Source organism: Microtus oregoni, unplaced genomic scaffold, assembly GCF_018167655.1.
Source record: "Microtus oregoni isolate MIOR12 unplaced genomic scaffold, Mior012 000001F_ref0000356, whole genome shotgun sequence".
In the NCBI taxonomy this organism is placed as follows: domain Eukaryota; kingdom Metazoa; phylum Chordata; class Mammalia; order Rodentia; family Cricetidae; genus Microtus; species Microtus oregoni.
In genome coordinates this window covers 63,902,303-64,042,180 of record NW_024543060.1, presented here as the reverse complement: position 1 = coordinate 64,042,180, position 139,878 = coordinate 63,902,303, and the positions used below count along the sequence as shown (strand labels likewise).

The window sequence follows — 139,878 nt, the reverse complement described above, 5'->3', positions numbered from 1 at the left end:
CACGATGAAAGCAGTGCTAAGAGGAAAGTTCATAGCACTACGTGCCTACATAAAAAAATGTGGAGAAATCTCACACTAGTGACTTAACAGTACACTTGAAAGATCTAGAACAAAAAGAAGCAGACTCACCCAGGAGAAGTAGTCAACAGGAAATAATCAAATCAAAGCTAAAATCAATAAAATAGAAACAAAGAGAACAATACAAAAAGTCAACGAAACAAAAAGTTGGTTCGCCAAGAAATTCAACAAGACAGACAAACCCTTATCCAAAGTAGCCAAAAGTGCAGAGAGAGAATATCCAAATTAACAAAATCAGAAATGAAAAGAAAGATGTAACAACGGACATGAAGGAAACCCAGAGAATCACCAGGTCATACTTTGAAAACTTGTTCTCCACAAATTTGGAAAATGTAAAAGAAAAGAACAACTTTCTTCATAGGTACCACACACCAAAACTAAATCAAGACCAAGTGGACAACTTAAATAGACCTATAAACACTTAGGAAATAGAAACAGTCATCAAAAGTCTCCCAACCAAAAAGAAAAGCCCAGAGCCAGATGGTTTCAGTGCATAATTCAACCAGAATTTCAAAGAAGAGCTAATATCAATACTCCTCAAACTGTTCCACTCACTAGAAACAGAAGGAACATTGCCAAACTCTTTATACAAGGCTACAGTCACTCTGACACACCCATATCACACAAAGACACAACAAAAAAAGATTGCAAACCAATCTCCCTCATGAGTATTTTATTTTATTGAATATATTATTGAACAAAAATACTCAATAAAATACTGGCACACAAAATCGAAGAACAGAACACAACAACAAAATAAATCCCAGGCTGCATCCCAGAGATGTAGGGATGTTCAACATACAAAAATATCTCAATATAATCTACCATATAATTAACTAAAAGAAAAAAAAACATTATCATTTCATTAGATACTGAAAAAGCCTTTGGAAGAAATCCAGCACCTCTTCATGATAAAGGTCTTGGGGAGATCAGGGATACCTAAACAAGATAAATGTAATATACAGAAAGCCAACAGCCAACATAAATTAGAAAGAAACTCAAAGCAATCCCACTAAATTCAGCAAGAAGACAAGGTTGTCCACTCTCTCCATATCACCATATCAATATTGTATTCAAAGTTCTAGCTAGAGCAGTAAGTCAACAAAAGGAGATCAAGGGAAGAAAAATTAGAAGAAAAGAAGTTAAACTTTCACTATTTGCTCATGATATGATAGTTTACATAAGTGACCCCAAGAATTCTTCCTGGGAGCTCATACAGTTGATAACACCTTCAGTAATAGGGCAGGATAGAAGATTAACTCAAAAACAAACAAACAAATAAACACCAGTAGCACTGCTATATACAAATGATAAATAGGCTGAGAAAGATGTCCGAGAAACATCAACTTTTACAAAAGACACAAAAAGCATAAAATATCTTGGGGTAACTTTATTCAAACAAGTAGAAGACCTCCTGTATGACAAGAACTTTAAGTCTTGGAAGAAATTGAAGGAGAAATCGGAAGATGGAAAGATCTCCCATGCTCTTGGGTAGGTGGAGTCAACATAATAAAAATGACAATTTTACCAAAGCAATCTACAGACTCAATGAAATCTCACCAAAATTCCAAAACAATTCTGCACAGACCTTAAAAGAACAATATCCAGCTGCATATGGAAAAATTAAAAACCCAGGATAACCAAACAATCCTGTACAATAAAGGAGCTTCCAGAGGCATCACCATCCTTGACTTCAAGTTCTACTATAGAGCTACAGTAATAAAACAGCTAGGCACTGGCATAAAAACAGACACATGGATCAATGGAATTGAATGAAGATCCTGGTATTAATTCATACACCTATAAACACCTGGTTTTTTACAAAGAAGCCAAAATTGTACAATGGAAAAAAAAGCATCTTCAGCAAATGATGCTGGCATAACTGGATGTCGATATTTAGAAGAATAAAAATAGATCCATATCTACTCCCAATGCACAAAACTCAAGTCCAAATGTGTCAACGATCTCAACATAAATTCAGTTACATTGAACCTGGTAGAAGAGAAAGTGGGAAGTAGCCTTGAACACATGGGCACAGGAGACCACTTCCTAAATATAACCCCAGTAGCACAGACACTGATAGCAACAACAAATGGTACCTCCTGAAACCGAGAAGCTGATGTATGGCATATGACAAGGATATGGTCAATAAGACAAAAGGGCAGCCTACAGAAAGAAAAAAGAAATTCACATCTGACAGAGGGCTGATCTCCAAAATATATAAAGAACTCAGGAAACTAAGCACCTAAATACAAGACAACCCAATTAAAAAGTGGGGTACACTTGTTCTAAACAGAGATTTCTAAACAGAAGAAACTCAAATGTCTGAAAGACATTTAAGGAATTGGTCAACATCCTTAGCTATTGGGGAAATGTAAATCAAAACAACTCTGAGATACCTCTTACACCTATCAGAATAGCTAAGATCAAAAACTCTGATGACAGCTTATACTAGAGAGGACGTGGAGTAAGGGGAACACTCCTCCATTGCTGGTGGGAGTGAAAACTCGTACAGCCACTTTGGAAATCAGTATGGCAATTTCTCAGAAAATTTGGAATCAGTCTAGCTCAAGACTCAGCAAATCACTCTTGGGCACATACCCATGGATCCACAATCATACCACAAGGACATTTGTCAGTTAAGTTAATAGCAGCATTATTTATAGCAGTCAGAACCTGGAAACAACCTAGATGCCCCTCAAACAAAGAATGGAAAAAGAAAATGTGATACATTTACACAATAGGGTACTACTCAGTGCTAATGATATCTTAAAATATGCAGACAAATGGATGGAAATTTTAAAGCCATGTTGAGTGAGGTAACCCAGACCCAGAAAGACCAACACTACCGGTATGTACTCACTCATAAGTGGATATTAGACTTAAAGCAAAGGATAAGCAGCTACAATCCACAAGCCCAGAGAAGCTAGGTAAAAAAGAGGACCCCAAGAGTGACACACATGGAGGGACCCGAATGGGAGCTCTAAGTCTCTGGACTGACAGCTGGGGATCCTGTATGGAACCAAACTAGGCCCTATGAGTGTGGCTGACAGTTATGTGGCTTGATCTGTTGCCAGGGCCCTTGGCAGTGGGACCAGGTGCATCAACTGGCTTTTTGAACCCTATTCCCTATGGTGGGATACCTTGCTCAGCCTTGATAGAGGGGTGAGAGGCTTGGTCCTACCTCAAATTAGTATGCCAGACTTTCTTGACTCCCCAAGGAAGGCCTTATCCCTTCTGAGGAGTGGGTGGGTGGGATGAGAGAGGGGGAGGGGTGGGAGAAGAGGAGGGAGGGGAAACTAGGTTTGGTATGTAAAATAAGAGAATTTTTTAAATTATTTATTTATTATTTTTGTCTCTTCCCCGCCACCACCTCCCATATCCCTCCCCCTCCCCCAATCAACTCCCCCTCTCTCATCAGCCCAAAGAGCAGACCAGGTTCCCTGCCCTGTGGGGAGTCCAAGGACCTCCCACCTCCTTCCAGGTCTAGTAAGGTGAACATCCAAACAGCCTATGCTCCCATAAAGCCAGTACGTGCAGTAGGATCAAAACCCAGTGCCATTGTTCTTGAGTTCTCAGTAGTCCTCATTTTCTGCTATGTTCGGCGAGTCCGGTTTTATCCCAGGCTTTTTCAGACCCAGTCCAGATGGCCTTGGTGAGTTTCCGATAGAACATCCCCATTGTCTCAGTGTGTGGGTGCACCCCTCGCGGTCCTGAGTCCCTTGCTCGTGTTCTCTCTCCTTCTGCTCCTGATTTGGACCTTGGGGATTCAGTCTGGTGCTCCAATGTGGGTCTCTGTCTCTGTCTCCTTTCATCGCCTGATGAAGGTTAATATCCAGGAGGATGCCTATATGTTTTTCTTTGGGTTCACCTTCTTATTTAGCTTCTCTAGGATCACGAATTATAGGCTCAATGTCCTTTATTTATGGCTAGAAACCAAATATGAGTGAGTACATCCCATGTTCCTCTTTTTGGGTCTGGCTTACCTCACTCAGGATAGTGTGATAATTTTTTAAATTTAAAAAATGTGGAATTTTTTAAATTTAAAAAATGTGGAAAATTTTTTTAAATAAAAAAAAAAAAGATGCCCTTCTCCGAGTTGCATAGATTCAGTAAGACATGAGCTTAGCCATCTTGAGTTGTAACCTCCACAAGTGTCACTGACCGACCTGAGCCAAGACTTCGTGCTTAATTTCCCAGTAAGCCTTACTCAGAACCTCTAGAGTTTGTGTGGAGCTGTGCATCTGGTTCCTGGCTCTAGAGATGTGCCCAACTGACTCTGTGATGCCAGCTCAAACTAAACCAGGCACCTTCCACCAGAGATGAAGCCATGTTTCCCGTATCTGTTTCTTCCACCACTCTGGCCTGATCTGTAAGGACTCAAACTGGCCTTTTGCTCTCAAGGACCCGATTCCAGCTGCAAGTCCTCCAACATAATGTGGGCATGTCTGTGGGATTTTTTTTTCTTGACTTCTAATTGGTGGTCCAGTCCACTGTGGGAGTTGACACCATGGGCAGATGGTCCTGGATTGTAGAAGAGAGTCACATGACCAGCCATGGAGGGCAAGACAGGAAGCAGTGTTCCTCCATGGTCTCTGGTTCCATTTCCTCTAGGTTCCTGCTCTGGGTTCCACCCTGCCATGAAAGCCAGATAAGCCCTTCCTCCTTCTCAGGTGCTTAGCGTTTCATCACACACAGAAATGCAAACTAGGATCCGGCTTGGTACCAGAGGATGGGTGTTCCTCTGATGGTCCTGCATACGTGACTGTTGGTGTAATCGTGAAAGGATTTTGGGGATTTGAGCTGTAGAGGCTGTTGAAAACCGGGAGCTCCTCTGTGGGAGGCTGAAAAGAAGGATGAAGGGTGAAGTAGCTTCCTTTTTCCAAATTCTAGTTCTGGGTTCTTTATCAAAAACCAGGAGTCCATAAGTGTGTGAATTTAGGTCTGGGTCTTCGATTGATTCCGTTGATCACCCTATCTGTTTCTATGCCAGCACCATGCTGTTTCTATTACTATACTCTGTAGAAGTGCTTGAAATCAGGGGTGGTGAAACCTCCAGAAGTTCTTTTATTGTGCAAGATTATTTTAGTTATCCGGCGGGGGGGGGGGGGGGGGGAGTGGTGGTTGTTTTGTGTTTCCGGTTTTTGTTTTTGGGTTTTTTGTTTTCTTTTGTTTTGTTTTTTGCCTTTACATATGAAGTTGGGAATTGTTCTTTCCAGGTCTGGGAAGAATTGTGTTGGAATTTTGATGAGGACGGCATTGAATCTATAGATTGGTTTTGGCAAAATGGCCACTTTTACTATGTTAACCCCACCAATTCATGAGTATGGGAGCTCTTTCCATCTTCTGATATCCTCTTCAATTTCTTTCTTTAAAGACTTTGTATGTTGAAGTTATTGTCATACAGGTCTTTACTTTGCTTGGTTAGAGTTACCCCATGATATTATGTATTAACTATAACTATTGTGAAGGGTGATGCTTCCCTGATTTCTTTCTCAACTCATTCTTATCATTTGTAGATGGGAGGGCTTGTGCTGTTTTGTTGTTTGCGGTGGTTTTTTTTTGGGGGGGGGGTGAATTAATCTTGTATCAAACCACTTACTGAAGGTGTTTAAAGGTGTATGAGGTTCCTGGTGGAATTTTTGCAGTTGCTTATATATTCTATCATATAATCTGAGAAAAGCAATACTTTGACTTTTTCCTTTACAATAACTCAGAGACCTAGGACAGAACCAAAATGGACCTGGAAAACAAACAAGCAAGAACACGGTGAGTGAAATGATTTCTAGTGTTACTCTGCTATAATCAGAGACAGGCGCTCCTCCAAGGGTGCGGCTTGTGGATGTGGACTTCTTGATGAGTACTTCCTTCTATTTACTCGTTGCTCTGTCAAATCATGATGCCCTTCTTAAACCATAGATCTGTGCTTGGTGTTGTCAATTCCCCCAGTGCTTCCCAGTGTGGGGGGCAGCAACTTCTACCCTCATATATAGGTAAGGCTTGATGTTGAGACAAGCTCCCTAATAAACATGGTGGAAACATAATATTAATTATAAATACCTGGCCTACAGTTTAGGTTTGTTAGTAACTAGCTCTTACATATTAAATAAACACATATTTCTTATCGACTTTGGATCATGAGGTGCTACCTTTTTTGAAGATTTATTTATTTATTTATTATGAATACAACATTTTGCCTCCATTTATGCCCGCATGCCAAAGGAGGGCACCAGATCTCATTACAGATGGTTGTGAGTCACCATGTGGGTGCTGGGAATTGAACTCAGGATCTCTGGAAGAGCAGCCAGTGCTCTTAACTGCTGAGCCATCTCTCCAGCCCAGGTGCTACCTTTTTTCAGCACTGTGAGTTCATCTTGTTTCTCTCTGTGTCCTTGCAGCTCTGCCCTTCCTCATTCCTGAGCTCTCTTTTCTCTGTCCCCAGGTCCTGCATAACTTCTTCCTGCCTAGATATTGGCCATTAGCTCTTTATTAAACCAATGAGAGTAACACATCTTCACATAGTACAAAAAGACTATTCCAAAGCCCTCATATTTCTCTGATGCTCCAAAGAAAAGGTCTAAGATTGGTCCAGCCCTCATGATCAGCTTCCTCACAATCTATAGTCTTTAAAGTCAAGAAATACTATTGTAGTTTTCAAAAATGTGATTTGTGTGTGAAGGTGTTTGTGAGTGTGCACACACATATATATTCATACATATGTAGAAAGAGCTGTAAATCCAGGAGACCTCATATTCACACTTGCCTTCCACTCACAGAAATCCTCCTGGCTCAGCTTTGCAGAATGCTAACATTGCAGGAGTGACCCACTGTGCCCTGGTCTTGCTCTCCCTACAAGAAAACTTGGCCTGGTCTGAATGAACTACACAGGAGCATCGGGAGACTCTGAGCTCCTTCACATCCTGGTCATCCTGTCCCTTCCACTGCTCTGATGCTGGAACCAACACTCATTGTGAGTCTGATGAGGAATTGCTTGAAGTATTACATGCTAGACTATTATCATAAGTAATATTCCTGTTTGTATGTATCAATCAAACATAAAATAACAGCATGTCTAGGATGTGCCTTTATAATAACAGCACTGGAGACACCGGAGCAATACAAAGAGGAGGAAGCCCTAAGTGAGGGTGTGCTGTTGACCAGGGCATGAGAATACAAGGACCAAGTCTTCAGGCTCAAAGAAAATTGGTACAACCTTGCCATATGGCTCAGGTTCAGAATTGGCAAAGCCTTCTTCCTCTACGTCAAATTCGTGTGTTTATGGACGCCTGATCATTCTGGAGAAAACTGTGAGCATCCCGGATGTTCACAGACTGACACTGTTGCCTTCAGACCTCCTACAGAGAATAGTCAACACCTCCACTATTTTGTTTATAATAAACAAGCTGAGGCTGCAGCTTACAGTGGAGCAGCTGAGGCTCCATCAGAGCACACATGAGCCACTAATGCCAGCTTTTCTGTCCATGTGTCTGTGTGTCCTTTCTTCATTCCCTCGCTGCCCCTCAAAGGTCCTGTGGGTGTCAGACCTAAGAGATGTGCTAAAGCAAGGCTGGAGATTGAGAAGGTCATGATGTACCTGAGGGACATAGTGAGATCCTGTCTCAACTTACTGTTTAAAAATATAAATTAGGGGGCTGGAGAGATGGCTCAGCGGTTAAGAGCAATGCCTGCACTTCCAAAGGTCCTGAGTTCAGTTCCCAGCTACCACATGGTGACTCACAACCATCCGTAATGAGGTCTGGTGCCCTCTTCTGGCCTGCAGACATACACACAGACAGAATATTGTATACATAATAAATAAATAAATACTTAAAAAACATAAATTAAAAGTTTAGACAGAGGAACAGCAGGTAAAGAGCAGTTGCATCTATAATACAGGACCCCAATTTCATTCCCAGCTCCACATTTAGGTAGCTCACAACTGCTTGTAACTCCAGTTCCAGAGGACATAATGATCTGAGCTCTATGGGTACTTCTGCACACATGCATACAGATAAATGAAAAACAAATCATGATAATTAAAATAAATATAATGGATGACCCTGATACATGGAAGATCACTTTTTTATTTTTATCAAGATTGGAATCATTGTTTAAACATAGAAGCTTTTCCTGTGGCTCTATGTTCTCCATGGTCATACCAAAGGAAGACAAGTCAGACACCTGTGGATCTCCCTCCCAATGACGAGTTTGTCCCGAGCCCAGCATCTGCCTTCTCCTGAGGATCCTCTCCCTCACACTGCACTCTTAAACACCCAACTATGGAAACAGATGCAGGCTTCACAGAGCTTTGTCAGGCTTCAGGGAGGCCCGTAGAAGAAGGCATCCGAAAGACAGGTGGGCAGGTAGCTCACAGGGATGTAGAAGAGCTTGGCATCCCAACCAGCTGAATATCGGGTCCGGGGGTGACGGGAAGTCAGCGCATGCTCCATGCAGTCCGTCACCAAGGAGAGGTCCTTGTTGCACTTTCAGTTCAATGCACCCTGCATTGTGGACAGTGGGAATAGAGAGAGTAACAAGCACAGGTACAGTTATGGATGAAATGCACACTCCACAAGATAAGACAACTTAGACATGTGTTTACTGGAGACTAGGACACAGTGAAGAACAGCATGGTGTCATCAGGGCTGGGGAACCCATCCTGGAGGCTCTAGGCTCACAGCACAGACACCTTACTTCCTTTAACCCTTCATGGCCCAGCTTGCTGTCTTTGAAAAAACAAGAATCACTTCTCTAGTTTTAATAATGGATGTTGAAGACATGGTGTGCCTGGAAAACACGAAACTATGTTTGTGTTTTACATATTATTCCCATCCTTGAAGATATTTTTTTTTTCTTTCACTTGTGGTGGTTTAGACAGGAAGGTAACCCACAGGCTCATTAATTTGAAGTTTGTTCAGCACTACCTGAGAAGTATAAGGAGGTGTGGCCTTGTTGCAGTAGGTCTCACCTTGCTGGAGGAAGTATGTCACTGGGGTTGGGATAAGGGGTTTGAAAAGGCCAAGCCAGACCCAGGGTCTCAATCTTCCTGCTGCCCGGATGGATGCATGTAGAACTGATCTGGATGTAGAACCCTCAGCTCATTCTCCTGCACCATGCCTGCCTGTGTGACACCAGGCTTCCCAGCATTCTGATAATGAACTAAGCCTCTGAAACTGTGAGTCAGCCCCCATTAAATGTCTTCCTTTATAAGAATTTCAATGGTCATGGGCTCCCTACACAGATATAGAATACTAACTAAGACACTTTTTCCTTCAAATGGCAAATAGAAGCAGTAATGAGGAAGGATTGGGGAGAGAGGAATCGAGAAGAATTAAAGAAGAAAAGAAAGAAAGGACAAAGTTAATGTCTAGGTAAGATGTGGTTAAGAAACTGATGTGGGATTCTTCGCTGTATGCTGTGATTACCATTAATGAATAAAGAAGAAGATTTGGGCCTGTTGATAGAGCAAAACTTAGGTAGGCAGGGAAAACTAAACTGAATGCTGGGAGAAAGAAGGGTGGAATCAGAGAGAAGCCATGGAGACTCCGGAGATAGATGCTGGGAACTTTACCCAGTAAGCCACAGTCATGTGATGATATACAGATTAATAGAAATGGGGTAAATTAATGTAAGTGTTAGCCAATAAGAAGCTAGAGCTAATGGTGCAAGCACTGATTTAATTAATACAGTTTCTGTGTGATTATTTTGGGCTAAGCAGCTGGGAACCAACAGGAGATGAGCTATGTTTAGAAAGGGATTTTGGTCTTGTTTTCACAAGAGAAGAAAAATTATGGATACCATCAAAATTAATAAAAATTCATTTTTAAAAAGAGAAACCTATTGCTCATCCACAATGGTGACAACCTTACAGGTGTTAAGAAAACCATATTGGGTTGGGACAGGGTTCTGCTCTTATCTTTGAGGGAAAATACACATCATGGAAAATTCAAGAGAACATGGATGTTTGAATGCTGACATAAGGAAAAATAACTATCCACTAAGGATCATCTAGAAAGCAGAGTAAGGTTTATGAATCCAACTACTGGTTATACTTACACACACACACATACACATATCTATGTGTATATATTCAGCTGGTTTTGGAGTGGTACAATGGCTCTGTATTTCTATAAATCCAAGCGTGTTATTAAAGGAGCATTCAGAGTTTCTGTCTAATATCGGAGCCATCTAGTATGAGACAATAGGAAGACTTTAGGAAAAAATTTACTTTCTCCATGCCTATTTTGTCTATACCATATTCTTCGTTATATGTGTGTTTGTATGAATAATGTTTAAGTTTTCCACAATGAACAATAGATTTTCCTACAGATCCTTTTCCTGCAATAATCTTTGAAGTTTCCAGGAAGAAGATGGGGCCCCACAGCAACCACTCCACCTAGTTGAGATGACATCGTGATGTAGACAGCACTACTATAAGACCGTTTTGGGTACCAGCTGCTGAAATGATGAATTTTCTCATATTCTGGCCAGAACTCCAAATAAGAACTTTGAAAAAAAACCCTATTGACTGCTCAGAAATTGTTTGTGACTATACTAGACAGTAATTTTGGAAATTAATCACCACTTAATTTTTGCAGATCCCATTAAGAGAACATCGCCCCATGACAGCAGGAAGCAATTCTAGAAGACGAAGCCCCCATCCCAAAAACGTTCATCCATAGGGTTGGGAACACTGTTTAGGGGTTGTTGATTATTACTTGTATTAAATAGAGGGTTGGGGAGAAAACTATGCCTGTTCAAAAAAAAAGAAGGGTAGTAACAGTGGGTAATAGAATGAATACTTGTGAGCTATTATTTATAGATAATTTACATTGGTAGTTTTTGTATATTGGTACAAGTTCAAATTATATTTGTTACTTTTGTTTACATTATTTGTACACCTATACCAAGTTATTTTGTCAGATTGTGTATATGCATGTTTCTATCTTGGTTTAGGACATTTTGTATATTGATACAGCATTTAGGGTACATTTTCATGTTGTGTTATATATTACTCTTACCTCTGATCAAGATACTTATAAATTGTTTACATTTTGAGGTCATTGTCCTCACTTGTTACACATTTGTTTACAGATTATTTACTATTCTGACATGAAGTTTTAGTCTTTAAATTATACAAGCATTAATTATTATAAGTCAATAGTTGTTCATGTTTGATGTACATACAGTCAGATCAATTAGGTTCTTTAGATACATAGGGATTGTATTCTGTCTAGATAGGTAATCTTCAACCACTTTAAGGATCTGTGGAACATGGCATTTAAATAACTTAGAGTTCTTTTGACATGAGACATGATTGCTTCTGACAGCACCTATCTATTCCGGAAAGAAGGTTGAGCACCGAAGACACTCCACTTGGAGCTTGTTTTCTTCTTGGCAAAACTGGCCTTTGGGCTAGGAACTGACAATGCCTCCACCACTGACAAGTTACATAGTATTCAGAAATGGATAAGCAGGACTGTCAAATCTTGCCAAAAAATTTCCTGCCTCTGAAAAATGGTCTGTCAGTTACGCTAGGCTTCAGCCAAAGTTGATTGCTTCAACGTTGCAAAATGAGACTTTAGGTGATTGCTCAGGTAGCTAATTGTCTCTGTCATATACTGTCATATACTTGACTGTACTTCCTGCCTGATCAAGTAATATTATCTCCCTTCTCAGGCCTTCAATTGGGTTGAAGATTAGATAGTCATAGTTACAGTACTCTTATGATCTAGCCAACCCATTTCCTATACAAGACTTAAACTCCATAGGATAGAATGTTTATTAAAACATTTAGCATACACTCCTTGCTTAATATTGTTTATGCTGGTTGTAAGTCTAATTACACTTGATATCTGTTCCTAATGTATATAGTTTTGTATGGGGTTGGGACTCTCTTATTTAAACCAAAAGGGAAGGTGCTGTGGTTAATGAATAAAGAAAGTGTCTTGGCCTGTTGATAGGGCAGAACTTAGGCAGGCAGGGAAGACAGAACTGAATGCTGGGAAGAAGAAAGGCAGAGTAAAGGAGGAATGCCATGGAGCCACCAGAGACAGACATGCCGAATCTTTCCCAGTAAGCCACTGCTCTGTGGTGATATACAGATTAATAGAAATGGGTTAAATCAAGATGTGAGAATTAGCCAATAAGAGGCTAGAGCTAATGGGCCAAGCAGTGATTTCATTAATACAGTATCTGTGTGGTTATTTTGGGTGTAAGCTAGCCAGGAGGCCGAGACAAACAAGCAGGCCCTCTCCCTACAACAAGGGACCATGTTGTTTTATTCTAAAATATTTTCTTTTTATTTATTTTGACTTTCATTTTGGGTTTCCATTTTATTTTATTTTATTTTTGAGTAGGATGAAATGCTGAAAGAACATGAACTAGAGAGGGTAGGGATGTGGAGAGAATTCAGGGGCAGGTGGGAAAAAGAAACCTGATGAAGACATGCTGTACATAAAAAGTCTGGCCTGGTGTGCTGATACTTACCTTCAATCCCAGCACTCAGGAGACAGAGGCAGGGAGATCTGTGAGCTTGAGTTCAGTTGGGTCTACAGACTGAGTTCCAAGACGGTCAAGGCTACGCCAAGAAATCTTGTCAGGGAAACTTTATCTTTCAAAGAAATGTTGTTGATGTAAAAATTCCTCACCTTTTTGTAAGTGAGAAGAATGCATTTGTTTTAATGCACACAGGTTAAAACATTACCAGTTTTTATGCACTGGGGAGCTGAATTGTAGGTTAAATTTTGTTGTTTTACATGCTCTAATGTTTTGAAAGATCACCATTTCTTTCAAGTGAAGTTCCTCCTTGTTAAGATGACAAAGAAGTTAAGCAGGATGTAAACAAAACAAGAAAGAAAGGGATATGGTCTAGGAATGCCGAATGAAACTCTCAGAGCTACTGAAAGGGAAGAGGAAAATGGCTTGTATGGCTGCCCCAGCTGTATGGCTTTATCTTGACATGGCTGTAGCAATCTTGACTTGTAAGAACCATGATGGCTTCAGATTAACACGAGCCAGTTTTTCCTGCTTAGTTTTCCAGCAAAATGTAAGTTAACAAACTTCTCAAGTAGAGTTTTGCCGTTGGTTCCTGCACCAGGGATGTGCCTGACTCTGGTTCCAGTGTCAAGTCCCTCTCAGTGAGGAGGAAGGGACTTTTGTCCCTCTTTCTGACATACAGCTGCAGGGATCCAGCTGTAATTTGAGTGTACGGTCATCACAACAACAAAAGTATGAGGTGGCTGGCCATAGGATCTCTGCAGGAGGCAGAGAGCAATGGATGCTGACAATATGGCCATAGGATCTCTGCAGGAGGCGGAGAGGAATGAACAGTGATGATATATATGCTTGGCCTCTCATTGTTTATTCGGTTCAGCCCTACGGCATGGCACTGCCCACTCTCTAGAAATGTCCTCACAAACACACCCAGAAGTTGATCTCCCTGGTGCCTCGAAGCCCCGCACGCTAATGATCAAGTTTAACTGCTACATCTTCTCCCATAAATTTCACTCTGAATCTGAAGCAAAAGTCTAAGAAACTGAATTGGATATGTCTCTATCTGGCTCTCGTTTCAAGTGCTGGTTCCTCAGCTGTCGGTGCTAGTTACAGAAGTTGAGGGATCTTTAGGAGGTGAGAATGGTAGAAGAAAGATAGTCACTAGGTGTGGGCCTTTGTAGGTCTGTTCTGGTCCTCCTGGCATACCATAGTGTCATCACCAAGAACAGTTACACTGCCATGGCTCACCCACACTGATGGCCTAAAATCCTCTGAAACCGTGAACCAAGATAGCCTCCTTCCATGAGGCGCTTCTCCCAGGTATTCTGATCACATTATCACAGCAGAAGTCAATGCCCACTACTTTTAGGGTTCCTCTCTCCCTGTCTACCTTTGTTTCTTAGACTTCATAACACCCGAGGGCTGTTCCTCACACACTAAGACTTGGTTGTCCTACATCATCAGCCTTGGGCACCACCACTGTCCTCTTCCTTTCTGCTCTGGGGCCTTTCTTGCACACACACCTAGATTCCAGACTCGATAGACACTCTGAAAGCAGAAATGCCTCAGCTGAACAAGGACCACAGAGAGGACTAAATATTTTCTTCCTAAAATAAGAAACCAGAGTATCGACCTAGCCACACCTCCTACTGGTCCTCTCTGGCACTGCAGTCTTGACACAGGTGTTTGCTTGGACTCTGCCACCATGGACTCCAAGTCATGCCTGTGAAGGCCATTCTCTTCATCGTAAGGGCATATCTCCCCCACATCCAGGCATTCTTTGTATTTCAAAGCCAGTAACGGTCTGAGCTATGTGTGATTATTCAAATCAGTGTTTAGCCCTTAAGGCTACAACATCCTTCTATACTAGCGCAGGAACCCACATCTGAAATGATGCCCCCCCCCTTCGTGTCAAAGATTTAAGCTGGCTATGGTAGCACGGGTCTATAATTCCGGCACTTAGCAGGTAGAGACAGGAGGACTGCAAGTTCGAGACCAGCCTAAGCTACTTGGCAAGGCCTCATTTCAGTACAGCCAAGACAGCAAAGCAAGAAAGTGAACACTTTTTCTCATGGCACCCACATGCTCAGATCTCCTGGGCTAGTATGGGCCTCTTTCATAAGATGACTCCAGGAGAGGCCCATGTCTCTGGAACCCTGTAGTGAGCCGGACAGGATCGCCATTACAAGATGGCGCCGACATCCTGTCTTGTTGGAAATAAACAACTCCATATTTGGCTATGCCTTGAGAGCTGCTTGTTCCCCGCTTCCCGCATGCGCGGATGAGGATCCTTGAGCCTATCCTGATGCGGTCTGGTGTCAGCTGTTGGTGGCAGCCAATCACAGGGCGACCTGTGTGCCAATTCCCTATTTAAGCAGCTGCCTAAGTGCCCTTTGCCCCTTCGCTTCATGCTCTCCCTGCCCTTCCCTTACTGCCCCTTGTTCTCCTGCCCCCCTCGTTTCCTGCTTCCCATCAATCAAGGGTACTCCAGTAAAGCGTGATCTAAGTGGAATCCTGGTGTGGTGGTTGTTCTTTCTCGCCAGTCGAGAGGTCTGCCACAGAACCCCTTCCCTTGGAGCTACAAAATAGCTCAATAACCAATGTCTTTCTCAGAGAAAACTGGGAGCTATCTAGAGGTTCCATCTTAAGCCCAGCATGGCTTCATTTGACTGGAGGAGCAAGGATGGTGTTCAAAGTGTGGTACACACTAGAGCTCTGGGGGACTTAGAGACCCCCAGGACAAGATCTGACAACCATTTCTGTGTTTTAATCACCTGCCTACACTCAACATCCAGCAGAGATGAATAAATGCTGAGGCAAATTTCTTTCTTCATCCACCTATGCCCCATACCTTGTCTGACAACCCCCCAGCGTCTCCACTTCCTTCATCTTTAAAATGGATAAGAACCAAGATGACTTCAGCAAGTCCTCCCAGCTCTAACTTTTGAGGAGTCTAAGATTCTATGCTCTTTGCAAAACAGTGGAAACAGAAATTGAAGGCCATGGGAAGCACTGGAGAATTCAGAGAAAACTCTCTTGTGGGGGGCAGGACTGGAAAGCTCTGGAGTCAGCAAGGGAGTGTCCCCACATCGGCAGAACAGCTCAGGGAGGCTGAGGAAGCCTGGGGGAGGCATGGGAACGGAAGGAGGGCGCGAAGGCAGAGCATACTGGGAGATTTCTGGGTGTTATCATGGTTGCAGGCCTGGGCTGGTATCTGGTGCCCTGTGGGTCTGTTATCTGTCTAAGTTTCCTCTTCCTTTGCTGGAGTTGCACCTTCCCATTTCCTGTTCAGGAAGGCAGAGAGAGTAAGTAAACAGCTGTCCTTAACCTCGTGGAAGGGGGGCCATGGTGATTCCCCTTCTCAGGCCCCTTTCCAGACCACCTCAAACCCACAGGGGTCACCAGGAGACTTCAGGATTAGAAGAGGACGTCAGTATTGACCCAATGTAGAGAAAAACGGCTGATGAGTGACGAGACCAGAGAGGGTGGCTTCCAGGTTCACGCCACTTACATGGACTGCCTACCGCACTTCCGTGTGGGAAGTGTTGTTAATCTACAAATAGGAAAACGGGGATAAACGTCCAAGTAACTTTGCACAGCCACCCAGTAGAATAAGTGAAATCAGGTCTAAAGCCTCCATCAGTGTGGTTGCCACATTGTCTCCTGAGGAGTGAATGGGAGAACCGAGCCCACAGAGCCAGTGATGTGGGGTGGGTACCAGTCTTTGGAGAGCCCGAGGGCAAAGCAGCTCTTGAGGCCACACTGAGTGAGCTTCTAGAAGTCCATGCTGGGTAGTTGCCAAAGTCTTCAGCCCTGACCTTCCCATTACCCACCTGCCCCCGCCGCACAGGCCTGGTCAGTCAGGCAGGGTCCTGGAACAGCCTGTCTCAGCCCCTTTCTTCAGGGTCAAAACATAAGCCCTTCACCCAGGCCAACTCTGAGAAGCTGCCAGGGTTTATCTCTGCTTCTTGAGATCTTCTCCCTCCTTCCTTCCTCTGCAATGTTGATTATTATAATGTCTTGTCTACACTGGAGGAGGAAAAAAAAAAAGTATAGTTAGGCGGGGAAGGGGAAATTACATTTCCAGGGATTGTTTCAAGGTGACTGTTCTTGCTGCTTAAGACAAAACTGTATGCCTCAGGTTGGCAAGGAGCCTACACACACACACACACACATGCACACACGCACTCGCACACCAAAGAGAAGGAGCCTAAACATATGAACACACATTAATGCACTCATACGTTTGCACACACACACACACACACACAGAGAAGGGAAGAAGCCTACACACACACACACACACACACACACACACACATACATGCATTCATAGAAATGCACACACATGGAAAGGAAGGAGCTTACACAAACACACACAGACATATACACACAAAATGGAAGGCCCCTAGACGCGCGCACACACATATACACAGGAGGGAAACCACGATCTAACCTGAGAGCTTCAAAACTCACACTCACTCCTTCCTGAAGGAGCAGCTGTCCCTCTAGAATCTGTCCAAAGGTGCCACCAGGCCAGCACACGGAGAAGCTAAGCTGCTTAAGGGGGTGATGTCTCCCTCCACCTGTGAGGGCAGGCTCAGGGAGCCAGTAAAACACCAAGGCGTGGCCCTGATATTCCGAAAGGGCCTTCCTTGGAAGGAAGTGGTCCAGCAGAGGTGCCACCTGTGTGGCTTAAAGGGACAGAGGAGGGAGTGAAAATTCTCACAGAGTGGACACTTGGGGGTGGGGCGGAACCCTAATACAAGAAAAGCTGGAGTTGTGTATGTGTAAAGAAAGAGAACGCAGAACTGTTTCAAAATTTAAACCACACTTCACATCCTTCCAGCTCAAGACAGACTTCTTCATCTACAAATAGGAAGAAATAGGAAAAACAGCAAAATTAGGTCGGGGCGTGTGGTGCAGAGTTATAGTCCCAGCACTAGGGAAGCAGAGGTTAGAGAATCAAGAGTTCAAGGTCAACCTGTGCTATATATTGAATCCCAGACCAGCCTTCGCTACAAGGAGGCTCTGCCCAAAAATGAAAAAAATAAAATAAATTTTTAAAAATGAAGGAAAAAGATGGCTTGGAAGGGCAGGATGGCCTTGTGGGTAAAGAAGACTGGAGGAGAGCAGAGACAGGAGAATTTCAGCAGCTTGCTGATCAGCTTCCCAGAGGGGAGCTACGGATCCAGTGAGTGACACCAGGAAACTAATGCAGAGGTGGGGCTGGAGAGGCGTCTCGATGACAGAGCTCGCTGAGCTTCCAGAGTTGGCGTCCATGTGGAGTGGCTCCAGCCGGTCAACTCCGGCTCCAGGGGGTCCAGCACCCTCTTCTGGCCTTCAAGAACACTCACAAACTGGTTGCTCATGTACAGACACAAACATATAGAAAACAAATTATTTAAAATATGTAAATAAATGCCAGACAGTGGTGACTCGAGAGGCAAGACAGGTGGATCTCTTTGAGTTCAAGGCCAGCCTGGTCTACAGCGCTAGTTCCAGGACAGCCAGGGCTACACAGAGAAACTCTGTCTTTTAAAAAATTAATAATAATAATAATAAATATGTAAATAAAGTGGAGTGCAATAGAGAAAAACAGTTAACATTGGCCTCTGACTACCACAGGCACATACCTGCATGTATACACATACACACACAAATAGCAAAAACTTTCTGAAGATTTTAAAATGACCAAGAACCTCCGGGGCGGGGAGCGAGGGAGGAGGGAGAGTTGCGGGACTACGGTGAAGGCTCCCGTGGAGACGGGCACGACAACGGCGTGACAACACAACTGTACCCTTTGCAATGGTCTCGGTGACAAATGATATCTGGATTCACCGTGATGAAAGACCAGTTAGCAAATCTTAAAAGTTCCCTTCTTCGGGGGAATAAATGCAGTGTGGTGTGTACATGCAGTGGAACATTACACAGTCATGGAAGGAAACTAAGAGTCAACACATGTGAATGAGCCCTGGAAACATAAAGCCACACACAGGCAGAGAGCAGACTGGCAGTGGGTGGCTGCCTCCGTCCCAGTTCGGATCCCACAGCCTCCCACTGGCCTCTGTGAACAAAAGAAACCCGTCGCACGCGTAAAGGCAAGTGTCACGAGGACGGTGCAGATTACACAAGTAGCGTGACCTCATCAAGGACACTGGGAAAGGGAGCAAGGTTGAGAAGCAGAAGCTGCTCGTTGCTGCTAGGGTGCCCCACGACCACCACCACCACCCCAACAGTCCTGCACTGTAGCTCAGGGCTGGCCATGCTCTTGGTGAGTGGCAGTAGCTAGATTACATCTCCAGAAATGACAAATGCCACTGTGGACCCGCAATTCCCAGCCACAATGGTGAGAACGGTCAGTGACAAGCTGCCCTCAGGCTCAGTAAAGGTCATTTCCTCTGACCAAAAAAAAAAAAAAAATCAGTGGTGGGTGAGGAAGACTAAGGTCCTGAACTGAAAAACCCATCCTATAAACCAGCCACACTTACTATCACAGCAAAAAGGCAAAAAGGAATTGCTGGCCACAAGGGCAGCATGTGCCCATAAACCCTGTGGAGCATCACTTCCTGCGTGGCAATGATCACCAGAGAGTGAGCAAACCACCTACAGAGAGGCTCCTACTAGCCAAGGTCGGTCTCATCCTTGCCAACTGGATCTGGCATCGCCGCGGTACTGCGTCAACGCAGGTGAGCACAGAGCACAGAACTTCCACAGGGTTGGTCCTGCCACTCAACGGCAAACAACCGGTAACAAAAAGAGGCCAAGTGGAGAACGGGACTTAATGGGTGCAGGGGTTTCGGTGGAATAACGACTTAGGAAGAGGTGTGCTTGTGTTTACTCAGGCTTACTATGACTGTGATGAAACACCATGGCCAAAAGCAACTTGGGGAAGAAAGGGCTTATTTGGCTTCCACACTGTAGTCCATCACTGAAGGAAGTCAGGGCAGGAACTCAAGCAGGGCAGGAACCTGGAGGCTGGAGCTGATGCAGAGGCTATAGAGGGGTCTGCTTACTATCTTGTTCATATGGCTACTCAGTCTGCTTTCTTATAGAACCCAGGGCCTACCTCACTCAGGATAGTGTTTTCTATTTCCGTCCATTTGTATGCAAAATTCAAGAAGTCATTGTTTTCTACTGCTGAGTAGTACTCTAATATGTATATATTCCATACTTTTTTCATCCATTCTTCCATTGAAGGGCCTCAAAACACTATCCTGAGTGAGGTAAGCCAGACCCAAAAAGAGGAACATGGGATGTACTCACTCATATTTGGTTTCTAGCCATAAATAAAGGACATTGAGCCTATAATTCGTGATCCTAGAGAAGCTAAATAAGAAGGTGAACCCGAAGAAAAACATATAGGCATCCTCCTGAATATTAACCTTCATCAGGCGATGAAAGGAGACAGAGACAGAGACCCACATTGGAGCACCGGACTGAAATCTCAAGGTCCAAATCAGGAGCAGAAGGAGAGAGAGCACGAGCAAGGAACTCAGGACCGCGAGGGGTGCACCCACACACTGAGACAATGGGGATGTTCTATCGGAAACTCACCAAGGCCATCTGGACTGGGTCTGAAAAAGCCTGGGATAAAACCGGACTCGCTGAACATAGCAGACAATGAGGACTACTGAGAAGTCAAGAACAATGGCACTGGGGTTTGATGCTACTGCACGTACTGGCTTTATGGGAGCATAGGCTGTTTGGATGCTCACCTTACTAGACCTGGATGGAGGTGGGTGGTCCTTGGACTTCCCACAGGGCAGGGAACCCTGATTGCTCTTCGGGATGACAAGGGAGGGGGACTTGATCGGGGGAGGGGGAGGGAAATGGGAGGCGGTGGTGGGGAGGAGGCAGAAATTTTAAATAAATAAATAAATAAATAAACCCAGGGCCACCAGGCCAGGGACGGAACCTCCCACATTGGACTGGGTCCTCCCTCCCCCATCAGCCACTAATTAAGAAAATTCCCTGTCTTCTGGAAGCATTTTCTCAGTTGAGGTTCTCTCCTTTCAGATAACTCTAGCCTGCCTTATGCTCGCATAAAATTAGCCAGCATGAAATGTGCTTTGAATTATAGAGTTTAAACGGCTAATTTGGAGGCTAAAGAAACCGCTCAGCATCTAAGAGCACTTGTGGCTCTTTCAGAGGACCTGAGTTTGGTTCCCAATACCCACATGAAGTGCCTCTCAGCCTGTAACTCTGGCTCCAGAGATCCAACACTCTCTTCTGCTAGGCACCAGCACACACTTGGTATACACACACACACACACACACACAAATAAATAAAAACAAATCTTTAGCTGGGCCGTAGTGGTGCAATGCCTTTCGTCCCAGCAGAGGCAGAGGCAGGTGGATCTCTGTTCAAGGCCAGCCTGGTCTACGAGTCAAGTTCCAGGACAGCCAGGGCTACACAGAGAAACCCTGTCTTGAAAAACAAAACAAAAATCTTTAAAATAGCTAATCTTGTTATGAGAATTCCAGTTCCATGAACATTGAATCTAATCTTAATCTTTAATCCCTGGCAGCTGGCACACCCTTGGCCCTACATCCTGCAAAAGGCAGCCCCAGGTCTTGTCCCGTGCAGTATGACTGTCATGTGCATTATGACTGGCACAAGACAGGCAACCCTGGGCTCCGGAGAGGGTTGAGAAACTCACCCTGCCCACAGTGCAGACGTTCGCCTCTTGTTACAAAACAGCAGCCCTGGAGGGTGACCAGGGTGAGCGGAATCACTGCAGGTGTCACAGCGGAAGCCTGGTGATTTCCAGGGTGTACTCGTCCCTGTACCCCAGTTCTGCTTGAGAAAAACTCAAGACACACAGCGGGAGGGAGACTCTAAGCCACTGGGAGAGATGACTCGACAGTTAGGCGATGTGGGATTGTCCTGTACATGTGCAGGTTTTATTCACTAAGGAATAACGCTACTTTGGCCTATGACAGGACAGAATATAGCCAGGCTGGAAGACATATAGAGAGAGTAGGCGGTCGCAATGAGGCGCCATGAAGTCACCTAAGAAGCAAGAGGTAACAAACTATGAACCTCGTGGTAAAATACAAATTAGTAAAAATGGGTTAATTTAAGATATGAGTTAGGGGCTGGTGAGATGGCTCAAAGGTTAAGAGCACTGACTGCTCTTCCAGAGGTCCTGAGTTCAATTCCCAGTAATCACATGGTGGCTCACAACCATCTGTAATGAGATCTGGTGCCTTCTTCTAGCCAGCAAGCATACAGACAGACAGAACACTGTATATGTAATAAATAAATAAATCTTTAAAAAAAAAAAAGATATGAGTTAGCCAGAAATATGCTTGAGCCATTGGCCAGTGTTATAATTAATATAGTGATTATTATCATTCCTGTGTGATTATTCAGGTCTGGGCAGCTGGGAACAAAAGAGCAGTCTCCTTCTACACCTAAGAGCATTTGCTGCTCTGGCAGGGGCCCCGGGTTTGGCTCCCAGCACCCACATAGTGGCTCACAACCATCCAAAACTCTAGTTCCAAGCTCTTCGAACTTCCTCAGTCACCAGGCACACATGTACTTGTATGTTCATGTAGTCAAAATAAACTCTTACACATAAAATAAATGTTTTTAATTAAAGAAAAAATAATTAGAGAAAAAAGAAATTTATCACAAGGTCTGTTTTTAATTTTTTAATTAATTTTTTTCTTGAAATCTCACTTTTACTAGATACTGTAGTTGCCCCCAGTTTGCAGAGATGAGTAGAACTGAGGCTTAATTAAGGTCAAGCCATACAGCTAGCGAGTCTCGGTTTCAATGCTTGCAGTTTGACACCCCCACCCCCACCACACACACACACACACACACACATACACACACACACACACACCCTGTCAGTCTTTCTGGGACATCCTGTCCCCTTGGACTGGATTGGGAGAATACAGGAAAAAAACCCAGCCCTCTCCTGCAGAGCCTCAACCAGTGACAGCTACTACCAGCAGGAGAGCAGGGCTGCCTGAAGCCAGCGGCAGAGCCAGCTCCACATCTGTGGCCGGTGAAACCTCCGGGCAACTACCAGCCACTATCCACCAGGCTCTCCAGGATAGGTGCTCCGGGAGAAAGTCAGGTGAGCGCGTCTTCTCCCTGGGAAGACAGCAGGCAGAGACGGGAGACAAATGGCTCTCTCGGAGGTGTGAGGGGTGGGTGTCTATCTATTTGTCTGTGTGTCTGTGCTGGAGACCCCTGGGACTGGTGGTAAGCCGGCACTGCCAATGTTGGAAAGAAACCTTGTTGGGAACAAATAACATTGACGTTGCTACAAAATGTGTCTGCTCTTGGGTCAAACTTAAGCAGTCACAGTTTGAGTTCTAAACATACTTTCAGCCCCGGAGTGTTTTCCAAATTCCCCTAACTCCTGTGGCTTTTAGTTGGGGGGGCGGGGGGGGGGGGGGGCGTGTAGAGACTGCCGTTGGGGAAGCTCTCTCTTCTTTCTTTTACAACCCTCCCTTCTTTTCTAACAGGCCTCACCTGGTCCTCATGTCAGACATACCCAGCCCTGGGCCGGGCCCCACTTCGGCACCCGACAATGATTTTGGAGAGATCCATAACTGGACAGAACTGCTCCACCTTTTCAACCACACCTTTTCTGATTGCCACATGGAACTCAACGAGAATGCCAAGCATGTCGTCCTCTTCGTCCTCTACCTGGCCATCTTTGTGGTGGGGTTAGTGGAGAACATTCTGGTGATCTGCGTCAACTGGCGCCGCTCGGGCCGGGCGGGGCTGCTGAACTTGTACATCCTCAACATTGCCATCGCAGACCTCGGCATCGTCCTGTCTCTGCCCGTCTGGATGCTGGAGGTCATGCTGGACTACACCTGGCTCTGGGGTAGCTTCTCCTGCCGCTTCACCCATTACTTCTACCTTGCCAACATGTACAGCAGCATATTTTTCCTCACGTGCCTCAGCATTGACCGCTATGTCAGCCTCACCAGTGCCTCTGCCTCCTGGCAGCGCCGCCAGCACCGAATACGGAGGGCCGTGTGCGCAGGCGTCTGGGTCCTCTCGGCCATCATCCCACTGCCTGAGGTGGTGCATATTCAGCTGATGGATGGCCCTGAGCCCATGTGCCTCTTCCTAGCACCTTTCGAGACGTACAGCACATGGGCCCTGGCAGTGGCCTTGTCTGCTACCACCCTGGGCTTCCTACTGCCCTTCCCTCTCATCGCGGTTTTCAACATCCTAACAGCCTGCCGCCTTCGGAAGCAGGGGCGGCCGGAGAGCAGGCGCCAGTGCCTGCTGATGTGGGCTTACATAGCCGTCTTTGTCATCTGCTGGCTGCCCTACCATGTGTCCATGCTGCTGCTCACCCTGCATGCCACCCACATCTTCCTCCACTGCCACCTGGTTAACCTGCTCTACTTCTTCTACGAAATCATCGACTGCTTCTCCATGCTGCACTGTGTCCTCAACCCCATCCTGTACAACTTTCTCAGCCCGAGCTTCCGGGGCCGGCTGCTGAGCATTGTGGTCCGCTACCTTCCCAAGGAGCAGGCCAGGGCATCATCCTCCACCCAGCACTCCATCGTCATTACTAAGGAGGTGGACCTGCCTGGGGCAGATCTCCACCCCAACCCCGTCCGAAACTCTCAGGAGGCACCTCCTCCTCCTCTGAACACCGCGGCTACACTCAGCAACTCCATAGGCAGCTAAGGTGGATTCCAGACTCTTCCAGATCTGGGGGAGGGGACAGGGGAGGAACTGGCTTGTTCAGGGTCAGTTTTAAATATATCAAAACGTTGCCGTGGGGAGAGGGGGGAAAGGGTTGGGAAGGACAGGGTATGGGTCCTCCCTTGGTGGTAAACTATTTGTTTAGGTCTTCTTGGCAAAGGGAGCCACACAGGTGGGGGGAGGGGTGAAATAAATAAATTCGTAGCGACAGCTGTGCTGGGATCTGAGCGCTGCGCACGTTCAGCTGGGCTTCGGAAGGCAAGGAAGTGAAGGAATGTTCTGCCGAGGGAACTGGATGCCCCTGTTTCATAAATCACCCTGGCCGGAAAGAGTCCGCGCCGCAGGAACCTTGCAAAACTTTGCTTTTGTGTTTGTGTGCTTGTTGATCTTCCAGCTCACTAAGCAAGTTGTGGGGACAAGGGGCCAGAGGCCAAGGACCCAGGAGGCTTCTGCCGGGCCATTCCAGCAGTACACAGCGAGTGAGCTGAGGGGGTGGGGACTAGAGCCTGGCCAGTCGGGTCTTCAGCAGGCACCCCACCGCTGGCTCAGCAGGATGGTCCCTCCACCCAGCCATCCAGGAAGTGTGGCTCTGTTTCCCTGTGGTACCCTCCCTTCCCCCACCCATCCTGCTCCCCCCACCCCCACCCCAAAGCTGAGGCCTCCTCACGGTGACCTCCCGGTTTGAACCTAGGATACCCCATTTCCTAGGGAAGCACGGAGCCACCAATGATCCCACCCCACCCCATCTCCCAGATTACCACAAAGTATCTGGGGACATTCACTCTGGGCCTCTGCCTTTGTCCCCTGCAGGGAGAGGGAATGGAGACAAAGACTGACTTCCATTTCCAGAACTCTCCCTAGCCAAGTCCTTCCAAGGCCTCCCTGTACAGCACCTTGTCTAGGAACACTATAGATAAGATGTCCTCTTGCTGACAGGCGAGTCTGCAGCCAACGCTCGGGTGCCAGACTTGGTAAACAGGGCAGCGGACATGACTCTAGCTTCTGCCTTGTGGCCTTGGCCCCTGGGCAGCATCTGGAGGTCGATGGACTTGCAGTCTGCTCTGGTAATGGGTGCCCCCATAATTTCCTCTGATCTCTTCACTGTCTCTCTAGTTCTGCTCACTGGCAGTTCCTGGAATGGGTGTGTGTGTGTGTGTGTGTGTGTGTGTGTGTGTGCGCGCGCGCGCACAGACGTATGCTCAAGTGTGTGCCCGTGCATACGGAAGGTCAACATCAGATGTCTCCATCAACTGATCTCCAACTTCTTTTCTCTCACTGAACCTCCAGAGCTCCAGGGATCCGCCCGTCCATCACACCAGTTCAGCTTTCAGAAACCTCAACCCCTACTTACCAGACCAATCCTTTAGCCGCTCCTCTAGCGCAAGCACTGCCAATGTGCAGAGGGAACCAACACTGACTCTGTGCGCTGGCTCCAAAGCTGACAGACTCTTAAGTTAGAGACAGCTCCTCGGGGGCAGAGTTCAAGGCTAACCCGGAAGTCTTAGTTGCTGCTCAACTTACAGTAAAAATTTAACCAATGCAGAAATTGCATTAAAAACCCTTCTTCACTTGTCCCCATTTACGATGAAGGCCAAGTCCTGATGCCCACACCACTGTGACACTGTTACACATCTTCCACCCTGAGACCAGGTGTCACTGAGCGAATCTCCTGAGGGCTGTTCCACCCGGAAGGGATGAGCAGAAATAGATACACTGACTACCAGGCTGTTCTCCTTCCCCTCAGCAGACATTTACCAAGCAGATGACTGGCCAGGCCTCAGGCTTCAGGACCAAAGGGATCACAGGTCATGTTCTGAGGGAAAACACTAGGACCTAGCTTACAAAACGCCAACCTCTGCCTCCTGTTCGCTCTTCCTTTACCACCCCATTTGCCTCCCACACTACTTCACCATACAGTGGCAATAGCAAGAGCCCTTGCTTCTTGACTCTGGGCTGAGAGCTCTGCAGAGGCCCACTATACTCTCCAGGCTGCAAGACCACCTCAGGGATGCTTCCCTGAGACACTGAGTACTTGACTTCAATTCCCACTAAAAAAACAGCCAACACACCGGTCCTGGGGAATTCCAGCGTCAGGAAAACACAATGTGTTGTCTGAAAGAATCCTGGCATCTGCGGGGCTGGCGTGAGCTCTGGAGGCCAGCCAGAGTCAGATGCTGAACTCGGGGCCTGAGCAAACAGGCATGCGCACAGAAAAAGAACTCCCACTTCAAATTTCTTTTTTCTTTTTTATTCTAAATAAAAACCACACTTTGTGCTGAACAATGGAATATAAAAGAATCAGATGTAGGATTTTAGACGTCTACTATTTGGGGAAAAAGGTTTACAAAATATACAAAACTTTACAGCAGATAGTAAAAACTTAAATATTAGGAGGTCAGTACTTCTTAATTTAATGGAAGGGTTAGACATCAACAGCTTCTCTGCTTCACCAGACTTGAGCTACTCCAGGTGGGGGAAGGTGGGACTGACAAGAAAGGTGTCGAACATCATCCCGTGTCGTTTGTTCTGACACTGGCTGTGATGTGGAACCACGCTGAACGCATGTTGTCACCCACTTTCTGACTCACGTGGAGCAACACTTCGGGGAGAGGGAGAGGACATGTAGGTACTCCCAGACAGGCAAAGACTACTTCATAGGGCCCACTCCCTTGCCAACAAACTCAGTGTCCATCTAGAAAGGGATTTAAATTAATTTTCAAAGTTGAGTAGTATAGGGTCTAGTGGAAAGGGCACAGCAGGAGGCCAAAAGAGGAAGACAATCAGTAGCAAAATCCTGCCCGGAAAAAGCACTGAAGTTTACAGGTTCACCCTGTAGACAGGGGGCTGTGAATGTCACGATAAAGTAAAATATGATTCTTACCTATTTCCTGGTTCTTAGGGTTACCTGACCCCCACCAATACCACTTCTTTTCTTCCCAACTAACCATGAACTTCGGGGACTCCAAAGAATCTCAAAACTTAGAACCAAATAGTAGGGTTCATTCAGTAGAGCTTCCAGCCAGTATATGACATCACTGAGCCATCAGGGGTCACCCGCAGCATCCAAGGACACATCTTGTTCTCTGGCCACAGACAGTCCGTGCTGCTTATGCCAGCTTACGGCACCAACATTACAATTTCCCTTAGGAAACAAGCTAGGAATGTTCTCGTTTGACTTAACGCTCTCCAAACAGTCAGCCAGCAGCCCAGGTGACTGCTGGGCAGAGTTCTGAAAACTCTGCAGGTGGGTCCTGAGTACAGACCGAAGGGAGGGGGAAGCAAAGATGGAACATTCTAGGGTCAGAGAGAACTCTAACGCAATACAGCGGGGATAGTGCTAAACGGAAATTCACAAGGGAGGCAAATATGAAATCAAATGGGTATCAAAAACTAAAACTGCAGAACACCTTCCACCAGGTAGTCTGGGTACCCTTCACTACCATGTAACGTTTCAAGTAAATAAACTCAAGAGAAGAACGAACTAGATTCGGGGAAAGCAAACAACTTCACACAGAAGGGGAGACAGGAACGGATGTGGGGCTACCCACAGAGGTGTGGTTAGGACAAGCGAGCCTCATGAGACACTGCTTCCACCTGCTACATATCTGACTGGGAACAAGTGGATCTCCCTGATCAACTAACCTCGAGGGACCAGAGGGCACAGTTTGGTTTTAGTGTTTAAAGGGCAAAAGTTCAAAGATCTGCTTTTTGGTTTATGGCAAAAAGGGAAAACTTCACAGTTTCAGGTTAAGTAGACAGACCGACCACCCAGCATCCACGATGCCATAAGCTATGGAAAAGGGTTTCTCCACTCTCAGTGACCTGGCTGAGGCCCGGGAAGTCCCTGTCCCCCACCATCAGCGGGTCCATACTCCTCCTCACCAAAAGTCTCAGGAAGTTCAGCAGATTCACCGCTGCAGCTTGTTACCCATCCCCAAGGAAAGGAATCCCATGAGAAGGTGGCCTTTGACCAGCCACTGTCGGAGGCTCATCATGTGAGCCCCCGGACGCCCCGGGCATTTCTTTACTCAAGGCTTCCCCAGCCCAAGGACAAGGCTTTGCTTTGCCTGTGTCTTAAGATACATGGACAGGAGGCTGCCCACGCTGGGTGGATAAAAACTGTGCAAAAACCTGCATGTGACTTGATCTAGGTTTGTTCTGCTAGAGACTACCCCTGGAGAAGCAAAAATGTGCTCCTTAAAAGGCCTGGCACGTCTTTCCGTGCTTGCACGCCTGTCCTCCAAATCCACAGCCAGACCCGTCTGGTGGAATACGGTTCCTTGCTTGAGAGAAACTAATTTTCCAACAGTCACTTATCGAAAAGAGATGCTGGGTAATACGTATACAAAATAAAAATAAATAAATATTGATGTCTAAAAAGGCTTTGTGAGTTAATTAAAACCACTTGTTTATGGAATAGCCCAGGGTGCTGCTGAGTCCCACCAGGGGCAGTGGCAGTGGCTAGGCCCAAAACTAGGGACTCTCAGAGCTCACCTGAGCAGGGTGAGGTAGTATGAGCTACTGAGGTGCCATCTTATAAGTATGCAAGATCAAGGGTTCTCTCCTCCAGCCTTTTTTGGGCAAGGCCTTTTCAAAGACTAAGGAGCCAAACAGCCACATGGAAGGCCTAAGCCAGCTACCATCCAAGAGCGCCCCCTGGAGGCGATGCTCAGCATCAACGCCAAACTCCCATACTTTTACCACCAAGTAAACAAGGTACCCATGTGAGACCATCAGAGCGCACACCCTGCCATATACCACCAGTTAATCGGGTTCCTTAAATCCCGGAGGGCTCACAATCCACCGCCTCACAGGGTCTTCTCGTCTACGCTGTAGGCCAAACCATCCTGAGTGGGAGACTTGAGGTGAATTAAGGCAAGATTGCTGCTATCAGAAGTCTCCTCCGTGCCCAGGAGACGCATGATTAAAGAGATGGCCAGGTGACAGATGACTACATTGAGTGGCTCTCTGTCCTCTGACAGAAGGCTTGACATCCAGGGCTATACTCTAAAAAAATTATGTTTCTTTGGAAACGAGGAAAAAGAAGGGCATCTTCTTCCATCCATCCAGGCTTCCCATTGGGTGGCACTATGGGACACCCAAAGCTTGCCAACCTAAACAGAAAGCTTGGTCCTCAGTTTAGATCTAGCTGACAAGAGATTTTCAATCTAATCGGGAGATTTGAGAAGCGGAGCAAGTAGCGCCCTCAGCTCAAGACACCTTGTCCCTACTGAGGGGGTGGGACCCCGAGATGAACTGCCCTGCCCTGTTGCTCATCCTTCCAAATGACCACATTCCCAAACCTTCTCAGAGCTGCTGTCCTGCCAAAGGTTGGGCAGTCACCCCCACAGTGAAAACCTCTCTCCACCTCTTCTATCCAGTGAGGCTGCTGGTAGGTTCTTAGCAGCATAAAAATCTATCAGTAAACTAAAACAAGAGAAACTGGCAAAGGGGACCTAGTAGACAGGCCCGCTTGACTAGATCCTAAAAACCAGCCTCAAAATAACCAAGAATGCAGCCCTGTGTGGGCAAGAACAGGTATGGAGGTAAATGCACCGGGCTGCTGCCTCTCGCAAACAAACAGTACCAGCTTGTGTGCTTTCTTCTCTCAACGCAATACAGAGGAGAATTCCTAGCAAGGCAAACTGTAGCGTCAGCTGGGCAAGGACCCTCTAGAAAATCACTACCCGGCTGCCACCTGGGAGCCCCCTGGCTCTGCGGAGACCCCGTCAGCTGTCGGGGTTCTTCTCAGTCTCTTTGGAATGGATAATGTACATGAAGGTCTGCTCGATGGTGAAGTCAGGCGGAAGGCTGCCCTTGTGGACACCGACATGTTTGCTCATGAGGTTAAGGGTGGAACTGTAGTGGCCACAGACTGTACAGCGGTACATGAGCGCCCCCGAGTGCGTCTTGAGGTGGCACTTGATGGTCGAGCGACCTCGGAAGAACTTGTGACACACCTTGCACTGGTAAGGTTTCTCACCTGTGTGGATCCGCCGGTGGTAGTTGAACTCACTCGTGTGGGCAAACCTCTTACCACAGACCTTGCAGCTATACTTGCTGTTGGCAGGTTGGCCCTGCAAAGCCAGCTCCTCACTCAAAAACTCCTCCGCGGGCAGCTTTCGCTTCTGGAGGGCAAGGTGCTGTAGCCCCAGAGCAGGCCGCGTGTCAAAGCCACTGGTGCATTTGTGCTGGCTGACATGGTAGCGGTAGGCAGCCTCAGACCGGAAGCTCTGGCTGCATAAGTGACAGCGGAACAGGGTGTCCTCCAGGCTTTGGTGCACAGCCATGTGCTTCTCTAAGAGGTGCCAGTCCACAAAGCTACTGGCACAGACTGAACAGGAGAAGACTGAAATGCCCAGGTGAGAGAGAGTGTGCCACATGAGGCTGCACAGGTTGAGGTGGCGCTGGTCACAGACGCTGCAGGCCTGGCCCTTCAAGTTCAGATGGTCAAGGATGTGGCCTCGGACCACGTGGAAATCTTTGGCCAACGCTTTCCCACAAGCAGCACACTTCAACTCTGGGGAGGCCGCCCCTGGAAAGAGACCCAGTTTCCCAGAAAGGGGCTCCTTAGGGTGGACAATGATGTTGTTCTCAAATATGCCGTCCCGTCGATGCAGCGTCAGCTGCCACTGGGTAAAGAATTTCGTTTCACACATGTCACAGGAAAACAGGAAAATACCGATATGGGACAGGACATGGGTCACCCGGGAGTTCCGGTCCTGGAAGTGGGTCTCGCAGACCTTGCAGTTACCTGTGAGCAAGTCCACGTGGTCCCGAGCGTGCTGCCGGATCAGCTGAATGTTGGGCTCCAGAACTTTCTTGCATACCTGACAGGGCATGGCCTTATTCTCCCGGTTATCACTGTCACCAAAAGTCAGGTCATCCTCGCTGTCATCACTCAGCTCGATCACCTCCTCAGTTGTCCCAATCTCTTCAGCCGGGTCCTCAAACTGCAAATCCTCGTCCCCCAGGTCCTCCAGCTGGAGCTCGTCCACCTGCCCAAAGCCTGGATCTTTGGAGTGGTCGCTATTGCTCAAACAGGAGTTGGTCCCGGCTGTAACGTCTATGGCACTGTCGGAAATGAAGAAGCTGCTTTTACTGAAGTCTCCATTGCTCTGAACTTTGTATGGCTGGCAAGAACTCGCGCTGGTCTGGATGCCCGTGCTGACAGTGCCTAGGACTGGCTGGGTCACCACAGTAGGAACAGACGTGAACGAAACAGGGGCATCGTGGTCTTCCGTCTTTGGTGGCAAGGGCAGTTGTGGCAGGGGCAGGCTGTGATTAGCGTCACTGACAACACTTCTTTCTTCCTCTTTATAGCTCCCTCCAGCATCAGTAGGCAACGCATAGTTTCTCTCAGGACCAAAGTGTTCCCCACTTCCCCGGAGTTCCCCAAGAGGGTGGGTGGGATCTACTGAAGGGCACCTCAGAGTACCAGACTGGCTCTCACTAGTCAAGGACTTGGCTACTGCAGTGCTCTCCAGGTCGGGGAACGTGGAGTGGCAGGCCCGAAGCAGGTCCTCCATACCCAGACGCTCAGCGACCTCATAGATCACCCCAACGTTGATCAGGTCTGTGAAAAGCTCCGAGGTGTAGACAAAGCTCAGAATCTTCTCGAAGTTGGCAGGAGTGATGAAGTCCACCACATAGGTCCGGGCGGCATCGAGCCCAGTATTCAAGAAGAGGTTCTGGAAGTAGCCAGCTGCGCACGCCAGCACTGCCTTGTGGGCAGGAAAGGAGCGGCTGCCCACCACGATCGTGACATCGCACATGGTCTCTGACAGCCGGCACTTGTTGAGTTCCTTCAGCAGGTTGTTGGGGTGGTTGGTGCTTTGCAGTTTGATTCTCATGCCCATCTTAGCAGCTCCTAGGAAGTGGCCTCTATCAGCAAGGTCAATCTGTGGACAAGACAAAAAAAGATAGCCAGACATCCCTAGAAAGGAACTCTGTATAGGACACCACCGCTCTAAATGTGCCCTGGGTGAGCAAGGGTAAGCGGACAGGAGAACCCGGAGAACAAGGGAGGAGCGCGGTCTGTTCCCTGTATAAACCCAACTAGAGAACTGTCGTGATGAAACCACAAAGGGATGAGAAAAAAGTCTAAGAATCTGGGCTTGCAGACAGCTCATCATTAGAAGCATCCGCGGTTCATACAGAGGACCCAGGTTCCATGCCCAGCACCAACATGTCTGTAACTCTAGTTCCAGGGGATCTAACACCTTCTGCTGGCCTCTTCAGGCAACAGAACCACACAGTACACTTATGTACATGTAGGCGAACACTCATACACACAAAAGAAAACAAATCCTTTTTTTTTTTTTTTTTTGGATTTTCGAGACAGGGTTTCTCCGCAGCTTTTGGTTCCTGTCCTGGAACTAGCTCTTGTAGACCAGGCTGGCATCGAACTCACAGAGATCCGCCTGCCTCTGCCCCCCAAGTGCTGGGATTAAAGGCGTGCGCCACCACTGCCCGGCTAACAAATCCTTTTTAAAAACCTAAGAGACCAGGTTTATATACCAATAGCATATACCTATAATTCTAGCACTCGGATGGTTTGGGCCAGAATATCGGGAGTTCTAAGACAGTCTGAGCTATGAAGAGCGATGTGGCCGCAGGTGTCTGGCTACGAGTTTTCCACTGAACACAATCATCTGTACGGCCAAAACAACGGGCTCCATCTTTTTATTAACCTCCTAAGTTAAGTTTCCCTTGTCATTTAAAGTCTATCCTCTCCCTCCCAATGCCAAATGCCACAAATCAACTTGAACACCATTATCAGAACACCATTATCAAAGCACCACTGGCTACTGAGAACGAGGTAAGGTGTCTACTTTTTAGCTGTCTGTCACTGCTGTCCTTTCAGGCCTCCAAATAAAGCTCACACTCCTCTTTCTTTCTTTCTTTTTTACTTTTTTGAGACAGGGTCTTATGTAGCCCAGGCTGACTTTGAAACTGCTGTTACTAAGGATGGACTTGAACTCATCATGATCCTCCTGCCTCCACCTCCCAAACGCTAGATTACAAGTGTGAGCCACCAGACCCAGTTCAAAATCTCACCCTCTTGAATTCCCATCTTGCCCTTCCCAGGCTACGTGCCTACTCCCTGGCCCTCCCCAGAGCCATTCTGGACGCTGCTGGAACTACTATTGTCGATGACGCTAAACTAACAACCAAGGAAGAATGCAAAGCAAACACAACTGTGGTATTTTAACATTACTGAGGTATGCTGTATTTCTCCTTGCCTCTAACAATTGGTTGCCTTATGAAAGACATCGACTGCATAGGAAAGATTCCTTCAAGCCTTTTTAATACTTTTTCCCCTTTCGGCTCCCGCACACCTCGGAAGAACAGTCAGCTAGAGCTAGTCACATGTTTGTGCGGCTCACAACTCGCCCTGAGCAGCACAGCCCCTTTCACCATCGCACCAGGTCCTACCAACAATTCCCAACTTTCTCCGGGGCCCAGCACTCGTCTGAGTACTGCTGAGTACCAACCACGCATCTCCCGGGCCCTGGCGGTCACTCAACCACCGTGGGAGGGTCCGGGTACCCGGTAGATTTGGAACTTGCAAGAGTGTGCCCCGAGGGTCTGGCGGCGCCGCGGTCGCCCCTCCGTGCAATCCGCCGAAGGAGGGGCAGGACCGGGCTGGGGCGCACCACCGCGGGGAGGGGGCACCTCGGTCGCCCCAGGCAGCGCGAGCTGCCCCTGCAAGACACAGGCCGGGCGCCGCGGGAGCCGGCCGAGCCGAGGCCCGAGAGCCGCGGCCCGGTCGCCGGGAGGGAGATCGAGCCGGCTGGGGACACCGGCAGGGCGCGCCCAGCCAGGGCGACAGAAAGGCCGAGCGGGAGTCCGACTCGGCCAGGGGCAGCCCTCACCCGGCCGCGCTTACCCGGCTCCGCGGGGTCCGAGCACCATCGCCGCCGCCGCCTCACACAAAGGCCCCGGCCCGCCGTGCCCGGCCCGAAGAGGAGGCGGCGCCGCCGGCCGCGGCCAGACTCTCCATCCGCCGAGCCGCTCGCCGCGCCGGCCCGGGCCGCCCCCGCCGCCCGGCCCGCAGCGCCCCCCGCCGTCCCGGAGGAGGCAGCGCCCCCCGCCGCACGGCCCGCAGCGCCCCCCGCCGCACGGGAGGAGGCAGCGCCCCCCGACGGCCGGGCGGAGCCAGGAGCCCACACTTAGCCCCTGGGGAGTGAAAAGCCGGGTTCAAGCTTGTCTTCCAACAGCTTTACAAAGACTTACACGCTTATTTGGTTAATTTATGTCTCCTCCTGTGAGCTTTCTGAAGGCAGGAATCCTGGTTTTGCAAGAGCCCGTATTTCGCCTTTTGTTTGTCACTCTTCCTAGGTGCTTTCTGAATTTATGCGGGCGTAGGTGTGTGTGAGTGTGTGGCATGGGGGACAGGGGTGGGTGGATGAACGGAGTATTTCAGGTTAGGTCCCTGGGAAGCTCTTCTGATAGTCCAAAAAACTGACCCTCTCTCCTCCAGATTCCCTGCACCTTGACAGCCTCGGCCACTTCCTAAACTGGGTTCCCTGAGTAGACCGCCATTGCTCGCCTTCACCCTTCCGAGCCCTCTCTTCAAATGCTCCTGCTCCAGACTAGCCGTAAAACCAAAGCTGTCTCCCCTGCCTACAGTAGACATCCAGGCGCAACTCCAGAATAGGCATATGGCAGGATGTAGTAATTCTTGATGGGTAAATAGTAAGGAGAGGACGCAGCAGGTATTGTTAACTAATCTAAGCCAGTTTGGCCAGTCAGTATTTCTTTCATGGGTAAGTGGTGTGTTTTCATTCCCACCACCAAGTGGTAGATGACACTGAGAACAAGTGGCTTATCAAAGACTCCAGAGAGTCAAGATTTATTAGCCAGGTTCGTCCTCTGGCGATGACAAGGTTGCTGCCCTTTTGAACTGTGCAATTCCTGGCACAGATCAGATCATCACGTGACTAAGCCCCTTGACCTCTTTTTTTTGGGGGGGGGGGATATTTAAGAAGCCCTGCCCCGTCTCTGATTTATAGGAAAGGTCTACCTTCTCTCCTATAGTTACTTACAAAGTAATGAATTTCTTTGTGACATTTTCTTATCTATTTAGTTTTGTTTGGCCCTCCACCACCATCTCTTCTCTTCCTCCGTCTCCCTCGCAAGTTAATGGGAGACAGAAACAGGAAGACTATACCTGGCAGGTTGAACGTTCTGTTTGCCATTAGGACAGATAAAGAATTAAGTTCCTCTCTGTCCTGTGTTAAGTCCTTGCAAGTTAAGGTTTTCAATTGTAATTAAGAAGTTCCTGTTTGTCCACTGTTAAACCCTAGTTAAAGAATAGTTCATGTTTGTCCTGTGTTAAATCCTTGCAAAATAAAGTTTCTATTTCTAATTAAAAAGAAGTTCCTGTTTCTAAGGGCTGAAGTCAACTTCTTGCAACCCTGTTTCTCCCTTCTCTCTGTATCCCTCTGACAATGTGTAACTACCAACCCTCTTCAGGACGCCAGTGGGGGCTGCTCTCTCAAATCCTGACTTGAAAGGGAGGCAGCCAGCTGGCCAGTCCCGGGTGTACCCCAAAATACAATTTGCTTTAGTTGGACAGCTGTGGACTTGGTTTTTGTTTTTTCCTCCTCAAGAATCTCAGGTTTAACAGAAGGAGGGGCAGAAAAGAATACAAGGGTCAAGGGAAGGGGGATTGTGGTGGACCACCATCCTCAGTGGCTGCAACTGGTGGGAGACTCAAGGGGTTCCACTCCTTTCCGGGACATCTAGGCAGTGTCTTCCTTAGGGTGTGCATTGCTGTGATAAAAACACCATGACCAAAAGCAACTCATAGGGTGTTAGGAACCAGATTCTCTCCCCTGAGAACTCCCCACTCCCCACCACCCCCACATCCCAGCCCACCTTGAGCAACTCAGCACCAGCGACCAAAAGCAAAATGTCATCACCAGCCGCCAAATGTGAAATGCATGCCCTTTTAAAAAGTCCCCGCCATCACTGGCCCACTTTTCTCCTGCCTCCATTAGAGGTGGCCTTTCGCTCCCCGCCCCCCCAATAAATGGCTTGCATGATCTGTTGCATGGTGTGATTTCTGAAGCATCCCTCGGCCCCAATGGCCAAAGTACTCCTCGGCCACTAAACCCTGACGTAGAGGTTTTTCTATGGGCTGACAAATCATGAAGGGAAGCCATGGCAGGAACCCAGAGGCAGAAACTGAAGCGGAGGCCAGGGAGAAACACGGCTTACTTACTGGCTTGCTTCTCCTACCACGTGACCTGCCTAGGAGCCGCACCATCCAAGGTGGGCTAGGCCCTCCCATACAGATCTGCGACAAGACCATGCTCCTTCTCTCTCTCTCTCTCTCTCTCTCTCTCTCTCTCTCTCGACCCTAGCAGGTAGCAAACTGACCAGAAACTAGACACGGGCAGCTGATGGTCGCGGGCTTGGAGGACACCCACCTACCAGAGGGTGGATGAGTGGTTCACGATTGCTGAGACAGTTTTCTTCAGTAATTTACCCCTGTAAATTACCCATACGCCTATAAACTTATAAATAACCCCTCACTCAAGCTCCTAATTAAACGCATTGGTTTACCAAGCTAGGTTTCCAACCTGGGACAAAAGGATGAGATGCCTGTTTAACATATCAAAGCGGACACTGCCGGCCAGATTCTCCCCTCATTCCTCAAGCCCTACCTGCTACAGGGCCCTCCTGGCTGGCATATCCCACCCCCACCCTGAACTTTCCAGACCAGGGCCCTGGCTGCCCTTCCCTATATAATCCAGCTGTTTTGGTTACCCACTCTTTTTGTACCCCTGGGCTTTGTGGCTGCTGCACTGGGTTCACCTGCTTTCTTCTCTCTCTCTCTTCCTCCTCCTTCTCTCCCCATGGCCCAGATCAGGGTCATGTACACTTTGGACTCTCCCAGAGGTCCCTGCCTCTGGCTGTACTCTCTCATGTAGCTACAATAAACCTCCTCCACCTAGGAGCAGTCATCTTTCATTGCTTTCCTCCTCCTCCTCCTTCTCTTCCTCCTCCTCCTCCTTCTCTTCCTCCTCCTCCTCCTCCTCCTCCTCCTCCTCCTCCTTTTTCTTCTTCTTTTTTTTTTTCATTTACAAACCAACTTAGATTCAGGTGGAGTTATCTTTGGTCTGCCATTGGTGTCTTCTCTGGGGTGAATAGATATATGTCTCCCACAAAAGTTTGCACAACAGTCATGCAACCTGTTCTTCTAGTTTGAGGTGAGGGGGTTCACTGTGTTCTGCAATGGGAGAGTTACTCGAAAGTTGATGTTCTATTCCAATGACAGGTCCAGCTCCCCCAACTGGGCAAGGCAGAGCCCAGAGCTCAGGCATGACTCTAGAGCCAGGCACAGGTCTCACCAGATCTGCTCCACCTCTCTCACCAGCTGCCCTAGTCTTCTTTGGAGAGAGCTCAGTCAGCTTCACCAGCTAGCAAACCACCGGAAAGGTGCAGACCAAAGTGTGCTGTTTGTTCCCTAGCGCTGTGAGAAAACAGCCACCACACGGTCACAATGCCACTGCAGGAGCCAGCCATGGTCAGCAACATATGAACAGACCACCCAAAGGAAGTTCTTTACTTCCAGCCATTATCACCTGCCAGAGTAGGACTCTGCCATCAAGTTTAACGGAGGCCTGAGTCTCAGTAGTTTATCCTGAAGTAATACCTGGTTGCAGGAAGGACCATAAACTAAGATTACCTGAGTACCACCCAAGAACAGACCATTCAAAGGAAATGCCTAAAGTTCCAACTGCTGTAGATAGGACCACCTGCCAGTACACACTCATCAGGACACCCCTATACAAATGTCAGCCAATCAGGGGTCCTGAACCTTAGAAACCCCTCACCCCCACCTTTACTACTATAAAACCCAACTCTAACCAAACTTGGGGCTCTGCGTTTATTCCAATACGTTGGCCATGTGGAGAGACCAAGTTTTCAAACTTGCATAAAATAAAGGCTCTTTGCATACAGGACTCAGTCTCCTTGTTGGCTTTTGGGGGACTTCGTGGATTTGGGCATAAGAGCTACATGTGCACACAACTACAGGAGAAGGACTTTAGTAGGGGGATTAGGTCTCTGTAGACTTTGACCTCTTTAGAACAGGAAGAGGAGGGTCTCAATCCCACCTTGCTTCTTTAGTACAGTAAATAGGAATTTAAGATGAATGTGGTATCAAATGCCCAGCGTTTAGAAGGCGGGAGGATTTGGGGGATCTGAGGCCAGCCTGGGCTAAGTAGTGAGGAAAGAAAGAGGGAGAGAGATTTTTAGAGACTGATTTCCTGATATCCCTGACGCTGTAATATTCGCCTGCCCCACCAGAGAGCAACCTCTCTGCATCTATGTTCTACTTGGCAGACAATTGCCGCAGCTTAGCATACAATGCCAGACTCCAGGTCTGAGCAGAACCAACTCATGGGGCTTTCACAGCCCTAAGAAATTCTCCCACGCCTGCAAACGTGTATCAAATGCTCCACAGAAGGCTCACTTTGGAAGGTCAAATAGGTGTTTTTTAGGGAATGGCTCTATCTGGAGTACGGTGACTTTTTTTTTTTTTTGCAACATAATATTTTTATTTATTTATTTATTTATTTATTAGGTATACAGTATTCTTTCTGCGTGTATGCCTGCAGGCCAGAAGAGGGCACCAGATCTCATTACAGATGGTTGTGAGCCACCATGTGGTTGCTGGGAATTGAACTCAGGACCTTTGGAAGAGCAGGCAGTGCCCTTAACCTCTGAGCCATCTCTCAGCCCCACAACATAATATTTTTATTGATTATTTGGGAATTTCATACAATTCACCTCAATCACACTTGCTTCCCCTTCCTCCCAGGTCCATTCTCCCACCCTGGCTCTGCCCCCCCCCCCCCAAAAAAAGATGGACTAAGTGCAATCTGCACTGCTCATATGAGCATCAGGGCATGGGCAGCCCCTCAAAGATAACTGAGTCCTTCCTCTGGCCCCTCCCTGGTGTGGGAAGTCCTTCTGTATATCTGTTGTTTTTATTGGTTAATAAAGAAGCTGCTTTCAGCCAATGGCTTAACAGAATATAGCCAGGCGGAAAGAGATACATAGAGAGAGAGAGTAGGCAGAGTTAAAGGATGTCATGAGCCTCGGGTAAAATATAAAATAATGGAAATAGGTTGATTCTAGATGTAAGAGTTAGTTAGCAATATGATTAGGCTATTGGCCAAACAGTATTGCAAATCATATAGCTTCTGAGTGGTTATTTCAAGTCTGGGAACAAACAGGTGGCTTCCAACAACAGATTGGCACACCAACGTGGGTAACTACATTTACACAAAAACCTGAGAGAGCTTGAAATAGAATTCTAGATACAAAAAAAAACAAAAAAAAAACAAAAAAAAAAAACAGAGTTTAACTCAGCTTCTTGCTGTGTTTGCTAGAAGCAAGCAGAGGCATGATGGCATGATTCCTTTAAGAGAGGTCTTTCTTCTTGATTCAGTGGTAGTAGGAAAAAAAAGGGCAGTTTTTCCAAACAGCAGCTTCCTGGGCCATGCTGCCAGGATGAACTCTCTTTCAGGAGTTTGAGCATGTAAATGGGGTTTGTGAGCAGAGTGCTACAACTTGCTCAATGGCAACAAACATAGACCCACTGTGTACCTGAAAATGGGGTTGGGAGCATAGCTCACACTAAACAGACCTCTGCCATGTTGAGCTAGGCAGAGACAAAAGGCAAAGCAGCCTTAGTAATATGCTTAACACTTTAAGAAGTGCTTCTTATCAGAAAAGGATTTCATATACACACTAGGACAGATTCAGGCATAAAAGACCTCTAAATGAGATATAGTGTGTTTTAAAAAAAATGTATGTAGGCTTGGGAGAGAGGAAAAAAAGAATAAAGAGACAGTAAATGTAATATAGAATGTACAGACATTCATAGATTAAAGGAGTAAAGGTAATAAGATAAATAATAAACAGTAATAGAGTAAAAACAAATAAGCCACAAAAGACGGAAAATACACAGAGAGTCTGGATTATGTACACTATTGTGTTTTCTTTGAATTTTTTGACTGTGAAGGAGCTAAGTACAAAGAGATATTTCATCGTATGGGCTGCTAAACTAAACCATCCTATATATTTTAAAGGTATCTTGATTCCAAAATTTGGGTCTAGGGATTTGTTGCTTTGGAAAAGAGGTTCTGCTTTTGTTTCCACAGAAGATGAGAACCTATGGATTAATTCCAGACTAATGTGGTTTGATGGAGCAAGACCCTCCTGAAATGTCTCCATGAACACCCCCAAAAATCACTTCATCCAACAAAAAGCAGAAAGCAGTTTGGAGAGAACTAGGCCCAAATTCCCAAATATTGTTTATAAATGCTTGTTTATATTTAAAGAAGGATATGCTATACAGATTTGCATTGATATGGATCTTGCTTTATTGAATACAAATTTAAGGTGAATTTTGTTATATGTATATTTTTGCTCTTGATTAAGGTCTTGTGTTTGTGTACTCATTTTAAATGTAATGTATAATTAAGAAATATAGGTTAATAGATAATCATCTATAATAGTCAAGCTTGTAAGTTATGTTAGTTAGGTTTTTTTAAAAAAATAAGTATTTATTTATTATGTACAGTGTCCTGCCTGCAGGCATACCTACACCCCAGAAGAGGGCACCAGATGTCATTATAGATGGGTGTGAGCCACCATGTGGTTGCTGGGACTTGAACTCAGGACCTCTGGAAGAGCAGGCAGTGCTCTTAACTGCTGAGCCATCTCTCCAGCCCCTAGTTAGGGTTTTTAGATATATAGAGATATATTCCAATTAGATAGGGATTCTTCAAATCTTTCGAAGACCTTCAAAATATGACATTTAAAATGTTTTAAAAACTTAGGACTTTTCATGACAATGAGACATATCTGCTCCTGTGATAGGCATTGAAGAGGCTCCTCATAGATTTTGTTAGCCATTTGGGCAAGAAACTGCTCTTGCCTGGACTGTGAATGGACATGCAGGACCCACAGAAAAATGACTGTTGAACTTGCCTAAAGGTGAGACCATCCTTTGGGGTTCCTGCTTCATGAAAGAGTCTGCCAGACATTCTGCGGGACACAGAAGAAAGCAACTGATGAACTTTGTCAGTACAAGACAGAACAGATCTTCAAATTTCCTGCTTCACGGAAAAGTCTGCTGAATACTTATGGCCTGTAGGCTGAAGATGGGTGCCCCAATGTTACCAAACCAAAGAAGAACTTTGGGTGACTGTCCAAGCAGTGAGATGTCTCTGTCAATTCTAGAGTTTTGGAAGTTGCTTACAATGCACTTCCTGTTTACTTAGGTAATATATCCTTCTGAGGTCTTTGATGGAGTTGAAGAATAGATAGTTATAATTATAATTTTCATTAGTTATGATAAAAGATAAAGTAGATATAAATATTGTAACATTCTTGCTTGATACCTGTTTTGTTATATGTAATTTTGCTATGTTAAATTAAAACCTTCCTTTTTATTTAAATAGAAAAGGGGAAATGGTGTGGGAAGTCTTACTGTATATGTGTTGCTTTTATGGGTCAATGAATAAAGAAGCTGTTTTGGGCCTGTGATGGGCTATGCAGAGCTAGGCAGGGAAAACTAAACTGAATAGTGAGAAAAAGGAAGCGGAGTCAAGGAGAAGCCGTGTAGCCCTGCCAGAGACAGACCCCAAATGGAACTTTACCCAGTAAGCCACAGCCACGAGGTAGTACACAGACTAGTGGAGATGAGTTAGTTTAGGATATAAGAGTTAGCCAGAAATATGCTTAAGCTATTGGCCAAACAATATTGTTTCTGTGTGATTATTTTGGGTCTAAGCAGTTGGGAACGAATGAGCAGTTTCCTCTCAACACCTGTTCAAGCCAGTAGCCAATGACTGTGAAGAACTACGCTTCAGCATCTCCACCACATCCTTAAGGACCTGACCCTCCCCAATGGTCTCCCACCTAGACCCATTCCCCCCACTTTCCTTGGGTGAGGGAGAGGTTGTCTCAGAAATCCTCAGTGTCTCTCATTCTCAACGGTAGTCCTTGACATCACCAAGTGCGTCACTTCTTGACCCGGCTGTGAATGGGAGTTTTCTCTCCTTTTCCCACCTGGATTGTGTAGCTGTCGGTCAAAAGGAGACCCAGTTGGAAACTAGAACTTTCCCTGAGGTGTAAGAACTGCAGGCAGGGCATCTGGCTCCAAAGCCGGGTCCAGGGGGTGCTTGGGAAGGCTGAGAGCCATCTTTGCGTTTCTCCAGCTCAATTACACAACTACAGCACCTGGCTAAGACTGGGAGCACAGGGATTTCCCTGATTGGGATACAGAGCCACCCCTTGGGACTGTGATCATTAACATATCAGGTTGATAAAAGACCCCCACACCCATGACATGTAAGGCCACATTCTAGGGTCTACTATGCAATCTTGAAAGGGTTGGTAATGGATTCACTACGAAGAAGAGCCTAAGGTAATGATTGCCCTTTCTGTGACTGCAGCAGCCAGTTAATACTGACGACATCACCTCTCTTTGGGCCTCCCTGTCTAGCTTCCACCCCAACTAGATCAAGTTGTGTTTGCTTGTCCATAACCCTGCTATACTACAAAATCCATGAGTGTGTGTTTTAGGGATTTTTGAGTGTGGGCATTCTTATCGGTCCCAGATAGAGAGGGCGACAACAGACCAAAGAAATAATTGTGTCTAAAGGTCAGCTTGGTGAGCCTATGAGTTTGGAGTTCAGGTTACTTCGAGGAGCAGGTTACTTGTGGGAAAGCCCCTCACCCCAGCATGGGCAACAGTCAAGAAAGCTGTTTCCCAGCTGGAGTCCAGGCAGCTGACCTAGAAGAGCTACAGGAAGTTCCCTGCAGTGGCTGGGGAGGAGCAGGGATTCCTTAGCTTTCACCTCTAGCCTTCTACCTCCCCTCACATGGGAATGTTAATAAGCCAGCCTCAGGAGCGCTGCGAATGGAAGATCACAGCTGCTCTGACCAAAGACAGCAATAATCAGACATACCCCGGAGGGAACAGCCACCGAGAATGGTTACCATCTCCTCCCCTGGATCTGTTAGAACCCACGCTGGGGAGAGGGGAGAATCTTTACACAGCCCCCTAAGTATGTTTGCCAGAGCTGCTGGCTGAATTTTCCCAGGCCTCTCCTAGAAACACAGGCAACCCTTTCAGAATGTCTGTTTTCCCCTTTTCTAAAACTGATCTATGATAATTAGATTACTTCAAAGTATTCAAATGTGAAATTTGGGGGTTTTTCCCCCTTGAAACAGAGTCTCCTATGTGACCCAGACCGAGAGCTTGGGTGTTCCAGGCTTTTTCTTTGAGACCACCAACCAGCTCCCAAATCGTGACCCAGAGACTTGTTAGTTTTGAATTCTCGGCCTATCTTAGGCTTGTTTCTGGCTAGCTCTTTAACTTGACCTGTTTTTGTTCATCTACATTTTGCCTTGGGGTGTTCAACCTTCTTTCTGTATATCTTACTTTCACTGTTTCCCTATATCTGGCTGGCTGATGGCTGCCTGGCTTCTAACCCCTGGTGTATTCCCCTCTTTCTCGTCTCTTTTTTTTTTTTCTCAGTCTTCCTTCATCTTCTATTTATTCTCTCTGCCTGCCAACCCTGCCTATCCTTTCTCTTCCCAGCTATTGCCACTCAGCTCTTTATCAGACCAATCAGGTGCCTTGCGTGGGCAAGGTAAAACTGCCTTCCATAATTAAACAAACACAACAGAAACCAAAGTAACACACCTTGACACAGTTAAAGTAATATTCTGCAGGAGAAACAAACGTAACACATCTTTGCCTAGTTAAAATAATAGTCCACATCAGTGGGGTTACAGATGTGTGCCTATCTGGTGTAAACCTGTTCTTTTAATCACCAAGTCCAACGTTAATTGTATGAAGAATTGTTTAGGGTTCTATTAAAACAATTAGTGTGTCCAAAATGAAGATGTACTTATTTAACTATCATGTGTAGTGTTTTTGTTTAAATTTTAGTCTCTCTTTCCTTCCCTCCCTCTCCCCTCCCGTGTGTGTGTGTGTGTGTGTGTGTGTGTGTGTGTGTGTGTGTGTCTGTGTGTAAGAGAAGGGGCCGATGCCATGGCACAATGTGGATCAAATGACAATCTTTGAGATCCATTCTCTCCTTCTGCGGTGAATTCCAGGGATCAAACTCAGGTAATCAGGCCTGTGTGGCAACCCCTTTACCTGCTGAGCCACTTTGCAGGCCCTGTATCATCTTTTTGAATATATGTATTTCTGGAAAAACCCACTCACTCATCAACCAATCTCTCACATCACTCCTTGGTGAAACCCTTTATTGTTGAAGAGGAGACATTGTATTTTTAATGCAGGACACTACCGAGACCACAGTCGATACTTAGTGCCCAAGGGATTGAGGCTGTTCATATGCAGCTTCTGTGCCGAGCAGGAGAGAGCCAAGAGGAGATGGGAAAGCAAGGGAAACGGGAGAGCATGCGCTGGGATTCGTTGGGAGACTGTCTTCGTGAGGAAGTCGGGGTCCAGAGCAGAGTGCTAAAGACACAAATAAATAAAACTTTAAAATCCCACCTAAGTCCTACAAAGTGCCACTGTCCCACCCACCCACTGAGGGAACAAGACATGACCATCTCTACAGAAGGGAAAACCTTTGGGCTGGGGACTAACCGCTGGCAGCGGGTGCCTGCCCCTCCCACAGTGTACTAAACACTGTCCTGATGTCGTGATCTGTGCTGTGCGTGCAGGAAAGTGAGGAGCCCAGTTCCTGTCAGCCAGCTCTCCGCACAGTCACAGCCCATCCACAGGGACTGATCTGCCCCTCCCCACCCCTCCCCCGTTCACAGTCCTTCTTCCCAGACAGGCTCTTAATGACTTCGGTTTTCAGTAGCTTTACGTGAATGAAATAAGATGACGCAGTCATCCGTGTTGATCCACTTCCTCTAATCGTCTTTAAATGCTAGCCCCTGGGGACCGCATGTCCCATCTGTCTGGCACCTAACAGGTTTAGAATACCGTCAGTGGTTGAATTGGGAAAGCTGCAATTACTGGCTCAGTCCCTCTGAAAGAACTTGGATTCACCAGCAAATATTAAAAGGAGATTTCCACAATGCACTTGCATTTACCATTTGTATAAAATACTATGGCAAAATTGCACTGTAATTATCTTTATGGCCAGTGTATAACGTTGGAAGAGAGTATGTCACCCAGATATAGCTACCCGTATAATTATCTGGCCATCGGCGGGACTGAAATAACCATCTAATGAGAGCAAAATGATATGGTGAGCACCACGTAACCAGCGAGTTACAGTTATTACAGCCCTGTGTGCCCTCTCGCCCACAGTAAAAGGGGGACCGGACCCAGTCCCTGGGCTGAAGGAGTCATGAACAGGTGGTATCGAGGGTCAGCTTCGTGGGTCTCCGCCTTGCCACCCTGAGACCAGTGACTGAATTCCCAGAGCAAGCAGAGAGAGGAAGGAGGCTGTGCAGACTGCAGAGGCTTCCCAGCCCCCCCCCCCCCCACACACACACACCTCACTCCTTGTCTTCCTCTCTTTAGAAACCAGCAAAAAAAGAAGGCATCGATTGAGGGGCTTTGCCATGTGTGCGTGGATGGCATCGAGGCAGAAGTTTCTGTGTGTTGACTGGCTTTCCCTGAGGGACTCTCACACTAGTGGACAAGTGAGGAATCTCACAGCCCACTCAGGCCCGAGGTCTGGCCTAGAAGGTTTTCAGCAGTCAGACTAAAGTCAGCCACGGGGACACATGAGGACACTCTCAGCCCACCCTCCCCCACACTCGGCTTCCAGACCGGAAGAGCCATAATATAGATGACTCTCAGAGTGCCAGGAACCATTTTGAAGGCTTCGTCTGTAAAACTGAGGCATGGTGTTACATCAAGTGTTAGCCAGGGAGACACAGCTAAAGAGAGGCAGGTGAGGTCCATATTGAATTTAGAACACGCTTTCAAACACTCTGCTGCACTGAGTGGCTAGGATGTGGTTTCCAGCTATTTCCCGACGTTTAGCATGCCTGAATCTCTTCCTAAACCAGAATCGTGCTGACTACATTCCGAGGCTGTAGCTTGTCATAGTTCAGCCTCCTTGGAAGGCAAATGCCTCAGCTGTGAATCAGAGCCTGCAAGATGATCTCACCGTCTTCTGTACAGATGACAAGAAGACAGTGTCCAAAAGCACAGCTGACAACCCGGGGGATGCCTCTCCCTGCTTCCTATCACTGCTCCCTCTGTCTGCTCGATGACACGGGAGAAAGAGATGAAAGAGAGCGTGTGGATTAGTGCGTGCGCGTGTGCGTGTACCTCTGAGCGTCACTGCGTTTGGCTCACGGTGTGCTGGACACTGGCGATGAGTCTGTATTAGGGCAAAGGTGTGTGCTCTGTAACATCTATGAAAGCCACACTGACAGCTCCCACTCCCTCACCCCCTCACCCCTCCAGCCAACAGAGCTTACCTTCTTCTGCACCGGGTCTATTTGAGGGTGCCAAAGCTGGGGGTATTCTCTTCAGCCACATCAGTGTGAGTGTCTGGGGTGGAGCAAGCATCATAGTTAAAAAGAATTCTTCCAAATCAGTGAAGGACTGGCTGGCTATGAAAGGCAGCGCTGGAAGACAAAGCTGGGAGAACGGGTCCCTCTCTCGACCACGGCAGGGCTGTCCTACTGTGCTCAGGGACATGACTGAGCCTGACTATAGACCTGAGCTGACCAAGAAAGAAAGGGACCCGGACACTCACTACAGGTGGGAAAAGGCTCATCTTCCTCTCTGGTGACAAACTGAGAGGCACTTCTGATATATTCTTAGCAGTACCCAGACCCTCCTGCTGGGTGTACCCTACCTGGCTGGCTGTTCCTCTTGCCCATAAGTCCCACAAAGAAATCATGCATGTCACCTGAAAGAAAAGGCCAATGTTTGTCAACATACATGTCAAGACTTCTGAGACTAGAATATTCTCTCTCTCTCTCTCTCTCTCTCTCTCTCTCTCTCTCCCTCCCCAAGGTCTAAGCATGCTACCCTGTTGCTGTCCTAGAACTTGCTATGCACCAGGCTAGCCTTCTCTCTCCCTCCCTCCCTCCCTCCCTCCCTCTCTCCCTTCCTCCCTCTCCAAGGTCTACAGCTACCCTGTTGCTGTCCTAGAACTTGCTGTGCACCAGGCTAGCCTTCTCTCTCCCTCCCTCCCTCCCCAGGTCTAAGCATGCTACCCTGTTGCTGTCCTAGAACTTGCTGTGCACCAGGCTACCCTGTTGCTGTCCTAGAACTTGCTGTGTACCAGGCTAGCCTGTGCACCAGGCTACCCTGTTGCTGTGCTAGAACTTGCTGTGCACCAGGCTAGCCTTGCACTCTCCATCTCTCCTCTCTTACTCTCCAAGTTCTGGAATTACAGATGTGCGTCACCACATCTGGTTCCTCTTTCTCTCACTGTAGCCTGAACCCCACAGCTAGCAGGTGCATCATCTGCTTGTCTTCTCTTTCTGCCCCTCCCCCAACACTCACACACCCACACTACACGAGTTTTCTACCACAGCAGGTGCTTGGCTTAGAGTCTTCATTACCAACAGGGAGTCCCTACTTAGTTCCCAGTGACCAATGGGTGAGGGATGGGACCGTCTCCGTGCCCCGCACACCTGCTCTCTCCTTGTTTCTGGTGCCATCTCCCACTCAGAAAGGCTGGCTAAGCAATTACAGATGGCATATTGTCTGCACCATCTGAGTCAAGATCAGCCAAAAGGCGACTGGCTGCTTGCCCGTGGAACTCCAGGCCAATGGTCAGCACAGATAAGGAAGAAGCTACTCACGTTTCTGAGGAAGTGATGCCTCCTTAGGTCCTGGGAAGCCCAGCACAAGAGTGGGTGAAAGCAGCAATTAGAGAGGAATTCAAATCACAACCCTCACTAGGACATCCTCCCCCCTCCCCCCCCCCGTCTCCCTCCCCACTGAAAGGGTTTCCCAGCCCAAAACTCATCTTCAGAGCCCTGCCCTCTGACCCTTCCCTCTCCAGAGCCTCCTCCTACCCGCACTAGCCTTGCTCAGCGCTTTCAGCAATCCTTCCAGAGAGACGGAGCGGCTGTCGTAGAGTTTCCGCAGCAAAGACTGGGGCAGCTGATAGAGGCCAGAGTCCTTGCAGGAAAGAGGAGCGGAGAGTTGAGGGCCAAGGTCCACACCCATCCACCTGCTCTCTTCCTGCACCAAGCAGCCTTGCCCCAAACCCACCACAGCTGGATCCAACACCCTGTTTCCTTCAGGATTTCCTCTGGCTTACCCTGGGAGAGAAACGGGCAGCAGCATTGGGGGCTTGTCAGAAATGCAGACACAGCCTGAATCTGAGTGTGACCCCACGATGCTCATACACATGGCGAGGTTTGGGGTCGTGTGGAGATTTCCTGGACGGCAGGCCTGGTAACTGACTTCCTGGGATGTCCATCATGCTGTCTCCCAAAGCCAAGGGTGATTGTCTCCTGGAACCCCTGCCCAGCCCAGCTCCCGCCACCTCTCAGTGACAACGCCACAGGTTCAGGAACCCATTTGCTCAAGGATGCAGTCAGTCCCCTGAATGCGCCATGAATTTCCCACCTCCAAGAAAGGCCCTGCACACTTAGCAGGTGTCCTCTGGCCTGAATCTCAGTTGTGCCCCTCTCTAGAGCCTAGTATGCTTAGGCTACGAAGGACATCCAGGATACACCCCATATAAGCTACCCAGGTACCCCACACACGTATTGCACCCAGTATCTCTCCTCCTCACAGGCCTTGGGGAGAGGGATGGTCTCTTTAGTTGACCAAGAGAGGCAGAGGGGTTTCCTTGGGGCCCTAGGTGCTGTAACAGGCTTGTCTCTGAAGAACCTAGAGAGTCTTACCACCCTGACTTCACAGCCTGTTCTTGTCGCTTACCTAGCAGCAGGTTTTGTTTGGGTCTGGTGTAACCACTGCCACCTGCATAGCTCATAGCTGCCTGGGTGGACCACATGTGTGCATGTGAGTGTGTGTGTATGTGTGAGCACACACACACATGCTCGCTCTCTCCTTCTCTCTCTCCTCTCTTTCTCTCTCTCCTCTCTCTCTCCTTCTCTCTCTCTTTCTCTCTCTCTCTCCTTCTCTCTCTCTCCTCTCTCTCCTTCTCTCTCTTTTTCTCTCTCTCTCCCTCTCTCTGTCTCCTTCTCTCTCCTTCTCTCTCTCTTTCTCTCTCTCCCTCTCTCTATCCCTCTCTCTCTCTCTCTCTCTCTCTCTCTCTCTCTCTCTCTGCCCAGCACATCACTTCCCAGAAGCCACTTTTCCAAAATTGTTCAAATACTCAGCCCACCTCCTCTAATGAGATGCTAACCAGACTGGAGCTGGAGAGGCAGAAGGCTTCACACGCTGAATTTGTAATAAGTCCCACCTGTAATCATCTTAAAAGCATTTGTACCAATGTAACTGCTGTCAACCCAAACCCCTGAAAAGACTTCCTCCCTGCGCTCCCCCTGCACCGACCCTGACAAGTCCTATTCTTCTTCCTAAAGGACCTCTGGGAATGCAGGCTCACCCTGGCCTGCTTCTCAATTTCTCTTTTACTCCTCTGAGGACACAGAGACTGGAAGTAGGCAAGGGAGGGAGAGAAGGGGACTCACTGGGCCCTCAGACACACCTGGGACTGTGGGAGGAGGGTAAGGAGAGGGTGGGGGCGGGATCTGCATCGGGAAAATAAGAGAACACATGTAACTGATAGATGTAATAGCACGCAGAGGGCCACTCAGGGGAGAAATCCTGCCTGCGTCTGGCTCCATAGGAGGGGAGCTGTCCCTTGCCAAGAGACAGAACTGAGCCAGACTACAGAGAACTTGTGTAGCCAATTTACCCACAACACCACTCAATCACCATGTCACCAACAAACAACCGAACAACATATTTTCTAATTTAAAAAATTGTAATTAAAATGTAATTGCATTATTCCATTTCCAACCCCTCCCATGTACTCCCTCTCCTCTCTCTCAGATTCAAGCCTCTTCTGTAACTGTTAAAGAATATATATACTCCTAAATATACAAATGCAATCCGCTCCATCCGTATAATGCTGAGCAACGTTTTTTAAGGTACACTTTATCTACAAGATATCCAAGACAGACAGATACCCTGGAGACAACGGAAACAGGAGAGAAATCTAGAAACAAAATGCCACCAGCCCACCTTCCTCCCTCCAGCTATCCAGACGGACAGAATCCCAAGTCTCCCCGAGGTACTGGACCCTGTCAGGGGGCATCTTACCTCGCTGTGCCTCCCAGCAGGCGCCACCTGCCCCTGAGACTCCTCACAGACAGCCCCGAAGCTGCCAGCCAAGCAGAGAACCAGGATGGCCGCGAACAGCATGGTGCTCCTCATGGTGCCTAGAGGACAGAGGTGAAAGGAGGGAAGGCACAGCTTGGTGGGAAGCCCGCCGGCCTTCCTGACCTGCAGCTTGGCTCCACCACGCTTTTCCAGCTCTCCACCTCCCCTATCCGAGCCCTGATCTGAAGAAAGTGAAATGCATCTCTGAGAAGGGGTCCCACACTAAACATCTCCCCAGGATCTGCCCAACAATGAGCAATGATAGGGTATGGGGGTCTCTAGATCATAAGGATAATATATTCACAGGACGTGCACTGGTCTGTTTCTTCAGTTAGCATGAGAAGAGACCCTGGATACCGTCTTGTAGTACTAGATAACCCCGAGACTTAGAGAAAAACTTTCTAACCTGTAAGAATCAGTCTTGATTCTGGCCCCAGATGCCAAACATTAATAGCTCTCCATCCTCAGGCCCTTTCTGATGCCTTCCTGGTACCCTACTTGCCTATCAGAGGCTGCCCTCTCCCTTTTTCCCCTCTGGTTCTAAGCCCATCATCCTGGGGCCAGCTGCAGTCCACCGCACTACCCAAAACCTACCTGTGGAGCTGGCTGGATGGCAGGATCAGGGAGCCAGTTGGTGCTGCTGCAGAGAGAGACGCAAGAGCGCAAGAGCGCAGGGCTCTGGAAGGTGGCAGGGACCAGTCCCAGCTCCCTGATAAAGGTTCTGGGAGGGTTTGGGGGAGCCGAGGGGAGGGGCTGAGAGTCACCAATCCCAGGGTGGCTGGAGGGGAGGAGGAAAGCTGGTAGGGAGAGGATGCAAGCTGCTGTCACACACCCAGACACGCAAGCGCACACACACACACACACACACACACACACACACACACACACACACTTGTCCTGCAGCCCACTTTCCAAAGGCAACCAAGGCAGGCACTCAAAGGAATGTCGTTGTATGTGACCTCTCACAGGATTGCATGACAGGTCGAGCTCAGTAGGTGTGTCTCCTGGACCTTTTTTTCTCAGAACTCGCCAGCTCCTCTTCCTTTATCCTCCGAGCTGGACTACAGCCTGGAACAGCTCAGACAGGTGTCTTTCTGCCCCTGCCACCATCACGGCAGCTGGGGCTGAGGCCCCACTCCAAGACTGAGGGTGAATCTAGTTCCTTCTGCCCTCCTCCCAGTCCTTACCCCAAGGGAGAAGCAGGGCTGCTGGACTGAGGATGGAGACCCTCCTCTGCCCACCTTTGCCTCCCTGACTGCACCGGGGCCTCTGGCTTCCACCCTTCCTCCTGCAGCCCAGTTCACCAGGACTGCTCATCCCTCCTCACCTTGCTTGGCTTGCAACGCTGCTCACCTAACTGCCTCCCTTTTCCCTCAAAGTTCAGACATCTTCTCTGACCCTTCCAGCCCTTGTTGACATCCCACACAGATGAGGGGCTTTTCTGTGGTTTCTTAGCCCAGGACAGAGTCAGGGGAGGAGAGCAAGGATCGGAATTAGAACTCAGAGAGGACCAGCGAAAGTGGCAGCTGGGATCTGGCCTCAGGGTGTGGAGCTTAAATATGCCGTGGGATTTGAGTTTCCTTGCCTCCACAATAGAAACAAGAAATATTCCCATTTTTCTGATTAGGAAACTGAGTTCAGGGAGGTTTGGTGACTTGATCTAGCATATACAAAAATCTGGCTCTTCTTACTCCAAATCTCTCTGTTGTTTGTTTGGATACAGGGTTTCTCTGTGTAATCGCTCTGACTGTTCTGAAACTTGTTTTGTAGATCAGGCTGGCTTTGAACACACAGAGACCCGCCTGCCTTTTCCTCCCGAGTACTGAGATTACTCAGTACTAATTTAGCCACGACCAGGCTAAATCTCTCATTTTTTTTCCCCCTGTATTGGCATGTTGACCTTCGAGGGAAACCACTTGCTCTTCCAGAGGGCACAGAGGAACATCTTTCCGAGTCTCAGAGATTTGGAAACTTGAACCCTTTTATGTTCTGGGATGAGAAGAGAGTTAGTTGTGTGTGCCCCTCTTCCCCACAGACTCCTCCAGTCACCCTACTTAAGATTGCTCCCACTCTGTCCCCCCCACCCCCTTCCTCCAGCACTTAGACCCAACATGCTGAGAGTTTATTTCTCTGTCAAATACACCAGCCCTCCTAAGCATCTCAAGGACAAGAGTTTTGTCTGTTATTGTATTCCTCACCCTACAGTATTTGGCATATCACAGATGCTCAATAAAAATTTATGGAAAAGGAAGCCAGAGCCAAGGTTTTTTGTTTGGTTGGTTGTTTTGTTTTGTCTTTTGTAAATTTCTACCCCCAAATATGAACACTTCTAGCACTAACAGGGTCCTGAAGTCCTTTGTCCCCATTCCACATGCCCTGGGACTTGGGTCATATTGATAGAAGGCCACCCTGGCCCCGTGTTCACCCCAGAATGTGGGTAGCAGCTGGGCATCAAGGTCTCTTTACGATAGGAGAGGCTAACGGGGCCTCATTAAAAGTTTCTCATTACCTAGTTAATTGCAGTGCTGTGTATGCAAACAGCATGGGCCAGCACCCAGAGCTTCGACCATTTGGTGGGGTGAGGGACAGAAGTGGGAGGCATTTACATGCAAATGGCATAACACAATCATTCCTCCAAGAAGCCCAGTGGTTGCTTCCGACTGGACCTAACCTAGATGGCTCCTTCCTCCTCCTCTCCAATCTACAGCATCCTAGAGACAGAAGACCTAGCTGGGCAGACCAAGGGAGTTGGCTGTGCAGGAGCAGGTGAGTTCAAAAGCTGAGGACCAAATGCCTGGTGGCCCCGGTTCTGTCAGCCCCTCCCCCCAACACAGTCACCCCATCCCCAAGCCCTGACATCAGGGAAGCAGAGCTTCAGCAAAGGTCCCACCATGAATAATGTCCTTTGATGATGCTGTATCTCACAGAGGATGGCAGGAGTCGAGGCTGGGAGGGAGCTGATCACCCTTGATCTCTGAGATTAGCAAAGACTTGAAAGGGTGGATGCTGACCCGAGTTAGAGAGGTGATGTAGGAGGGAGGCATGAGGAGGTGGAACAGGCAGCTTCGTTTGCCCACAAATCGTACGTAAATGATACGTACAGTGTCTGTTTCTGCTATGGAGCTGCTATTAAGCTATAGTTTTCTGTTTGTTTTTTCTTTGTACATTTATTTGAGGCGCATCTCAGATGCTGTCTCCACAGAGAAGACAGTCATAAAGTCCGAGTCTGTAGCAGCAGGTACCCCATCCCTGACCCCACTAGACCCCCCTATATGCACGTGTGCGTGTATGCTCAGTTGTACGGAGGTGAGACAAGTTAGATGGCCGTTCTCCAGGCGCACATGCTTGTGTGCACAAGACAACGTGTACTTCGTATACTCAACTGTGGACTCCCTGGGTGAGGGGGAGCTGGGCCCTGTGTGACACCAGACAGAGGGCTGATAGTTCTCTGTCAGTCAGTACCTGCAGCCAGAACTAGGAAGAAGCCCTGAGGACTTGGAAGAGCCTGGGCTGAGTCAGAGCTGGATTAAGCCAGCCCTGAGGCCCTTGAATGGGTCCTCAGTGGGGGTCGTCAGGGTGATCCCCAATAGCCTGTGGCCCTCAGAGGTTGAAGCAGCCTACACTTTGAGAGTCACTGAATGTGCTGGGGCAGGACCGATGGCAGAACTGATTCCCACGGTGAAATAGTCACTTCCAGTCCTTTTCCATGTGTGGGAAATCCATGGGTAAGAAAATGGGGGCCTATAGACATCAGGACCCTGGGCTCCAGAAGAAAGGAAAGGCAAAGACAGCAGAGAGGAGGCAGGGGAAGATGGGAGGGGGGCGATGAGCCCCACCCATCCTTGAACTAGTATCCATCAACATCCCCGCCCCCACCCAGAGAGCTGGCAGCTCCCTCAGCCCTGGGAGAAGAAAAGCAGGATTGAGAGCAGCAGCTGCATTTTCTCCTGAAATTGCTTCTGAAAATGACCAGACACTTCACTGGGAAAGTGACGACAATTTGGGCCCTGGGAGCAGGAGATGAGGCGGAGAGCGGGGGCGATCAGGCTCAGGTCATCACCCACTCCCAGCCAGACAGGATCTTCTGATTCTGAGAAGTCAAGGTTGGAGCTGTCATCTGGGGAGTGGGAGGCTAGCGGGCTAGCCAGAGCCTGAGCTACCCGTCCTCCAGCCCTAGCTCCGACAGGACAGGCTCTAGCTCCAGTCTGGGGGGAGAGAAAGAGGGAGAGAGAAAGAGAGAGATAGAGAGAGAGAGAGAGAGAGAGAGAGAGATATTAATCTGCAGGCAGGAAGGATAGTTAATCAGGTCTCCCTGCCAGCATGATTACTTGGGCCCGTGAGCTGCCTACCAATGGAAGCTGTAAGGGACCCAGGCTCAGAGCTCGGTGGAGGAGGCAGGGAAGGAGGCAGGGAGGGTGGAGATGGTGAGAGGAGGAAGAGACAAGGGGAGACGGGAACAATGGCAGCCCTTCCTAATCTCTCCCTGGGTACAGATCCAAATTTCATAGCTATGTGCAGCATGTTCCCCAAAGATAGAACAGGGTGGAGAGACAAGACCGTCTCTGAGGAAAGAAGGATGAAGAACAGTGGGAAATTTCTAAAAGATATTACAGAGTAACACCGTCAAAGCCCACACAAACCGAGACAGCGAGATGGCATAACACAGTCCGAGCCTGGGAAAATGATCACGGTGAAGAAAAGAGGGAAAGGGTTAGTTCTAGAGATGAGCAGGTCTGATCAGTGAGTCTGCCCTGCTGAGGGCTGCCAGCTGTGGGAGAGTGCCTGGCAGCAGCTTGGCATCTCAGAGGCATGGAGAGGAAGAGGGCTCCAGGGAGGCAGGTGTGATACAGCCCGTCTCTGGGGTAGAGGGTGCCAGAGATCCTGGGAGCAAGGTCCCACCATACCCAGTTTGCCTCAGCTCGCACGAACCCGGCAGCCTTAGGCTGCTTTTCCCATCTGCAAGGAGCCTCATCTCCAAGGCAGGCGTCTTCATCTCCCCCAGGGACACACTTAATGAATCAGCGCATTGGCCACCTGCGACCTGAGCCCTACTGGGGACTCTTCCCCAGGCTCTCTAAACTCCGCTGGAGCTCAGCCGGTCAAGGAGGCTGGAGACAATTCCCCTTCTTTTCTTCATTGTCTGTACTATCTGGTTCCCATGAGCCTAAGGGACACATGGCATGGGGGAATGGAGGTGGAGGGTCCAAGTATGACTGGGTAAAAAAAATCAAAGAGTCAAGCAAATGATGCCAAGGAGGTGAGTAAACACGGACCCGCCAACACCGCCAAGACCTTTCTGAAGCGCGTGATTTATTAGTGGGTGTACGTCCGGACTGACGCTGGGAGGATGCTATGTTTGGGAAAGGATTCTGGAAAGGTCCAGGAACAGAAAGGCCGTTTTCAAGGGTTCTTCAACTCTAAGCCCCTTCTCACGATCAGAAGAGCTAGGCCAAAGTTTTGGTCCAGAGGGAGAAGCTGTGTCTCCAGGAGGCTCCAATGTAATCACCTCACAGTCACCTCCATGGCATGACTTCCTTTCTTCTTGAAAGTCAGCTTGCTGTTCCCAGCCCCCTCAGGACCCTGGATAACCTTGACAGCCACACTGCTGTCCTTGAACCTCACTGAGAACCTGGAGGGAGAAGAGACAGAGAAAATGAAGCTGGGGCCTCCGCCTCTCAGCTCGACTCTTCTAGATGGCCTCCTCTCCCTGGAGCAAACACACAGCTCATCCCCACCCACCCGATGACTAAAGACCTGAGAGAAACTTGGTGCAGAGAGTTCAGGGCTGAGGGGAGGGAGGTGTGGATAACACTAAGAAAAACCTCCGAGCCTTGCCCTGACACAGTCTGCTTTGGTTTCTGATTACACAAATTTCCCGGTCACAGTGACCAGTAGTCCAGTCATCTGTCCCAAGCCGTCCCTCATCCCCAGCTCATGGCCTTACTTCTCAGTCACGGTGACAGAGAGTTGCCTCTGCGTGGCATCCAGCACAGCTTGGTACATTTTTGCCAGCAGTTCAACCACATGGTCACTGACCAAGAGGATGTCCCCCTTGGAGTCTGCCGATGACATCTGAGCAAGAGAGAAAAAAGTAGTAGAGATTAATGTTTTTCCTTAGGAGCAGCCTGAGGGGCATCAAAGACCCATAGTGAGAGGTTCAGTTCTAGTATATCCAGTTCCCCTCGGCCCCGGGAGGCCCACTCTGGAGACACTGCCGACACAGCTTAGATACCTCACTCAGGTGCAAACTGAAGAGCCCATCCCGGAAGCTGGTGACTGACACCCCAGCCACATTCTCCAGCCCAACGACAATTTGGGCCTGGGACTTCTTGGCATCTGTGAGAATCACATGCCCCTTGGTGAGGAGGAGAATCCGGGCAGATGTCTAGAGAGGGTGTAGGAAATAGTGAGGACTGGCATTGCCACCCGCCCCACCCACTGGGCAAAGCATGCGCAGCCAGCCCCAGGCCATTTCCCACCGTGGGTGCAGTGGCCCTTTACCTTGCCATTGCCACGGTTGACCTTCTTCACAGTGTCCGCCATCAGAACAGGCCCTTCCTCCTTACCCTTCAGTTTCTGCAGCTTGGGGTTCCCCTGCAGCCCAACGTAATCACCACGGTATGGAATCGGGACACTGAGGACATAAGAGAGGCGTGCAGTGAGACCAAGTCCCAGGTCACCTCCCTGAGTGCCACGCCCCCTCTTCTACCAAATCTTGTTTCAGCGATCCATTGATAAGTCCGGGACCAACACCTGCTGGGTCAGAGCCTTTAAGGAGGGCCCAGCTAGGTGTCTCCAGTCCTCCCAGGCAACTCAAGCTTGAGAGGCCGCATCTCTCACCTCTGAGGGTAGGAAGCCTTCTTGCTCTTTAACAGTTCGCTGGCACAGAGCTTTTCCCTCAGCATCTGCACCTGCTTCGGTGACAGCTGATCTCGGAACTTCTTGCACTGTGAGGAGGAGAAAGCTCAGATTGTGGAAGTGGAAGGCGGGGTAAAGGAGGGAAGTGAGCAAAGGGGGCAAGAGAACCCACGGGGAGCAGAAGGCTAGAGGGGAGATGACAGAGACCACAGGGAGCAGAGGGTTGGAGGAGACATGACAGAGACCATGGGGAGCAGAGGGCTGGAGGGGAGATGACAGAGACCAGACACAGGAAAAGGACCTGGAGGACTAGTGAGGACGCAGGAAATTGAGGGGTGTTTATGAGAAAGTGGACACTAGCAAATGCAAGACCCATGAAAGCACAGCCAGCACTCAGGACCAGGCTGAGCCCACACAGGCGTCCTAAGGACCAGGCTGAGCCCACACAGGCGTCCTAAGGACCAGGCTGAGCCTCCACGGGCGTCCTAAGGACCAGGCTGAGCCCACGTGGGCGCCCTAAGGACCAGGCTGAGCCCACGCGGGCATCCTAAGGACCAGGCTGAGCCCACGTGGGCACCCTAAGGACCAGGCTGAGCCCGCAAAGGCACCCTAAGGACCGGGCTGAGCCCACATGAGCATCCTAAGGACCAGGCTGAGCCTACATGGGCGTCCTATGGTATGTTCTGGATAAAAGAACAGATCATACTATGATGTGAAGGAAGTGGGACACATAAAGGACAGATATTGTGTGGTTGCCACTTAGAGGAGTTTCCTCCAAAAGCAAAAGCCAGTGAAACAGAAAGTAAAGTATTGGTTACGGGGAAGGAGGTCAGGGCTAAAGGGCAAAGAACAAAAGTATAAAGATGGGTGGCAATGGCCCTGCAATAGCCTGAACATACTTGTTGCCGAAACTCTGACGCTTAGAAATGGGAACATAACAGACACAACTTTGCATATTTTACCACAGTGAGAGTAAAGGGGCGAGGAGGAAAATAAGGGGTGGGTCACAATAGAGAAGGGACGCCTGACCTCACCTTCCACTGGTGGAAGATGCGCTTCAGCTCCTGATTGGCCCTGTTGAAGTACCTATAAGGGGCAGGGGGCCATGTGTCATCCAAGACTTTGGTGGATGGCAAATTCTTCTTCAGAGTCAAGAGAAATTTCAGTGCCTGCGTTGAAAGCAGAGTCTTAGGAATGAAGTCAGGGGAAGAGCCACTTTCAGGCAGGTGGATTCACACCCAGGTCCTGCCACTCAAGAGGAAAGCCACACCCTTGTGAGGAGCAGGAGCAAAGCTGGGGAGGTAGACAGAATTGCCTCTCTGTCGGTGGGTGCGCACTGTGCTCTGGGGCTGGGGTTAAGAACAGAAATGGGAAGCAGCAGGACCTGACACCTGGGTCAGGGAGGTGGGGCGATCCAGCGTCAAAGCTGGTCTCTGTGTACTGTTCCCCGGCTTTTTCATCTCTCAGGTCACAATGACCTACAGCTGGGGCCATTGTCTGTGCTGGTTATTGGACAGATGCCAAATCTGCCCTCCTCTCTAATCAATGGTGCCTGACACCTCAGCCTGACGTTCACAGTCCTGTCACAGAACCCCTGGCCTCCCAGTATTCCAACCAGAAAGGCTCCTTGCCACAGCCCCTCCACCTTTGTGCTCTCGAGGCTGTTGGCACTCGGCCTACTTCTCGCTGATCTGACAGCTGGACTCTGCCCACCAGGATTCCGTGCAGTGTGTGAGCTGCAGCTTGAAGCCCTCCCAGATGCTCCAGGGTCTCCACACCACCCTCCTAGCCAGGGCAGAGGCGCCCAGTGCTTGCCTTTTTTAGATCTCCAGAGTCTAACCTGCCTAGAGCCATGGGCTGCCAAAACTTCCGTTAGGTGGACAATCTTAGGCAGTGGCTGGAAGCTCGGCAATCAAACGCTTCACAACCAACTCTACCACTTATCAGCTCCAGGGCCTGGGGCTGGGGGCAAATTATCAGTCTTCCTAAGCCATAGCTTGTTTTTGTTTTTTTGTTTTGTTGTTGTTTTTTTTTTTTTTTGAGATAGGATCTCACCGAGTCACTACGTAGCTCTGCCTGGCCTGGCACTTTGCTGTGTAGACCTAGCAGACCTCCAACTCACAGAGATTTGCCTGCTTCCACCTCCCAAGTGCTGGAATTAAAGGTGTATACCACCACATCTGGCCTGAGTTTTAGTTTTTTAACCTGTGAGGTTGGGGAAAGCAGAGGGTCTACATGACAGGGCTGTTAGAAGAATTGGAAAGAGTATACGTAGCATATTGTCAGGTAATGGCGCTAGATTAAAGACCACGGCAAAGTGCCAGGAGCTTTGGGAGAATCAGTGACCCAGGACTCTTGGGTGTGATTTATTGAACCACGCAGTCCTGGCTTGATGTTCAGCAGCTGCCTGACAAGGTACAGGTGAAAGGCTGAAAGAAGGGACTGTTGGGGGTAAGTGCAAAGTCAGGTCGCAGCCCTCAGGTGTCCAGCGAGACAGCACGTACTGTGGGAGGGACAGGACATGGCAGAGCCAGCCCAACAGGCCAGGCTAGCACGGGGCTGGGGGGGGGGGAGGGAAGAAAGCCAGAGGATGCCAGGACGCCTCAGCTCAGCACTCCCACCCCTCCCAGTCAAGCAGTCAAGCAGTCCAGGCTTTAGCACGACAGAGAGGAGTTCCAAATGAAGACCCTTCACGCTCAACCGAGCATACTTGGTGAGGGTCCTAAAAACTAGCAAACAGCAGTCACCTCGGGTCAGTCCCACCTTCCTGCAACCCTTAGGCTGAGGTCCCTAGGCTCCCATCTTGTCTGGCTTTTTCCCAAGGCTTCACTGGGGTACTGTTCTCTCTGTGGCTTTCCAGTATCCTCTGGGAAATGTCCCCACTACCTAACAGTCCTGTTGGAAGCCATCCCTAGCTGGAGGCCTCCTTCCGTCAGACCCAGAGATGGCCCTCCTCATTTGCCTGGGGGTTCAGAGGAGATGTGATTCCTTCTACCTCAAAATGGATCTTAGCAGTCAGGCTAGTTAATCCTGTGTCCTCATCATCCACTTCCATAAGAAAGCTACCACCCCCCATCTTCCCACCCCCCACCCCCAAGTCGGTCTCTCCCCAGGTCTATGTGTCCTCTGCTCAGATGAGAGTACCAGGACCCCACACTGGCACAGGATGCAAACAGCATCTACCTGAGCCAAGGGATGCCTGATGCGGCTCCGGTTAGGACACCCAGTCCCAGTGTGTGACTACTCTCTGTCTCATGGAGTGAAGATGCTCCTAGGGAAGGCTTGGAATCAAGCCCCTCCCCATCCTCTCCCAAGGCTGTCCCAACTCTTCCACTCCTCCCCATCCTCTCCCAAGGCTGTCCCAACTCTTCCACTCCTCCCCATCCTCTCCCAAGGCTGTCCCAACTCCTCTGCCCGCCTGGCACCTTCGCCCCAGCACTTACCATGCTCTTATAGATAAAGTTGGACAAGGTGCGGGCAGCGCCTGACCGGAAGTATTTTCGATAATTCTTGCGGGCCTAGAAGGGAAGTGCGAGGAAGATGTCAGCATGAGGCAGAGTCTAGGAGAGGTTCTGCTATTTGCTTTCAACCAAAGTGCAGTCAGAAATATCTAAATAAACAAACGCCGGGCTGAGACTGAAACAGGAAAAATGATTCGAAGGTGGAGACACACCCAGGCCAGTCTCCCGGACGAACACACACCCACAGCCAGCTGGGCCAGAGTAGGAGGGCGGTCTCAGTGTCACAGCCTGGTGCATAACCCAACAGGCCCCCTCTGCCCTTGGTTACCTTCCACCCTCTCACGAAAGCCTGGATCAACAGTGTTGAGGCCTTTATCTTCCCGTAATGCTTCCTTTGCTGTGGAAACATGAGCACTGTTAGAAGAGGCCACACCCTAAACCACAGGTCCCCGCGACACATGGGAAGGGACGTGGCACCTTGTTGCCCCGGAACCAAGCGGAGATGAGGATCTGACTTTTGCGCATCTGCTGGTAGTGCGTCCGGCAGCGCCAGCCCCGGTACACCTTCTGGATGAGCGTGGCCAGCTGCTGGATCTTCAGGCGCCTTTGTTCCTCCAAGTAGAAAAGCTGGGGTGGGGGCAAAGAAGGGTTTGCTCTCCCTTGCACGACAGGGAACTGAAGCTCCCCAGCCTGCCTCCTACAACCAGGCCAGGCCCCGGGATGAACTCCTAGCTCAGGGCAGGAGAGGTCAACCCTCAGTTCCCAGGGTGGCACCCTCCTCTGCACCATCTGGTCCTGCACTGGTCGCTGCCTTCCCTGCTAGCCTCTTTCTAGCTCCATTCTACCCCCACCAAGTGCAGCCCCCCAGCTTCCTGGCTCACAGTCTTGGGACTTCTGATAAAGATCTTTGTCTTCCCATAGGCCAGCTCCTCTGAGGACACAGCCACAGACTCCAGGACCTTCTCCACACCTTCCCTACAGGGGCAGATGGGGGAGAGCTGCAGGTGAGGTACGCCAGGCAGAATCCCCTTCCACATCTCCCCAGCCCTCTGAGGCCCAGCCCCTTTATCCCCACTGGGTCTTACCGGTCTCCCCCATTCCAGTGAGGCCAGGTGCTCCTGCTCAGCAGTCGGTACCTTTCAAAGAAAGGCCTGTAGAGTTGGCGGTGGGCATAGCCAGCCCTACGCACCCGAACATTCTCCAGCAGCCCCAGGTATCGAACCTGGACCACAACCAGCTCTGGGGAAAACCTGCCGTACTGTTGCAGGTCGTTGGGCTTTATGCACCTGGAAGGAAGTCGGGAAGAAGCAGGCTCAGGAGCAAACTCCACGCAGGTGGCACTGCCCTGGTGTTCCTGTGCCTACTCCCCAAACCCTGAGATGGGATTTTCAGTAGAAGTGTAAGGGAGACGCTCTTGGCCTCCCCAGTTTCACTCTCCCCTGATGCCACTCTGTCGGCCATAGAGTGCCCAGCTAGCTCCTCATCTGGTCCTGTGTTCCATGGAGAAAGAGCCTGTTCCAGAGACTGACTCCCCGATACAGGCATGTCCTACCAGGCACAGATCCCACACCACCTTGAGGATGCTCCCCTGTGCGCCCAGCTATTCACCTGATATAGTTGGGGTTCTTAGAGTACAGGTTCTTCATGAGTACGGCCACAGAATTCTTAAACTGTGACCCAGCAGTCGGGGGACGTTTGCGAGACGCTTCCTTGGGATTACCCTCTGGGAACAAGGACCGAAGGAGAGGATGCTGGGCCTTCCACATGGTCTGGGATAGGTCTCGGAAGAGCAGGTCGTTATTCTTGTCGATGAAGCCGTTCACGTTGTAAGTCACCTACAGAGGGGCAGATGTAGGTTCAGACCCCACGCCTCCTTCCAGCTCCTGGACCTCCCTGTCTCAGTTCCCACTTCCACACCCACTTCTGCCCTTGCCTCCCACGCAGCCTCACTGCAGTACCTTGCCCGCATAGTGGGAGATGCGGAAGCAGCTGAGCCCCATGGAATGGTCGTACTGGCGCTGGGCATTCTGAGTGACTTTGCTCTCATAGTGACTGTGCTTCGAGAAGAGCTGGTTCAGCTTTGCCAGGAAAGTGGAGTCGCTGACCACCCCAGGCCTCAGGCACTCCTCATCCAGCATGGCCAGGATGCCTCGCTGACTCTGGGTCATGGCAACAAGATCCAGGTGAGCTTGACCCGCTCCTCCCAACCCTCTCATCCTCGCCAGGCTCGGGGAAGGGAGGATGCTCAGGAAGTCTGGAAAGGGGGGTCCCAGAGCTGAGAGGACAGCTGCTCACATGCTCAATGAGGTTACAGATGATGCCATTGTCAAAGTAGTCCACCTTGGTCCACGGTATGCCCTGGCAAAGGGAGACATCAGTCACAGAAGCAAGTCCCAGAGAACCTCTAAAGTCCTCGCCAGACCCAGGCTCCCTCTAACCCACTGTAAAAAGGACTCCAGAAAGGCCTGTCACTCAGGGACAACCTCGGTTGGGTTCAGTTTATAACCCACCCCTCCCAGGTTGGTGGTGAATTCGTGTATGTGTCTCAGGGAGTGGGCAGACACACAGGAGAAACCAGAGCACCTGTAGGAGAAGGTGAGACAAAGACAAATACCCGGAGATGGTGCGGGCTGGGAGGGAGCATGACTGTCAGGTGTAGGGTGGGACAGAGCTCACCCAAGTGTGGGGTAGAGAAGGGGCCGTGCACATGAGGAAAAGAGGCTACCGCGCTCTGACATGATCAACGGGTCTCAACAGCGTGAACCAGGACTGTTACCCAGCAACAAAGCCAATCTGATGCATCTTCAAAGATCCACACCTGTGGTTTTAGTTCCACAGCGCCCACCACACACTTGCTAAAACACAGACTGCTCCTTCTGCTACACTGTTTCCAACTCGGAGTTGTTTGGGATGCGCCCAGGAACTGATATTTCCAACCTGTCCCCAGTGGTGGTTTGCTTCTGGCCCCGGACCACACTTCAGGGCTGAGATGTCTCAGCGGATAAGTGTGCCTGCTGCCAAGCCTGCCGACCTGAGTTCAATGCCCAGGTCCCACATGCTTGGTGGAGAGCATCAGCTTCTCCGGGCTGGCCTCTGACCTCCACTAGAAAGGGAGGATTGCTCTCTGCTTTGCGCTCTCAGCGAACATCAGGATTACAGGAGGTTATGTCATAATCCCTCCCAAGGACCAGACAACCCAAACGTAGGCTATGGCGCACAAGCCTTCCCCTCTTTTCTCTTAGAGAAAAGAGACTGAACCTAAGTGAAGTTGACTTCCTACTGCTTCCCAAAGTACCTTTCCCAATGGGCTAAATGCAATATGGCATCCTGCAATACCACACAGCCAAGCAAAGATGTACAGAACAGAGCATATTTGCTAGCTTTTGTGTATGTTTTATATATTTTTAAAAAGTCCATTTACATATTTGCATGTAAATAGGAAAAAGACCTTCTGGTCTTTGTGGGGAAGAAAATTGAGAGTTTAGGGGCAGAGGCGAAAGGAAATTTTTATTCATCTACCTTTTAAAGTTTTTGAATTTTGAAATATAGAAATGTATCATCTTTAAGCACTGAAGTTGTTAAAACAAAAAAAATTCGTGAAACAATACATTTTGTCACAATGTTGCCATCAGCCCTGTTGCAGAGACCAGCTCTCGATCGCGCTCGCAGGGAACATAGCAGGGAACGACTCTGGAAGGGTTTAATGAGCGAGACGCTGGGCTGCTCACCCTTGGAAGTGGATTGGCTTGCTCAGAGAGATTTTTTAACACCTAGTCATGGTTGCAGGGGTTATGCGAGTCAGAGGAGGGGTGTGGAAATCTGGCTCCGCAGGGCACTTCTGGTGAGTAAGTCCAGAATCATGCATCTCTAATAGCGGACAGCAACATCACCCAGCGCCCCAGGGAAGGCAAAGGTTCTGACATGTTTGAGAGGGAGCAGGAAGGTATATGAAGGGTGCCAGGCCCTCCGACCAGGACTCTCCACACAAACACCCTTTCTGAACTGGCCTGGAGCAGAAGGCTGGGGACAGGAAGAAGGGAAGTGGACTGTTGGGGCAAGTTAGAAACGCTGAACGCTCAGCTGTGAGAGGGAAACATTGTGTCCTTTGTGTTTCCATCTGGGGACAATTAGAAGGAAATTGTGACGAGAAGAAAGGCTCGCATCTGGAAGTCCCTCAGCAGAGCAAGCAGGAGGCTGGGCTCACCTCTCTCTTGTACTCCTCTTGTTCCTCCTTCAAGGTCAGCTCTATGAACACCTGCTGCAGCTTCTCGTTGCAGTAGTTGATCACGAACTGCTCAAAACTGTTATCCTGTGAGGGAAAAGAGGCCGGCTCACCTCAGACCCTTCCTCCCTCACAGCCTCTCCTGCCCACCCTGAGCCGGTCCCCTAAGCGGGGAAGCAGGCCGCTGAGGTCGGATGGTGCTCTCTCACCTCCAGAATCTCAAATCCGTAGATATCCAGAACTCCCATAACCTTCCTCTTCTCCTCAGTGCTCACCTGGAGGAGAGGGAGGACAAATAAGAGGAAGCCCCCTGAGCACAGCAGGTAGACAGGATCAGAGCAGGGGCAAAGAGAGCTGCAGCTTGACCGGGCTGGAGAGGGAGGATGGAGGGGAAGGTGCTAACAGTTCCCATGACATTAGATGCTCTTAGAATAGTGGGTCTCTCAGCCTTCCTAAAACGAAGGCCCTGTTATACAGTTCCTTGTATCGTGGTGACCCCCAACATTATTTTCATTGCTACTTCATAACTGTAATTTTAATACTGTTATGAATCATAATGTAAACACCTGGTTTTCTTTTTTTAAAGATTTATTTCTTTATTTATTATGAATACAGTACACTGCCTGCATGTGTATGTGCACCCCTGAAGAGGGCACCAGATCTTATTATAGATGGTTGTGAGCCACCATGTGGTTGCTGGGAATTGAACTCAGGAATTCTGGAAAAAGAGTCAGTGCTCTTAACCACTGAGCCATCTCTCTAGCTCCCACACCTGTGTTTTCTAATGGTCTTAGGCAACCCCTGTGAAAAGGTCCTTCAACCCCTGTGAAAAGGTCCTTCAACCCCCGAAGAGGACACGTCCCACAGGTTGAGAAACACTGCACTGTAGAGGTGGTAAAGAAATGCAGGGTGTATACACAGTATGGCTTTTATTCAGCCATGAATTGGATTACATCATCTGTATTGATGTGACTGGAATTTCCGAATCACACGGCAACCGTGTATATTCTGATCTGCAGAAAACCCTTGGGAAGCAGGCAGACATTCATAGTAGTTAGCGGCTGCAGCCAAATTGGGAAACTGAGGCTCAATATCTTTGCAAAGGTGAAAGACCAGACTGTGGGACTCAAACTTCTAGAAGGAAGTGTACCTTCCTCTTCCTGTTCTCTGTGCATCTCAGAAACCAGAGAATGGAACTGGCAGCCAGGACAAGAAGCTCAGGGAAGCAGGCTTTGGGATAGGCCTCTCTCACCTTGATGCTCTCATTGATGCGGCCCACTATCCAGTCGAAGAGGCGGCTGTAGACATTCTTAGCCAGGGCATCCCGAGCGTATTGAGCCTGGGGTGTGGGACACAATCTCATTAATGTGGCAGCCACAGGACAGCCTCAAAAGTCAGGGCCTTCAAGAGGGCTCTTACCTGCGTGACATTCAGAACTGTGACCACCTTTTCTTTGGCTGTCTCCATGGTTCTTGAACACAAAGCTCTCTCTAGTTCCACCGAATTCAAACCCATCAACTCCCCAATCTCCCGAACCCCTAGAAAGACAACAAAATACGAGGTGGTGGCGAGGGATCTCAGTGGGGGAAGGACCTGGGTGACTTCAGCTGGGTAAGTCACTGCAGTTGGCCCAGGAGAATCTCCTGAAACCGGTCAGATTGTCCCTGTATATCAGAAGATTCGGCTAAGGCTCTGAGAGTCACAGACCAAAGCTTGAACATTTCCAGAGACTCATCCCCAAGTGCTTCAGGAGAACGGTTCAGGAAGTCCCTTTGGGGGCACCTAGGGGTGGCTGGGTGCAAGCGTACCAGGTGAAGTCAATCGCTAATCACGTTGGAGGTGGAACAAAAACTAGCTTCGGGGTAGGGGACTCAGAGCAGGCTCTAGCAGGGTGGCACCAACCTTTCCCATCAGAGATGCCACTTGCTGGTATCCCATTGGCCTGGAACTCGTCTGTCAGCTTCACGTTTCCCAGCTTCAGCACCAGCGCTGTCACCTCCAGGACTTGTCTGATCTCATCCTCCGAGAACCCGATCACTGACATGGCACTCTTGGGAAGAGAGTAGGAAGTGAACTGAAGGAATGGGACCAATCCAATGCCTCCCTTCACAAACTGAACAAACGGGCCAGGCGGTGGTGGCGCAAGCCTTTAATCCCAGCACTCGGGAGGCAGAGGCAGGCGGATATCTGTGAGTTCAAGACCAGCCCGGTCTACAAGAGCTAGTTCCAGGACAGGCTCCAAAGCCACAGAGAAACCCTGTCTCGAAAAACCAAAAAAAAAAAACAAAAAACAAAAAACTGAACTAATGGGACCAAGCCAACGCCTCCCTTCACAAACCCTGGGCTCTGAGGATGGCCTAAGGGCCCAAGCCTGCCCCACTCACCTGTAAAGCCCTGAAGTTGGAGGCATCGTCCATGCCATTCACTTGGGACACTGCCCCGTTCAGATAGGTATAGCTACTTGCATCCTGCTCAAGCTTCAGGGCCTCTGGGAGGGTAAATATAGAGGAAAAGAGCTGGCGCGTGCTGTCCAGAATACAGCAGCCTCATGACCTGGGTCATGTTTTAGGTTCATCTCTTGTCTCCTCTGGATGGGGTTAATATATTTCCATGATAGTAAACTACCTTTCAAGTGGTTTTTAGGGCTTGGGTATTCATACCCGTTAGAGAGTTTCACAGGAGTTTCACTGATTTTTACCCCACCACCGGGGCTTTAAACAATGGAAACAACCAAGCAAACCCTCTCTCCCACTCAGGCAGGAAGGTGGGGGAAGAGAGGAAAACACCCATCTACCCAGCCCCAAGTCCCTGTGCAGTGCCAGCTCATCCAGCATTTGTTCTCTGTCCCTGACGCTGCCTCTGGAAGGTTCTCTCTAATGCTGACAGCTGGGCTGAATGGCTTTCTCGCATTCCCCTGAGGTAAATGAGTGTCTCTCCCAGCCCACATCATGAGAGCTAGGTTTGATTTTTTTTTTCCTATCTTCCCCAAAAGTGAGTAATTTGCATGTCGGGACTGCTTTTCATCTCCAGATTCTGTGTACCTGGTTAGTAAATGGAATTTTTTTTTCATTTTAGTAAATGAACCAAGGAAATGTCCCAAGTTGTCTACTTAAGATAGGAGGATTGGGCTGATCATAGACTAGAGGCATGTCAATTATATTTTATGCAAATGATCTGAGATTCAGGGTAGTGAACATCAGGCTGGATTTTAGTGGCAGCTCCCACTGTCACACAAGTTCTGAAACAGGAGCTTACTAAAGAAGGGAAGCTAGAGAGAGAATGAGTCAGAAAACTCGGGAATAATGACGCCAGGGAGATTCACCCAGACTCAACTTAAACTAACAGGTATGGACCCAGCTGGAATAAAACACAGTGTCTGTGAGTCATACAAATTGAACATCATTAAGGCCATTAAGTCAAGAAGGGGGAGGACAAAATCTATGGAGTCTCCCGCACCACAGAGACTTCAAGCCGCAGAAAAAAGCTATGCAAAAATCAAGCACTGAATAACAAGGACTCAAAGAGAGGGCTCCTTAGGGGCTAGGAATCCATAGTCTCACAGCTAGAGGGGAGGCTGAGAGACACAAAGTCCCCCTGGTCCCTCAGTGATGCTCATTGGGAGCCACCTCTGGCCAGTCCAGTTTTCAGGCTGTTGTGGACTCTTCCCCAGGATAGGCAAGGAGATTCATGCCGTCCACTCATCTATAGCTGCCTGCACAGGCTGGAACCAACCATACTGCACTGCAGGGTGTCTGCCCCACACCTGCCATTCCTACTGGCTCTTTGATGATAGGGTCCGTCATTCTCAGCTCTATTGCTAAACCCTACCATAGTGACGATCAGGTGTTCAAGCGGTGCTACATGAACAGATGAATGAAGGAAACCTCTAAAAGCTAAGAAAACCAGGGAAGACTACTGTGTGGTGGTGCCTCTAATCCCTCAGGAGACACAGGCAGGCAGATCTCTGTGAGTTCGAGGCTAGCCTGCTCTACAGAATGAGTTTAACACAGAGAAGCCTTGTCTCAAAAAAACAAAATAAAACAAACAAACAAACAAAACCAAAAAGAAAAAAGAGACCCTGGGAAACTCCTAGGTGAGGTGGGTGTCTAAGTCCAGGCGCTGTCACTAAAGCTCCTGGGAGCTCTTAACACTCGTACATCCTGCCGCTTCTGTGTGACTGCCAACAGAACCACGCAGGGCGCAAGGATGAGGGCAGCACTGAGACAGTGAAGACATAGCTCTGGGAATCCGTCCCAGCAAAGGAAGAGAACAGAACCAGGAGTCATAGGCTCCTGGTGGGAAATGCAGGCAAGGAGAAATGGGGAGGGAGGGGGTCTTGAGAGGAGGGAGGAAGAGAGATCTAGAGTTCTGGAGATGGGACAAGGTTGGGGTGCTTTGCCATGCGTCCAGGAAGAACACGTACTTAGCAACTGTGGGTCTGCTCCAGCCAGCAGCTGGTAGAAGATGTGGAAGTTCCTTTCTCCTTTGAGCTGCTTCACTACTCGGGATTTCTCCAGCAGATCTGGGAGAGAGTGAGGAAACACCCTCTTGAGAGTCCAGGAGACAGCACAACACAGGCCTTGGATTCTGCCCTGAGCCCCAGTGGTTCCCAAAGGTTGGGAAGTTTCCTGCCATCTAACGGTCATTCTGCCTGAAGAAGCAGATGGCCAAAGGGGGACAGAGTTGGCAGGTGGGAGAGTGTTGGTGAGGCACGGGGAGGGGGACACATACAGTTGGTGATGACACCGCCAAGGGGGGATCCTTTGAAGTCAAACTCAATATCCATGTATTTTCCCTTCAGAGAGAGACCAGAGAGAGCATTGGATCTCCTTCTCGTCTCACCACCTGTGGGGAGGGGTCTGTGCTGCCCCGCTCACCCTCCGCAGCACCCCCTTCCTCCTGGGCAGATGCGGTCACTTACGAATCGAGAGGAGTTGTCATTGCGGATGGTCTTGGCATTGCCAAATGCTGTGGAAACGAAGGGCGGGAAAATGAGAGGGTTGCAGCTCCCGAGCGAGCGAGCTAGACTCCAGAGGAGGGAAGCCTGTGGGACACTCCCTCCAGTCTACCAACCAATCACGTGGATTTTTTTTCAGTGATTTTGGAAGACCTTCTAGGGCAGAGGACTGGGAAGGGGTGCAGAGACTGGGGGGTAGACAGAGTGGGACCCAGGGTGCTCACCCTCCAGCACTGGGTTTGACTGCAGCAGCTGCTCCTTCACAACGTTCACCTCATCTCCTTTTCCACATACGGCAGCCACGTAGGACATCACCAGCTTACTCGCCTCTGTGTACAAGATGCTCTGAGTCCCCAGCCAGGGCATACCTACTCCCACACCCTTCAGTACCACAGAGTCCCTGGTCAGGGAATTCCCACTTCCATCTCCCGAACTTTGACTCCTCACACCACAGCAATAGGAGAGATGCCTCAATGGTTAGGATCACTTTGCTCTTTTTTTTTTCCTATCTGGGTAACCTTGGCTGTCCTGGAACTCACTCTGTAGACCAGGCTAGCCTCAAACTCACAGAGATCTGCCTGCCTCTGCCTCCTGAGTGCTGAGATTAAAGGTGTGTGCCAACACCACCTAGCTACTTGCTTCTCTTGTAGAAAACCTAGGTTGAGTTCTCAGCACCCACATTAGGTGATTCAAAACCACCTAGACTCCAGTTCCTGAGGATCTGACACCCTCTTCTGGATTCCTCAGGCACCTGCATGTATGTAGTGCAATATATATATTCAGGCATACAGATAAAATAAATCTCTAAAAAAGAAAGAAACAAAAACTAAAGAGGAAGTAAGTAGGGGATTGAACACAGCAACAGGCCTGCTTGGAGGGAGAAAGAGACGATTCCAGACACGATTCCCCAGTTCCTCCTCACCTGTCTTCCCGGCTCCACTCTCGCCTGTGATGAGGATACACTGGTCCAGGTCCCGATCCTTCAGTGACTGGTAGGCCATATTGGCCAAAGCATAGCTTGCAGGAAGGAAGAAGACAACAGCCAGTGTGAGACCAGACCAAGAGAGCATCTTTCCACCCATAGCACTAGGTTCATCCACCCTCCTCTGAGGGTGAGATTAGGCCACAATGGCAGGCCTAGGAAGGATTCTTAGGAAGGAAGGATGCTGGAGAGCCTTCTTCAGGGGAAGGGGTGGGGAATCAGGATGTTTCACAGACATCAGGCTAGAGCTCTGTCGGCTCTGCTCTGGTCCCCTTACTCACATGTGGGGTTTCAGCTCATAGAAAGTGGAGTCCCGGTATTTGGCGATGAACTCTGGGCCATAAATGGGAAGTGACTGGTAGGGATTCACTGAGATCACCACACTCCCAATGTAGGTCTGGGGTCAGGAGGGGTGGAAGCAGATGAGCATGGCTGGAGGAAAACTGGGACCCATTGGGCACCCCACCATCTGGCAACCATGGTGAACTCACATAAATCTCCTTTTCTTCATAACGGAGCCGGAGGTTCTTGATCAGAGAATCCTCATCCAGGGGTTCCAGGAGGACAAGGTCCTCCACCCCCACTTGGCCTTCCAGAAGAGACATGTCAAGAGGGTTGAGATCCTAGGCACAAACATAGTAAATTGCGGCTGCTTGCTCAGCTTAAGGGCTAAGTCATGGTGGGAGGAGAAGAGTGCAGAAGAGCCTACAAGAGCCCTCTAGTCAAAAGGGCCTCTGGACCAACCTGGCCAGTTAGGGAGGTGGAAGGACCCTCTGACCACTGAGTATGAGTGAGAGGGTCGTTAGGTAGGCCCATGTTTGCCCACCCACCTGGGGAAGGGAGGTATCAGTAGGCAGTAGATAGGGAAGAGGGCTGAAGGAAGTGTGAGCCAAGCTTTGTTCCTCAGCCAGGTGCTGGAAGCGCCCTCCCTCTTCAGGGCGTACTCCCTGGCTGCCTGCCCAGTGCTTGTACTCAACCCCAACCCCCGCTTCAGTCACCTAATCCCTCCACAATGCCTGTGTCCAGAGGTCTCTCCCTCCTCTCGTAACCACAGTGAAGTTCATGTTTAGATGACGTTGGACAAGGTGAGGAGTTCAAGATTATGGACAGTTCTCCACAAAACATTGGAACTCCCCATAGAACATGGAAGCGGATTTGTTTCCCCAGCTGTCAGGTCTGTCTAGCTGTCCCTCCTGCTCTGTCTTTAATTGTAAAATCTTCAGATTGTATACCCATTCCTATCATCTTCTGGTGTGACCTTTGCTTGAAGGCACACCCCATTCTTTAGTAGCTGGTAGAAGTGGGCAGGGAGGGGTGCTACAGGGAGGGCTGTGGGCTGGGCTGCATGCAGCAGGCATATAGCAGGTGCTTCTTTAGGAAGAATCCAGCCCTCTTCAGGTAGACTGAGTAGGCGGGGTGGTGGAATTAGTACAATGGTCGGTGCCCCTCCCAAGCAGGAACAGAATACATTCCCCTGCTCTCCTGCCTCTCTGAACCTAGAAGAAGAGCAGGAATAGCAGATGGGGCAAGGAAGGGACCCGGCCTTCTTTCCCCTCCATTCTGTTTTCCCCAAGCTCCAACAACTTCCTAAATACCTAGACTGCAATGTGAATACTGATACCAGCAGCCTCTGGGAAACCTGCAGCATTATCACAGGCCAGGCGGGGCTCTAAACACTGGAACTTGACAGTTACAATAGCCTGTGAAGCCGATACTTTAATTATCCCTTATATTTCAGATTAAATGTCAGTAGCCAATATTCAAGATGCCAAGGCAGGAGGACGGCCGTAAGTTGAGGCCAACCTGAGCTACACAGAATTCCAGACCAGCCTGAAGTGCAAAGATCTAGTCTCGACTCACACAGAGAGAGAGAGAGACAGACACACAGAGACAGAGAGACAGACAGACAGACACACACACGAGACAGAGACACACACAAGAGACAGAGACAGACAGAGACACACACATGAGAGAGGGGGAGAGGGGGAGAGGAAGGAGAGAGAGAGCGCGCGCGCCTTTGAAACCGCTTGGCAGGAAAGGGTGTGAAGCAGGGTAGAGAACACATCTTTGAGTTGGTACTGAGAGAAGTTAACAAAATGTCTATTTGGTGGTGAGAAAGGAGAAACAGAAACAGATCCCAGAAGTGGCATCCCAAGGTGACACAGGTCAAGGCAGGACTCACCCAACACCGGAACAAGGATATAATTTGATGCTCCTTGGAGAATTGGGGTGTGGAGTCCCAGTCTGACGGGAAGGGGGTGAGCCGGCCACAGATGGCAAGTGTGAAGAGGTGTCTTAGCTAGCAGGAGCTGTCCATGGTGTCAGTGAAGCCAGGTGTCCCCCGTCCGTCCTTCCTCTGTGCTGCTTCCTTCAGTCTCCTGGTGCCGCTCAGGCCAGAAGAGGCCAGAGAGAAGGCTGCTCAGCACAAAGTCCAGGGCTGTTCCTGCTGAGGGTGTGGCTCCCTTAACCCTTCACAAGCCTGTGATGCCCAGGCTCCGTGTATTTAGGCAGAAGTTATCTGTCTGTTGCTGAGGGGCTCTAATAATCATGTTCCATGATTCCAAGAATTTGGAAATAAGAGCAAAAGAAACAATTTGTAGCCAAGGAAAAGATTTTCCAAGAAAGGGTTGGGAATTTTGCCATGGATGGAAGCTTGCTGGGGGTGGGGGGGGGTCTTCCTAGCAGAGAAACAATATCTCCCTTAAAGCTACCTTTTCTATCTTCCTGGGAGCCCTGAAACTCTCAGATTGCCTGGAGGGCCAAGTAGCAAAATTCCAAATCCTGCCCACTTCTCTTTCCCTGAGTGAGACCTCACTATAGAGACCCACAGATAAAGTCAGAGCTGTGGCTCCTTACATTTCATGGACCTAACACCCACATCATGAGTAGCCCCACCCTGTGAGGCAGGCAATATAGATGCTTCCTTCCACAGGAAAATAGAGGCACTGTGGTTACATATGACACCTGTGCCCCAGTTCCACAGCTATGAACATAAGGAACCAGGAACAGCACACACTTCTCAATCTTGTCTACAGAAGGTTGCAGTCTAAGTTCTGAGGTTTCTACTGTAATCACTTCTCATCAGTAGAATGCCAAATAAGACCCAGAGATGCTGTTTCCTGGGCATTAGCAGAAAATGGCTCCCCAGACAGGTAAAAGCTTCTAAAATCCAATTTCCCAACATGCCTTCACCCACCCAGGAAAATTCCTAAACAGCATGCCCCTCTGCCTGCTCTCTTCTCTCAGATACACGCAAGAAGAGAAAATTAGGTAATTGTACCACTTAACTGACGTGGAGACTATTTCCCAACTCTCAGCTTTTGCTGCTTGGTCCAAGGTCCGAGCTATATCGCTCGGGCAGCACTCTGCATAAGCTTGATCCATCAGCAGTCCCACTTTCAACCTGCCCTTACATAATTTATTGATTTACTACATCTATTTGAAGGGAGGACAGCAAGGTAAAGAGAAAGCTGAGCAAAAGTGGTTATCAAAACATATTCCCTTATTATGGGGGGTGGGGCAGTGTCATTGTGTCAGAGCCAGAGTGACCGCTGATCCCACTTTCTGGTGAAGAACCAGACCTAGAGTAAGAAACTTTCCCAGACCCACACCACTGCCAATCTCCACAGCTGGCACTAGAACCTGGGCCTTTGCTCTCAGGGCTAAAGTCTGCAATTGCTTGGGGCTTGCTTCCTCTTCTCACTCACTCAGTGCCTACTGCATGCTTTAAAACAAGATGGCACTTTGGTTTCAAAACAATGATAAATTTCAGCTCCTGCTGCCAACCACGCTGACCTGCCTGGGACCCCGCCCCCAGTGGGCTCCTATATACCTGGAGGTGTAAATCTCCATCTGTGGCTGGGCATTGTACCACTTTTAATCCCAGCACTGGGAAGGCAGAGGCAGGCTAGTGCCGCATCCTTCACCCTACATAAAAACTAGGGAAGAGCTGGGGGGAATGTAGAGCACACACACCCAAGTCAGCTGGAATTTGGACGACCACCGTCCTGAACTAGGGCAGGTTGGTACAGCACTGTCATCGGCTTTCCAGACACCAAGCTAACCCCTAATCACCTTCTGTTGTCCCTATCTACACGGGGATAAAGTATGGCTCAGTGGTAGCCTATGGCTAGCGGAATCCCTGAGTATGAGCCACCCTGAAAAAGTGAACAAGCTTGTACTCCATACAATGGGTGTAAAGGAATTCGGTGGGATGTAGGAATGAGTATACAAATGACTCTGCCAGACTCAGCCCAACCATACAGGAAACACAGGGATTTTTACTGTCTATGTAGCTTACATTCTGACAGCTGACACTCATCTGATCACACTGATTCAAGCCTCCCAGCCAATTATTTTATTTTCTTTCTAAGAGTTTCTCTTTAGCTTTGGAGCCTATGAACTTCCTCTGTAGACCAGGCTGGTCTCAAACTCAGGAGATCTGCCTGTCTCTGCCTCCCAAGTGCTGGGATTAAAGGCATGCAATGCCACCACTTGGCTAAAGTAACTTTTTAAAATTTGCTGGCAGTGGTGGCTTATGCCCTCCGTGGGCTGATAGGGAAAATAGGGAGTTCAAGGCCAACCTGGGCCTCATAAAAGTCTCAACTCCACCACCGCCACCCTCGCCCTGCTCCAAAATAGTAAAACCAATACTCAGGAGAGGTCTGGTTACAAAAAAGGAAAATACATAATACGAGACTGATGTACTGTCAATTATCTGAAAGTATAAGATGCACACAAAAATGTTCATTAAGAGACTCAGTGGGGCCGGGCAGTGGTGGCGCACGCCTTTAATCCCAGCACTCGTGAGGCAGAGGCAGGCGGATCTCTGGGAGTTCGAGGCCAGCCTGGTCTACAAGAGCTAGTTCCGGGACGGGCACCAAAGCTACAGACAGAGAAACCCTGTCTCGAAAAACAAAACAAAACAAAACAAAAACAAAAAAAAAGAGACTCAGTGGGCAAGAAAACTTGCTGCTGTGCCTGCTGACCTTAGTTTCATCCCTGGAGCACACATGGTGGGAAGAGAGACAGAGTCATACAAGTTATCCTCTGATGTTCACACGTGTGCCCAACATGAGCACACTCACATACACTTTTATATACACACACACAAACCAAATATTGAAGCATTTTAATTTAAAAAGACAATACAACATACAAAACTTTATTAAAATTGTGACTATTTACAAGCCATATAATAATAATAATAAAAAAATACACAGCATCACTTTTTCTTACAGAAAGGTAGGGGAAGACCATGGCAAACAGCCATCTCTGATAATTTTGTTCTTCCTGAATATCCATTGACATTTACTAAGTACAAATGACAAATATGTTATCTAAATTAACACTAAGGCATCACCCACAGGCTAAAACTCATCTAGTAGTTTCTTGGCCTTGTTATTTCAGTATCAATTCCAGAGACATGGAAAGTATGGCCACTGTGGGTTTTAACAGGCGCTGAGGTTCACACTGGGGCAATCTGTCACACAGCAATGTTCACGCTGCCCCAAAGTTCAAAGCAACTGCTTTCAGCATTTTCAAGTTATCAAGAGTATAAAAGGAAACTGGACTTGGTGGCTCATGCCTGTAATCCCAGCAATCAGAGACTGAGGCAGGGTTGTCCTGAGCTCCAGGCTACATACAGAGGGGCACACCCAGTCTAAACAATAAAGCGTGTCAAACAAAAATGACAGGCGGCACATGTCTGGGTCTATGTGATCACTCCTGACCCTGCTGAGGCAATGGGGCTAACACTGGTGTTTGCATGCTTTGTTTATCCACAGTGGGTTCGTGGTCCTGCCATCTAAGGCACTAAAACTTTCTATTTTGAGATGGGGGTCTCCTTTGCTGCCCCTACCAATTTAAAATGTCCAGACTCAAGTGATCCTCTCACCTCAGCCTTCCAAGTTCAGGTATACACACACACACACACACACACACATCACTACAACCGACTTTCGAACCACCTCTTCAAAGTAGTAGCCATCTGGACCCCAACAGCAACAGAAGATACCACTGGGTTACCACAATTGCATAAGCTCCCCCAAAAGAAATCATTTCTGCTACATGCAAGACTTAGGCAAACTTGTCATATGCAACAGATACTTTATCCCTTGCTCTCACAGCCTAGCTAACCTGAGACTTCAGTAAATCTGCCCCACTGTCCTTCCCTGTGTTCAGATAAAATTCTTCATTCAAATACAATCGTCTCAAATGCTAGACCTGAGTCCAAAGGAATACCGGAAGAGGATACAATTTTCTGTCCTCCAACTGTTACTATTCAATTCTGAAGAGTTACTAGGACACAGCTAGGGACAGCACTGTAGCAGTCATCCATCTCAGCTCATCTTTTTTTTCTGGAACAAAAGATTGAGGTCAATTACATAACCCATTCCCAATCCCTTCATGAGCATCAAGGTCTAGGGGGATTCCCTGGCCTATTTGGGTCCTTTCATTCATCAAACCTCCATCACCTATGCCAAGAAGGGTGGCTAGAGAGAACGCAATTGATTAATAAAGGGATATGCCCTAGGATAGGATATAATATGGTAAGACAGAACAGTGGAACCCAAGGAGCCATCACCAGCAAAATAACCACTGTTGATATAACAAGAATGTTACATTTCAAGGTAACAAAGTTATCAACGTTGCTCAATTTTTCTCAGCTTTGGTCATTATGTTCTGAGGAAAGAGGTACTGTAAAGTCTTATGCCAACTGCCTCTTGTGTTCCCATTAATGGGAGCCATGTTCTGAACTCAGGTCAGACTGATTAGAAGCAATAGATTTCCAACAATGAGACCCTGAGTCCAGGAATTAACTATGGTTTGAGAGCTGCTGAGCAAAGACGCTGACATGGCAGCAGACATGGCTCCAGTGTCCAGCTCACCCCAGTCCTTCCTTCAATCCCTGATGAGATGGGTCTGAACAACGAGGCTGAGATCCATCGAGCAGCCTCTGGGCATGCAGAGGCTCAGAAGCATCCAGACAGATACACAGGCAGGCAGGGCAAGGATAAACAGCACACAGCAGCAGCACCGTCCTTCACTGTCTGAGAACAGCTCCCACACCACTCAGTTCCCCAGGCAGGGAAAGAAAAAGAGCTTTAAATACAGGTAAAAAACACATGGCTTTGAAATGAAATCCGTATTTCACAGGGAGCTCACCACACAGAACAAAGTCATTCACAGTGATTTTTCATTAATATAAACATCTAAGTCAGCCCTCCCCTTTAGCAAGCTGCCATTCACAGGGAGTGATGTAGGAAAAGGCACCAAGGGCTCCCAGGACTGAACGCCATCTGTACAGAAGGGTACCAATTTCTACAAAGGAGGTTCCAAAATAGTGTGTTTTGGAAGGCTTTTGTTGCTACTGGTGGGGTTTTTTGTGATGCCAAGAACTGAATACCAGCTTTGTGCCTGCCAGACAAGCACGTCCTGCTTCTGAGCTTCATCTCCGCCTTTTCCGAAGCTTAGGGGACAGACTTTTACCGTATTTGTAATTCACAAGAACATCTTGTACTCGACCGCTTAAACCCGTGGCACCTGCTCACAACTGCTAGCTTTCCGTTTCTCCTGTTTCACTTCTACCAGTTGAAGTAGTTGTCACTTTAGGACAATTTAAGGCTATGGGGAACACTGGTTGAAAGAACTCACTGGCCACTCTGCCGGCATTTTGGATGCCATCAGTAGAGCCCAGCAGGTCTGAAGACACCATCTTCCTTCTTGACGATCCTAAGACAACGAGTCTGATGCTGTCTACCTGAATGAGCACCCACCTTCCTGGCTGAAGGAATCACAAAAGCTTCTTCCAATGTGATGGTGAAGATCACAATGAAAGAACCAAGCAAATGGCAGAAACTTGGGAGTCTGCTCCCTCCTAAGTGATACCACCAACTTCTGAGGGTACCTTCAATGGCAAGGGATTCTGAAGCTGAGGTCACTAAACTAAGGAAAGAGGCAGCATCTCTGTCAGAATGGAACTGGGGAGTGTGTCTGATGCTGACAGCTGAATGAGTGTCAAAGGCAGGAAGATCACCTACGGTCTTTATCTGCCAAGCAAAGTTGTGGCAGCTACATAACTAAAACTGTATATAAAGAAACTTAATAGATGGTTTCAGGAATTGCAAATTACCAGATCTGGAACCATGCAGGTGGTGAGAAGGCTAAATGAACAGAATGAGTATATGATAGGAGACTATAATAGGAGACAGGGACAAGGAGATAAGATTGGTTTTGTTGTGATGCTGAAGTTCTACCAGGGCCTTGCATGCTGAGTCAATAAGTGCTCTACCACTGAGATACATCTCCAGCCCTGGAATAGAATCTTGATTGAGTAGTAACTTAAAGATATGTGATCAGATAGGGGAAAAGAAGTAAACAAGACTTCTCTTCCTAGCTATAGGAACCAAGCTATAAAAAGGATATATAAAATCAAGACAAGAAGTTTGGCATAACAGGTGTGGTGGCACACACCTTTGATCCTTTGAGGCAGAGGCAGGCAGATCTCTGTGAGTTCAAGGCCAGCCTGGTCTACAGAGTGAGTTCCAGGACAGCCAGGGATAACAGAGAAAAAAAGCTTGGCATGGCAGCATAGGCTTAAGGTCCTAGCACTGAAGGCTGAGGTAAAAGGACTGAGAGTTTAAGACCAGCTGAATCACACAGCAAGACCCTGACCAAGAAAGAAAATCTATAAACGAAATGGTCAGAAGCAGAGGGAACTCCGTATTAGGAAGGGAAAGGGAGGGAGTGGAGAACAAAAAGGAAGCAAAGAAAAAAATGAGACAAATCCTGAACTGTATACAGTCCACAGGGAAGGGGACAGACCCTGCCTGGGCGGAAAAGGGAGTGGTGAGAAAAAGCAAGAGAAAATCGCAAAGGGCAAACAGAATAAAAAGCTTAGGAAATCAAACCTACAGGGCCAGTAGACAGTTTTCTAAATGTAAGTAAAACTCAGAATATCAGTTTCTGAGAATTCAAGGTTCAATACAGCAGTTCCAGGGACTTTCATGGATATCTATACCAATAAATATCTGGGGTCGATAGCATCTGTCACTCTGGAGCACTTATTGGTTCTAAAACATAAATTTGCTGCATTAAAAAAAATGTTTAAAAAACAGGATGGACAACCGTCTATCTTTCCTTCAAGAGTCGAATCGAGGATTAGTCTAATGGTCCACTGGAGTATAAGCCGACAGAAGTCAAACTGGCTCAGATTTGTACATTTCTCTTTAGAAGGTGCAGCCTATGATCTGAATGCACTACTGCACTTAGTCCTCATTTCTGTGGGCTTATCAGAGTCAGAAATGCCATCATTCAGTGAACTTTCAAACAGGAGCTAGAATATCATGCTGGCTGTGGACAACCAGTTTCTTCAGGAACAGCAAGTGGTCCAATAGCTCGGTTGTCAGAGGCAAGCTACCACAGCACTCGCTTCTTCCTCCACTCTTTCCTCAGGGGTTCCGTGGAGAACCTCTCATTTCAGCAGGAGAGCTTCTGCACCCTCTTCAGGCCGTTATGTAAGCCCAAGAGACCGCACAGCACGTGCACATGGACCGCCAAGGCACCACACTGTCTATGTGAAAATAACGGGTTCCCTCATCTAAGTCAGGAAGCTGTTCTGGGTGACAGTGGGGTACTCTGAGCCCTCCTCCTCTGAGGACAGCTCCTCATCCTGGGCAATTATGCTCCCTAATCCATACTCCTGCTCATGAACAGAAACTTCATTTGGTGTGAGGTGAAAAGAACCTTCCACAAAGTCAGCGAATCTGCAAAAGAGAGGGTTGCTCATTAGGAAGCTGCTTATCCTTCCCGGATGGCTCTCAAAATAAGAACAGACTGAACAGCTCAGGATGCCTGCAGTTCAAATTATACTCAATCTAACTGAAATTCCTGTCCTTGCTTTGGCAGACATATAGACTGGAGAATAGGCAGGAAACAAGGCTGGGCTCATAGACCAGCATGGGTACTCTCACCCTGCTTGTCGGTGGCCACCCTATCCTTTTTAGTTACGAAGTGCTAAGGTTCCCTGAGTCATCATATTCCTGATAAGGGACTAGGGCGTTATAGTTCTTTGCATTTATGGCCCTATAAACTTTATGCTATCATGAATCCAAAATAAACTTCACATACTCTCTTTTACAACCACTCCCAACCAAAGGAACCTGGGGGCAACTCAAGACAGCCAGGGTTACATAGACCATCTCAAAAACATCAAATATAAAAAATAAGTGCAACATCTTATGTAAAACTTACAAGAGCCACACTTACAAATGATACTGAAGTCTCGCATGCTAACACTATAATCAAAATAAGGAGGTAGCTGCCTTGGGGAAACAAGAAATAGATTACTAATAATACATAATGATGCAGATAACTTTCTCTTCACTACTCCTAGGTTAGCATAATCAAAGGGCAAACTATAACAGTTATCTAAAAGTATGGTCTCTGTTAGAACTCAAGGTCATCCACTACCCATAAATACTTGGCTTATCAGGCTAAGAGCTTACCTTTTTGGAGACTGAATCCGAGATATAGTCTTCCAGGCAGAACACTCTGGACTATTACAAAACTCTCGGAGTTCCTGTAGAGCCCTTTGGGTCTCCACCTCTCCTTGTATCCGATACTCCTCTTCTGTCAGGAGGCGAGGGGGGACGGGCTTTGCTGTTGCCTTACACATCTTTCTGTGCTCATCAAAATAACATCATGAATCATTAACCAGTAATCCACATCCATCCTCACCTCCACTTGTTTCAGGAGACCAAGCACACAGCTACAGACTAAATGTGGAGAGACATCAGCCCACCTCCCTTCCGTATATACATCCTTCACCAGTGAACTCCTGACAACCCAACTACGCGTGAAGAATCAGAGTACTCAAACTCACTTATTTTCCAATAAATGACAAACAAAATATTTATTTCCCAAAAAGTAGAAAAACGACAACAAAATGATGTTATAAGGTGGTCGTACACTCAGTTCCTGAAACTCAAGGCTCCACTTTGTTCATCTCTATTGGAACAGTCACTGACAACCTCAGAATCAAGGATCACTCCATATTTCCTTTTGCAAGGATAGCATGCCATGAATTACATTTAAAACAAGATTAGGATTTTTGGAGCAATCTGGCAGTCAGTGTGAAATGATCTGAAACCTGAACCTGAGGCATAGGGCTTTAAAAAAAAAAAAGAAGCTATAATTTGCACCACCTAGTGGTAACAGGAACACATGACACTTTACTGGATGCTTTAATTTGGGAGGGAGGGAGGGAGGGATGGAAGGAGGGAAGGAGGGAAAGGAAAGAAGGAAGGAAGGAAGGAAGGAAGGAAGGAAGGACGAATAGACTAAGAACGAAGAAGGGGGAAACATAGCAGTGACTTCTCACTTACAAAGGTTCCCAAGGAAAAACTATATCCTTTTGCTGCAAAGTGTATCCCACACCTCACACGTCAATACAAAGTTCCACTGCCTTCCAGTCACCTGTAGGTGGTGTACAGCCAATGAACAGGGTACTCCAGGTTCTTAGTGCACAGGGCAATGATAATGAGGGCAAAAGCAACGTGTGGTATCTGAATGCTGGAGTACATGAAGCCCAGGCCCAGCAGCTGCAGTGTCCAAGTCAGCAGGTTGATGCTTCGTTCATTCTCCAGGGGCCCATACTTGTAGCACACTGCGAAACTCATGAATCCGACTGTGAGGACGTAGCCTAAGAAAGGGTCAGCAGAAGACATTCTTTTCAGCTAGTATGTGGAAAGCAGTAGTAAGTGCACTAGATGGCATCTGCTGAACCAGGAGCTTAGACTAGATCTGTACTCTATTATCTACCTACCTCACATGCATGTTGTATCACTCCTATCCTTTCTGTCACAATTTATTTTGTTAAAATTACAAATGGGTTGAAGAGATGGCTCTTCCAGAGAACCCAAGTGCAGGTCCCAGCACCCACATAGCAGCTCCAGGGCATCTGACTCTACAGGCACCAGCACTCAAGCACACACCATACCTATAATTAAGAACTAAATCTTAGCTGGGCGATGGTGGCGCACGCCTTTAATCCCAGCACTCGGGAGGCAGAGGCAGGCGGATCTCTGTGAGTTCGAGGCCAGCCTGGTCTACAAGAGCTAGTTCCGGGACGGGCACCAAAGCTACAGAGAAACCCTGTCTCGAAAAACCAAAAAAAAAAAAAAAAAAGAACTAAATCTTTTTTTAAAAGCTACATGTTGAACATGTCTAAAATAGTTTAATTCCAAAAACAAGTTCATGTTATTGTCCTCAAATAATAGATCAAGTTACTAACAAGAAGAAAACAAAGTTTCTATCTGTGACCAAAGGATTCTTAGTACTATAGATCAGATTCACAGCAGTCTTATTCTCAAGGTCCCCAACCATATTTAAATTAACATTAATAAAGCCAATTTAAAGGATTTTAAATTTTGCTTAATGTAGAAATAAACAGCAAATTAAAGCTTTAATTTTTTTTAAAGAATAATTCTTTTTATTTTGTGCACATTGGTGTCTTGCCTGTATGTTTGTCTGTGTGAGGGTGTTGGATCCTGGAATTTCATTACAGACAGGTGAGAACTGCCATATGGGTGCCGGGAATTGAACCTGGGTACTCTGGAAGAGCAGTCAACACTCTTAACTGCTAAACCATCACCTCAGCCCCCTAAAGCTTTATTCTTATTAACAGCATCTAAATTTAAAAGATGATGTTAAGGAGATGTAATATTAGAAGTAGGAAATTATAATTTTTACAAGTTAGCACTCCTTGTTGGCAGGAAACTTCTCACAATCAAATTAACCAAATACCCTATAAAACGTACAAAGGAAAGCCAAGCCAACAATACTTACTTAGAAGATAATGCCAATAACACCTCCATATCTCTTGTAAATTCTTAAAAACTAGCTGAATGAGGTACAGAGAGAAGGACCAGCCTCCTACCAGGATGACGTAAATGGGACTTCTCTAGACAAAGTAGAAATGAAAGCAAAAGTCACAAGACTTTTATAAAAGAAGCAAATGGGATATTTTTTTCTTAAATTCAACCTACTCAAAATGCATAAAAACATTTCTCTTAAAAAGATATGCTTTATACCTAAAAAGGTACAGTCTGCAAGGAACACCAGGAAGATGAGATGCTAATGACTGGAAGGCATAAGTGTGCAATTAGAAAACAAAAAGAGGATTTCAGTTCCCACTGAGCACATGATTTCAGATACAGAATCTGTAGGCTCGAGGTCTCACCATGCAAGTGCTTTTCAAAATCGAACAGGACAGACGCTGACTCATCAGGTCACTAATGCAAATGTTCAGTGCTCTAAGACTGCAAGACAATCCTCCAGCTATCCGAGCATGTCCTAAACACTCAAGACAATCCTCCAGCTATCCGAGCTTGTCCTAAACACTCAAGGCAATCCTCCAGCTATCCGAGCTTGTCCTAAACACTCAAGGAACTGGACCACTTACCTTGGGCATAAACTTGGAGAGCATAAAAATGATGATTAACAGAGAGGCCACAATCCCCACGCTCACTCCAGTGGAATAGTAGAAAATTTGACTCCTGCAGAGAAAAGTATTTTCCTTGACTATGTAATACTATAAACCATTGATGAAATCAGAACAACGGACAAAGTAAAGTTTCAAGATAGGAATTGGAGAAGAAATCTGCCCACTATTTAAAGCTACAGAACTGTAGGCTGATGTAGCTGTTGATAAGATTATGAAGATCAGTATCAACAAGGTCCTCTCAAATCTCACTCCCATCTCCACCTCTCTCTAAATCCATATGTTATAGACAAGTGGCATAGAAAAATCAAGCTGGAATTGGGCTGGAAGCTTCCTTCCTGCTGGGTGGCCTTCATAATGCCAGAACAGGCCATGGAGGGTGCCAGGGGAGACCCCACTAACAGTCTCACTCAGCTGTGGACCCCGGCGCAGCAGAACCACCCTAGACAAGATGATTACACTGCGACACTGCACCAAAGACCAGCCACTTTAGGACAGGGTTTGATGCCCATTCCACAGAAGGGAATTCATATCTGGTACTGTAAATGCAATCAAAAAAATCCATGGCTGGGGAGTTTGTGGGCCCAAGCAGGAGAGCTACTGCTGTTGTTTTGCTAAAAGACTACAATATGCCCATCAAATTACCTTCTTTGATCTGAGAAGATTCTTTTTGTGGTGGTCAATGATGACTGCAGAAATTCATGAACTACTCAATGAACCAATAATAAATGACTTTTGAATGCCCAGCCATTAAGTGGAGCACCTGTACCATCCCCTCCAAGGCTTAGGGAACATTGTGGAACAAGGGGTTCAAAGAGTTCAAGAGCTGGAAGGAGGAGGAGGAGCGTTGAGACATAGATGTTGCACTTATTTTTATACTTTAGTTTTTTGAGACAGTCTATATAGCCCTGGCTGTCCTAGGACTCGCTATGGAGACCTGGATGGCCTAGAACTCAGAGATCCCCAGCCTCTCAAGAGCCACCATGCCCCACCAAGACCTTGTACAGCTAAAGGGCAGTGGGAGAGGGAGAGGCAGGGAGTTCAGTGGTGAGGTCACTGGTAAGGTGCCCATGCTGAACATCCAGGAAATCTGGGACATCATGAGAAGACCAAACCTAAGAATAATAGGAACAGAAGGAGTAGAATTCTAGCTCAAAGGCCAGGAAAATATTTTTAAAAAACCACAGAAGAGGGAGCTGGAGAGATGGCTCAGTGGTTAAGAGCATTGCCTGCTCTTCCAAAGGTCCTGAGTTCAATTCCCAGCAACCACATGGTGGCCCACAACCATCTGTAGTGAGGTCTGGTGCCCTCTTCAGGCATGCATGCAGACAAAATATTATGTATATATAATAAATAAATAAATATTAAAAAAACATAGAAGAAAAATTTCTAAACTAAAGGAGATGCCTATAAAGGTACAAGAAGCTTACAGAACACCAAACAGATTGGACTGGGAAAGAAAGTCCCTGAGCCACATAATAATCAAAACACTAGAATAAAGAAAGAATATTAAAAGATGCAAGGGACCAAGTAAAATATAAAGGCACACTTATTAAAATTATACCCAACTTCTCAACAGAGACTCTAAAAGCCAGAAGGGTCTAGACAGATGTCCTACAGACTCTAAGAGAACATAAGATTCCAGCTCAGACTACTATACTCAGCAAAATTTTCAATTACCATAGATGGAGAAAACAAGATGTTCCATGATAAAGTCAAATTTAAACAATATCTATCTAAAAATTCAGGTCTACAGAGGTACTAGAAGGAAAATTCCAACCCACGGAGGATAACTATACTCTAGAAAATAAAGGCAATAAATAATCTCATACCAACAAAACCCTAAGATACACAAAACCCTAACACGTGCACACACACCAACAGGAATTAGCAATCAGTCATTGATATCTCTCAATATCAATGGACTTAATTACCCAATAAAGACACAGACTAATGGAATAGGTGCAAAAACAGGATCCATCCCTTCTGCTGCACACAAGAAACACACTTCAATATCAAAATATCAAAGATAGACATTACCTCAAATGATTGGAAAAAGATTCTCCAAGCAAATGGGACCTAAGAAGAAAGATGGTGTAGCCATTCTAATGTCTAATAAAAGAGATTTCAAACCAAAGTTAATCAAAAGAGAGGGGGAAGGACACTCTATACTCATCAAAGGAACAATCCACCAAGACGACATCTCAGTTCTCAACATCTATGCCCCAAACACAAGGGCACCAAGGTTTGTAAAGAAAACACCTCTAAAGCTTAAATCACACACCAACCCTCACACATTGACAGTGGGAGATTTTAATACCCCACTCTCACCAATGGACAGGTCATCCAAACAAAAAAAACAAAAGAGAAACACTGGAGATAACAGAAATTGTGAACCAAATGGACCTAACAGATATCTACAGAACACTTCATCTGAACACAAAAGAATACACTTTCTTCTCAGCATCCTATGGAACATTCTCCAAAATCAACCACATACTTGGTCACAAAGCAAGTCTCAACATATATAAGAAAACTGAAATAACCCTGGCATCCTATCAGACCACCATCAAGTAAAGCTGGGTTTAAACAACAGAAAGCCTACAAACTCATGGAAACTGAATAACTCTTCACTGAATGATCACTGGGCCAAAGCAGAAAGAAATTAAAGACTTCCGAGAATTTGATGAAAAATGAACACACAGCATATCCAAACATACGGGACACAATGAAAATGGTACTAAGAGTAAAGTTCAAAGCACTAGTGCTTTCAAAAAGGAACTAAAGAGATCTCATACTAACAACTTAACAGCACACCTAAAAGCTCTAGAACAAAAAGAAGCAAACACACACAAGAGTAGAAGGCATGAAATAATCAAACTAAAGGCTGAAATCAAGAAAACAAAGAGAACAATACAAATAAATCAATGAAACAAAAAGTTGGTTCTTTGGGGGGAAAAGTCAACAACATGAACAAACCCTTATAAAAACTAACTAAAAGAGAGAATATCCAAATTAACAAAATCAGAAATAAAAAGGGAACATAACAGATACGGAAGAAATCCAAAGAATCATTAGGTTATACTTCAAAAACCTGTACTATACAAAATTGGAAAATCTAAAAGAAATGGACAATTTTCTTGATACCAGTTACCAAAACTAAATCAAGACCAGATAAACAATTTTAAAAGACCCATAACCTTTTAGAAGACAGAAGACATCATTAAAAGTCTCCCAACCAAAAGACCAGGGCCAGACAGTTTTAGCATCGAATTCTACCAGACTTTCAAAGAGTTAATACCAATAAATCAAATTATCTCACAAAACAGAAACAGAAGGAACACTGCTAATATTTTATGAAGCCACAGTCACCCAAATACCAAAGCATACAAAGATTCAAGAAAGAGAATTAGAGATCAATTTCCCTCATGAACATTAATGCAAAAACACTCAAAAATACTTGCAAACCGAATTCAAGAACACATCAAAAAGATCACCATGATCAAGTAGGCTTCATCCCAGAGATGGAGGGAAAGTTCATTATATGAAAAATCTGTCAACATAATCCACCATACATAAAACTTTGACAAAATCCAACACACTTTCATAAAAACCTTGGAGAAAACAGGAATTCCAGAGACACACCTAAACATAATAAAGGCAATTGACAGTCAGCCTATAGCCAACATCAAATTAAATAAACTCAAAGCAATTCCAGTAAAACAAGAAACAAGACAAGGATATCCACTCTCTCCATATCTATTCAGTATAGTGCTTGAAGTTCTAGCTAGAGCAATAAGACAACAAAAAAGATCAATATAAATTGAAAAGTCAAAGCATCGCTATTTGTAGATGATGACAGTATACTTAAGCGACTCCAAAAATTCTATCAGGAACTCCTACAGCTGACAAACACCTTCAGAAAAGTGGTTGGGGAAAAAAAAAAAGTGGCTGGATACAAGATTAACTCAAAAAAATCAGTAGCGTTCCTATATACAAATGACAAATGGGCCAAAAAAGAAATCAGGGAAATCACACCAATACCACACAAATAATATAAAGTACCTTGGGGTAACTCTAACCAAGCAAGTGAAAGACTTGTGTGATAAAAACTTCAAATCTTTCCGGGTATTGGTGAACACCTTTAATCCTGGCACTCAGGAGGCAGAGGCAGATGGATCTCTGTGAGTTCAAGGCCAGCCTGGTCTACAGACCAAGTTCCAGGACAGGCTCCAAAGCTACACAGAGAAACCCTGTCTCGAAAAACAAAAAAACAAAAACAAAACAAAACAAAACTTCAAGTCTTTGAAGAAGATTTCAAAAGATAGAAACATCTCCCATGCTTATGGGTTTGTAGAATTAACTTAGTTAAAAAAAAAAAGGCCATCTTATCAAAAGCAATCTACAGATTCAACAATCTCCATCAAAATCCCAACAAACTTCTTTATAACCTTCAAAGAACAATACTCATTTTCATATGGAAAAACAAAAAACCTAGGACAGCTGTTTCCTTTACAATAAAAGAACTTCTGGAGGTTATCACCATCCCTGATTTCAAGCTATATTTATAGGGCTATAGTAATAAAAACTGCATGGTATCGGCATAGAACCAGCAGACAGGTTGATTGATGCAATCAAATTAAAGACCCAGACATAAATACACACTCCTGTGAACACCTGATTTTTGATGAAGAAGCAGAAATATACAATGGAAAAAAACCAAGTATCTTCAACAAATGTTACTGGTCTAGCTGGATGCCAGCATGTAGAAGAATGCAAATAGATCCATATCTATCATCCTGTACAAAACTCAAGTCCAAGCAGATTAAAGACCTCAACATAAAACCAGACACAATGAATTTGACAAAAGAGCAAATGGGGATAGCCTTGAACATATGGGCACAGGATGTGTTCTGTCCAGAACACCAATAGTGCAGGCATTAAGATCAACAATCAATAAATGGAACTTTACTGGGTGGTGGTTGTGCATGCCTTTAATCCCAGTGCTTGGGAGGCAAAGGTAGGTGGATCTCTACAGAGCTAGTTCCAGGATAACCAGGGCTACACAGAGAGACACTGCCCCCCAAAAACAAGCAAATAAATGAGACTTCATGAAACTGAAAAGCTTCTGTAAGGCAAAAGATACCATCAAAAGGACAAAATGGCAGCCTACAGAATGGAAAAAGATTTTTGCCAACCCTACACCCAACAAAGGACTAATATCCAAAATATATAAAGAACTCAAGAAACAAGACATCAACAAATCAAATAACCCAATTAAAAAAATGGAGTAGAGATCCAAACAAAGAATCAACACAAGAATCTCAAATGACCGAGAAGCACTTAAAGAATGTTCAACACTGAGCAGTGGTGGTGTACACCTGTAATCCCAGCACTCAGGAGGCAGGGCAAGCAGATCTCTGAATTAGAGGCCAACCTGGTGCAGAGAGTGAGTTCCAGGACAGCCAGAGCTACACAAAGAAACCCAGTCTCAAAAAACAAAAAAAGAAATGCTCAACATAAGTAGTCATCAGGTAAATACACATCAAAACAACTCTGAGATTCCATCTTATACCTGTCAGAATAGTTAAGATCAAAAACACACGTGACAGCTGATGCTGGAGAGGATGTGGAGCAAGGCAAACAAACACTCCTGCACTGCTGCTGAGAGTGCAAAATTATACACACTATGGAAATCAATACAGTGGTTTGCCAGAAAATTGGGAAGCTACCTCAAGACCGAGGTCTACCACTCTTGGGCATACACCCAAAGGATGCTCTATCTTACAAGGACACTTGCTCAACTATGTTCACTGCAGTGTTAGTCATAATAGCCAGAAACTGGAAACAACGTAGATGTCCCTCAAGCGAAGAATGGATAAAGAAAATGTGGTACATTTACACAATGGAATATTACTTAGCTGTTAAAAAAAATAACATCATGAAATTTGCAGGCAAATGGATGGAACTAGAAAAAAAAAATCACCCTGAGTGAGCCAATTCAGATCCAAAAAGATAAACACGGTATATACTCACTTATAAGTGGCTATTAGCCATAAAGTAAAAGATAATCATGCTACAATCCACAGATCCAGAGAGGCTAAGTAACAAGGAGGGCCACGGGGGGATACATGGATCTCCCTGGGAAGGGGAAACAGAGTTCATGGACTGGGGGCAGGAAAGGATGGGACAGGATGGGGGGAAAGAGACCAAGGATAGAACCATGATGGGTGGAAAAAGTCAATGAAATGATTCCTAATGATACTCTGCTATACTTATAGATCCAAACCTAGCACAATCATCATCCAGCAACTTATGGAAGCAGACGCAGACACCCATAGCCAAACATTAGAGCTTGTGGAATCCTGCAAGAGCACAAGGATTGTAGGATCCAGAGGGGTCAAGGACACAAGAAAACAGCCAGCAGAATCACCTAACCATGGCTCAGAGGGGTTCAGAGAGACTGAAGTGACAACCAGGGAGCCTGTTTGGGTCTGAGCTGTATATATGTATATATCCTCTGTATATATGTTATGTTTTTGTAGCTTGGTCTTCTTGTGGGACTCCTCACAGTGGGAATGGGGCCTGTTTCTGATCCTTGAGCCTGCTTTTTGGACCCTTTTCTTTCTACTGGGTTGCCCTGTCCAGCCTTAATAAGAGGGGAGGTACCTACTCTTATAACCTCACATGCCATCTTTGGTTGATCTCTCAGGAAGGCTTGCCCTTTTCGGAAGGGAAAATAAGGAGGAGTTGCTTTGGGGGCGAGCGGATGTGGAGGAAAGGACTGGGAGAAGAGAAAGGAAAAACTGAAGTAGGTATGCAATAAATAAGAAAAGAATTTAAAAAAAAAAGCATGGCTAGTTGGGTACTGGGGTAAACATGATCAAAACTCATTATGTACATGTATGGGCATGTCAGTAATGTAACCCATCCCTATATACAATTACTACATGCTAATAAAAACATTTTTAAAAAGTAACTCTTCTGAGGAACTGGACAGTTTGTCTGGGGAGAGAGAAGGGACAGGAGCAAGCCCAAGAAGAGACTGGAAGGTAAATAGATCTGATTGACAGATAGATCCCAGGACAGGAGAGACCCTACTGCCATTCCAATACCAACACTGCTTTATCCGTTACTTTTCCCTGAATGTGAGTTTCCCTCAGGAGTCCTAAAATAAAGAACAACTTCTCTCACTCAAAATAGCTCAACATCAAATTCCAATTGTTTACATTTCACTCATTAACTTAATGTTGATTTTACCTTCACTCAATATTTACTTATCTGTATATTTCTTTAGGTTTTATTCATACAAAGATACCAAATCAAAACAAAAAGTGTGCGCATGCATACACACACACCCCACACAACAACAAGGAGTCCTTTTTGTGTTAGCCAACTACTCCTGAGCATGACACCTGTCCTGAAGTGTGGTTGATCACAGAAAACGGATTTTCCCTTTTCCAGCAGCGACCGATGGCAAATAGTTTCTTGGTTAGAGGTAGAACTTGGAATCCATTTCCCCTTCTCGGTGCTGGGATTTTGAGTGGTTTGAATTTCTGTGGGACTTGTTAACACTGCCATCACCCTTGCTGTGGTCTTGGAATCCCCTAGCACCACTGGCTCTTACAACCTCACCTCCTCTTCTCACAGATCCCTGAGCCTTGAGGGGTGGGAATGAGTGCTCCAAAGTCTCTCACTCTGCTGTGTGGGCTGTGTGTTAACTGCCATGTGCTCCAAAGAGCAGCTTCTCTGATGTGGGCTGGGGGCAGCACTGACCAACAGGTACCACAGTACAGGAGTCATTTTCTGCTATGTTCTTCTAGCCAAGTAACAACACTAGGCTTTGCCCTCTGACTTATCTAGTCTCAGGTTCTTGGTCACTTTAGCAGTATGCGGTAAGAGTGGGTTTTTATATTAGTGCGTGTCAGTCTTACCTATCACAGCTAGTACATTTCTAAAAAAAAGAAAACGAACAAGTAATTGATATTTGTCTTCTTGTCTCTGAACAGCCTGAAACCCATCAATATATAATTTAGCAGCAATTTCATTACATAACTCTCTGCAGTAACATTATTTTTAATTTGATAATCAGCTTTATAGTACTAGGTAACTCTCATTAACCTAATGATGGAACTACCTAATGAGAAAGTACATTAATTAACAATCATATTCAAATCAAGAAAAAAAGATTCTATTTTTAAAACATTCAAGCACGGCCAGAGATGGCTGAGCTATTTCAAGAGCTTGTTGTTCTCCCAGAGGACCTGCATTCTGTCCCCAGGACTCAAGTTGGACTGCTCACAACTATCTATAATTCCAGGTCCAGGGGATCCAAGGCCTGACTTTGGCCTCTGCAGGCACCACACAATATGGACAGAGACACATGGATACACACTTAAAAAAAAAAAACCCGGGCATGGTGGCAAACACCTTTAATCCCATCACTTGGGAGACACAGGCAGCTAAGTGTGGCCAGTCTGGCCTACATACTGAGTTCTAGGTCAGCCAGCAATACATAGTGAGATCCTATTTCAAACAAACAAAATAAACATAAACAAAAGAAAGTCTAAAAAATATCTAAGCAGGCAACATCTAAGTCACATGGATCCTAGAAACGGGAATAGCAATACTTATAATTCTTACAATAAGAGTCAAACAATATTAGTGTCTTATCAAGTCCACACCTACCTGCTCAACAAGTCTCCACAAAAAAATAGTGTAAGTCCAAGGAAGAAAACAAGGAAAAATTTGGGGTCAAATCCTGAAACAAATAAAATCAGTTAAAGGTATTTAAAAAAAAAAAAAAGGAGACATTTGTATCATTGGTCAACTACGGCAAAGCAAATAGCCCAACTAAATGGCAGTATAGATACCACACAAATCCTGGGTATCCTTCCAAAGAGAAAACAGCATTAGGTTTCTGTCCAATCTATATCTTCCTGAGTATCTTATTCTTATTCTGGCTTCCTCTACTAAGGATTTAAAACAGACAAACAAAAAGTGACTAAGCTAAACAAGATGTTATCACTTCACACAGCTGCTCACAATGGGTCTCCGCCTTAAGTCACTTAGAGGCACGGAATTTGAGAACGAGGCCTGGAACTTTGGGTGTGGGCCTTCTGTCCTCCACGTGGTATTCTTCTGGCCCAAGCACACCTCCCACTTTGCTTCACTATAGAGCACTGTGCTGAAAAAGTCTCCTTGCCAAATATATCTCACCCAGGACCAGGAGGCCAGGTAAAGACCCACTGGTGGCACACAGAGCATTCCACGGCTGTTACATTCGAAAGCTGAGTCTAAGGAAGGCCCAGAAACAGACAGGAGCTGGCAGAATAATTAAATTATGAAGGAACACCAAAAGACAGGCTAACCCTACTGTTATGGATTATTATTTTAACTAGGCAAAATGTGTTACATTTGTTTATGCTGCAGAATCTTACTTTAAGGCACCTGATTGATCTAATAAAACTGAATGGTCAAAAAGAAAAAGCCTGGTACATTTGTCATGGGGGCGGGAGGGGGTTGCAAATTGCTACTGGTCATACTAAGGGGGAAACTGAGTAAGAGTGGTTGGATTCAAGGATCTCTTTCTAAAAAGAAAAAGGGAATATGGGAAAGATAGAAAGTAGATTATTGAATCTACTTTTAAACTAAAAAGCAACTATTAATTTCAAACATTTTACATTGGTATGGATTTTTGTACATTGATACAAATTTAAGTTTACTTTTTTTTTTGCAACATACTGTATATATGTTTTGCTTGGGATTTTTAGGGTTTGGTTTTTTCCTTTCCTTTTAGTTATTTGTTTGTTTGTTTCTTTTGGTTTTTCAAGACAAGTTTTTTCTCTGTGTAGCTTTGGAGCCTGTCCTGGAACATGCTCTGTAGACCAGGCTGGCCTCAAACTCAGAGATCGACCCGCCTCTGCCTCTCAAGTGCTGGATTAAATGCGTGCGCCACCACCACCTGGCCTACATATATGTTTATACTCTTATTTAGGGTAATTAGAAATGCAGGTTAGTCGTCAAATGTACCAGGCTTTTTTTTTTTTTTTTTTTTTTTTGGCCATTCAACAATCAAGTGCCTTAGGCAGGCAAGGTGAAAACACATCTTTACCTAATTAAATGCAGCATTTAAAAAAAGTAACACACCTTTACACAGTTAACGTAATATTCTGCAGCACAAACAAACGTAACACATCTTTGCCTGACCAAAATAGTGTTCCACACCACCATACATAACCACAGAACCCGACTGTAGGACAACTGAAAGGGTATAACCCCTTGGTAGCAAAACCTACAAGCATGAACCCTGAGCAGTAACCAAGGAGAACCCAAATCAGGATCTGATGGAATCTACCTCCTCTAAAACTCTCTCCCCCACGTGCAGCAAATAAGCCTTAAACTATAGTGTCTTCATCTTATGATTCCACAAGCACTCTTTGAGAATTACTAATTTTACTGTTTACTTTCCCTGTCTTCAAATATAGACCTGAACATAGTCAAGACATCTCCAAAAGGCATGGATACGACTGTCTGATAGACTCCAGTAGTGCTGACCATATCAACTCAGGACCTGCCCGATTGGTTCTAGGCCTAGAGTCCTACGAGTGGTAGAGCCATGGTCTAGTCAGGATTGTAATCAAAAAAAAAAAAAACAAAACGGTGTTGTCTTGGACTGCTCTCTCTCTCACTAACTACACCCTCCAAAGCTCTGTCCCAGCTCATTATAGAGTCCATCAGAAAACAGAGGTGAGACTTACTCCGGGTCACAATGACACTGTATTTGGTGTCCTTCTCTAAAATCTCAACTTTGAGGCAGGTTTTTGTGCTGTACAGACCCACGTTAACATAGGTGTCATTCAATTTCTCTTTTAAAAAGGAAGAAAAAAAGTTCCAAATACTAAACTGCTCTAGCTCCTTCAGCTTTTCCTCACTGTCCACCTGGGTGACTCGGACCAGTTTGGAGCTATTTACCCGGACCTGCAACACAAAAGAAATGAGGATGAAAAAGGAAATTTTCATAAACATAATTTTTAAAACTCTCACTGGAAATATACAGATGTAGCAAAAACATGACTTGGAAAATGATGTTGCTCTAACAGAGGCAGCTGCCACAATTTCTTATTAATATGGTCTGAATCACTATTAGGCCAGAAAAGGGGGTGGAGGGGGGATGTTCCCAAGTAGAAAGAATATTAATACAGCTATTTATGAGATCATACAAAGCAAGGATTTGAAATATTCAGAAAATTGCCAGTCGTAAACAGTCCCAGAAAACTGAAAATGTTCTCCTAATGACAGGCTGAGAAGTTCATGCATTGTCACAATCACTGATTATAGATAAACGTTGGTTATAATGTGCCCCAGATACATTTTATAATGTGCCCCAGAATTTTCTATCAGAAAATTAAAAAAAAAATTTAAAGAGCCCACAAGCCCAACTCTCATGTGTTGATATGAACAGCAAACACCCTCATCGGTGTCTGTGTTACTGCATAGTTACTGCAGAACCTCCACAAGGTTCCTTTTGTTCAATCACAGCCAGAAACTCTTGTTTGACAGTGTTACGAAATAAAAGAGACCAAAGTCATTCTACTCAGAGGAAACTTCCCTCACAGAATCAAAACAGAACGGGAACCACAAGACAAGAGTTTACACTCAGACAGACACACCAGATTCCAGGCCAAAGAAGCACAAGACATTTCAAAGAGCCACGAGTGTGGACGCTCCAGGAGGGAGGAAGCAAAATGAAGAAAGAAGAAAAAACCGTTCTCTCAGGATCACAGGCCTCCAAGCCGGGAAGGGAACTGAGATGTCCGGGGAAGGGAACTGAGATGTCCGGGAAGGGAACTGAGATGTCCAGGGAGGGCTTCCAATTACCTGTATCCGTGTCCATACATCATGCCACTTTGGGATAAGCACATTTTTATAACAGAATTGTTGACTGGAATTCATATCAACTTGGGATTCCTGAAGCATGACCACATTTACATCAATTCCAGCTTTATGAGAAAAAAAAGAGAAACAAGAACTAAGTAGAACATAACAGCTTAACCATAACTCGTGTTATAAAAAGATAAACTGACACTTTATATGCTTGGGCTTAAAATATGAACCAGACCAAAAAAAGAAAAACTGAGATGAAAGAAGAAATAAAAGTTTTATCTCAGTACAATTTGCATGTGTGCACACACTCACGTGTGCTTGCATACAATTGACTATAGGATATCAAATACATACACTGTCATTGACTTACACTATACTTACAAATAGTTAACATTACATTAACTCTGAATAAAAGCTACTTTTTAAATTTTATTTTACGTGTATCCATGTTTTGCCTGTGTGTCTGTTCACCACATGAGTAATGTGCCCACAGATGCCCTACAACTGGAATTACATGTGGTTTGAGTCCCCGTGTGGGCCCCGGGAACCAAACTTTTAAGTATTTCTCTGCAGAGTATGCTCTGTGTAACCCACCGAACAACACGATGTGGTAGACATTTTCATAATCTGTATTTTATAAACAAGAAAATGATGTCTAGGGAAAATTCCTGAAGTCGCACAGCTAGTAAACAGTCTGCAATCCTCACACCCAAGCCCTACTTCCACCTTAAGCATAAATACTCTTCCTCTCTTGTAACAGGGTAAAGTGACCTAAACTAACTCATCTGTTGGTGTCATCCACTCCTTTTCTGAGCAGGTTTTGTTGGATTCAAGAGCCATCAAGTGGGTACTAAGGACTACAAGGACGCTGCTCTGCTCCAGTCAAGAGCAGCCAGACTACCCAGCACCCCAGGGGGTCAAACCACAAGACTCTGGCTCAGTTTGTAATTATTCTTAGTAATTCAAGATTTGAGAGAAACCACTCTCCCCCACCTTCCCTGACACAAACATGTAAATAACTTTTTTCTTTGTGGTATTAAAGATTAAACCCAGAATCTCAATGCTATGCAAAGAAACTCTGTGCCAAAAAAAACAAACAAACAAAAAACACAAAAAGCATGAATGCCCACTAAGCTAAATTAGTTTTATTTATTTAATTTAAAAAAGAAAAAACAATTTCCTTATATTTATTTCCTTTGGTGGGGTAGCCTGTCATAGACTAGAGGCCAGAGGCCAAGTTCTCGGAGTCAATTCTCTTCACCCACCATATGGCTCTTAAGGATTCAATTCAGGTGGTTACATTTGATGGGAAAGCACCTTTACCCACTGGGCCATCTTGCTAGCCAAAATCATTTTAGGTGAAAACTAAGACTAACTTTTTTTCATTGCTGAGAACCCACAGTGCTTTTTCCCCCTAGAGTGCCATAAAGTTCCTAGGCAACTTTATCACTGAGAGACACCTAAACCCCAAACTAAGACTAACTTTGAAGTGGGTAAAGCATTTGCCATTCATGAGGACCTGAGTTCAAATCTCCAGCACCTGGATAATGCCAGGCACAGTAGGACATCTATAATCCGAGTGCTCCCACAGCAAGGTGAAGTTGGAGACAGAATTCCTAGAAGAATGTGGCTGGTGGAAGCAGCAGCAAATGAGATCTTGTTTCAAACAAGGTGGAAGGCTAAAGACCAGCACTGAAGACTGTCCTCTGACCTCCACTCAAACACCACAACATGGGCTGGAAAGATGGCTCAGAGGTTAAGGGCATTGCCTGCCCTTCCAAAGGTCCTGAGTTCAAATCCCAGCAACCATATGGTGGCTCACAACCATCTGTAATGGGGTATGGTGCCCTCTTCTGGCCTGCAGGCATACACACAGACAGAATATTATATACATAATAAATAAATATTAAAAAAAATACACAACATACACACGCACACACACACACACACACAGAAAGAGCCAGGTATAACAGCATGCATCTGTAACCCCAGCACTGGAGGGCAGTGACAGACACTCTGGCCAGCTCATTGGTCTAGTTGAATCAGTGAGCTCCAGTGAAAGACCCTGTCTCAAAAAGGAAGATGGAGCCAGGAATGGGCACATAACTTTAATCCCAGCACTTGGGAGACAAAGGTAGGTGGATCTCTGAGTTTGAGGCCAGTCTGGTCTACATAGTGAAGTCCAGGAAAGCCAGGACTACATAATAGAAAAGAAAAAAGAGAAAATAAGTAACTGAGAAAGATATGTGATGTTGGCTTCTGGTCTCCACATGAACATGTGCACAAACCACATACATACATACATACATACACACACACACACACACACACACACACACACACACAAGTCCAATAAGAATCCATCACTTCCTTAAAACAAAGTTCAGTCTATTTACAAAACTCCAAGTAAAAACATGTATTACCAAACCATTAGCAACCATTCTCTCACCTTTTAAAGCCCATTACTATTTTGCCAAGTGGGAAATGAGATACAAACAATGTGTTGATAACGCCAGCCATTTGAAAACTTATTGCCAGGAAAAGCTACTTAACTTAAATTCTACAGTGGGGCAGCACATACTGCTACACTTCTGTAATCCCAGCACGCAGGAGGCAGAGACTGCTAGATCTCGTTTGAGTTTGAAGCTAGCCTAGTCCACATAGTAAGCTCCAGGCCAGCTACATAGTGAGACCCTGCTTCAAAAAAGATGTACAATAAGTGCTGGAGAGATCAGCAGTTAAGAGCACTGGCTGCTCTTCCAGACACCAGGATTCAATTCCCAGCATTCATATAACTTCAGTTCTAGGGAATCTCTTCTGGTCTCAGTGGGTATCAGGCATGCACATGGTTCACAGACATACATGCAAACAAATATCCATACACAGAAAATAAATAAATTCTTGGGACTGAACAGATGGCTCAGAGGTTAAGAGCACTGGCTGCTCTTCCAGAGGTCCTGAGTTCAATTCCCAGCAACCATATGGTGGTTCACAATCATCTATAATGAGGTCTGATGCCCTCTTCTGGCCTACAGGCCAATACATGCAGGTAGAACACTGTATATATAATAAATCTTTAAGAAAAGAAATTAGACACTCCAATATTATGTCTTAAAGAGATATCCAATAAGATAGCTCTGCAAGTAAAGGCACTTGTCACCAAGTCTCAAGTTTTATGAGCAGGACTCAGGGAAAGAAGCCACCTGACTCCCACAGGCTGTCCTCTGACCTCCACATGAAGGTGGTGCGGCACACATGCTCACACCCACACTCACAATCATAAATAAATAATAAGTTGCAATAAAAAAGTTAACTGCTATGCTGCATAGTTTTATAACAACTTGACACAGGCTAGAGTCATCGGAAAGGAGGGCGCCTCAGCTGAGGAAATGACTCCACGAGAATGGGCTGTAAACAAGCATGGAGAGTATTTTCTTATTCAGGGACTGATGGGGAAGGCACAGCCTATTGTGGGTGGTGCCATCCCTGGGCTAGTGTTCCTGGGTTCCATAGGAAAGCAGGCTGAGCAAGCCCTGAGGAGCAAGCAGGTAAGCAGCACCCCTCTCCAGGGCCTCTGTATCAGCTCCTGCCTCCAGGTTCCTGCCTGGCTTGAATCCCTGCCCTGATTTCCTTCCATAACACACAGCAATGTGGAAGTGTAAGCTGTGTTTCATTACTTCAGTGATAACCCTAACTAGGAAAAGTGCATTCTCCATCCAAATAAAATCAAAGCTTAACCTTCCCCACTTGGATTAAGCTCCATCTTAACTCACTGAGTCATTAAGCTGAACACAAAACCACCATTTTTCCAGGCTCCAACAGGTAATTCCAAATCCACGAGCACAGAGTCGGCCCTAGTTAAACTTAATGAGTGCCAAAACAAACACACAAATACAGGAAAGGGACCTGCAGAGAGGAACATGGGCCGAGTGGGGCCAGACAGAGTGGGAGGAAAAAGGTAATCAGAACAGACTGTGCACATGTATGAATCTGTCAAACAACAGATTTAATAAAAATTATTTTTAAAACATACCATCTTCAATCAGTGGGTTTAGTAAAGTATTATTAAATTACATGCCAGGACAAATGAATTATTTGAAAAATAAAATCCATCCAGATCCTCGCCTCACACCAAATACCACAATAAATTATAAATTAAAAAAAAGAGACATGGATGCCTTAGTAAGACCCTGTTCAAAAAATAAAAGGGCGCCGGGCGATGGTGGCGCACGCCTTTAATCCCAGCACTCGGGAGACAGAGGCAGGTGGATCTCTGTGAGTTCGAGACCAGCCTGGTCTACAGAGCTAGTTCCAGGACAGGCTCCAAAGCCACAGAGAAACCCTGTCTCGAAAAACCAAAAATAAATAAAAGGGCTGAAACTGTAGTTCAGTGGTAGAGCACTAACACTGAATGCTTCGGGCCCTAGGTTCAATTCCCAGCTTTGCTAATAATAATTTGCAAAAAAAAAAAAATTATTTAATAGTTATCCTCCAAAAACCAAAATTATCAATTTAACTTTAGAGAGCTCTTTTATCTTATTATTATCATTACTATGTCTATGCGTATATACACATGGTATGTGTGAATGGGTGTGCGCACATCCTAGCACACATGTAGAGATCAGAGGACACTTTTGGGAGTCAGTTATCTCCTCCCATTATTGGTTTCATCAACTCAGGTCACCCATTTTGTGTGGCAAATTCTGTTTACCATCATAATTACCTCACTAGCCTGCAAATCTTTTTTTTTTTTTTTTTTTTGGATTTTCGAGACAGAAAGGTTTCTCCGTAGCTTTTTGGTTCCTGTCCTGGAACTAGCTCTTGTAGACCAGGCTGGTCTCGAACTCACAGAGATCCGCCTGCCTCTGCCTCCCGAGTGCTGGGATTAAAGGCGTACGCCACCACTGCCCGGCTAGCCTGTAAATCTTTTTTTTTTAAAAAGATTTATTTATTTATTATGTATACAACATTCCTTCCATGTATGCTTGCATGCCAAAAGAGGGCACCAGATCTCAGTATCGATGGCTGTGAGCCACCATGTGGTTGCTGGGAATTGAACTCAGGACCTCTGGAAGAGTAGTCAGTGCTCTTAACCTCTGAGCCATCTCTCCAGCCCTAGCCTGTAAATCTTATGTATAAATCCAAATAATGAAATCAAATGACCATATATAAAATATAAACCTTACCAAGCACACATGTGGTGCAAATACAAACACTCACACATAAAATAAACCCAATTTGAAAAAAATTAAGGCCTGGAGAGATGGCTCAGAAATAAGAGCACTGCTGCTCTTCCAGAGGTCCTGAGTTCAATTCCCACCAACCACACGGCGGCTCACAGCCATCTGTAATGAGATCTGGTGCCAAGGCATACATGCAGACAGAACACCGTATAAATCTTAAATCTTAAAAAATTTTAAAGGGTGAAAATAAACTCAGAAATTTTATTTATTTTAAAATTATACAAAAGTCCTTATAAATAAAATTCACAGTGCTGGAGGTGTAGTTTGGTAGAGCTCATGCCTGGTGAGTGTGAAGTCCTCAATTTGACTTCTAGCACACAAAAGATAATTTTCTTACAATTTTATAACTAGGCATGGCTGCATACAGGTGCACATCTTATAATCTCAGCACACGTAGGAAGTAGAGACAGGAGGAAGAATTCAAAGTCATTCTTGATACGTAGGCTACAAAAGCCTGGCTCAAAAAATTAAAGTATAAATACTCAGAAGAGGCCGTGAACAAAGGACATACACACCGCAGAACTTTCAAGTCTGAAGCTGGGGAGCTGGGTCGTTAGTAAAGGACCCGAGTTCAGATAGTCAGCGCACACATGAAGCCAGGTGCAGTGCTGGGGGCAGAGCCCACAAGGAGCTTGCTGGCCAGCCAGTCTAACCAAATCTCTAAGATGCAGGCCCAGTGAGGGAGCTTGTCTCAAAATTGGGGTAGATAGGAACTGAAATAGTCAACAGATGCCAACCTTCAGCCTACAGCACTCACATGTGCACACGAACCCTGATTGCACTCAAACACAAGAACACATACAAATGCAATCAACTGCAAGGATTTTGCCTACTTCTTTATACCTAACTGTATTAATACTTGCCAAATAGTCTAAAACACAAATTATTTTTAAAATTAAATGTTTCCAAAATTTCTAGAGACAAGAAACCAACCTTTTGATAAATTCCATTCTACCGTTGGGAGAACCTGGTAGAAACCAACAAGGCTGCTCTTTATAGCTAATCCCCACATAATCCGGCGATCATTCCCTGAGCCGTCCCTGGAGACTACTTTACAGCAAATGAGGAGGCCCCTGGTTCTGCCCTCCCAGGAGCAACTTTGGGGTCTAGCTTACGATGCTTTTTGTGTGTGTGTAATGCGCGTGACCCCAGCATTCTGGGGGCTGAGACAGAAAGGGCTTGAGTTGCAGGACAGCCAGGACTACACAATGAATTTCAAAGCAGCCTAGCGACATGGTAAATCCCCGCCTCAATGAAAGGGCAGGGAAGTGATCAGAAAAGTTTGCTTTAGGTTTCTTAATTATTGTCCGTTTGTTTCGAAGCACAGTCTCACTATGTAGCCCTAGCTGTCCTGGAACTCACTATGTAGACCAGGCTGGCCTCAAACTCAAGAGATCCACCTGCCTTGGGGTTCCGAGTGCTGGGGCTAAGGTCGAGTGCCACTATGCCCAGCTTTTTGCTTTAGGTTTCAATCCCCAGTATCCTGTACAAGAATCTTCAAAGGCGATAACTGTTGATTGTTCTTAATATTTTTTATTTCTTCACAACCCAAGGCCCCATTTCAAAAGTTCACCCAGGTAATAATTCTTCCAAATGTTGTTTTAGGTTTCCAGGACCTGCATCTGGCAAAGTAGGTTTTCCTGGATACCTGCTCCCTTCGCAAAACTAAGTCTTCAGTCCCTTTTGAACAACTTATCTATTGGTGTGTTAAATTATCTTAAAGCCGCAAGCGAGAGCATGTGATGGGCAGGAACGGAAGGGGGCGATATGAGTCCGTAGCGTGTGTTTATAAGCGCTGATTATTCTCTGGGGCTGCTACTCCCTCCAGTGGAAGTTTGCAAACATCGCTTATCTCCCCGTCCACTACTGTAACAAGGCGGTAAGAAAAACATCTATTTCTTGCAAACATTTTAATTTTTCTGGACTGGAGCACAAAATAAGTTTCCTACCCAGTCCAGAGTTGATTGTTCAACAGAGGGTACATAATGACAGCGCTAGAAAGAAGGAATAAACTGTCATACTCAAAACTGGTGGCTCTTCTATCTCTTCTGGGCCACTGCACTACAATGACCATTCCAGGGCTGTTAGGGCGGCTCTTAAGAAGAGCCGGTGGTGGTGCACGCCTTTAATCCCAGGACTCGGGAGGCGGAGGCAGGGGGATCTCTGTGAGTTCGAGGCCAGCCTGGTCTACAGGGCGAATTCCAGAAGAGCTAGGGCTACACTGAGAGACCCAGCCTCGGAAAAGCATGTCCATCTGGGGTTAGTCTTCTCTACTCCACGGTGTTGGGACAGCACCCATCTCCCGGAGGTGCGGTCAGGAAACTGAAGGCGAAAGGGTCCCCATACCTCCTCCGTGTTAACCGGAGGCTCGGGGGACCTAGGGGCAGCACGCAGACCCTAAAGGGGTCCCCAAGCCCAGGCCTCCCTCCCTGGGACCGCCGAAGGCTCTCGAGAAGCAGCCCCAGGTCACCCCTCAGCCGGGATGAGCTAGGCAAGCCGCACCGCTCGGCGGAGTAACGGGCCGCGCCCCGGGATAAACTCTCTCTTCCCAAAACAACGCCCTCGCGACGCCCGCCAGGCACGGCAACCCGAGTGGTACCTGAGCCGCAGACCACGCAGCCGAAGAGGACGAAGACCAGCCACGCAGCCCCGCGGCCACCCGGGCCCCCGCACCGGGGCCAGGGACCAACCGCCGACCAGCCCGCCACTTTGATTCCTCCCGCCATGGCTGCCTCACGCCGCCTCCTCCTCACGTGCCCCTCCTCAGCAACCGTCCCCGGACAGGCAGCGCCAGCAGCCAATCAGCGGCGAGACCCGCCCCTAGGAGCCACACCTCCTAACAACCCCAACCCTAGCAATGGCGACAGGAAGCTCCCACTCTTTACCCAACCTGCTTCCGGCCCCGGTTTATTTACAAGTGAGATTGATGGTAAAGTTGCCCAATAGAAAGTCAGAATGGGAGAGGCCCTTCTGGACTGCAGCTTCCCATCGGAACCCGAATTCTTTCTGCTTTCCTTTTCCTTTCCTTTCTACGTCGATCTTTTTATTATAGGCAAGCCAATGCTAACTTTGGCTTTTTTTCTCCTTATGAGAAATTCAGATGTGACAGTTTCTTAAGGTAAAACGATTGACACCCTGTCCCCAAAGTTCTGACAAGATTTCAACCTAAAGTACAGAAATATTGTGCGTTGTCAAGGTTTTTGTAGGCATAAACGACGTTTTAAAATGTAGTCTAGAAAAAAAAAAAAAGACATAGCGTAGAGCTGAGAATGTACCCCGATAGTAGAGCACGGTCAAGTATTGCAAGGCACTAACTACGATCTGCAGCACTACAAAACGAACAGAAAACAAGATCTGAAAACATCATTTCTTAGTTCCCTTTTTTTGACGGAGGATGTAGCTGGACCATGCTCACGGCCCTGGTTTCGATCACCAGCGCCGCGGAAATAAAGCCTAAGTCACACGGCGGAGGGATGGTTTTGGACCAAAAGAGGTGACAATCAAGACGGGGTTTACCATCTCCATTTAAAAGGAAGTTAAGGCTAAGAGAGACAATGGAAAGACAAAAGTAGTTCTGAGCTCACATCTAAGTTCTTTCTGCGTCTTAGGCTGCCTCCCACTACACGCCATTGCATTTGTGGTCCAGGCAGTACTTGCAGAAATTGAAGCACTTAAAAATAAAAAAATAAAACTCAAGATGGGTAGGAGAGAATTCACTCAATATTTGTAATTCCGTCATTTGGGAAATTGAGACTGTAGGATTGCTGAGAATTGAAGACTAGCTGGGATTATAGAGTTTAAGTCCTGAGAGCCTGTGTCGTGTGTGTGTGTGTGTGTGTGTGTTTATACACACACATTTATACATCCACAACACACATATATATAGCCTATCAAGATAGATAGCTCAGTGTGTAAAAGTGTTTATAACTAAAGCCTTGAGTTCCATCCCCAGAACCTACACAGTAGAAGAAAACCAATTCCTGTTCCCACAGGTTGTACTCTGATCTCATCCATACTGATTCTGTGGCCCACAAACATCACTCCCCACCTCTCCCCCACCCCCACACAATCCATACTGTTTCTGTGGCACACACCTATACCCCACGTACGCACACACATATTGACCAAATGATGTGAACTTTTTCTTTAATATCAAGGTAAGCAGGAGGCGTGGTAACCAATATCTGTTAATGCCAGCATGCGGGACACTCAGAGGGTCACAAATTTAAGGCAAGCCTGCGCTATATCTAGAACCTACCTCAAAACAAAACGTATCATGTTTATCTGAAACAAGGAAAGACTAAGAAACTATCACACATAAGGGAGAGTAACTCGACTACATAATATAATATAATATATTAATATAATATAATATTATAGATCTTGAAACAGAAAAAAATTTAAAAAGCTCCAAGAAAGAAAACTGGGATTACAAGCCTGAGTCACCTCTTCCCTGCCCATCATCAGAGCCTCCGTGTTTATGTTCACATACTCTGCCTGGCCGACAAGAGAAGCCATGTAGTAGGAAGAAACCTAGTGCATCAAAAAAAAAAACAAACAAAAAAAAACAAAAAACCACTGAGATTTTAGTTCAGTAACTATAGAAAAAACTGTGAATAGGGGGTGCAAATCTGGCCCCACAGTTAAGAGTGAGTACTGCTCTTACAGCACCCCCACTTTGGCTGGTTTACCACCCCTTGTAACTCCTGCTCCAGGGGTTATGACGCCCTCTTCTGGCCTCCAAGGGCACTGCATTCATGTGCACACATACCAAGACATAGCTGAAAATTAAAAAAAAATAAAATCTTTTTTTAAGATTTATTTATTTATTATGTGTACAGTATTCTGTCTGCATGTATGCTTGCAGGCCAGAAGAGGGCACCAGATCTCATTACAGATGGTTGTGAGTCACCTTGTGGTTGCTGGAATTGAAGTCAGGACCTTTGGAAGAGTAGGCAGTGCTCTTAACCGCTGAGCCATCTCTCCAGCCCAAAACAGAATAAAATAAAATCTTACACTTGTTTTTTCTTAAGGTATGAGTAATATACACTAAGGGTAGCAAGTGTACCCTATCACTGGAAAATAATGGGGGGAATGGACGCACATATATGGACAGCCTGTAGTAGCTTTTCAGTTTTCAAGAAAGTCAAAAGTTTTATTTAAAAAGTAAACTCTGGCAATGCACTTGTGTATGCAAATAAATGTGAGTGCATGTGATATACACATATTTTATATATGTGCACCTTTTTAGATAGGGTCTGGCTATATAGCACTGGCTCTCCTGGAACCTGTGTAGATTGGTCTCAAACTTTCTGCCTTTGCCTGCCAAGTGCTGGGATTCCAGGCACCTGTCACAACTCTGCATACCTCACCTTTCTCTCGGGCCCTGTCTTTCTTTCTTTGTTTTTATGATTTTTAGTTTTTTAGTTAGTTTGTTTGCTTTAGAATTATCTAATTCTTTTTTGTTTTGTTTTGTTTTTGTTTTTCGAGACAGGGTTTTTCTGTGGTTTTGGAGCCTGTCCTGGAACTAGCTCTTGTAGACCAGGCTGGTCTCGAACTCACAGAGATCCGCCTGCCTCTGCCTCCCGAGTGCTGGGATTAAAGGCGTGCGCCACCACCGCCCGGCTTATCTAATTCTTAATAACTAATTTTTATTTGTTTTATTAATTTTACAATAAATATTTATTTTATTTATTTATGGTTTTTCAAGGATTTCACTGTGTATCCCTGGCTGGTCATGGAACTCGATTTATAGACCAGGCTGGGCACAGATTCACAGAAATCTGCCCATCTCTGCCTCCTGAGTGCTGGAATTAAAGGCCTACACGGCCATATGCAGTTTTAGATTTATTCTTTTTATTTTTATTTAATGTGTGTGACTATTTTGCCTGCATGTTTGTGTACCACATACATGTGTGAAGATCGGGAAAGGTCTGTGAACCTCATGGAACTGAAGTCACAGACAGTTTTTAAGGTGTCGGGACCCAAACCTGGGTTCTCCCCAGTAGCAGTAAGTTCTCCCAACCACTCAGCCATCTCCTGGGCCTGAGTTTTAGTTTTTTGTTTTGTTTGGTTTGTTTTTGGTTACTGTGTAACTAAGGATGACCTTGAACTCCTTATCTCCTAACCCCAACTGGATTGCAGATGCCTGCAATCTCACCAGGCCAGGCCTTTCCGTTTTCACTGCTGGGCTTTCTCTTTTGTTTTCACTAATGGTCAACACCAGTGAACTGGTTTCAGGACTGGGAACTAATTACATGAAATCACTGACCACTCACTCTTCCAATGTGCAGATTGGCCTAATTACCCAGAAACACATCACACCTCATCATCCCAGTAAGTGTGGTCATTTCAAGTTAGTAATTCAAGAAGGCTAACTTTTTGTTTGTTTGTTTGTTCGAGACAGGGTTTCTCTGTGTAGCCCCTAAGCTACTCTGGAACTCTCTTTGTAGATCAGGCTAGCCTCAAACTCACAGAGATCTGCCTGCCTCTACCTCCCAAAAGTACTGGGGTTAAAAGCATACACCATCACAGCCTGGCTTATATCTTTCTTTTAATACTGAGGATACTGTTCAAAACATTTCAAGAAGGCCGGGCGGTGGTGGCGCACGCCTTTAATCCCAGCACTCGGGAGGCAGAGACAGGCGGATCTCTGTGAGTTCGAGACCAACCTGGGCTACAAGAGCTAGTTCCAGGACAGGCTCCAAAGCCACAGAGAAACCCTGTCTCGAAAAATCCAAAAAAAAAAAAAAAAAAAAAAAAACATTTCAAGAATCACCTTCAGCATTTTATATAGCAAAAGCAACAATGAATATTCATTATCTGCAGGTGGATCTAACTTATGTAAAATAGCCAAAAGAACTCAGGCCAAGGCTGATGAGTATGGGTATGAAATATGGATGGTAAATATGCTTGAGGATTTTTTTTTTGAACTTAGAAGGACAACATGGTACATATTCACTATGTAAAAGAGCAATCCCAATGCCATCTAGAACAGTCAGTATTTCTGTAGTAATGCATATGAACAGTGGTGCGAAGGGAAAAGGAAGGAATGAAAAGTACCTCCTGCAGGTTTTCTTCAAGTCCTGTCGCAAAATGAGTTCTGGTCAGATTAGACAGGCTTGGGCTTGGTTGGTTGGTTGTTTTTTCTATGTCGGGGACTAAAAAGGTCTCTAACAAGCTAGGTAAGTATGCTACCATGAAGCTGTATTCCCAAACCAGTCCTCCAAACTAGCTTTTATTACCAAGTGAGTTATGAAAAAAATTACTTATCACAATTTTTTGGGTGTCAGAACTGTAAAGAATTGAAGATGGGGCTGGAGAGATGGCTCAGAAGGTTAAGAGTACTGGCTGTTCTTCCAAAGGTCCTGAGTTCAATTCCCAGCAACCACATGGAGGCTCAAAACCATCTGTTATGAGATCTGGTGCCCTCTTCTGGCATGCATGCATTCAGGCAGAACACTGTATACATAATAAATAAATAAATAAATAAATAAATAAATAAATAAATTTTTTTTTTTAAATTGAAGATGTTGACTGTTTGATGGATATAACTGGACCAATCAATCACTGAATCCTACCGTTTTTGTGTTCTATCTTTTGAATCTGTCCCGTTTCGCCCCTTGCCACTGACTCCACCCAGCACCTTGCCATTCTGACTGGCATTTTCAAGTGGGAAAGTCTTTTTTTCTTTTTTTTTTTCTTTTTTTTTTTTTGAGACAGGGTTTCTCCATAGCTTTTGGTTCCTTTCCTGGAACTAGCCCTTGTAGTAGACCAGGCTGGCCTTGAACTCACAGAGATCCACCTACCTCTGCCTCCCAAGAGCTGGGATTAAAGGCGTGCGACAGGCCGGGCGGTGGTGGCACATGCCTTTAATCCCAGTACTCAGGAGGCAGAGACAGGCGGATCTCTGTGAGTTCGAGACCAGCCTGGTCTACAAGAGCTAGTTCCAGGACAGGCTCCAAAACCACAGAGAAACCCTGTCTCGAAAAACCAAAAAAAAAATAAAAAATAAAAAAAATAAAGGCATGCGACACCATCGCCCTGCTTTCAAGTGGGAAAGTCTTTTACTCCCTTTCAAGCTATCCACCCTAATTCTTTAACGATTTAATGACTTCTGTAAATTTATTTATGGTAGGGGACACACATGGAAGTCAGAGGGCAACTTCAGGAACTGGTTCTCTTTCCACCGTGTGAGTCACCAGTATGGAAAGGTCTCCAGTATGGTCTTCAAGGCTTAAGAGCAGGTAAGTTAGTCCATGAGCCATCTCTCTTCCTCGCCCCCTTTTGGGGGAAAATAATTGCATGTGTATGTTCATGACTGGGGCAGATGGTCAAAGAACAGCTTTGTGCAGTCTATTCTCTCCTTCCACCTTTACACAGGTCCTGGAAATTGCCCTGGGGGCCATCTTGTGGGCTTTCCTAGTGTTTTTGTAACCCATAGTCCTTCCTTCTAAATGCACATCTATCTCTTCCACTCCATTAGACTCTTTATATTTCCACCATATCTTTAACCAGCTATAAAGCTGGAGAGATGACTCATCAGGAAGAGCGGTGGCTGCAGAGGACTAGGGTTAGAGTCCCAGCATCCACACAGCTGCTCACAACTGCCTGTGACACCAGTTCCTGTGGATATGGTGCCCTCTTCTGGCCTCTAAAGGCACTGCACACATGTGGTGTACAAACACACAAGCAGATAAAAGATCAGTACACAGAAATTTATAAAAAAAAAAAGAACTAACTAGAACACTATTCAAAGTTTGGTGTTGTTTGATATCTGATATTCATCAAATGGAGAAACTTTCAGAAACTAAATATAGTTAGAAAGATTTTGTTGTTTTTGGGGGGGTTGTTTTGGTTTGTTTGTTTGTTTGTTTTACATAGGGTGTCACTATGCAGTCCTGGATGACCTGTAACTCTCTATGTAGGCCTGGGTGGCCTCAAACTGACAGAGCTCCACCTTCCTCTGTCTCCCAAATTCTGGGATTAAAGGTGTGTACCATCATACCTGGCTAAATAGAAGATTTTTTTTGCTGTTGTTTCTTTAATACTGATATGTGAGTGTCTGTGTGGGGGTATAGAATGTGAGTACAGTGTCCAGAGAGATGGTTCAGTGGTTAAGAGCACTGACTACTCTTCCAGAGGACCTGGGTTCAATTCCCAGCACCCACATGGCAGCTGACAACCTTCTGTAACTCCAGTTCCAGGGGACCCGACACCATCTCACAGACATTCAGGCAAAACACCAATGCACATGGAAAAAGAAAATAGAACGTGAGTACAGGTGTTCACAGGAGCCAGAAAGAGGGTGCCAGATCCTGTGGAGCTGGAATTACAGGCAGTTGTAAGCCACCAAATGTAAGTGCTGGGAACTAAACTCAGGGCCTCCTGAAGGGCAGGGAGTGCTCTCAACTGCTGAGTCACCTCTCTAGCCCCATTTTAATAGACTAGTAACAATGTAACAAAGAAGCTTCACAGTTACTGGATGTGAGTGAGTCATCTTTTAGTGCACCTTCAGTGTGTTTTGTGGAAGTAGGGGACAGCCAGAAAGACTGGCACAGGTCTACAGCCTCAGGGCTGGGAAGACAGAGGCAGCAAGAGGCCAAGTTCAAGCTTAGCCTGGGCTACATACAACCCTGTCTCAAAAATTAAAAGAAATTAAAAAAATTTTTTTTCAGTTAAAGTAGGGGTTGAAGCTAGGCAGTGGTGGCACACACCTTTAATCCCAGCACTCAAGAGACAGAGGCAGGTAGATCTCTGTGAGTTCGAGGCCAGCCTGGTCTACAAAGCTAGTTCCAGAACAGCCAGGGCTAAACAAAAAAAAAAAAAAAAAAAGAAAGAAAGAAAGAAAGAAAGAAAAGAAAGGAAAAGAAAAGAAAAAGAAAGGAAGAAATAGGTGTTGAAGAGCCAGCTCAGCAGTTAAGAGCACTTGATCTTCCAGCCAGAGGACCCGTGTTTGCTCCCCTATATCCACAAGGGGGTAACTCCACTCCCAGGTGATCCAACACCCTCTTCTGCCTTCCTTGGGCATTGCACACAGGTGGTATGGACATACATGCAGGCACAAACCATATACATGAAAAATTAAAGAAAATGAAAAGCAGAATACAATAATAGGTTGATTTTTTTTATTTTTTTAATATTTTTTTTTATTTTTTCGGTTTTTCGGGACAGGGTTTCTTTAGAACCTGTCCTGGAACTAGCTCTTGTAGACCAAGCTGGCCTCAAAGTCACAGAGATCCACCTGCCTCTGCCTCCCGAGTGCTGGGATTAAAGGTGTGCGCCACCCCTGCCCGTAGGTTGATTAACTGGTCTGGTCCCTGACCACAGCTCAACACAATGGTCTATAACCAAGCTTAATGTAAAGCCTTACACACATCTCCATTTCTCATAGCCACCACCCACAGCAGTGAATGCTAATTTCTAGTTTCTAAAGCAGTTGGTCTTGTTTCATACCTCCATGCAAGCAAATGTTCTTGTCTCTCTCTATTTGACTTCCTTTCTCCCTGGAAAACTTCTATTCATACTTCAAATCCTAGACTGCTTCCTTGCCTAAATTAGATGCTCATCTATCTCAGTCCTTTCAACAGGCAGATTGGCCTCTCACCTTTCACATGTCTCCTATTATTCCCTGGATTGTTGTTCACATGGCTATTTCTTCTACCTGCCCGTGAGCTCCTTAGAGGTGTAGGCTGGGGTGACCTGTGAGAGGTGAAGCTTTTCTTGCAAAGTAAATCCAAGGGTAGCACTTCCTAGATGATGAATTCTGGCATATAAAAGAGGGAAAGGAGGCCAGGCGGTGGGTGGTGGCACACGCCTTTAATCCCAGCGAATCCCTGTGAGTTCGAGGCCAGCCTGGTCTACCAGAGCTAGTGCCAGGACAGCTAGGACTGTCACACAGGGAAACCCTGTCTCCAAAAAAAAAAAAAAAGGTAAAGGAGTCTCATTACTTTATATTTTGTATTAACAGCAAGGATTTCAGCCTTCTACTTGCTACTTGGCATATTAACTCACCATGGACATCTCAGGATATCAACAAGCTAGACTTGCATAGCTCACTGTAAACTAAGGGGGCAGGGCACAGGCGCCTGCCACGGTTGTGTGCACCTTTAACTTCAGCACTCCGGTGACAGAGGCAGGTGGATCTTTCAATTTAAACCCAGTCTTTTCTACATACTGTGTTTTAGGCCAGCCAGGGCTATAGATTAAGGGGGAGTGTAGGGGGGAGGAGCACACGTTTAATCCTGACCCTCGGGAGGCAGAAAGGCAGGAAATCTTTGTGAGTTCAAAGACAGTCTGGTCTACATAGTGAGACTCAGAACTGCCAGGACTACATAGAAAGACCTTCAAAAATAAACGGGGGCAGGGCAAGCTGGAGTTGTGGGTCAGCGGTTTAGAGAGTACTGGTTTTGCAAGGGACTGAGTTCAGTTTCTGAGTTCCAGATGATCCGAAGCCTTTTCTGACCCTGTGAGCTCTTTCACGAACATGGTGCACATACACTCGGGCGCACATAAAAATAAAATATTTTTAAGCTGCAGGGTAGGCTGGAGAGATGGCTTAGGGGTTAAGAGCATTTACTGCTCCGGCAGAGGATCCAGGTTCGCTCCCCAACATCCATGTGCGACCTCAGTGGGCTCCTGCACTCGTGTGGTGCATATACATACACTCAGGCACACATACACATGAAATGAAACATATTTCTTAAAGGACATGGAAAACATTGTCACCCACAGAGGGTGGGAGGAATTAATTATGCCTGGAGGCAAGGGGGAGGAGGGTCCAGAAGGGAGTGCGGGTCCGAGGAAGGTGAGCTTGAACCAAACCTGGCTGAGTGAGTCTCATTTGGCAGGGCGAGGTGATGGCGGCGTGGGGGGAGGAGTGAGCGGAGCAATCTGCTAGATGAAAATCTCCACGTGCCTGAGAAGACAATCCTGGCACGCACCATCCTCACTCCTCCTCCACCCACCCTCTCCCTTCCTCGGTCTCATCCACCCTTCCCCTTAAGATCTACGACTGGAGATACAAACTGTTTCCCTTCCTAGAACAGACCGCTCTGGACAACAAAGAGAACCTTAAACTTTGGGTAAATGATATCAGGTTCTCTATTCTGCCGTTGAGACTGAGGGTGGGAGACCAGAGGAAGCAGGTAAGGATGTCTTGAGAGTTGAGAGTCCGGGCAGAAAATGAAATTGGTAAAATAATAATAACAACAACAACAATCAATTGTCCCTATTCCCCTTTTGTCAACCCCCAACACACACCTGTCTGTGCAAGCGCGCGCGCACACACACACTTTGCTAAAGGCTGGAAATTCCTTGTTCTCAGCGGAAGAGAGTAGGCGGGTATGTGGGGGTGGTAGCCGTGGGAGGAAAACGAAGAACAGACTTCTCAGCAGCTCCGACTGCGGGCTGCGGGGGCGCTCTGGGCCGCTGGTGGGGCCTGACAAGTCGATGTTGCTTTTTGTATTTTTTTAATGTATGTATTTTAAAATACACATAGAAACTCGGATACAATCCTACAGACACGCAGATATACAAGTAGGTATAAAGAAACAAACACATAAACTCAAAATACTGCCAATAGTCCTCAACCTGACTGGCGTTCTACAATTGGCAGTTTCCACAGTCTCTACCTAAACCTCATGGCAAGTCTTGAAAAACAAAGCTACCAATCACACTCGGTAGTTTCACTCTCGTATACAGGTTCGCATCGGGACCCGGATAAGTGTCTCAGCGAAATCTGTCTCCTCTCCTTTTCTGATCCCAAACCGGGAAGCGAAGGCCTTAGAATCGGCTTCGCCTTCCATCATCCTCTTTCCTGGACCTGGACCAGGCTCACTGTAAGCTCCAGTTTCCTTTCAAGCCCTACCCTTCACCACTCCGCTCCACAAGCTGCCCTCTCCCTCCAGACCCCAGGACTCAGTGCCACCCCAAGGGGGTCTGTGGGAGGGATGGGGGTGCTTGGAGCATAAGCAACGTGGGCGGAGGATGTGCGTCACGGGGAGCGTGGGCAGGGGGAGGGCGGGGGCACGAGGAAACCCGGGGCCAGCGCTGGCAGCCCAGACTCCAAAATAACCGGACCAGGGAGTGGGGGAGGGGCCCCACAAACCCCTAAGGGATCCGGAGTACCTCCAAGGGAGGCCATCTAGTTGGACCCTCCACACCAGCAAAGGGCACCATGAGAAAGGGTGTACTCCCTAATATCTCTACTATGTTGGGCGTTTGATAGGATGAAGACAAAAACCTAAGCTATTGAAATCGTTCCTCCTCGATAAAGTACCCATCCCTCTACTGGAAACCGAGAGATTCCCTCGCCAGTCTGGAATGAATCTGGAATGTAGAACCCGCCCCGGCCCACGCCTCCCACGCCCTGCCAGGGCAAGCCACTCACAAGTGCGGAACAGAGGGGCGGAGCTGAGGTTTCAAACTAAAGGGACCATGCCTCTGGCCAGTCCGCCACGTTTCCCACCACCCTTTTCCCCAAGGCCTACACAGCCCCCGCGTGCCCAATCCCCCCCCCTCCTAGCCGTGGGCGTGTGTAATGGGAGCCAGATGGGGCTGGAAGAAACGGAGGGGGTTGGGCTCCTTGAAGCCGTTCTGCATGGTGGGCTGTCTCGTAGACTCATACCTAGCCTCTTGCTCTGTTTCCATCACTCTGTCCTGAGATGTCCGATAACATATGACCCCAGAGAAGGCAGCCGCCTTTCCCTGGCTTTGCCAGGAAAATCGTCCAAACAATAAGGCCTGGGCATCAGAAAATAGGGTGCCACTATAGAGGAAAGCATTGTATCCCCATCCGTGCAAACCCCGACGTGCCTAGTTGATGTTTGAGTAAGTTGTAGTTTCTAGTATAACCCACCTATTAAACTTCGACAACTAGATGCGGGGGCGGGGGCAGGCGACCAAGGTTTCTGAGGGCCGCCTCTTCAAATTACAGCTTTTAGGGCCAGAGAAGGCCGTTGAGACTCCCTAAGGATTCCTGCGCAGCCTGGCGCTCACAGGTTTAACCCTAAACGCGCGTTCTAGGGGAGCCGAGCAGGAGGAACCGCACACCCGAGCCTTCGCCAACTTTTCTCCGCTCACTTCTAGCATTCAAATGAAGGCACAGCGCGGCCGGAGTGTGGGCAACGGGCGTCCGTGTCGTTGTTTAGACGCGTGTGCACGTATGTGCGCTTCAGTGTCTTTGTACACTTGTGCATGGTTGTGAAACTGCACTCTCGGCTTACAGGGGTAGGAGTGGTGCAGGGAGTAGGAATGTAGCCGGCGGGGTGCTCACGTGGGTACGTGGGCGCAGAGAGGGCCGGCTGTGCATCCGGCGTGGGCGGCACGGAGCGACCTGCCCCGCCCGTTGGGTCCCCAAGCTGCCCCCCCTCCACAGCCCGGCCTCGGTCACCTCGGTCCCCAAGTTGGCGCCCAACTCTCGAGTCTCCGCCTCCGCCTCCTGCTCCACACCTCCTCCCCACCCCAAATCCCCTCCTCCCAGTCCCCGCAGCAGCCTCTCGGAGGCCCAGAGGCCTCGGCTCCTACACCCCACCCCCCGCCTCCGGTCCCAGCCCCCGGTTCTGCCCACGCCCTCCTCCCGCCAGCCCGGCAGCCAGCGCAGCGCCCGGCCTCGCTCCCCGTGCGTCCTGCGGGGGAGGAGGCGCGGAGAGGCGGCAAGCGCAGCCGGGGAGGTGGGGGCAGAGGCACACAGAGGCGCGGAGGCTCGGAGAGAGGAGACGTGGAGGGAGGGACGGAGCCTGGACAGCGGTGGACCGGGGACGCGCTCACCAGGCAAAGCGCAGCGCGCAGCAGGCGCCGGGAACGGAGAGGGGAGGCACGGGTGATCTCTGGCCGTCCATGCACAGAGTGCCCTCTCCCACAGCGGAGCAGCCACCTGGCAGAGGAGATAACACTCGCCGGACCCCTCAGCCCAGACTCAAGTTAGTGGGCAAAAGGAGGTGTCGGGGAGTGGAGATGGGTGGAGCTGGACTCGGGAATGGGGTCCGGAGGGTGGAGGTCGAAAAGAGGACGTGGGGAAGCGGCACGGGGGTGGGAGGTGGAGACTGATGGAAAAGGGGGTGAGTGTTCGAATTGCGGGATCTTGGGAGCTAACAAAGACCCGACCAACCTGAATACGATAGAGTACTGCCTCCTTTTCCATTCCAGACTTGCTCAGTGGGCATGACCTGGCAGGTGAGCCCCCTGCAAAGAATGTCCCTAAGCGCCAGGGGAAGCTCCAGACCTTCATCTGACAACAGTGCGAGGGGTGGGGGCGCTTAGCTGGCTCAGTGTGTCACTAGAAGGTAGCGCACCACCCCTAGGTTCGAGAGAAAGTGGTTCATTTGGGTTAAGGGAGCATCTTTGGGGCTTGAGGGGGGTGTGCTTCAGGCGTCCTTTTCCATTAACCGACCACAGCGTCTGGAGGGGTAGTTTCCGTGTGCAGCCCCTTCCTCAAGAGGCCTTCAGCTGCTTCCGCACTGCCTTTAGAAGATTAGTGTGGAAAATAAGGGAGACAAGAGTAGGCGGGAGCCCTCAGGCGGTTTTCGCCCACAGACGCTGCCACTGTAGGAGTGTGTGGGAAGAACGGGCCCAGAGCAGAACAATCGGGGCTTCCCTCCCCCATTGCCTGAGAAGAAGAGAGGGGTTTGCTAAATAGTGGGAAGGGCCGCACAAAAGGAGGGAAGGAAGCAACTGAAGGGTACTGGACAGCCTGGAAAGTTGGGGCAGATACTAGAAGGGTGCAGTAAGTTCTAATCGCAGTAAACTGAGGCAGAGGAGCAAGGGTCCATTAGATTCACCGAAAAGCCAAGGAAGAGGCCACACCCCTCCCTCTCAGATACCTGGACTAGGAGTAGCCCCGGTTTTCTAAGTTAACTTTAATGTGGGATGTAATGCTGAGGCTGCTGAGTTTTTAGGGGGAAAGTAAGGGCTATAACTTGGGTGAAAGTGGGTCTAGTCATTTCAGAGAAGTGCTAGTGGGCCTCGGTGTTCAGGATTGTGCTGCCCCCACCAGAAAGATCAAGAAAAAAGATGAGGTAAGGGTTTCCCCAATAGCTGTAGATAGGGCGCTGGCTTTTGGTGCTTCTGGCTAGTCTGGGACCGCATGGGCATGGTTATGCCTCTGGGCGATGCTCAGTTCCCAAAGTGCTCAGCCTTGGACACTGGGCAGAGAAAACATTCAAAAGAGAGAAGGGACGAGGAGGAGGCAGAAAAGAGAGGACAATTGTTAGTGTGGGTTGGTACCCAGCAGGGGCATTTGTACTCACTGCCTCTCTCCTGCCCTTCCTTCTCAGGGCAAGTGCCCCAACCATGGCACTGCCTCGAACACTGGGTGAGCTGCAGCTGTATCGGGTCCTGCAGCGTGCCAACCTCCTTTCCTACTATGAGACCTTCATCCAGCAGGGAGGGGACGATGTGCAGCAGCTGTGTGAAGCGGGTGAGGAGGAGTTCCTGGAAATCATGGCGCTTGTGGGCATGGCCACCAAACCACTCCATGTCCGACGACTACAGAAGGCTCTGAGAGAATGGGCCACCAACCCAGGGCTCTTCAGCCAGCCAGTGCCTGCCGTACCTGTCTCCAGCATCCCACTTTTCAAGATCTCTGAGACAGCTGGTACCCGGAAAGGGAGCATGAGCAATGGGCATGGCAGCCCAGGCGAAAAGGCAGGCAGTGCCCGAAGTTTCAGCCCCAAGAGTCCCCTTGAACTTGGAGAGAAGCTGTCACCACTGCCTGGAGGACCTGGGGCAGGGGATCCCCGAATCTGGCCAGGCCAGAGCACTCCAGAATCCGATGTTGGAGCAGGAGGAGAAGAGGAGGCTGGGTCACCCCCTTTCTCCCCACCTGCAGGGGGAGGAGTCCCTGAGGGGACTGGGGCTGGGGGGATGGCTGCAGGTGGGACTGGGGGTGTCCCAGATCGCCTGGAACCAGAGATGGTACGGATGGTGGTGGAGAGTGTGGAGCGGATCTTCCGGAGTTTCCCCAGGGGTGATGCTGGAGAGGTCACATCCCTGCTGAAGCTCAATAAGAAGTTGGCACGGAGTGTGGGCCACATCTTTGAGATGGATGACAATGACAGCCAGAAAGAAGAAGAAATCCGAAAGTACAGCATCATCTATGGCCGCTTGGATTCCAAACGGCGGGAGGGCAAGCAACTCAGCTTGCATGAGGTGAGGCCTGGGTTCTCAGGACCGCCCTTAACTCCTGGGGTTCAGTCCATTTGCCTCTGAGAATTCTTGCCTTCTCAAACTCTGGACCATTGTCCCCTTGGCCACTCAAGTTCCCCACACACACCCAGCCCCAGCTGCTGCTTTGCCTCCATCAGCTGAAGGGGAAGCCGAGAGAGCAGTGAGCCCAACTGCTCAGCCCTGTGCTGTCGAAGTCCCCCTAGAAATAAAGGAGGCCCTGGTCAGGATGCTAGGAGTCCCTCCTTCTAAACTCAGGAAGTTTCTGGGTTTATTTAAAGCAAGCATCCTTTGGATGGCCTCCCTTGGTGGTGAAGGGGTGAAAGAGAGGGAGAATCGGGGTTCACACTGGCTGCCCTCTTGCCACAGCTCACCATCAATGAGGCTGCTGCCCAGTTCTGCATGAGAGACAACACGCTTTTACTTCGAAGGGTGGAACTCTTCTCCCTGTCCCGCCAAGTAGCCCGAGAGAGCACCTATCTTTCCTCCTTGAAGGGATCCAGGTGAGACCCCCTTTCCCTGGGCCACCTCTGGTTGGAATCCTGCCAAGGACCTGGCTGTCTCCCCACTCCCGGCTCAGGCAGTTCTAGGCCTGCTTTCCGCCCACCTGCATGTCTTCCTCTTGCCAAGTCAACTTGTCTGAGGCCTGCTCTTTACTCCCAACCCCCCACAATAACAGAGATACCTGTCCAGCCCACTTCTTCGTGGAGTTTTTAAGTAATGCATGTTTCCTGGACAGATTGTGTGCCCTGTGTGTTCTGGGCCCTAAGCCCACCACCTTCCTTATTCTCCTAGGCTTCACTCTGAAGAATTAGGAGGCCCGCCACTGAAGAAACTGAAACAAGAGGTATGGTTTGGGAGGTAGAAGGGACAGGAAAGGACAGCCTACCACAACCACTGCCTTGCTAGGTCCTCATTTCCCAATTTTGGGCATCCACAGGTTGGGGAACAGAGTCATACTGAAATCCAGCAGCCTCCCCCAGGCCCCGAGTCCTATGCACCCCCATACCGCCCCAGCCTAGAGGAGGACAGCGCCAGTCTGTCTGGGGAGAGCCTAGATGGCCACTTGCAGGGTGAGTGCCTTTCATCTCTTTGGGGAGGAGGTGGGAGTGGGCGGGTGGGTTGCAGGAGTGAGCCAGGAGTCAACTGCCTGGAACAGGGCTGGGAGGTCTGGCTGGATGGGGGCAGAAGAGCCTATGGGAATGACTTGTCGGTTGAGGGTGGGTACCGTTGGCGGCAGCCCCTGACCTGACCAGTGCCCATGCCCACAGCTGTGGGGTCGTGCCCAAGGCTGACGCCGCCCCCTGCTGACCTGCCCCTGGCATTGCCAGCGCATGGGCTATGGAGCCGCCACATCCTGCAGCAGACACTGATGGATGAGGGGCTGCGGCTCGCCCGCCTCGTCTCCCATGATCGCGTGGGCCGCCTCAGCCCCTGTGTGCCTGCAAAGCCGCCTCTCGCAGGTGAGGCAGCCAGCAGTGCTGTCCCTAAACACCCCAGCTACTCAGGCCCACACAAGGGTCCTCATTTTCTAGGACCAGAGGGGAGGAAGAGGGATCCTATACGCCTGTCAGAACAGTAGAGGGGCTCCAAGCTAGCCAGACCTTGAGCAGGGGGCAAGCTACTGCCGGGTTGTTTCCAATGGGGAGGGTCTGACCCAGGTGGGGAATCTTTGATGGGGGAGAGCAGGGAACAGAATGAGGGGTGAAGGTGAACAGTAGAGTCAGCAGTAAGGGAAGCCTGGCTAGAACTGCCTAATGCAGGGGGGTGGAGTCGCGGGGAGTTGTGGGGATAGGGTTCCCCAGCTTGGAAGCCAAGGAGCCCAAAGCTGGGTGCTTTGTGTGTGGATAGGAAAGGAGTGGGCCGGCGGAGGGCCGGGCAGCCGCTGGGCTGAGAGTGACGCAGCAGACAAAGCCACCAACCCTGGCTTGGTATTTTTAAACTGTGCGTGGGTGGGAAGTGGGGGCGGGGACTGGAGGGGGGGCTTTTCTTGAGGGAGAAGCTGGGAGTCTAGCTTCCTGTGTTTCCCCTGATTTGGCTACCAAAAAACTGGGGAGGGGGGTTATTTGTAGGATGGGTGAGGCCTGGGAGGGGATCAGAGATGAGTGGGGGTGGCTGAGCCTGGGGAGGGGGAGGGGGAGAGGTCAGAGCCAAGCCGCCCCCGCAGCTCCTGACAGAACCAGAAATTCCAGCAGAGCAGAGGCGGGTGAGACACAGAGAGAGAGACACACAGAGACAGAGAGCTACACACAACCAAAATAGGAGGGGGAGCTGCATACACTTGGGTATGGAACCCCCATACACACGCAGTGGGCAGGAGGCAGTAATTGAGTAAATGGAGCGGTCTTCGTATTTTCCTGTGCCTGGCCTCACTCAGAACAACTCTTTGGCTCAGTCACCATCCTTGTCTCCTAACTTAGACCTTTTTCTTACAGAATTCGAGGAAGGCTTGCTGGACCGCTGCCCAGCCCCAGGACCTCATCCCGCTCTGGTGGAGGGTCGCAGGAGCAGCGTGAAAGTGGAGGCAGAGGCCAGCCGGCAGTGAAAGTGGGGATGTCTCAGACCCAGGACCCCAGGCTTCTGGCTCACTTAGACCCCCCACATTGTCCATCCTCGAACTCCAGTCACCGCCCTAGAAGGATCCTTCTGCTGCCCTTCTGCCCCATGGGCACAGGACTATGGGGCTTCAAGCAATAACAAGCAGGGGCCTGGCCAGAGGACACTAGAAGGGTGCAAGGTGCGCCCTCACCCGGCTCAGGGGCACGGACTTTGCCTCCAGCCTGCTGGGGCTCTTCCTTCCCTCACCACACACACCCATTCTCCAGGTGGCCGCCAGTGGAACGAGCAGCTGGACTCAGCTTGGACGTGGGGAAAGAACTTCCTGGGAAGGTCTAGCAACCGGAAACGGCACCGTTTGCCCGGAGACTTGGGGCCTGGGAAAGCTGGGTCTCCCCTCCCCTCCCCATTTTTTGTGCTTCTAGTTTGTTTCTTTAATTTAACAAGTGCTGCGGTTTGCCCACACCCCCCCCCCCGTTGTCATCGCCCCTCTACCTCTCCCAGCTGTGAGGTTCCCCACAGTCCCCTCCACCGGCCCCTTAGAGGCCTGGGTTGGACCCTGGGTCTCCTCAGGCCGGCAGGACTGCAGCGCCTGTCAGACTCCTAGAAAAGTGTCTTTCTTTTCAGATTGTGTACAGTAGATTATTTATTTTGTTATTTTGGAATAAAATTTATTTTATGGCTTAGGATCCATGACCCCCGCTACCCCCCTCCAGTGAGGGAAAAGGGAGCGCATGAGATGTGAGAGTGGAGAGAAGCCGGCAGTGGACAGAAAAATACGAGAAACAGCAGCTAGGGCCCCCAAAGCCCGGGGCGTTACACAGCAAGCCCTGTACCACTCAGTCCTTGGGCCCTAGGAAACACAGGAAGCATTAAGTCACCAAGGCTATATGCACGTCAGAGCCACATAGTTACACCCTAAATGGCGTTGGGGTACTCTTATTACAGTGTCTCAGCTTTTCAAATACGTGTCGTTGCACAGGCAAAAGCAGAGATATGTGTTCTGTGTGGCCATATAGTTCATGTGTGACATTTATAGGTTAACATGTTGTAGGTAAACATTGGCACGGCTACACACAAGCTTAGCTCTTGTGAGGCAGTCCTAACTGGCACAGAGCTTCTTTTTTTTGGCAAGAATTTGGAGCTTTGGAGGAACTTGATTTTTAATCTGAGCAAAATCCATACCAGTAGCCCGATACCTACACCCTCTTTTTCCTCCCACCCAGGGTCTCCTGAACCCCTGTTTCAGTGCCCTAGGTCTATGCCCCCTGTCCATGGCACAGAGTCTATGTGTTTCTGCATGTATGTTCCAGGCCCTAGCTCAACACAGGAGCCCTTGGTGCTTGCCTAGTCCCCTCCTGCTCAGTGTGCTCTGGTCCTTGTGTGTGTGTGTTGTGATGCAGGCACACAGGTGCCTGTTACCACATTAGAGCCTGAACATCCCTTTGGCCCTTGTGCTGGAAAAGGGGCCCTGATGTGGCAGGAAGGACAGAGTGCAGTGGTTCCATGCGCCGTGTCTTCCCCCAGCCAGCTCTTTCCTCCTGACCAAGGAACAGCTGGAGACGGGAGGCACCCGCACGAGCAGGTGTCAGAGCAGGTCCATAGAAGAGGCTCTGTGTCCGGGCTCCTCCAGCTGGGATCACCAACTGGGGTTGGTCCTTAGGTCCATGTGGGACATTGAGATCCCAGACTGCCCATAAGGAGATGGTTGCAGGAGGGGCTGGGCCCCCAAGGATCCTCCTCCTGCCTCCCCTTGGCCCTCCAGGAGCAGCTTGTTGAGGTCCTGTTCAGTGGGAGGCAGCAGGGGAGGGAACATGTCTTCACGGACCCTGCAAGGAGGAGGGAAAAGTAGTGGAGCAGGCACAGCACCCGTCCTCCCAGCCCTCACTCTCAGGCTCCCACTCACCAGGGGCCCTGGGGAAAACCTCCCACAGACTGAGTTAGGCAGCCGTCTTCTGCCATGGTCACATCCGGGCAGAGCAAGGGTTCGGGGCTGGATACAGCCTGCTCCTGGGACTGGCACTGCAGCAGGCCCCTACCAGGGGTCAGAAGAGACCATTAGGAGGGGTAGGCATCCCAGCATGGGGATGATGGGGTCAGGAGAGGTCACTTACTGGGGGTGAGGCTGGTCAAAGGGTAAGCTCATCTGGCTCATGTTGGGGGGCATTTGCAGGTGAGGCCTGGAAGCAGGAAGGAAAGAGGGAGAATATTGCAAAATCAGGAGACAAGGCGCTGGGCCTTCTCCTGACTTAGCATTTCACTGACCAGCATTCCCTCAGCAAGGCACTTCTGTGCTTCCTGGATCGCATTTCTCCCCAGAAAAATGGAAAAATCGTGTGTGTATGGTCAATTTCCACTGTTCCTTTTGTTTTGTTTTGTTGTTTTAGTTTTCTCTTTTTTCTTTTGTTTTTTTGAGACAGGGTTTCCCTGTGTTACACACTAGCTGTCCTGGAACTAGCTCTTGTAGACTAGGCTGGCCTCGAACTCACAGAGATCCAACTGTCTCTGCCTCCCAAGTGCTGGGATTAAAGGCATGTGTCACTGTGGCCCAGCCTGTTTGTTTGTTTTCAAGACAGGGTTTCTCTGTGTCACCCTGGCTGTCCTGGAACTTGCTCTGTCAAAATGGCTGGCTTTGAACTCAGAGATTCACGTGTCTCTGCCTCCCAAGTGCTGGGATTAATGGCATGCACCACCACCACCTGGCCCAATGTTTCTTTTTTTTTTGTTGTTTTTTTTTTTGTTTTTCGAGACAGGATTTCTCTGTGGTTTTGGAGTCTGTCCTGGAACTAGCTCTTGTATACCAGGCTGGTCTCGAACTCACAGAGATCCGCCTGCCTCTGCTTCCCAAGTGCTGGGATTAAAGGCGTGCGCCACCACCGCCCGGCTCCAATGTTTCTTTAGACTGAACTATGGCTCAATTTCCTAGGCCTACTCCACATCAACTCCCAGGAAGACAGAAAAGCCCTTCACTAAGAGCTGATTAAGCAACTTAATGCTTCTTGGGGAAGAGAAAGGTCTAGGCCATTTCAAAGATCATGAAGATTAACAAAAATCATCACAACTCCTGGCATGCAGCTTAGTGGCGGAGCACACACTCTGCATGGGGCATGTGTTCAGTCCTGAGCCCTGAGCTCAGCCCCCCCCCTCCCCGCCGCGGCACAAATGCCAAGCAAACACACAGCACGTAAGGTACAGTAAATCTCACAGGCAGGAGAGGTTCGCTAACCGTGTTCGCTACAAACTCTCAGCTCAGCCTCACACATTATGAACTCATGGGATCATAACAATAAGTGTATTCCCTTGTGCAACAGAGAATGTCATTACTATCATCCTCGCCGAGGGCTAGGTAACCTATACAAAGTCAGCAAAGCCGGAACTCAAACCCCAGCGATCTGAATCTTAGGCATCACTGCCATGGACGCACAAAGGCTGGGATCAGCCAGTGCTGCCGTTCCCACATAAGCCTCACCACCCACTGCTTGTGATCATATGCTGCCCACCTCATCCTCCCCAGGCTGTGACTTACTCCGGAAAGGCTGGAAGTACGTTATTGATTGACTCTTCTATGGGGAGGCTTTGAAATGAGTGGATGGGATGAGACGGTGGAGGGTACCTGAGGAAAGAAAGCAGACTGACCCAAGTCCTTCCCCTGGCAAGCCCACACCCCGTCTCTCCTCTGAAAGTCAGCCCCCTCCTTGTCTCTCAGCCTCCTTACCCCATATCTGGGTTGAGTTGCATGGTGTTATCAGGGGCCATTCCAAGATCATACGGGGGCACCATGGTGGGCATCTGGGGCTCTGGCGTAGGAAGAGGCTGGTCCCTAAAAGAGAAGGAAGTACATGTGACTGACAAAGGCCACTCCCTTCCTGCAGGTAAGTACCAGCCCCCAGTCCCCACCCACAATCCACACCATCACACTCACCTTTCCACAGTCATCTTGATGGCCGTCGAGACGTAGCCCCTCCCGTCCTTCCCCATCTGCTCGGCTGTGGTGGGAAGGAAAGGGGAACTGAGGTGCACCCAACTCTCGAGGAGGTGGGGAAGAGGAAGGTTGATGGATAGGTGGAGGTGGGGCTACAGAATGGGAGGGAAGACAGGGATGACACGACACGTAGCAGTCAGGGAGGAAGTGGGTGGCGGGGGAATCAGAATGGCCCGCTCACGCTTATAGTGGCTCCGGAAAGCCTCATCCTTGGGTTTCTTGGGGTAGAGGTTTTTTAGCTGAGCAAGATCCCGGATTCGGTCCCCCAGTGAACGAATGGACAGGTCTTTAGCAGAAAATGGCTGGATGTTCTCTATCTGTGGGGAGCCTACAAGAGGAGTAAGACCCTAAGGACTCCTATGTCCCAACTTCTCTTTCCCCCAGCCCACACAAGACCCAGTCACAGTCCACCAAGGATGGCACGTGAGAGAAGGCCTAAGGTGCAAGTCTTGCATGAAGGAGACCCATTCATCTCCATTGCTATGGGAGTTGAAGGTTAGACCACAGAAGGAGGATAAGGAGTCAGACCTAAGGAAGAACTTCCTAAAGATCGGGTGGATGTCAGGATAGCCAGGGCTGGCTGTGGGGACTCACCGTCTTGACCCCGGATGACGTGCGCGATGGTGATGCCCCCGATCTCAGAGTCACTAAAGCGGAGGAGGAAAGTTCCATCTGGCTCGTTGAGGAGAAGACTTGTGACATACTGCTTGCTAATAAAGCCGATGATCAGCCTGGGCAGAGTGAAGGAGGAGACATGGATGTGGACACCGGGTGCAGAGAAGGAGCTGCGGGCACAGGTGCAGGGCCACCTGGGGCCAAGGACTCACCGGTCTGACCAATAGCTCCGGAGACAGCGTTTAGTCAGGTCTAGCACACCATCAAACCACTGCCAAAAAGTGAAGCCACGGCCCAACAGGATCTCCTGAAGGGTGGAGCATAGCAGATGTGAGCGGGGGAGGGGCCAAGCTGGAGCAAGCACAGAGCTGAGAGTGTGAGTCAATGGTTGAGGACCAAAGAGGACCCCTAAGGCCCATCAATGGCGACCACTTACCTTGACTACATCAGGCATTCCTTTGGGCTTTTCTGTATAGTAATTTATTTGGATATAACAATAATTCTGGATATAGCATAACAAGCACAACAACTAAATGGATGCCGAGAAGGGTAAGTGACTTCCCGGGGTCCACACTGAAGGACAGAGCGGAGATTCAAGTCAAGCAGTCTAGCATAGGAGCCCCTCCTAATCACTGTGCTAAACTCTGTCTTCAGGGCTGTCCTGCTGTCCTGTTCCCTTCAGTAATGCATTCTCTGGTCACGTGAGCTTCTCCCCCCCCCCTCCATTTTTTGTTTGTTTGTTTGTTTGAAAGAGGAAAGACCTAAAGTGGGATCCAGGGGAAGTCACTGTCCACGAGAAGCAGGCGAGTTTAGCATTCTTTTGGTGGCTGTGCTTAGTGACCACCAAGGGCAGAGACAAGCGCTCCTTTCTCTGTGCTCTTGACTGACTCAGTCCCCAGCCACTATATTTTGGAGACAGAAAAACACAGGAGCTAATATGAAAGGTAAAAATACAGGGCTCAGTGGATGGTGGTGGTGCACGCCTTTAATCCCAGCACTCAGGAGGCAGAGGCAGGTGGGTCTCTGTGAGTTCGAGGCCAGCCTGGTCTACAAAGCAAGTTCCAGGGCAGGTTCCAAAGCTACACAGAGAAACCTTGTCTCAAAACAAAAACAAAAATAAGATAGAAAGAAAGAAAGAAAGAAAGAAAGAAAGAAGAAATGCAGGACTCCCCTTGAGCATGGTGACTCATTCAATAAATTTTTGTACCTAGGAGGCTAAGACTGGAGGAACTTGAGGTCAAGGCCAGCCTGGGCTACACAGTGAGTTTGAGATTAGCCTGAGCTACATAGTAGCAAGACCTTAACTCAAAAGAAACCTGGGTTTCCACCTTAGTGTGTCTCTTGCTATGAGACCTGAACAAACTATGGGACCTCACTAAGCACGGACTCATCATCTGTGAAAGACATAGAGATAACACCTCCCTACGCGAAAGGGATGTTGGGCAGATTAAGGTAGTTAACATACATAGTGTGAACCCATGCCCGGCATGTAGTAAGCTGCCAGCACACGGCAGCAGTTCTGCCGCACAGAGTCTTGTACGATTTCACCCACGTTTTGCAATAGACTATTTTCCTAATGGGTCAAAGTCACTTTTCAAGGCAGAGTTCTGTTTGCACAAAACAGGACTGAGTCATACAAATTACTGAAAAAAAAAAAAAAAAAAAAAAAGGACAAGGCCCCCAGACCAAAACTGAGGGATGTCAGAGAATGCCACAGAATGGGAAGTTCTCTCTCTGGGCCACATGATGGTAGCACCATGAAGACCCTAAAAGTCTGTCCCTGTGTGGAGGCTAGGGAGGTCTTGAGTGCCCGAAAGATGAAAAACTTGGGGTAGGAAATTGAAAGGACAGGGAAATGACCTTGTTGAACTGTGACCAAGACACACAACGGTGCTGGAAGGCCTCCATGCTGAGGCTGTTGTCATTGAAGATCTTCTGGGCCAGGAAGAGGAAGTGTTCTGGTAACAGCCCCCGGTTGGTCCCCACCTCAGCCATGAACTTGAGGTTCAGAGTTTCACACATTTTCTCCCAGGGCACTCTTTCAGCTACCACAAAAGGCACGCGGTCCTGGGTAAAAGAAGGAGAGAGGGGGCATGGCCAGTCCTCCCCTGGTGGCCTCCGTTCTTCCCAGTTCCCTGAGCGGTGGCGGCAGTGCTGTTCAAGTTGGCTCACAAACAGGGGTTTCTCAGCGGCTGTTTGTGGTGCCCTGGCCTCATGGCTGTATGTACAACCAGCATGGAAAGATGTCGGAAGCACAGAAGCAGACCCACCAGAAAGACATGCCTTCCACTCACCAGCCCAGGACGGCTCCATCTTACTGCATAAGAACCCACCCTGCCCCATGTCCCACTCTGAGTCTGCTTACCACCTCAGAGAAGGCATTGTCCCACAAGATGGTGGCTTTGGCATTATTGTCTTGGTTGCCGTGGACAATGACCACCAAGGGCAGAGACAGGGCCTAAGGGGTAGGGAGAAAAGTTTATCCTTAGTGGAGACAGAGTGTCCTCAAAGAGCAGTGTGTCACTCCAGTACACTGGGGAGTTCACGTGACATAGTTAAAGGCTGGTGGACATCACTGGACACTTGCTCAATGAGGACAGCAGTGTAGAGAAGCAGTTACAAGTCAATGTGACAAAGTCAGACTTTCAAATACCAATCCCAGTGCCTAGAAGCTGTGTGACCTGAGCAAACTACCGAATCCATGACCCAATGTCATCATCTGTAAATCATGGCTAATAGAACCTATCTTAAACTGCTCTCTAGAAATACGTCCTGGTTGGGTTTTTGTTGGCACAAGCTAGAGTTATCTGAGAAGAGGGAAGCACGGTTGAGAAGATGCCTCTATAAGGCTGGTTTGTAGGCAAGCCTGCGGAGCACATTCTTAATCAGTGATTAACGTCAGAGGGCCTAGCTCATTGTAAGTGGAGCCACACCTGGGCAGGTAGTCTTGGTGTATAGAAGCAGGTTGAGCAAGCCATGAGAAACAAGCCAGTAAGCAGCATTCTCCCATGGCCTCTGCTTCAGTTCCTGACTCAAGGTTCCTGCCCTGCTTGAGTTCCTGTCTGACTTCCCACAGTGATGGACACTACCTGGAAAAGTAAAGTGTAATAAGCCTTTTCCTCCCCAAGTTGCTTTAGGCCATGGTCTTTATCACAGTAATAGTAACCCTAAGACAAAACCAGCAGATCGTGCATGCTTGGATATCACTGGAAATAGTGCCCTGTTCTATAACAAGTTGTTGGCAAATGTGCATGTGTATGTGAAAAAGTGTGTGCTTGTGATCTCCATTTGCACATAAAACACGGGTAAGAGTTACAGAGGTTGGAGTTCTGGCATTAGGGCTACAATCCTGGCTTTTGGGAGGCTGAGGCAGGGTCTTCAGTTTAATGCCAACCTGGACTACAGAAGAAGACAGACAGACAGGAAGGAAGGAAGGAGGGTGGCAGGGAGGGGGAAGATAGGAAAGGAGTGAAGTAAAATAAAACGAGAAAAAGAGATGAGGGTCAGTAGGAGGGCCCAATGGGTAAAAAGTGTTTGCAGCACAAGCCTGGTGCCCCGTTAGATCTCCAGAACCCCCAGAACCCACATAAAAGTAGAAGGGTTGTCCTCTGATCTCCCCATGTGCTCTGTGACATGGACATGCTACCCCCTCAATAACGATGATAATAATATTTAAAGAAGAGTCTAAAGGCAACATAGGCTACATCATGATACCCTGCCTCAACAAGGTGAGCAAAACAAACAAAAGCCTTGGTTGCTACACAGGCTGTTCCCTGGATGCACCCTCCAGGTCTCTTTTCTCTCAGCTCTGTTTGACCCCAGCGTATTATCCCAGAAACAGGAGATATGGGACCCGGGGCTCTAGCAGGTCCCAGGCTGCAGCAGGCTGGGTCAGAGCTCACCTGCAGCTGGATGAGGAGCTTGTTGGGGCCCAGCGTGAAGCTGGTGGAGAAGAGCACAGCACACTTCTCTTCCGTCACAGACTCCGTGCCCTTCCGCTCACAGCGCTTGATTTTCTTCAGGAGCTGCCAGGGTGAGGAGAAGGGAGAACAGGGAGGGTGAGAGGCAAAGGCTCTGTGGGCTTCCTTTCTGGACCCTCGACATCCTTCCCAAAGAGAGCCACACACAGGCGAGGGTACCTCTCCTGTCCCCCAGGGCCTCTCACCAGGTTCTTGAACAGGGCTGAGCAACAGTTCCCGGGAATGCTGTTCTCCAGAGGCACCGTGTTGTTCATGATCTCCCCCGTGCTCTCCCTGCCGGGGGTCAGAGTAGGAAGAGCCTGGCCTGTGGTGAGGAGCTAGGCTCTACAGGGGATGTGCTGACCACTGCTTCGCTGGCCCTGGCTCTCTATGTCCTCTCTCTCTCTCTCTCTCTCTCTCTCTCCTCTCTCTCTCTCTCTCTGTGTGTGTGTGTGTGTGTGTTTATGTGTCTGTGTGCATGTATGTATATTGCTAGTACCTTGTATATTGCCCAGTACCTTGGCAGGCTAAACACCCATCCTACCACTGATCTACACCACCCTATGTGTTTTTAACTTTTATTATTACCGCTGTTGCTACTGTACATGGGCAAGGTGCGGGGTGCATTCATACTGAAGCCAATTCTCTCCTCCCACCTTTACATACACTCTAGCAGTCAAATGAGTGTCATCGGGCTCACGCAGCAACCCCCACTGTGCCATCTTGCTGGCCTCCCTCTTGGCTTTTAAGGAGAGAAGTCTCCATCTTGGTCAAATCCTGATGACTATTCTTAACAGAGATACCCTTCCCTTCCTCTGCCTTTACTAGTCCAAGTTCAGAGACTCCACACCCCAAAGGTCTCTTTCCCTCAGCTCCACCCTTTATGAAGCCAGCCTCCTCTGACCTTTATCACACACACACACACACACACACACACACCCAGGCCTTCTCCAACCAAGGCCAGCCTTCACTTACACTCCAGTCCCAGGCCCCTGTGGCAGGCTTAGTTCTCTGGCCTGCTTCTCTGTCACCATGTCAGCCCTGACCAGGGGAGGCTTGGCTGAGGTCCCCAGGAGCTGCATACCCAGCAGGAACCGAACTCCAGCCTGGAACTTAGTTTGTGTCTTCAGAACCTGGGGGGGCTGCTTCTCCACCAGGAAAGAACTGGAAGGGTGAGGAGGAGAGTGTTAGGGCCTGGGTCCCCTCCAGGTGGCCTCCTTCATTTCCTGGCGTCTGCTTACAGCAGGGGCTATCGTGTCTACCTGGTCACAAGTGCTCGCAGGACTTCATCCAGTCGGCTTAGCAGCGACGCCCTCGTCTTGGGCTCAAGTTCCCCGCTGGCTGCCCCAACCTCCTGCTGCAGCTGGGAGTAGATTTCCACGAGGCTTTCACACCTGTGTCAGGGAGCACAGAATTCAGGCTGTTTTCTTCAGCCTAAACCCAGGAGAACACAGGATATTGTGTAGGCAGACTCAGACTGAGCTGTAGGCACGTGGACTCAAGGGGGTTCTAGGACCTATCTTGGCTTCCACGAGGTGCCCACTGTCAAGACCTAGAGTCCCTGTGGAGAGCCCAGCAGCCTCTTCCTACAGTTCCAGTACATCTTACAGTGTAAAACACTGTCTTACACTTAAAAACAAGCATACATAAGCTGGGTGGCGGTGGCACATGCCTTTAATCCCAGCACTCAGGAGGCAGAGGCAGGCAGATCTCTGAGTTTGAGGCCATCCTGGTCTACAAAGCAAGTTCCAGAACAGTCAGGACTACACAGAGAAGCCCTGTTTCAAAAAACCAAAACAAAACATACAAACATACAAGCCAGCCCCCTCACTCTTCTGAACATGGACCTGAAGAGAGAAATGATGGCAGACTCTCTCTCTATTTGTGTCTCCTCAACTGAGCTGTGTGTGAAGGATCTTTGTGGACAGCAACCACACACAGTCTTGAGTTCAGTTCCTGCAGGAACTGACTTCTGTGGGTCTTGGCCTCCTTCAAAGCCACTGTCCTCAGTCCCCTCTCCCTCACACCTGTGTACCACCCTGCAGAGACAATGGTACCCACCTCAGCATGCTCCCACCCCAGCAGCCCTGCCCTCACCTTTTCTGCAGCCCTGTGAGGCTCTCCTCAAAGGGTGTACCATTCCCTGCCAGCTGCTGCTGCCGCTTCCAAATCTGGATCCTTTTCAGCACCAGGGCCTGGGTGGCCTCCAGGTCCCCCACAGTCCCCTGCAGCATTGTGGCTAGGTCCTAACAGCAGAAAGGAGCCTGAGCCAGGGCCACACGTTACCTCCTCCCGGTCCCCTCCCACATTCAGTTCGTGTCTGTCAACTCGATCCTTCCAGCTCACATGAACCTCAGTGTCCACCTGCCCGTCCGTTACTCACCTCCCTTGGGCCAGTGCCATTGGCAGGAGTTTCTATCAAGCTGTGCAGAGACACTGAGAGCAGAGGCAGAAATCAGGGGGATAAGATGAATGGAGGTTCACGCAAGGCAGAGGTCCAAGAAAAGATCACTTCTCAACCCTCCCCAAACTCCTCCGGAATCCAGGCCTTGGACCCACCTTGTCCAGCCTTGGTTCCTTGCTGCAGAGTTTCTCGGAGAAGGCGGGTCTCCCTTACTCGGTGCTGAAGCCTCCCTAGGGCTGTGGTAAACTTGAGTTCTTCCTGCCTCTGGTGGAAGGGCACCGGCAGGTGGCGGAACTGCATGGGAGGAGCAGATGTCAAGAGGTGAGCCGCTCTGCCTATTCCTCTGCACCCCATCTACCGCTCCTCGGACCTCCTTAGGGTAAGACCATTCTCCTGGCAGAACTACTTTCTTAACCCTTGCTCCATCTCTCTAAACTTGGTTTGGGGTTCACTCTAACCGCAGGTTATCCTGGGCCTAGACCATGGAGTCTTTTCTGAGTTTAAATTCTTCCTAGGTTTTCATGGCTTGGGCTAGGATCCACGGGTCCAGGAATCAAGGGGTGGAAAGGGGGTGATTTCACCCACTATCACTCCTAGTGACCCACTGGACACATTCTTGCTTCCTGTCCCTGCAACATTAAGTTCTGCTGGCCTAGAAGTCTTAGTTCCAGACGGGGGAGCGCTCCTGCCAGGAGACATAACAAACATTCCATTGAAGCAGAAGCTCAGACTTCCCCTGGTCACTTTGTGCTTCTGATACCTCTAAGTCAACAGGAGTAACAGTGTTCGGAGGGGATTACCAGGGGAAAACTGGACTGCCTCTCCATAGTGGATGTAAGAGAGATTATGTCTGGAGTGCAGGAAATCCTTCAGGGCATCTCTTGGTGCTACCGTGTCCTGTGATTAAGGTCAATGGGAAACTACAGCCTAATCCCGGCAGGGTAACAAAGGACACAGACCTGTCAGGAATGAAGGCGTGGGTCACTCCTGCAGGAAAAGAGCCAAGACCTGCTGAGGTGCTTACAGAGGGTGGAGGAAATACAGAGTGGGTAGTAGAGGAAGGTAGTTATAAATATTAGCTAAGGGGCTGGAGAAATGGCTCAGTAGTTAAGAGCACTGGCTGCTTTTCCAGAGGACCCTGGTTCAATTCCCAGCACCCATATGGCAGCTCACACCTGCCTATAACTCCACTTCCAGGAGATCTGACACCGTCACACAGACACACATATAGGTAAATCACAAATGCATATAAAATAAAAATAAACACATTATTAAAAATAAATAAATAAGGCCAGACAGTGGAGGTGTACACCTTTAATCTCTATGAGTTCGAGGCCAGCCTGGTCTACAGAGCAAGTTCCAGGACAGTCAGAGCTACACAAAGAAACCCCCATCTCAAAAAAAGAGAGAGAGAGAGTGATAATATCAGTGGTTATGATATTTAAGCTTGAGATATTAAAAGAATGTCCCTCAAGGGACACTGCTACCTATTTTAAATATATAATGTGTTTGTGGTTGTATGTGGGATAGTTATACCGTGTTAGGCATAATTATGACCTGGGTTATTGTTTTCTTTGGAAATTAAGCATGACCTAAGGAGATATGACTATGTATCAATTTAACAATGGGTGATGGCTAGTCTTGGTTGTCAATTTGACTATATCTGGAATTAACTAAAACCCAAGTGGCTAGGTACACCCGTGAAGGATTTTTCTTTTTCTCTTTTTCCCTTTCTTTCTTCCTTCCTTTCTTTCTTCCTTTTTTTCTTAGCTTTTTCAGATGGGGTTTCTGTGTAGCTCTGTTGGAATTCACTCTGTAGACCAGGCTGGCCTCAAACTCCGAGATCTGCCTGTCACTGCCTCCCAAGTGTTTATGTTAGGAAAGATAAAACATTTAATCCAGATCTTTTGAGGTGGGATGACCCACCTTTAATCTGGGCCACTCCTGCTGGTAGCCTACATAAAGGACATGGAAGGAGGAAGCTTGCCTCTTTGCCTGCGTGCTCTTGATCTCCCTTGCCAGTCTACTCCTTCCCTGGCATTAGGGCCTACTTCAAGATTCCAGAGTATACTGAAGACCAGATGAGACATCTAACTTTATGGACTGAACAACTAGTAGATTCTTGAACCTTCCATTGGTAGACAGCCATTGTTAAACTAGTTGGACCACAATTCGTAAACCGTGTATATACACAATACATATTTATATGTATATAAATATGCACATGTGTATATATATATATACATGCATGCAAATACACATATTCATTCTGTAAGTTCTCTTCCTCCAGAGAACCCCGACTAATACAAATGGGAAGCGGGGTATCACAATACCTCTTCTATAACAGCTTTTTTCTCCCCTTGAAGTATTTGTCTCATGGTGGCCACAAGCTTCAGAGGGTCCCTCTGATAGATGCTCTATAGAATTGAAAGGGATTAGCAGTTAGCCTTACTCTTATACATGCCCTCCCCAGTTCCTTGTCCCCATTCATGGATACACTGGCAGGGACCATAACTGTAGACTCTCAAGCATCAAACATTTGCATGCTCTAAGAACCGATTTGCATGCCAGCTAGCGCCCAACCACAAGAGTACCATTTGCTTTCAACATCTCCCATCCAAGCAGTTTTCTTCCTGTACCCAGTGCTCACTCCAGCTCTACCTTGATCCCACCCCAACCTTTTCCCTTCCCCTCTTGTCCTACCTCCAGGGTACTGATGTGCTGCAAAATGGTGCTTCCTTTCCCCTGCTCCCCTGCAGAGGTCTGAAGTTGCTGGACAGTGGCTGAAAGCAGGGCACTAGCCATGTTGTAGCAGAAGGCATCTGAACCAACCAGGAACTCCCTGTGGGGACATCATCTATCTCAAGCCAGGGCTTCCTCGGTGCTTCTGAGCCTCCATTCTATAGCGAAGAACCCAATGGTTCTTTCCCCTTCTCCATCCTCACCAGACAGTTTTCTGCAGCTGTCCCCCCTGCCTCCTGCTCCCACTCTATGCTGGCTCCACGCCAAGTCTAGGCTATTACCTATACACTAATGAGTCCTCAGTCCTGAATTCCATCAGGAAGGGCTCTGAAGAGAGGGACGATACATAAGGGACTCACCAGGGCTGCTTCTCCAGCCATTCAGCCAGGAGATGCCGAAGGTGTTGGGGAAAGTCAACGTAGAGTCGTTGTAGTTTTTCTGGGGACATCTTAGAAACCAGACCCCACAGAGACATGATCTGGGGTGTGCAAGGTGCCTGGGAGAGAAGAGCAAGGCCATTCAAAGAGGCCCCCAGAAACTCAGCGTAGCTTCTGGGGCATTCACAGCTCTTCCACATGGATGGTCCGGACAAGAACTTCCTTCAGTTTTGCTGGGCCTAGAACTGTGCATCTTTCCAGAGCTTAGATTCATTCTGGTTTCTCAGGGTCAAGTCCCAGAGTTGAGTGAGGATGTGGGGCATCACAATCCTTCTCCCGGACAGCCTTTTTCTTCTCCCATCATTTGGTCATACCCACTGCCAGGGCACCTTAAGCCACGGGCTCCCTTGACCAAAGCCTGAAACAGGGCAATACTTTCCGTGATAGACATGGGCAAGCTGAAGAAAATACAGCCAGAAGGGCGAGGTGACAAGAGGACACGAGACAGAGGAGAAAGAGCAGACTCAGGGAAGACAGGACCTGCTCTGGATCTGGGGGTAAAAAGACTACACTCTAAGGATCTTGGTCATGAAATATGAGGGCTGAATGCACAAAGCACTTTCTAGACTTTTGTTGTAAGAAATCTAGCTCTGTGGACCAGTTTGTTCTTGAGCGCCTGAGCTCAAGGAACCCTTTCCCCTCGGCCCCTCACGTACCGGGATTGCAGGTACACACCTCCATGCCTTTGCTGTTTCTAAACATTTGAAAGCGCTAACAATTTTGATTCTAGGGGTGCTGTGAGCAAACTCGGGGCCTTGTATGTGCTAAGCAAGTGATCTGAGTACATCAAAGGACCTTCCTATGTAGGCCAGGCCTCAAACTCAGAGAAATCTGCCTGCCACTGCCTCCTGGGTACTGGAGTAAAGGTGTGTGCCATAAGATCCTCTGGTCTCTACGTCCCAAATGCGAGGGCTACTGACATGCACCACTGCACTTGACTCCTAGTTTTTAATCATGTGACACTAGTGTCCGGAAGGGACACTCCAAGACATCATCTGGATACTCGAGACCATGGATAGGGCCTAAAACAGCATGTAACATCTACTCTTGTATCTATTATATTTTCTCCCATATATATCTACACAAAGTTTAATACATAAGTTGGATAAAGAAATTAACAGCAGCAATAGAATAAACTTACAGCATACTATAATAAAAGTTGTTTAAAAGTCATGAATTGCTTTTTCTGGTATTTTCCATTTCATATTCTCAGAGTGTGGCTTACTGCAGATAACTAAAACCACAGAGAGCAAACCCCTAGGGAGAGAGGGGTGCAAAGCACAGCCAAAGGCAAGCATGGACGGCAGCAAGTCCACTGGGTCCTCTCCCTTTTGCCCTTCCTCCCGACCCCAAAGGGGCCCGTGGAAAACTTTCAAAATTCTAAGGCCCTAGGAAGCAACCTGAAAGACTCTGCCATGGGAAGTCGCCTGCCTAGCATTTGTAAAATGTCTGAAAGTTCAACGCCCAACACTGCAAAAATCACCAACTTGATAACGACAATGACGGTAGAGCGGCAATGTCTAATATTTATTTTGCACTATTCCATAGATATATCATACTCAACACATTAGTTCATTGGAACCTCACAACCGTGTGTGTGTGTGTGTGTGTGTGTGTGTGTGCGAACACATGTATGCACATGCGTGTGTGTTAGGAAAGAAGCCCAGGGCCTCATGCATGCTACACAAATGCTCTATCCCTGAGCTACATCCCTGTCCCCTTCCAACAATTGTTTTAGTTTTTTATTATCTAATGTTAATGGGAGTTTTGCCTGCACGTATGTATGCCTCTGGAACTGGAGTTATACACAGCTGTGAGCTGCCATGTATGCCTGAATCAAACTCAGGTCCTTGGGGAGAGCAGCCAATGCTCTTAACTACTGAGCCATCTCTCCAGCCCTATTTTAAAGTGTGAAATTACCCCTTTTCCTAGATGAAGAAACTAAGGCTCAGGAGGTTATTCAACTTGGCCAAGGCCACTGGACAAGGAGCTGGTGATTGGGCTCAGGATCTCCGTAAGGATCAAGCACTACACTGTGCTGTTAGGATTCCTTCCGGCTCAGAAGCCCAATCACCTCAAGAAAATAGAGAGGGTAGGAAGAATGGGAAGGGGAACAGGAAGAGGGAGAGTGGAGAAACAGCAGGGTTGGCCGACCTGGAGGGAAGAGTTAGGCAACCAGAGAACCAAACACCAGAGGAAGAGGAGAGAAAAGGGAGAGAGGAGGTAGGCACAGGCAGAGAGAGCTAGCTCCCTACTTTCCCAGGGGCCTCAGAGTGGGCTGGGTAGACCAGTGGTTTCCCAGGGGGCTCTCAGTTCGCATTCTCGTAGTGTCCTCTCAGAGAGGAAGAGGAGGAGGAAGAAGAATGGAAACTCCCTGGGTGTCCCCAAGTCCCCCTGCTGTTTGAACCTCTCAACTCCCCCGGGGCTTCCAGATGGAAGACAAAGAGGCCCCTTCTCAGGACGTTGCTACCCCTAAACATCTTGTTTCTCTCTCTCCGACTCCAAGAGCTCTCACCACCGCTCAGGGTCCTCCACCAGAGACTTTCTGTTCTAAAACTGTCTACCCCTTTGGGTGGGGCATCCTGAAGAATACCATACAGCTTATTCTCAAATTCAAGGAAGAATTCTGTCTTCCTCCCAGTCTCTGGAGTGCTCTGATTCCAGACCTTTGGCCCAATCCTTATCCTCCTGGGGACTGGGGACCTCCAAGCCACAAACAGCTCCCATTTTCTCTAAATCCCCTTGCAGAATGATTCAAGTCTCAACCTCCTCCCTCCCCAGACACCATGTAGCCATGTTTCTCCCCTGCGCACCCAGTTACGGTACGGGGTCTACAGGAGGGGCCTGGACACTGACACCGTTTGCGTTCAGTCCCCTACAGAGGGAAGGAAGGAAGGCGGAGCCACACTGCAAGAGGCGGGGCCAGCGTTCCCTTCCAGCCCCCCCCCCCCCCCCCCCCCGTAGGGGAAGCCCGACAGCCCAGAAGCTTCTTCATAAGCTTGGTAGCCCAATTCCTTCCCTGTCCCCTTTTCCCCTGCATTCCGAGTCCGCCGACCGTGGAACTCCAATAGCAAAAGTCAAGGTTTTCTCTGAGTTGCCCAATGTGTGTTTGTGGCGGTGGCGGTGGCAGTGGGGGCGGGAAAGGGCGCGAGGAGGTGGAGCCAGGTCAGCACGAGGAGGGTTAACCCCCGGCCGGCCGCCCTCCCACGGGGAAATCTCAGTGTTTTTTGCAGCCAAGCGAGCCGTGTGAGGGGGAAATTCCCCCTCCTCTGGGGCACCATGAGGTCTGCATCTGGGTCTCGCTCATCCTCCAGCCACACCCTGAACAGGAACCTTTAGCGGGCAGCAGCTAGGGCTTGAACAGGCTCGGGGCCCAGGAGCATCAACTTCTAGGGAGGGGCAGCCACGTTCCCCCCCACCCAGAGGGCCCTCCTTCCCCTCTGCTCCGCGACTTTCCACGTCTCAGGAGGTGCAGGGCTGAGCGTTGGGGAAAGTGACGTGACGCGCTGGGGAGGGGAGTGTGGAGGCCTGTACCCACCCGAGTCCTTCGAAAGTTGGAAACTGCCGGAACCCGGTGCTACCAGCCACTAACACCAGCAAACGATTTCCAGGGGACCAAGCGCCCCGCCCAGGGGAGGATCCCGAGAGGCCCCGAAAATCCATCCCTCACGTTTAGTCAAAGGTCCCCCCACCTTCCTCGCCCGCAGACATCCCCCTCACCTTGGCAGCCCCTCTGCTATCTTCTCCCTCTCTCAGCGGGCACTGCCAGGCCCCATGGATCTGTAGCGCTGTCCAGCGGGTCCTGGGCTGGCCCTAAAAACTCAATGTGTACACACACAAACACACGCACGCAGGCACTCGGATCCCGGCCTTCCTCTTCACTGTAAACCCTGGCTGCCCCGGCCTGCTGTTTCCGGCTTCTCTGCCTGCCCAGGTCCCTCCCTGGAGCTCTGACGACACAGAGAAGAGAAAGTGGGCTGGAGGAGGAAGAGGAAGAAAGTGGGGTGAACATGTATGCCTCCCGGTGCCCGGTGGGGAAGCACGTAGAGGGGAGGGCATAGCTGGAGTTCCACTGAGTCACGCTGGTAGGAGGCTGACCTTCACGTACTCTAGCCCCCTGAACAGTGATCCATTTTTTCCTCTGGAGAGTCACCTAATAGCTGGGAGAGGCGTGCCACCCTAAACTGCCTAGCTATCACACAAACTTTCTCCGGGTCTGAGGTTGGGGCCCCTGGGGACTGGGCATCTGGTCCCACTGGGCTGTGCGCTCCCTCCAGTGGAGGACCCTGAGAAGCAGCCCGGAGCCTGAGGCCCCGAAGAACTAGGTTCAC

At 47.9% G+C, this 139,878-nt stretch overlaps 7 protein-coding genes across 11 annotated transcripts; 2 read left to right on the top strand and 5 right to left on the bottom strand.

The window, feature by feature from the left end:
* Nucleotides 1–22,528: 22,528 nt before the first annotated feature.
* Gpr182 (G protein-coupled receptor 182) lies at nt 22,529–24,729 on the top strand. The gene is made up of 2 exons (XM_041671593.1): nt 22,529–22,667; nt 23,062–24,729. Exon 2 carries the CDS (start codon nt 23,078–23,080, stop codon nt 24,251–24,253), a length of 1,176 nt encoding a protein of 391 aa, XP_041527527.1. The 5' UTR covers nt 22,529–22,667; nt 23,062–23,077; the 3' UTR covers nt 24,254–24,729.
* A 1,782-nt stretch (nt 24,730–26,511) lies between these two features.
* On the bottom strand, nt 26,512–34,300 carry Zbtb39 (zinc finger and BTB domain containing 39). The gene is made up of 2 exons (XM_041673287.1): nt 34,164–34,300; nt 26,512–32,172 (listed from the first exon to the last, which is right to left on the bottom strand). Exon 2 carries the CDS (start codon nt 32,128–32,130, stop codon nt 30,001–30,003), a length of 2,130 nt encoding a protein of 709 aa, XP_041529221.1. The 5' UTR covers nt 32,131–32,172; nt 34,164–34,300; the 3' UTR covers nt 26,512–30,000.
* A 10,273-nt stretch (nt 34,301–44,573) lies between these two features.
* Nucleotides 44,574–51,364, bottom strand: Tac3 (tachykinin precursor 3). The gene is made up of 7 exons (XM_041674856.1): nt 51,171–51,364; nt 50,517–50,635; nt 48,293–48,398; nt 48,077–48,106; nt 47,119–47,172; nt 46,736–46,808; nt 44,574–44,801 (listed from the first exon to the last, which is right to left on the bottom strand). Exons 2-6 carry the CDS (start codon nt 50,628–50,630, stop codon nt 46,753–46,755), a joined length of 360 nt encoding a protein of 119 aa, XP_041530790.1. The 5' UTR covers nt 50,631–50,635; nt 51,171–51,364; the 3' UTR covers nt 44,574–44,801; nt 46,736–46,752.
* A 4,507-nt stretch (nt 51,365–55,871) lies between these two features.
* Myo1a (myosin IA) lies at nt 55,872–73,452 on the bottom strand. 2 transcript variants are annotated; one of them, XM_041667007.1, is made up of 28 exons: nt 73,239–73,452; nt 71,548–71,679; nt 71,338–71,453; nt 70,997–71,091; nt 70,299–70,403; nt 70,039–70,085; nt 69,849–69,912; nt 69,541–69,639; nt 67,502–67,605; nt 67,020–67,167; nt 66,537–66,655; nt 66,370–66,456; nt 65,327–65,392; nt 65,100–65,204; nt 63,191–63,253; nt 62,854–63,054; nt 62,504–62,730; nt 61,981–62,181; nt 61,777–61,870; nt 61,373–61,522; nt 61,224–61,292; nt 60,878–60,952; nt 58,469–58,603; nt 57,417–57,523; nt 57,078–57,210; nt 56,809–56,961; nt 56,521–56,648; nt 55,872–56,205 (listed from the first exon to the last, which is right to left on the bottom strand). In XM_041667007.1, exons 2-28 carry the CDS (start codon nt 71,659–71,661, stop codon nt 56,079–56,081), a joined length of 3,132 nt encoding a protein of 1,043 aa, XP_041522941.1. In that variant the 5' UTR covers nt 71,662–71,679; nt 73,239–73,452; the 3' UTR covers nt 55,872–56,078. The 2 variants fall into 2 exon arrangements, with proteins under 2 accessions (XP_041522941.1, XP_041522951.1); XM_041667017.1 differs by lacking the exon at nt 73,239–73,452 and adding an exon at nt 71,887–71,913.
* A 2,726-nt stretch (nt 73,453–76,178) lies between these two features.
* On the bottom strand, nt 76,179–104,446 carry Nemp1 (nuclear envelope integral membrane protein 1). Its single transcript, XM_041663160.1, has 9 exons — nt 104,289–104,446; nt 96,441–96,562; nt 95,321–95,540; nt 93,249–93,321; nt 84,522–84,615; nt 83,906–84,020; nt 82,535–82,760; nt 81,565–81,738; nt 76,179–80,823 (listed from the first exon to the last, which is right to left on the bottom strand). Exons 1-9 carry the CDS (start codon nt 104,413–104,415, stop codon nt 80,658–80,660), a joined length of 1,317 nt encoding a protein of 438 aa, XP_041519094.1. The 5' UTR covers nt 104,416–104,446; the 3' UTR covers nt 76,179–80,657.
* An 11,363-nt stretch (nt 104,447–115,809) lies between these two features.
* On the top strand, nt 115,810–122,097 carry Nab2 (NGFI-A binding protein 2). 4 transcript variants are annotated; one of them, XM_041668494.1, is made up of 7 exons: nt 115,811–116,610; nt 118,073–118,837; nt 119,222–119,355; nt 119,648–119,699; nt 119,793–119,925; nt 120,124–120,315; nt 121,288–122,097. In XM_041668494.1, the coding sequence occupies exons 2-7, from the start codon at nt 118,130–118,132 to the stop codon at nt 121,395–121,397; spliced, it is 1,329 nt and encodes a 442-aa protein (XP_041524428.1). In that variant the 5' UTR covers nt 115,811–116,610; nt 118,073–118,129; the 3' UTR covers nt 121,398–122,097. The 4 variants fall into 4 exon arrangements, with proteins under 4 accessions (XP_041524418.1, XP_041524428.1, XP_041524438.1 ...); XM_041668504.1 differs by having other exon boundaries at nt 118,070–118,837; XM_041668474.1 differs by having other exon boundaries at nt 115,812–116,610; nt 117,964–118,837.
* On the bottom strand, nt 122,037–139,504 carry Stat6 (signal transducer and activator of transcription 6). Its single transcript, XM_041668463.1, has 22 exons — nt 139,268–139,504; nt 135,470–135,606; nt 135,072–135,210; nt 134,702–134,785; nt 132,524–132,662; nt 132,348–132,400; nt 132,062–132,210; nt 131,227–131,358; nt 130,940–131,128; nt 130,171–130,258; nt 129,908–130,030; nt 128,371–128,463; nt 127,866–128,072; nt 126,218–126,312; nt 125,985–126,121; nt 125,572–125,718; nt 125,331–125,394; nt 125,124–125,228; nt 124,935–125,021; nt 123,523–123,588; nt 123,315–123,443; nt 122,037–123,237 (listed from the first exon to the last, which is right to left on the bottom strand). Exons 2-22 carry the CDS (start codon nt 135,583–135,585, stop codon nt 123,048–123,050), a joined length of 2,532 nt encoding a protein of 843 aa, XP_041524397.1. The 5' UTR covers nt 135,586–135,606; nt 139,268–139,504; the 3' UTR covers nt 122,037–123,047.
* Nucleotides 139,505–139,878: the final 374 nt, after the last annotated feature.

What these genes read in the sequence shown, in the direction of transcription:
- Gpr182 (XM_041671593.1), top strand. Translation starts at nt 23,078, where the DNA reads ATGTCAGACATACCCAGCCCTGGGCCGGGCCCCACTTCGGCACCCGAC.
- Zbtb39 (XM_041673287.1), bottom strand. Translation starts at nt 32,130, where the DNA reads ATGGGCATGAGAATCAAACTGCAAAGCACCAACCACCCCAACAACCTG.
- Tac3 (XM_041674856.1), bottom strand. Translation starts at nt 50,630, where the DNA reads ATGAGGAGCACCATGCTGTTCGCGGCCATCCTGGTTCTCTGCTTGGCT. An exon ending in CTGCTGGGAGGCACAGCGAG is followed by an intron (nt 48,399 to 50,516) that starts GTAAGATGCCCC and finishes CTTTCCTGCAAG; the next exon opens with GACTCTGGCCTCTATCAGCT. An exon ending in CAAGAGGAACAGCCAGCCAG is followed by an intron (nt 46,809 to 47,118) that starts GTAGGGTACACC and finishes GCTCCACCCCAG; the next exon opens with ACACTCACACTGATGTGGCT.
- Myo1a (XM_041667007.1), bottom strand. Translation starts at nt 71,661, where the DNA reads ATGTCTCTTCTGGAAGGCCAAGTGGGGGTGGAGGACCTTGTCCTCCTG. An exon ending in AGCAGACCCACAGTTGCTAA is followed by an intron (nt 67,606 to 69,540) that starts GTACGTGTTCTT and finishes TTACCCTCCCAG; the next exon opens with AGGCCCTGAAGCTTGAGCAG. An exon ending in ACTTTATCTATAAGAGCATG is followed by an intron (nt 58,604 to 60,877) that starts GTAAGTGCTGGG and finishes CTTTCAACGCAG; the next exon opens with GCACTGAAATTTCTCTTGAC.
- Nemp1 (XM_041663160.1), bottom strand. Translation starts at nt 104,415, where the DNA reads ATGGCGGGAGGAATCAAAGTGGCGGGCTGGTCGGCGGTTGGTCCCTGG. An exon ending in CTGCGTGGTCTGCGGCTCAG is followed by an intron (nt 96,563 to 104,288) that starts GTACCACTCGGG and finishes TTTCTCATAAAG; the next exon opens with CTGGAATTGATGTAAATGTG. An exon ending in CGGATTCAGTCTCCAAAAAG is followed by an intron (nt 80,824 to 81,564) that starts GTAAGCTCTTAG and finishes TCTCTTTTGCAG; the next exon opens with ATTCGCTGACTTTGTGGAAG.
- Nab2 (XM_041668474.1), top strand. Translation starts at nt 116,528, where the DNA reads ATGCACAGAGTGCCCTCTCCCACAGCGGAGCAGCCACCTGGCAGAGGA. An exon ending in TGAAGAAACTGAAACAAGAG is followed by an intron (nt 119,700 to 119,792) that starts GTATGGTTTGGG and finishes GGGCATCCACAG; the next exon opens with GTTGGGGAACAGAGTCATAC. An exon ending in CCTAGATGGCCACTTGCAGG is followed by an intron (nt 119,926 to 120,123) that starts GTGAGTGCCTTT and finishes CCATGCCCACAG; the next exon opens with CTGTGGGGTCGTGCCCAAGG.
- Stat6 (XM_041668463.1), bottom strand. Translation starts at nt 135,585, where the DNA reads ATGTCTCTGTGGGGTCTGGTTTCTAAGATGTCCCCAGAAAAACTACAA. An exon ending in CAGGGGCCTGGGACTGGAGT is followed by an intron (nt 130,259 to 130,939) that starts GTAAGTGAAGGC and finishes GACCCCCGGCAG; the next exon opens with GGAGAGCACGGGGGAGATCA. An exon ending in CAGCCCTGTTCAAGAACCTG is followed by an intron (nt 130,031 to 130,170) that starts GTGAGAGGCCCT and finishes TCACCCTGGCAG; the next exon opens with CTCCTGAAGAAAATCAAGCG.